We start from the raw sequence: 101,923 nt of genomic DNA, 5'->3' as shown, positions 1-101,923 counted from the left end.
GCCCAAGTTAGCGGAAATTGTTTTTTTTTTGGGTTTTTTTCTTACAAAGTCTCATATTCCACTAACTTGTGTCAAAAAATAAAATCTCACATGAACTCACCATACCCCTCACGGAATCCAAATGCGTAACATTTTTTAGACATTTATATTCCAGACTTCTTCTCACGCTTTAGGGCCCCTAAAATGCCAGGGCAGTATAAATACCGCACATGTGACCCCATTTCGGAAAGAAGACACCCCAAGGTATTCCGTGAGGGGCATATTGAGTCCATGAAAGATTTACATTTTTGTCCCGCTAACTTGTGCCCCAAAAAAAAAATTCTATGAACTCGCCATGCCCCTCATTGAATACCTTGGGGTGTCTTCTTTCCAAAATGGGGTCACATGTGGGGTATTTATACTGCCCTGGCTTTTTAGGGGCCCTAAAGCGTGAGAAGAAGTCTGGGATCCAAATGTCTAAAAATGCCCTCCTAAAAGGAATTTGGGCCCCTTTGCGCATCTAGGCTGCAAAAAAGTGTCACACATGTGGTATCGCCGTACTCAGGAGAAGTTGGGGAATGTGTTTTGGGGTGTCATTTTACATATACCCATGCTGGGTGAGAGAAATATCTTGGTCAGATGCCAACTTTGTATAAAAAAATGGGAAAAGTTGCCTTTTGCCAAGATATTTCTCTCACCCAGCATGGGTATATGTAAAATGACACCCCAAAACACATTCCCCAACTTCTCCTGAGTACGGCGATACCACATGTGTGACACTTTTTTGCCGCCTAGGTGGGCAAAGGCGCACACATTCCAAAGAGCACCTTTAGGATTTCACCGGCCATTTTTTACACATTTTGATTTCAAACTACTTACCACACATATGGGCCCCTAAATTGCCAGGGCAGTATAACTACCCCACAAGTGACCCCATTTTGGAAAGAAGACACCCCAAGGTATTCCGTGAGGGGCATGGCGAGTTCCTAGAATTTTTTATTTTTTGTCGCAAGTTAGTGGAATATGAGACTTTGTAAGGAAAAAAAAAAATCCGCTAACTTGTGACAAAAAATAAAAAGTTGCCCAAACATTTTTTTTTTATCAAAGACATGTAGAACAATAAATTTAGTGAAAAATTTATATATGGATGTTGTTTTTTTTGCAAAATTTTACAGCTGAAAGTGAAAAATGTCATTTTTTGGCAAAAAAACCCGTTAAATTTCGATTAATAACAAAAAAAGTTAAAATGTCAGCAGCAATGAAATACCACCAAATGAAAGCTCTATTAGTGAGAAGAAAAGGAGGTCAAATTCATTTGGGTGGTAAGTTGCATGACCGAGCGATAAACGGTGAAAGTAGTGTAGTGCAGAAGTGTAAAAAGTGGCCTGGTCATTAAGGGGGTTTCAGCTAGCGGGGTTGAAGTGGTTAAAGGGTAACTATCATGTTTTCATCAAAAAATCTATTTTAGGATACATTACTGCTGCAGCAGCATTATGCATAAAGCAATCTTTAGTTTCTTCACATATCACTGTTTTCCTTGAGTTTTTCCCTTAGTTACAGCTGTTTAAACATTTACAATATGAGGACCTTCTCAAGATGACTCCACTGCATTCCCTCAGGTCACATACAAACATTCTGTAGCCAGCCAATCAGATTGGATTACTGAGACACGCCTCCTCACTCTGAAGCCTAATGCAGGCATGCAGTGTAAAGGACCGCCTCTCCGTCTTCTGTTTACACTAAAGGGAAGACAGACAAGCCATAGCAACTATCTTTTAAGGGAGTAGTGGAAAGGGGCAGAGCACATTAATGAAAGCTGTTATTACAGTATAATGCAATTACAGATTTTTTGACAATCATTGACATACTTACTCAGGTATACATGCCTAGCTCTAATAAACTAGCAAATAAAATTAAAATGACAGTTACCCTTTTATACTGCTGTTCACCTTCCAAACAAGGTACTGTTTCATTCCTTATCCTTGAGACATAGCAGTATCTCCGTAATTGGGGGATTATCCCCACTCTGTTACTGCTGCAGTGATTTTTACTCTCTGTGCCTCGCATTTTTTGGCTTAACCACTTCAACCCAACTAGCTGAAACCCCCTTAATGACCAGGCCACTTTTTACACTTCTGCACTACACTATTTTCACTGTTTATTGCTCGGTCATGCAACTTACCACCCAAATGAATTTTACCTCCTTTTCTTCTCACTAATAGAGCTTTCATTTGGTGGTATTTCATTGCTGCTGACATTTTTTACTTTTTTAGTTATTAATCGAAATTTAACAATTTTTTTGCAAAAAAATGACATTTTTCACTTTCAGTTGTAAAATTTTGCAAAAAACCCGACATCCATATATACATTTTTCGCTAAATTTATTGTTCTACATGTCTTTGATAAGAAAAAAAATGTTTGGGTCAAAAAAAATGGTTTGGGTAAAAGTTATAGCATTTACAAACTATGGTACAAAAATGTGAATTTCCACTTTTTGAAGCAGCTCTGACTTTCTGAGCACCTGTCATGTTTCCTGTGGTTCTACAATGCCTAGACAGTACAAACACCCCACAAATGACCCCATTTCGGAAAGTAGACACCCTAAGGTATTCACTGATGGGCATAGTGAGTTCATAGAACTTTTTATTTTTTGTCACAAGTTAGCGGAAAATGATTTTTTTTTTTCTTACAAAGTCTCATATTCCACTAACTTGTGACAAAAAATAAAAACTTCCATGAACTCACTATGCTCATCACAAAATACCTTGGGGTGTCTTCTTTCCAAAATGGGGTCACTTGTGGGGTAGTTATACTGCCCTGGCATTCTAGGGGCCCAGATGTGTGAGAAGAAGTTTGCAATCAAAATCTGTAAAAAATGACTGGTGAAATCCGAAAGATGCACTTTGGAATGTGTGCCTTTTTGCCCACCTAGGCTGCAAAAAAGTGTCACACATCTGGTATCGCCGTACTCAGGAGAAGTTGGGGAATGTGTTTTGGGGTGTCATTTTACATATACCCATGCTGGGTGAGATAAATATATTGGTCAAATGCCAACTTTGTATAAAAAAATGGGAAAAGCTGTCTTTTGCCAAGATATTTCTCTCACCCAGCATGGGTATATGTAAAATGATACCCCAAAACACATTCCCCAACTTCTCCTGAGTACGGCGATACCACATGTGTGACACTTTTCTGCAGCCTAGGTGGGCAAAGGGACCCACATTCCAAAGTGCACCTTTCGGATTTCACCGGTCATTTTTTACATATTTTGATTGCAAACTACTTACCACACATTTGGGCCCCTAGAATGCCAGGGCAGTATAACTACGCCACAAGTGACCCCATTTTGGAAAGAAGACACCCCAAGGTATTCCGTGAGGGGCATGGCGAGTTCCTAGAATTTTTTATTTTTTGTCACAAGTTAGCGGAAAATGATGATGTTTTTTTTTTTACAAAGTCTCATATTCAACTAACTTGTGACAAAAAATAAAAACTTCCATGAACTCACTATGCCCATCACAAAATACCTTGGGGTGTCTTCTTTCCAAAATGGGGTCAATTGTGGGGTAGTTATACTGCCCTGGCATTCTAGGGGCCCAGATGTGTGAGAAGAAGTTTGCAATCAAAATCTGTAAAAAATGACCGGTGAAATCCGAAAGGTGCTCTTTGGAATGTGTGCCCCTTTGCCCACCTAGGCTGCAAAAAAGTGCCACACATCTGGTATCGCCGTACTCGGGAGAAGTTGGGGAATGTGTTTTGGGGTGTCATTTTACATATACCCATGCTGGGTGAGAGAAATATCTCGGCAAAAGTCAACTTTTCCCATTTTTTTTATACAAAGTTGGCATTTGACCAAGATATTTATCTCACCCAGCATGGGTATATGTAAAATGACACCCCAAAACACATTCCCCAACTTCTCCTGAGTACAGCGATACCACATGTGTGACACTTTTTTGCAGACTAGATGCGCAAAGCGGCCCAAATTCCTTTTAGGAGGGCATTTTTAAACATTTGGATCCCAGACTTCTTCTCACGCTTTAGGGCCCCTAAAAAGCCAGGGCAGTATAAATACCCCACATGTGACCCCACTTTGGAAAGAAGACACCCCAAGGTATTCAATGAGGGGCATGGCGAGTTCATAGAATTTTTTATTTTTTTGCATAAGTTAGCGGAAATATTTTTATTTTTTATTTTTTTTCTCACAACGTCTCACGTTCCGCTAACTTGGGACAAAAATTTCAATCTTTCATAGACTCAATATGCCCCTCAGCGAATACCTTGGGGTGTCTTCTTTCCGAAATGGGTTCACATGTGGGGTATTTATACTGCCCTGGCATTTTAGGGGCCCTAAAGCGTGAGAAGAAGTCTGGAATATAAATGTCTAAAAAATGTTACGCATTTGGATTCCGTGAGGGGTATGGTGAGTTCATGTGAGATTTTTTTTTTTTTGACACAAGTTAGTGGAATATGAAACTTTGTAAGAAAAAACAAACATAGATGTCCTTATCAAGAACGCTAGATCCCAAGTCTCATCCACTAGTCGTATTTATAATTTTATTAGACCCCTGATAAATTGGGAAACTGCCACAACTGGTCCGTGCAAATGGCTTCCGGATTTGCCCGATTTTGACACTAAACAACTCCTGGAAGCGACGTTGAAAATCCATAAACACACCCCGGTCAGTAGTTACACTGACATGGCTACTTTGGTATTCCATAGGGCCTATATAACTCCATACCTTAAAAATAAAATGTCGGGGGATGGCAGCTACTCATGCTCCAAGTGTGGCAGTCCCAACACAGATCTTTTTCATCATCTGTGGGATTGTACTAAGGTTAAAGATCTGTGGGACCAGGTCAAAGCTCACATGCTATCCACCTATAACATTTCATTTCATGTAGTTCCCCAATGGGCCATCTTCAATATCCTTGCAGAAGAGGACCGTGGTCTTTCCAGAGGGAAGAAAGCCATGCTCCATACTTGGGCTGCAGCTACAAGGAAAAGCATTTTGCACCTGTGGCTGGACCCCAATGTTCCTACTATTCCTTTTATATTGACCAAGGTACACTTTCTCTTCCAGATGGACTGGATCTTTACTCTGTCTGAAAAAGAAAAACTAACCAAACGTTTCTTTGAAAAGTGGTCTTTATTTATGCATACTCTATCACCTTCCATGACATCCAAACTCATCACTCACTTTGAAAACACCACCTGGTATATGTACGAAACACTCCACGGACGTGTTCCCTTGTCCGTGACGCCGGTGTAGTGGGGTGCATCAGCAGCAGATTTTTATAGTCATTGCACAAACTGTTGGGGGGAAGGGGAGGGGGGGGTTGTTGTGTTTCTTGTATTCATACCCATGTCAGTCTTATAAGCTGTATCTGTATCATCTTGCATTTTATGATGCTCTCTTTTGTACTGACTGTTACGTTGCAAAACTTAATAAAAAAGGTTAAAAAAAAAAAAAAAAAGAAAAAACAAACAAAAAAATATATATATATTTCTGCTAACTTGGGCCAAAAAAATGTCTGAATGGAGCCTTACAGGGGGTGATCAATGACAGGGGGGTGATCACCCATATAGACTCCCTGATCACCCCCCTGTCATTGATCACCCCCCTGTAAGGCTCCATTCAGACGTCCGTATGATTTTTACGGATCCACTGATACATGGATCGGATCCGCAAATGCATACGGACGTCTGAATGGAGCCTTACAGGGGGGTGATCAATGACAGGGGGGTGATGACCTCATATACACTCCCTGATCACCCAGTCATTAATCACCCCCTGTCATTGATCACCCCCCTGTAAGGCTCCATTCAGACGTCCGTATGATTTTTACGGATCCGCAAAACACATACGGACGTCTGAATGGAGCCTTACAGGGGGGTGATCAGGGTGTCTATATGGGTGATCACCCCCCTGTAAGGCTCCATTCAGACGTCCGTATGTGTTTTGCGGATCCGATCCATGGATCCGTAAAAATCGTACGGACGTCTGAATGGAGCCTTACAGGGGGGTGATCAATGACAGGGAAGTGATCAGGAAGTCTATATGCGTGATCACCCCCTTGTCATTGATCACCCCCCTGTAAGGCTCCATTCAGACGTCCGTATGTGTTTTGCGGATCCGATCCATGTACCCGTAAAAATCATACGGACGTCTGAATGGAGCCTTACAGAGGGGTGATCAATGACAGGGGGGTGATCAATGACAGGGAAGTGATCAGGAAGTCTATATGCGTGATCACCCCCTTGTCATTGATCACCCCCCTGTAAGGCTCCATTCAGACGGCCGTATGTGTTTTACGGATCCGATCCATGTATCCGTGGATCCGTAAAAATCATACGGACGTCTGAATGGAGCCTTACAGAGGGGTGATCAATGACAGGGGGGTGATCAATGACAGGGAAGTGATCAGGAAGTCTATATGCGTGATCACCCCCTTGTCATTGATCACCCCCCTGTAAGGCTCCAGACGTCCGAAAGTGCTAGTTCCAGTAGTGGAGGCTGTAGGGAACAGTTAATTGGTGGGTCTGTAGGTTATGGGTGTCAGGCCCCAACTGATTGGATATTGATAACCTTTCCTGAGGACAGGTCATTGATATCAGAAGCCTAGAAAACCCCTTTTATTTCACAATACAGTATATATAGCTGACTACATGATTCAGATTCATACTCACATTTAGGCTGCTTTCACAGGGCATCATAAACCAGTAAGATCCAGTGAGTTTGGCTCAGAATTGGCCATCTCTGCTGATAGGTGGTGATGGCGATTTAGCACCATGCACCCCCGCCAATCATTGACTTTAGTGGGACTGACACGGTCAGTCTACTACAAAGTAGACCGAACAGCTAATCATGGGGTGTCAGACTCCTGCTGATCAGCTAGTGATAGCTTATCCTGAGGATAAGGGTCTATTCACACGTCCGTTTTTTCTTTCCTGATCTGTTCCGTTTTTTGCTGAACAGATCTGGACCCATTCATTTTCAATGGGTCCTGAAAAAAAACGGACAGCACAATGTCTGATTTTTTTTTCAGGACCCATTGAAAATGAATGGGTCCAGATCTGTTCAGCAAAAAACGGAACAGATCAGGAAAGAAAAAACGGACGTGTGAATAGACCCTAAGCCATGACTTATTAAAAGTTGGCCAACCCATTTAATACAATACTAGCAGTATAGATACATATGAATTGAGCTCCCCTTACTGGTGGTTGTAGGCAGAAGTTTATAATTTAAAAGGAACCTGAAATCAACCCTATGCTGCCTTCACCTAGGGCAGCATAACAGGCATATTTATTTAAACGGTCTATTACTTATCTCCTAACATTAGGGGGTTGTGGGCCACTTACTCTGTAATCTACAGCATGTGCCAGAGAAGGTCACATACTACCAAAGAAGACTCTGGCTTGTTTGTGAGCTTCTGCTAAACAGGGTTTCTGGTGGGCGGGGGGGGGGGGGACAGATTAGGGGGCATTTTCTTTCTATTCGAACACATTATAAGGGTAATTATTATTACTGGGGGACAGTGGTAACACTAAGTACACTCTGGCAGAGAATTAGTGCTATTGGTAGGACCTTGGGGAGCACTATTATTGTGGGGGGCACCCTGGCACAGTATCATCTTAACAGTATTATTTTTGGGTGACACTATGTTTACGCCACTGTTATTGTCAGGGGCACTATATGCTAGGTGCTATTACACTGCCTGTCCAAAAAAGTCACCACCCTAAAAAAATAAAGATTCTCAATGTGGTGGCCAATCCATGAGTGAAAATGATGTCTCATGCTCCCTGAACCACTCTTTCACAATTCGAGCCCGATGAATCCTGGCATTGTGATCTTGGAATATGCCCGTGCCATCAAGGAAGAACAAATCCATTGATTGAATAACCTGGTCATGCAGTATATGTTCAGGTATTCAGCTGACCTCATTCTTGGAGCAAGTACTGTTGCTGAACCTAGACCTGACCAATTACAGCAACGCCAGATCACAGCACTGCCCCCACAGGCTTGTACAGTAGGCACTAGGCATGATGGATGCATGACTTCATCTGCCTCTCTTCTTACGCTGACGCGCCCATCACTCTGAAACAGGGTAAATCTGGACTCATCAGACCACATGACCTTCCATTGCTCCAATTTTTATGCTCCCTAGCAAATTGAAGCCTTTTTTTTCTGGTTTGCCTCACCGATTAGTGGTTTTCTTACCGGAGTTGCAGAGAGCGACGAGGAGAAAGCAAAGCTATAAAATATTTTTTTCTCCACTGTATTCACAGAGGAAAATAAACAGATTAAATGAAGAATGTAAAAGTAAAATTTTCCCCAATAAAAGTGCCCTGTCTGACCCAGGAAGATGTACAACAGCGACTTAAAAAGATGAAAATAGACAAAGCGCCAGGACCAGATGGCATACACCCCCATATCCTAAGAGAATTAAGTAATGTCATAGCCAGACCCTTATTTCTGATATTTACAGACTCTATACTGAAAGGGAGTGTTCCACAGGATTGGCGCATAGCAAATGTGGTGCCAATATTCAAAAAGGGTGCAAAAACAGAGCCTGGAAATTATAGGCTGGTAAGTTTAATATCTGTTGTTGGTAAACTGTTTGAAGGTTTTCTAAGAGATGCTATCTTGGAGGATCTCAACGAAAATAAGCAAATAACATCATATCAGCATGGCTTCATGAGGGATCGGTCATGTCAAACTAATTTAATCAGTTTCTATGAGGAGATAAGTTCTACACTTGACAGCTGCGAATCAATGGATGTCGTGTATCTGGACTTCTCCAAAGCATTTGACACTGTACCACATAAAAGGTTAGTATATAAAATGAGAATGCTCGGACTGGGAGAAAACGTCTGTATGTGGGTAAGTAACTGGCTCAGTGATAGAAAACAGAGGGTGGTTATTAACGGTACACACTCAGATTGGGTCACTGTCACTAGTGGGGTACCACAGGGGTCAGTATTGGGCCCTAGTCTCTTCAATATATTTATTAATGATCTTGTAGAAGGCTTGCACAGTAAAATGTCAGTTTTTGAAGATGACACTAAACTGTGTAAAGTAATTAACTTGGAAGAGGACAGTATACTGCTACAGAGGGATCTGATTAGATTGGAGGCTTGGGCAGAGAAGTGGCAGATGAGGTTTAACACTGACAAATGTAAAGTTATGCACATGGGAAGGAATAATGCAAGTCACCAGTACATACTAAATGGTAAAAAATTGGGTAACACTGACATGGAAAAGGACTTAGAAATTTTTGTAGACAGCAATCTTAACTGTACAAACTAGTGTCAGACAGCTGCTGCCAAGGGAAAAAAAAGTTATGGATTGCATAAAAAAGGTACCCAGAACGATTATCAAAATTAGAGTTATTTACTTTAGTAAAAAGATGACTGAGGGGAGATTTAATTACTATGTATAAATATATCAGGGGTCAGTACAGAGATCTCTCCCATCATCTATTTATCCCCAGGACTGTGACTGTGATGCTGCGATTGGCCAGCGCTACAGCCTAGGAGAAGGTGACGCCCAGGAGAACTAGAGCAGGCTCCTCCCAGTTGAGCCGAAAATCTGAAGATACCGGAGCCTATACCGGGAGAACGGAGCGGCGCCAAGGGATAATAGTAAGTGCAGGGAGATCCCAGGGCGCCGCTGTACAGATCATGATAGTTTAGATTTTTTAGTGTAATGAAAGGTCCTCTTTAAAGGGTTTCTACCACTTGCATATCACATATTTGGTGATCAGACACTAGCGATCCGCTAGTGTCTGATGTAGCTTACAAGCTAATTATTACCTTAATCCGTTCGGCCCATACCTCAAAAAAAGCACTTATATCTTTATGCAAATGAGCCTCTAGGTGCTATGCAGGCGTTTTTCCAGCACCTAGAGGCTCCGTCTACCTTGCAGTTTGCCGCCCATCGCCTCGCTCCAGCACGCCCATCTCTTACCGTATTCGATCCTCCCCCTGCTTCAGCCTTCAGAAATCCCGCGCCTGCGCCGTTCGTCGCGGCATTCGGAGGCATTCGGCGCAGGCGCAGTCAATGTCTGACCGCTCCGTGCTCAGACATTTCCACTGCGCCTGCGCCGATGTCATCGGCGCAGGCGCAGCGGAAATGTCTGAGCACGGAGCGGTCAGACATTGACTGCGCCTGCGCCGAATGCCGCGACGAACGGCGCAGGCGCGAGATTTCGGAAGGCAGAAGCATGGGGAGGATCGAATAGAGTTGAAGATGGGCGTGCTGGAGCGAGGAGCTGGGCGGCAAACTGCAAGGTAGACGGAGCCTCTAGGTGCTGGAAAAACGCCTGCATAGCACCTAGAGGCTCATTTGCATAAAGATATAAGTGCTTTTTTTGAGGTATGGGCCGAACGGATTAAGGTAATAATTAGCTTGTAAACTACATCAGACACTAGCGGATCGCTAGTGTCTGATCACCAAATATGTGATCTGCAAGTGGTAGAAACCCTTTAAATAAGGAAAATTGGTTTCTACCTCTCCCTTGTAGATTGCAAGCTCTCGCAGTCAGGGTCCTCTCCCTCTCTGTACCAGTCTGTTACTAAGTTCATATTGTATTTGTGTTGTTTTATATTAAATATGTATAGCTCTTTTAGATGTACAGCGCCACAGAATTTATGATGCTTTCAAATGAATAATACGATCTGCTGTATCTAAGCCTATCATGTGTGATACTGTCTGATTAGCTATGTATCTTATCCTATCGTGCAACACTGACTGCTGAGCTGTGTATCTAATCCTGTCATGTATGATACTCTCTCCTGAGCTGTTATATGTATATGTGTGCATACGAGGCTCACTAAATTTGCAAAAATTAATTAATAATATTAATATTCAGTGTGCTTTTTTTCTTTTTCCTTACAGGTTTGTCCAGGTAGTCTCTCCTCCCTTAACCCCTCCTACCCTGGGCCAGTTTTCACCTTCCTGCCCAGGCAATTTTTTGCAAATCTGACGTGTGTCACTTTATGTGGTAATAACTTTGGAGCCCTTTAACTTATCCAAGCCATTCTGAGACTGTTTTCTCGTAACACGTTGTACTTTATGACAGTGGTAAATTTGAGTAAATATATTTCCCCTTTATTTAAAAAAAAAAATCCAAAGTTAGAATTTCTCTACTTTTGAGGACTTGTGCATACGACCGTATGTATTTTGCTGTCTGCAAAAAAACACGGATGACTTCCGTGTGCATTCCATATTTTGCGGAACGGAACATCTGGCCCCTAAGGCTGCGTTCACACGGGCGAGATTTCCGCGCGGGTGCAATGCAGTAGGTGAACGCATTGCACCTGCACTGAATCCTGACCCATTCATTTGAATGGGGCTGTGCACATGAGCATTTTTTTTCATGCATCACTTCTGCAATGCTTTAAAATCGCAGCATGTTCTATATTCTGCGTTTTTCACGCAGCCCTGGCCCCATAGAAGTGAATGGGGCTGCGTTAATAACGCATTGCATCTGCAAGCAAGTGCGGGTGCGATGCGTTTTTCACTGATGGTTGCTAGGAGATGTTGTTTGTAAACCTTCAGTTTTTTATCACGCGCGTGAAAAACACATCAAAACGCATTGCACCCGCGCGTAAAAAACTGAACAACTAAACGCAATTGCAGCCAAAACTGACTGAACTTGCTTGCAAAATGGTGCGAGTTTAACTGAACGCACCCTGAACGCATCCGGACCTAATCTGTCACGCTCGTGTGAACTCAGCCTAATAGAACAGTACTATCCTTGTCCGTGATGCGGACAATAATAGGACATGTCATCTTTATTTGTGAAACTGAAACGGAACGCACGGAGTACCTTCTGTCTTTTTTTACGGACCCATTCAAATGAATGGTTCCGCATATGGTCCGCAAAAAAAACGGAACGAACACAGACTTTTTTTTTGGGGTACATATGACTTTTTGATCACTCAACATTACACATTTTGTAAAGCAAGGTGACAAAAAATGGCAGTTTTTATTTTTTTGTTACAGCATTCACCTGAGGGATAATATATGATACCTAGAGCAGTATGTTATGCACCCAGTGATACCTAATATGTATATTATTTTTACACAGTAAAAGCATTTTAGAAAATAATAAAATCTGTTTTTTGTGTTGACATTTTCTGAGAGCCGTATTATAATAATTTTTTTTTTGTGATTGTCTTATGTAGGGTCTCATTTTTTTGCAGCAAGAGATGAACGTTTGATTAGTACAATTTTGGTGTACATACTACTTCTTGCTTTTATTTATTTTTTTAACGGCGTTTACCTGATGGAGTGGATCATGTGATATTTTTATAAAGTTGGTTGATACGGACACGGCCGTACCTAATATATCTACTTTTCATCCCCTCATCCCCCCCCCCCACACAATTTTATATAACTTAATTATGGGAAATTGATGCTTTTTTTTATTTTGCTTTTTGTGGGACTTCAACTTTTGGGGGTCTGATCCCCCTTGTATTTTACAAAGCAGGGTAGAAAATAAATTATCCAATTTGTTACTACTGATGGCACTGACATCTTTACAAGTGTTTCTTGCATAAGGTTCCCTGCGATGACCTGGGAGAAAATGGTACCAATAAAGCCCCATATACAAAGCAAAGCACCTGGTGACCAGTTTACTTTGTTGCGTTTATTAAGTACAGAAGGGTCTTTTCTTACCACTCCTTTTTGGCTTGAGATATCCATAAATGAGTGGTGCATGATAATCTGGATTGAGAGACAAAAATATTTGCATAAGGGCTTATTCACATGTCTGTGTCATCCGTGATTCACGGAAGTTGCTCAGCTAAAAATTAATTTCCAAAGAATCTCCTATTAGTCTTCAGTGAAAAAAGGATGCCATTCGTGTTGTGTCAGTGATTTTCACGGACCCATAGATTTCAATGGGTGTGCTTGGTCCACATCATGGATCAAAGTAGTGCATGCCCTCGTGATTTCTTTTACTGACCCACAATCAGTAAAAAAATAAAAATAAATACAGAAATGTGAACAGAAACATTTAAATCAATGTGTACATGTGCTGTCCACAGAAAATGCGGACAGCACACGTCTGTGAAAAATGGAAATGTGAACGCGACCTATACGTAAGGAAAGACACAATGAAAATAGAGTAACGGTAAGGAAGGGCACATCTGTACAATATTAAACAAAGCTTAGACCATCAGTGTTTTATTCCTGCAAAACCTTTAAAGGGGTTGGATCATCTCATACATTTATGGTAGATCTAGTACAAACCGGATTCCAAAAAAGTTGGGACACTAAACAAATTGTGAATAAAAACTGAATGCAATGATGTGGAGATGGCAAATGTCAATATTTTATTTGTAATAGAACGTAGATGACAGATCAAACGTTTAATCCGAGTAAATGTATCGTTTTAAAGGACAAATACGTTGATAAAAAATTTCACGGTGTCAACAAATCCCCAAAAAGTTGGGACAAGTAGCAATAAGAGGCTAGAAAAAGAAAATTTGAGCATAACGAAGAGCTGGAAGACCAATTAACACTAATTAGGTCAATTGGCAACATGATTGGGTATAAAAAGAGCTTCTCAGAGTGGCAGTGTCTCTCAGAAGCCAAGATGGGTAGAGGATCACCAATTCCCACAATGTTGCGCAGAAAGATAGTGGAGCAATATCAGAAAGGTGTTACCCAGCGAAAAATTGCAAAGACTTTGCATCTTTCCTCATCAACTGTGCATAACATCATCCGAAGAATCAGAGAATCTGGAACAATCTCTGTGCGTAAGGGTCAAGGCCGTAAAACCATACTGGATGCCCATGATCTCCGGGCCCTTAAACGACACTGCACCACAAACAGGAATGCTACTGTAAAGGAAATCACAGAATGGGCTCAGGAATACTTCCAGAAACCATTGTCAGTGAACACAATCCACCGTGCCATCCGCCGTTGCCAGCTGAAACTCTACAGTGCAAAGAAGAAGCCATTTCTAAGCAAGATCCACAAGCTCAGGCGTTTTCACTGGGCCAGGGATCATTTAAAATGGAGTGTGGCAAAATGGAAGACTGTTCTGTGGTCAGACGAGTCACGATTCGAAGTTCTTTTTGGAAATCTGGGACGCCAAGTCATCCGGACCAAAGAGGACAAGGACAACCCAAGTTGTTATCAACGCTCAGTTCAGAAGCCTGCATCTCTGATGGTATGGGGTTGCACGAGTGCATGTGCAGCTTGCATGTCTGGAAAGGCACCATCAATGCAGAAAAATATATTCAGGTTCTAGAACAACATATGCTCCCATCCAGACGTCATCTCTTTCAGGGAAGACCCTGCATTTTTCAACAAGATAATGCCAGACCACATTCTACATCAATCACAACATCATGGCTGCGTAGGAGAAGGATCCGGGTACTGAAATGGCCAGTCTGCAGTCCAGATCTTTCACCTATAGAGAACATTTGGCGCATCATAAAGAGGAAGGTGCAACAAAGAAGGCCCAAGACGATTGAACAGTTAGAGGCCTGTATTAGACAAGAATGGGAGAGCATTCCTATTTCTAAACTTGAGAAACTGGTCTCCTCGGTCCCCAGACGTCTGTTGAGTGTTGTAAGAAGAAGGGGAGATGCCACACAGTGGTGAAAATGGCCTTGTCCCAACTTTTTGGGGATTTGTTGATACCATGAAATTCTGATTCAACATATTTTTCCCTTAAAATGGTACATTTTCTCAGTTTAAACTTTTGTTCCGTGATTTATGTTCTATTCTGAATAAAATATTAGAAGTTGGCACCTCCACATCATTGCATTCAGTTTGTATTCACGATTTGTATAGTGTCCCAACTTTTTGGGAATCCGGTTTGTATACGCCATCAATATCAGATCTCCAATATCTTCAGAATGGGGCCTGCAATGTGAAGAACACACTGCGCATGTGCAGCGTGCACTCCATTCATTGCTACGAGTGCCAGAAATAGCCTACCTGAAGCTGCTCTCTGTTTACTTTGGGGGCCTTGAGACAGAAGAAGGTACCAGAGGTGGGATCTCCACCTCTCACACATATGTGATATGCCATCAATGTGTGAGATGAGACAGGTCATCAACTTTATGCTGATGTCACCATCCATGTAGCGGCAGACAGTGATTTTGGAACTGATCTGCTAATGATCCAATTGTTGTGTACCAATAAGGGAACTTTCAGATAAACGCTCCCAAACTCATCTGTGTATCAGCTGGAAATTGTATTATCAGACTGCATACACATGGCGTCCACGTACTATCCATTTTTATCATGCACCCATTAACTGGGTGAGTCTTCTGTAAAAATCGGACCTAAAGGATAGATGCTGTGATTTTCTCTGCATGGCTTAATGGACCACGTGGAAAATCAGAATTGGCCTATTGACTATAATGAGTCTGTCCAGTCTGTGTGCTGTCTGTTCTACAGACGAGAATAACACTTGTCTGAATGAGCCATTGCAGTTTAATCCTTGCAGTCCAATCCAAAGAAAAGTCACATGGGTGCCAGAGAAGAGTATGGCTTATTCAGGAGACCCTGCTCAACCAACGCCGATTGTTAAAACTGCAGTGGTTGTGGGGAGTGCGAGCTCATTAATAAGTTGGACTCTTCTCCGGCATCTATCCTGCATTAGCAACTGTTGAATTAAAGGAGGTTTACTATACTAGTAAATATTGGATAAGCAATTCATAATGAGCAGCCGGTTGCTCAGTGGCTAGCACTGGTGCATTGTAGCGTTTGGGGTCCTGGGTTCATATCTGACCAAGGACAACATCTACATGGAGTTTGTATGTTCTCCCCATGTTTGCGTGGGTTTCCTCCCACACTCTAAAGACATACTGATAGAGAACATAGATTGTGAGCTTGATGCTAATGTCTGTACAGCACAGTGGAATAGTGTAGTCCAATCAGATTAATAGTTGGCGTGCATTACAAAAGCTCTGTATGTGTAAAATGCCATCTGACCAGTTGTAGCACCTTTGTACAATAGGTAGATTATATAAAGGAACTGTGTTCCTTTACCTCACAGATATGTAAAACAGCAACCTGTTCAAGTCAAGATACTGTAAATACCCCTCCTAAGAGGCATGATTTTGTTATTTGATAAAACCCACAACTCAACATGTATGGCTGGAAGCTCAATTTAACGTTCAATATACATTATATAAAAAATGATAAAAAAATAATAATTCCAGTGTCTGGAAAACCTTCACAATACTGCCTAAAATACTATAACCTAAAGAATACAGGTTCATTATGTTTGTAATCCAATAGAGAAATAAAGCAACATAAAAGGCCATTAACAGATTTTTACTGAAATGCACATACAGTAGTTTGAAAAAAAAAATTTTTTTGTAATTGGGCTTTTATTAGATATTTTCATACATTTCTCTTCTGCAGTGTGCTTGGCCTACATTGCAAGCTGCACAGTGTTCAGGAGAGCAGAGAGAGGGCTACAGCGTCAGACCAAGCCATGAGAGAGGTCGTCTGAAGGATGTCACACTGAAAGATTAAGCAGTCTAGGATTGATAAGAATACATGCAGGCTGCATTAGATGAACAGTTGAAAACTGTAAACAAAACCCATTTACAAAAATGATTTTTAAAAAGGTGTCCATAGCCTTTAACCCCTTAAGGACTCAGCCCTATTTCACCTTAAGGACTTGGCCATTTTTTGCAAATCTGACCAGTGTCCCTTTAAGTGCTCATAACTTTAAAACACTTTGACTTATCCAGGCCATTCTGAGATTGTTTTTTCGTCACATATTGTACTTCATGACACTGGTAAAATGAAGTCAAAAAATTTTTTTTTTGCATAAAAAAAATACCTAATTTACAAAAAATTTGGAAAAATTTGCAAATTTCAAAGTTTCAGTTTCTCTACTTCTGTAATACATAGTAATACCCCCAAAAATTGTGATGACTTTACATTCCCCATATGTCTACTTCAGGTTGGAATTATTTTGGGAATGATATTTTATTTTTTGGGGATGTTACAAGGTTTAGAACTTTAGAAGCAAATATTGAAATTTTTCAGAAATTTACAAAAACCCAATTTTTAGGGACCACTACAGCTCTGAAGTCACTTTGCGAGGCTTACATAATAGAAACCACCCAAAAATGACCCCATTCTATAAACTACACCCCTCAAGGTATTCAAAACTGATTTTACAAACTTTGTTAACCCTTTAGGTGTTGCACAAGAGTTATTGGCAAATGGGGATGAAATTTGAGAATTTCATTTTTTTGCCTAATTTTCCATTTTAACCCATTTTTTCCACTAACAAAGCAAGGGTTAACAGCCAAACAAGACTGTATCTTTATTGCCCTGACTCTGCCGTTTACAGAAACACCCCATATGTGGCCGTAAACTACTGTACGGCCACACAGCGGGGCATAGAGTGAAAGGTGCGCCGTTTGGTTTTTGGAAGCCAGATTTTGCTGGACTGGTTTTTTGACACCATGTCCCATTTGAAGCCCCCCTGATGCACCCCTAGAGTAGAAACTCCCTTAAAGTGACCCCATCTAAGAAACTACACCCCTCAAGGTATTCAAAACTGATTTTACATACGTCGTTAACCCTTTAGGTGTTGCACAAGATATAATGGAAAATAGATACAATTTCAAAATTTCACTTTTTTGGCAGATTTTCCATTTTAATATATTTTTTCAAGTAACAAAGCAAGGGTTAACAGCCAAACAAAACTCATTATTTATGGCCCTAATTCTGTAGTTTACAGAAACACCCCATATGTGGTCGTAAACTGCTGTACGGGCACACGGCAGGGCGCAGAAGGAAAGGAATGCCATACGGTTTTTGGAAGGCAGATTTTACTGGACTGGTTTTTTTACACCATGTCCCATTTGAAGCCCCCCTGATGCACCCCTAAAGTAGAAACTCCAAAAAAGTGACCCCATTTTAGAAACTACGGGATAAGGTGGCAGTTTTCTTGGTACTAGTTTAGGGTACATATAATTTTTGGTTGCTCTATATTACACTTTTTGTGCGGCAAGGTAACAAGAAATAGCTTTTTTGGCACCGTTTTTTTTTTTGTTATTTACAACATTCATCTGAAAGGTTAGATCATGTGGTAATTTTATAGAGCAGGTTGTCACGGACGCGGCGATACCTAATATGTATACTTTTTTTTTTATTTATGTAAGTTTTACACAATGATTTCATTGTTAAAACAAAAAAAGTTTTAGTTTCTCCATAGTCTAAGAGCCATAGTTTTTTCAGTTTTTGGGCGATTATCTTATGTAGGGTCTCATTTTTTGCGGGATGAGATGGCTGTTTTATTGGCACTATTTTGGGGTGCATATGACTTTTTGATCGCTTGCTATTGCACTTTTTGTGACGTAAGATGACAAAAAATTGCTTTTTTTAAACCGTTTTTATTTTTATTTTTTTACGGTGGTCACCTGAGGGGTTAACTCATGTGATATTTTTATAGAGCCGGTCGATACGGACGCGGCGATACCTAATATGTATACTTTTTTTTATTTATGTAAGTTTTACACAATGATTTAATTTTTGAAACAAAAAAAATGATGTTTTAGTGTTTCCATAGTCTAAGAGCCATAGTTTTTTTAGTTTTTGGGCGATAATCTTGGGTAGGGTCTCATTTTTTGCGGGATGAGATGCCGGTTTGATTGGCACTATTTTGGCGTACATGCGACTTTTTTCATCACTTTTATTACCTTTTTTGGGAAGTAAGGTGGGCAAAATTTAAATTTTCTCATAGTTTTTATTTTTTTGGCGTTCACCGTGCGGGGAAAGTAACATGACCGTTTTATAGATCAGGTCGTTACGGACGCGGCGATACCAAACATGTGTAGGGAATTTTATTTTTTTCATTTTTAATTAGTGATAAGTGTGTTTTTTGATTTTCACTTTTTTTTCACTTTTTCTTACTTTTTTTTTGACCCAGACCCACTTGGTTCTTGACGATCCAGTGGGTCTGGTGTCTGCATAATACAGTACAGAACCTATATATGTTTCTGTACTGTATTTTGCTTACACTGAACAGATCTATGCTTTCAGCACAGATCTGTTCAGCACCATGGACAGCAGGACGCCTGAGCAGGCGTCCTGTTGCCATGGGAACCTTCCCCGTCTGCCACAACTTCGCAGACGGGGAAGGGTAAGTAAGGACTGGGGCTTCGGGGGGCTGTCTGGGGGCTCTCTCCCTCTCCCATCGGGGGGCTGCAAAGGCACAGCAGCCCCCCGATGGGAGAGGGAGGGAGCCGCATCTTACTGTTAACTCTTTCCATACAGCGGTCCGTACGGACCGCTGTATGGAAAGGGTTAAACGGCTGACATCCATTCACAGATGTCAGCCGTTTATACCAGGGTGCCAGCAATGTGCTGGCACCCTGGTATACCCACTAGAAGCCAACGATTATTCGGCGGGCGGGGGATCGCGATCCCGCCTGCCGCACCGCCCGCCTCCCGCACCACCCCCCCTGCACCTCCCACCAGGCTAAAATCATGCAGGGGTGCAGAGGGGGTGATCACTATAGATTTGTGCCACACTAAAGTTTCTGATCGCCGCGGTCAGGGACCGCGGCGATCAGAAACAGCAGAAATAGCAACAAACCGCAGGTCTGAATTGACCTGCGGTTTGCTGCGATCGCCGTATCATATGACCCCCCCCAGGCGTTGTGACAGGATGCCGGCTAAATGATTTCAGCCGGCATCCTGTGCGGATTAACCCCTGGGGTGCCACAATCTCAATTTAAACTCATGACGTACCGGTACGTCATGGGTCCTTAAGGACTCGGGAAACATGCCGTACCGGTACGTCATGGGTCCCTAAGGGGTTAAAGGGGTTGTCAGAGTTATTTTATTTTTCTTTCTATGTTCCTAACAAAGCAAATGTAACAGCTTTCCAATCCACTCACTTTATCTCCAGTGGCTGGTTTCTCAGATTTCACTGAGGGTCACATGAACTGTGATGTCAGCTTCTCTCCCTGCTCTGATAAAGGTCGGTAAACGAGACATCACTGTGCTGGCCACTCCCCCCTTCACTGCCGTCTGCTCTCTCTCCTAAATTCCTAACCCCTTCAGCTGCACAACTGGCTAGCCTCAGCAGTGACAATTCTGGGCACAGGATCTGACAGACTAGAGAGCATTGCACAAGAAGGTAGGGGGAAGATCCTGTGTGTATTAGCAGTGTCATTATACAGCTTGGACTTGTAGTCCTACACATACAACATGCTGCAGAGTCTCCCAGCAGGCAGACATGTCACTCAGGGCAGCTCTTGTATTCACTCCCTTAACAGAGCAGGGGGGGGGGGGGGGGGGGGGGGGGGGGGCAGAGATTGTTTCTATTGCATGTAAACAAAGGGCCAGAAAATAACCAGGGAAATGAGGAAATATTTTTTTTTTTGTATAAAACTTGCTTAGCTCAGTTATATATTGCTGCGCATGAGATTTTCAGTGCTATATATATTTTTTTCATAACTCAGACAACCCCTTTAACAAATGACACTTAATACTGCAGAGAAAAGTAATATATATAAGTTCAACTGTTAAACAGGAGTTCTCGGCTCTTCCGATGTGTTTTAGTTAAAAAAAAAAAAAATCAAAAAAATCAAATTTCCCATTAAATTATAAGTCTGGAGCATCTTTTGTGAGTTCTGCATTGTGCAGTTCTTCTGGGGCTGCATGGCGATCCTGTCACATGACCAAAGATTGCACGGTCGGATTTTGTTTGCAATTCTGGGGTAGCGGTAACCTGATAGTCATGCTGTGACCCAATTCATTTCTATGGCAGCACTGCTACACCGCGATCTTTGGTTGCACTAGTCCCCACCTTATTCTCCCAGAAAATAAAGGAGTAAATTAACAATAGGGTGTTACCATAACTCATCAATGGGCAGTGTCCTTTTACGCTCCGACACTGTCAGCACTGATTTAAGGCCCAATATTACTTTTGCTTGTAGCGCTGTATTCCTCAAGTGTTTTATCCCTCTATGATAGAACATTTTTCTGTCCACATTTTTTTTTGCATGACAAGTTGTATTTTCTAGTAGCACCAACTTTAATGTGCATATTATGTATTTGTACAACTTGTTTCTTGGGAGTGGGGGATGGGAAAAAACTGCAATTTCACCATTGTTTTTTTGGTTTGTTTTTACAGTCTTCAGCATACATCATAAGTAGCATGGTAAATTCCTGGGCAATTGTGGGCAATTCGCTGGGCAATTGTGAAAAAAACAAATTCATCGTTTTTTCTTCACAATGAAATATAAAACCCTAAAATATAAAGTTAAAAAAATAAAATAAACAGTTGCCACATCCCAAGAGTCATAACCTTTTACAGTTGTTGGAGCTGTATGAGAGCTTATTTCTTGCAGGATGATTTAAGGGTACATAACTTTTTGTATTAGTTTCTTTTCCATTTTTTCAAGGAGAACAATTTTAGTATTGCATTATAAATGTTTCATGGCACTCTGTGTGGGATAAATAATTGTAATAATTTCAAAGTTCTGCTTGTTCTGAATGTTGCAATACAAATAGTGTTTTTTTAATTTTCAGAAAAAATTTATGGGGGAAAATGTGGATTTTTATTTGATAAAAGTTGTACTGAATTTTTATTTACTACATTGCCAGAAGTAATATGCAGCCTATTAGACCCCACTTCTGGCAGAGAGTAAGAGTCAGCGCACCATACCGACAACCAGTACCCCGTGATCACGCTGTGTTGGTCCAATGGAGGTAAGAGAGGGAGCGCCCTTTCGCTGAAACCATTTAGATGCACAGCATCTAAGGGGTTAAATAGCCAGGATTGTTTTTTTCAATCAAGGCAATTAGAGTAAGGCCTCTTTCACACGGCCATAGTGCTCCTGTGGCCATATTGCAGGCCGCATACGGCGGTTCAGCAATACACGGGGCACCAGCCATGTGCATTCCCCATCACGGATGCGGACCCATTCACTTGAATGGGTCCGCAAGTCTGGAGATGAGGTGCGGAACGGAACCCCACGGAAGCACTACGGTGTGCTTCGGATCCGCAAAAAAAGGACATTGCCCATGCATTGTGGACCGCAAATTGCTGTCTCCAATGCACAGAACGGAACCAATAGGTTAGTGTGAAAGACGCCTAAGAGCCTGGCTGCCATTAGCCATCTGAACACCTGCTCTACCCGACACAGAAAACCAACGCCAGGCTAAAATAGGTCCGTAATCATAAAACATTTAGCTTAAAAGGGGTCGGCCACTTTCTGTCTACTGTTGACCAATGTGTTTGTATGATGGCTACATGGCACTTACTAATACAGCCTTTGTTGATGACCTGTGCCATTTTCTATATTTCATAAGGTATGCCCCCTGTCCACACAGAGGTCGAAAACAAGGCGACATGGCTTAAGAAATATAGCAAACTGCACTGAATATCAACAAAGGCTTATATATAGATTGGTCACAAGTAACCAGAGAGTGGCCAACCCCTTTAACAAAAAATGCTACAGAAATGTAATAATCCCTTAAAACTGGCACCAATGACAAAACAACACCTATAAATTATTGTACACTCAGGTCTAAAAATTTTAAGGCCAAAATGACATAATTTTGTTAATTATGATTACTTTTCAGTTAATATTACATATAAAATTAAAATACTATGTAAATCGAGCAGTTAAGGGAGGAGAGTGAGGCGACATCAGCAGTCTTGGCGTTGGGTAATGATAAAAGGACCTGAGTATTGACCTTGAGCAGTGATCTGATTGCTTCTTCGTTACTTCAGTCAGTCATGACAATGCTCATTCAGGGGTTGAATATGTTCGTGAAGAATACATCCAAATTTTCACTTTCATCATGTGGTCTTACCAAATTTAATGAACAACACGTGAGCAGCTCTTGAAAAAAAATAAAATAATAAAAATTTCACCAACAGTTGTATTACAGGTTAACAAAATCTATCTTTTTTTGGTTGAGTCTTCCCGTTCAAATGTAAGATTTACTGTATGGCGTTAATATCAAACCCAAAAATAATTATGTTCACCTACGGTCAACTCTCTTAATGTTGCAGGCACTCTGTAGCATCACATTAGCAAAAATACTCAGTCCAGAGACAAGGTGCAAGAAGGTTATGTCCGGTTCATGCAAAATGTCCCGTCACTCATTCTCATTTAATCACTTCAAGTAACGCAGGTAATGGATTCCTAGCATCTAGAGGCATCCACACTCAATCGCACACAGTGCCTCCCTGGAAATGTTATTTCAGCCAGCACAGCCAGACCTAATGCATTCTCTACGAAGTGGTTATTGTGGCAACTGGGAAGATCTTTTTAGACTGTGTAGACACATCGTTCAGTCAAAAAGATCCCAAGAATAAACAGCACAGCCAGGACCAATCTTCAAGAAAGAATAAATATTTTTTTTTCCTGTTTTGCACTTAAACATGATGCAAACACCATGCGGCCCACCTCAACCCTTCTCATGCAGATGCACTATTTACAAGGTTGAAAAATACTGCTGTCTTCTGTTCAGTTTAATCTCATTTTGTTTTTTAAAAGTCATGTACAAAGCTTTTTTTTTTTAGTTTTTTTTTTGTTTTTTCTTCTATTTTTTTCAACTTTTCAAAGCAGTTCAGCTCCAACCCAGGAATAGAAAAGGTGCTGAGGGACAGTCTGAAGATAAAAAGGGAGTTGAGAAAAGGGGCAGAAACTGGCAGAAAAAGCAGACTGGATTACCAGGGGGGGAGACATAGGCAGAAAACAGGTTGGCAAGATGATATAAAGAACAAAGGGACAAGTTCTTGAGGGGGGGGGGGGGGAGTGGAAGGGCAATCGGCCTGATTATGGCAAAGCCAGTTAGGAGAAAGCATTTGCAAATAGCTGAGGTGCTGCACACATTTTAACCCCTTGGTACTCAAAGTAACTAGCAATGCCTTATCAAACAGTTTTACATGCAGATCAGTGCTTTCCCAGTCACTACCTGCCAAGGGGTTAAATAAGCCTACAATACTGTCAAACCACTGCCTCTGCTAACTGCTTTCTTTTTATTATTACAATATAATTTACTTAAACTTTCTGTTACCAAAAAAAATAAAAATAAAAGGGGGGGGGGGGGGGAAAAAAAAAACATTCTGGTAGGAGCGCAACAGATGAGAGCAAGAAATTGAAAAGGAGACGGCTGAATGTGCGGGGACCAGCCTCATGGGACAGAGATGCATTTAATGGGATTTGAAATATAGTGTCAGGTGGCAACAGAGGTTGGTCTGTGGAGACGGCTCAGTCCTCAATATATTCCCACAAGTCCTTCTCATAACCTTCGTGCACATGAAGCAGCAGAACTCGCCTCCTACTCTCGCAGTATCTAAGGGAAGGAAGCAAAACATTTTTTTCAAAAATAAGGCCAGTTTACAATGGAAGCATCTATTTCACACATAAGTAGCAAATACAAGAGCAGCAAGCAATGTGCGTGTTTTTAAGGGGTTGTCCAAGATGTTCCGTTTGAAGGCTCTCACAAGCGGCCGCGAATGGATTCGTCCAGCCCTAATGCATTCTGAGTGGATGAGGATCCACTCAGAATGCATCAGTATGGCTCCGCTTGGCTTCCACTCCTCTCAGCAGGCGGACACCCGAATTCGGGTGTCCGCCTGGCCGTGCGGAGGCAAAGGGATCCGTCCAGAGTTACAATGGAAGTCAATGGGGGCGGATCCGTTTGAAGGTGACACAATATGGTGCAATTTTCAAACGGATCCGTTTAAAGTGTGGACGGATCCGTCTGACTACAAATTACACTTAGACTTTTTTCTGAAATATAATGCAAACGGTTCCGTTCTGGACGGATACCATCGTTTGCATTATAGGAGCGGATCCGTCTGTACAGATACCAGACGGATCCGCTCCGAATGCAAGTGTGAAAGTAGCCTTACAATCAGAGCTGGACTTCATTTGAGTCTTGGCCTTCTTATCCAAGTAGAAGTTTGTGACAACCCATCAGTGTAGCTAAGACTTTACTTACACATTTTGTACTTTTTCCTAATTGATTTAAAACTGATGAAAACAAACATGGTCAGATGCATGCCCAACATTGTAAAAAAATAAGTAGGATCTGTATAAATCCAGGGCTGTCCCTTCTTAACATTTATGGAATATCTCTAGGATATGCCATAAATATCAGATAGGAGTGGGTCCCAGAAGTGGAACCCGCACCTATCTCCAGAATAGGGTTCCTGAAGTGAAGGAGAGCACATTGTGCATGTGCAGTGGCCTCTCTATTCACTGCCAGAAATAGCTTAGTTCCTGAGCTCTATTGCAGAGTTCCTGCCCTGCAATAGATAGTATTGGTAGGCTGTTCCGGCGGGTGAACAGCCTGTCGGATCTGTCCTGCCGCTAGTTCACGTGTGCCCCCTGACTGCCCCTCCGTCCCCATTGACTATAATGGGGGCGGAGTTCCAGCGGCAGCACGGCGAGAGGCAGCCGGACTAAAAGTACAACATGCAGTACTTTTAGTCCGGCTGCCTCTCGCCGTGCTGGGAACTCCGCCCCGCCCCTATTATAGTCAATGGGGACGGAGCTGCAGTCCAGGGGCACATGTGAACTAGCGGCAGGACGGATCAGACAGGCTGTTCACCCGCCGGAACAGCCTACCAGACTCCCCTGCCACTAATGTGAAAGTACCCAAAAGCAGATGCTGGAGTGCAGTGTAATGTAGCAATTTCCCCCATCTTCTCACCCAACCCCATGCCGCTTGACAGCTGGAGGCAAGCCATCCTACTTACATTCTAAGGGGGAAGTAGCTAGCAGACATTTTAAATAAATCCTGAATAACCACTTTAACCACCTGTTTTGCCCGAGTCCAGCTCGGGCAGTGGGAAAAGTAGCTAACTGTTCTGCCCGAGCTGGGCTCGGGCAGAAAGTGGAGGGGAGAGGGCTGCTTTAGATGCTGCTATCTCCTGAATGGTAGCAGCTAGAAACATGGTCTTGTTTGAAAGCTGACATTCCAGAAAATAACTAATCCCACAAAATAAAATAAAATAAAATTTTGAAGAAAAAATTCAAAAGTTATGACTGCTAGAACACGAAGGGGGGAAATATTATTGGTCCTTAAGGCTAAGGCTACTTTCACACTGGCGTTTTGTCTTTCCGTTTGTGAGATCCGTTTAGGGCTCTCACAAGTGGTCCAAAACAGATCAGTTTTGCCCTAATGAATTCTGAATGGAAAAGGATCCGCTCAGAATGCATCAGTTTGCCTCCGTTTGGACGCGGACACAGACACCAAAATGCTGCTTGCAGCCAAACGGATCCGTCCTGACACACAATTTAAGTCAATGGGGACGGATCCTATGATCCTTTTCTATGACACAATCTGGCACAATAGAAAACACATCCGTCCCCCATTGACTTTCAATGGTGTTCCAGTGAGTTGTGCGCCAACAAGATTTACTGCAGAAACACATTAAAAATCTACAAGAAAAATAATTTTGGGAAGGTTTTTCCATTTTTAACTTGACTGTTAGGAGGTTAAGAATACTGCAATTCCCCCCACCCCATTTTTTCATCTCCGCATTTCAAAAGCTATAACTTCATTTTTTTTGTGCAGGAAGAGTTGCATTTTTTAACAGGACCATATCTTTCATGTATTAAGTATTGTGTGTATAAAAAAAAAAAAAAAAACAGAACAAAAAAAAAATAATAATAATAATAATCTGCCATTGTTTTTATGGTATTCACTGCACGAGCTGACCCCACACCAAATGCAGCGAGTACAGGCGGTGTAAAACAGCTGCCACCTGACCGCAATCACTAGGACTGGACATAACTCGATAACACCAGTCATTTCATCCTTCAGATGCTGAAGTTAATAGTGACCGTAGTATCTGGGTGGTGAGGAAGGGGGCTCCCTCGGTCCTCCCCATGGTGAAATTCTACTGGTTGCTATGGCAGCCTGGGGCCATAGCAAACTGCCTAAACTTGCCATAGCAAACTGCCTGTTATTCCTGCTTTTGGCAGAGCTTATTAGGCTGGCAGTAAAGATCCTGTATCTAGTGTACAGATACAAAAGAAATAATCAATAAAAAAACAAAAACTGAATTGGTATCACCATTGCCATCACCCAAAATTTTATAAAAAAAGTGATCAAAAAGTTATATGTACCCCAAAATGATAACATTAAAAACTTCAGCTTGTCCTGTAAAAAAAAAGCCCTAACCGAGTTCTGTAAACAAAAGTATAAAAAGTTATCGTGTCAGAATGTTGCTACAAAGCAAATTTGTATTTTATCAAAAGTAGTAAATCAATTAAAACTAATCATATCATTTTTAGCGCACACAGAATGTCGGAAAATTCTGCAGAAGTGCAGATTTTTTTTCTCCACATAAATTTTCTCTCTATAATTTAATATAAGATTAAATTAAAGGATGCCATTAAAAAATTAAACTTGTTTTGCAAAACATAAGTAATCAAAAGGCTTTGTGAACAGAAAAGTAAAAACCTTATGGCTCTTAGAAGGTGGGGAGCCAAATTAAGATGTAAATTGTCCCAGTCCTTAACCACTTCACATGCGGCCATTTGCCCCCTTCCTGACCAGGCCTAATTTTGCAAATCTGACATCTAATTTTGGAACGCTTTTATTTATCCAAGCCATTCAGAGGCTGTTTTCTCGTGACACATTGTACTTCACGTTGGTCAAAAATTTGAGTCAATATATTTCACTTATATTTGTGAAAAAATCCAAAATGTACCCCCAAAAAATTGTAAAATTCGCAATTTTCTAAATTCCAATTTCTCTGCTTTTAAAACAGAAAGTGATGCCTCAAAATATTTATTACTTAACATTCCCCATAGGTCTTCTTTATGTTGGCATCATTTTGGAAATGTAATTTTATTTTTTTAGGATGTTAGAAGGCTTAGAATTTTAGAAGCAATTGTTAAAATTTTTAAGAAAATTGACAAAACCCACTTTCTAAGGACCAGTTCAGGTCTGAAGTCACTTTGTGGGAGTTACATAGTGGATACCCCCAAAAATGACCCCATTGTAGAAACTACACTCCTCAAGTTACTTAAAACTGATTTTACAAACTTTGTTAACCCTTTAGGCGTTCCACAAGAATTAAAGGAAAATGGAGATCAAATTTTTAAACTTCACTTTTTGGCAGAGTTTCCATTTTAATTAAAACATTTCTTTGACACATCGAGGGTTAACAGCCAAACAAAACTCAATATTTATTACCTTTATATTTATTTATTACAGAAACACCCCACATGTGGTCGTAAATTGATGTAAGGGCGCACGGCAGGGAGCAGAAGAAAAGGAGCGCCGCATGGTTTTTGGAAGGCTGATTTTGCTGAACTGGTTTTTAGAAGCCATGTCCCATTTGAAGCCACCCTGATGCACCCTTATAGTAGAAACTCCCAAAAAGTGACCCCATTTTGGAAACTAGGGGATAAGGTGCCAGTTTTATTGGTACTATTTATGGGTACATATGATTTTTGGATCATTCATTATAATACTTTATGGGGCAAGGTGACCAAAAATTTGGTTGTTTTAGCACAGTTTTTATTTATTTATTTTTACAGGGTTCGCCTGAGGGGTTAGGTCATGTGATATTTTTATAGAGCAGGTAGTTAAGGACGTGGCGATACCTAATATGTATACTTTTTCTTATTTAAATTTTACACAATAATAGCATTTTTGAAACAAAAAAATTATGTTTTAATGTGTCCATGTTCTGAGAGCTCTGGTCACATGACCACTAGGCCGGAACAGGAAGCGAATAACTGTATACACAGCGCTCGGTGAGTGCTGTGTATACAGCGATCTAGAAAGCAGGGACACCTGGTAACTGTTTCTGCCTTCTCTAAAGGGTTGCCCTGCTGTCAGTGAGAGCAGGCAACCCAAACTGCAGCTGCACAATTAGTGTGCAGCTGCGATCTCTGAATGGACATTCCAGAACGTCCATTCAGAGATTAACCGACCGCCCAAGGACGTTTATAGTCAATAGGCGGTCGGGAAGTGGTTAAAGTGGTTATCCGGGAATTTTTATTGATGACCTATCTTCTGGATAGATGATCAAAATCAGATCGCTGGGAGTCCAACTGCTGATCAGCTGTTAGAAGAAGTCGGCGCCACCTCCTAGGCCATGTGACGTACATCGGTCGCCTGGCCTAGTTGCAGCTCAGCCCCATTCAAGTCAATGGGGAAAAGCTTGGAAACTGCTGGGAGCCTGCACAGCTCACCAGAGCTTCAGAGAGTTATGGGGCTCCCTTAAACAGCTGATTGGCAGGGTGTTGGGACTCGGACGACCAACGTTGTGATAATGATGACCTATCCTGATGATAGGTCATTATTAGCAATTCCTTTCTAAAACCTAGCTGCGTCTTATGATCAGGTGCCTCTTATAAAGCAAAAAATATATAATACATATCAATCTGTTCAGCTACTCCTGCTCTATAACATACTTCCTCCAGACTGGACTGCATTTATAACATGCCAGGTTTCTTTAATCGTATTTCAGCTAGAAATCAACAAATCAAGCAAAAAAATAAATTAAAAAAATCATGCACTATGGCACAAATGCAAATAGTCCCCACCTGTACTTATCTTGTACTTTTTGTTTAATGTCTTGAAGAGAATCCTGTGAAATATCCCGTTCCAGATATCCAGAAAGAACTTCTGTTGCATTCTCTAAATCTGCCTGATTATTCTACACAAAAGAAAAATGAAATTAGATTGCTGAATTGCTGTTTTTCTACCTCCCACCTCACAAAAAAATTTAGTTAATAAAAGTTATTCAACAAGTTATATCTATTTTAAATGGTGCAAATACAACTACCCTCAAAGAACAACATATAACTATCAGCAGAAAAATAGAAAAGGTCTCTACCTAAAATGTATAATTCACATAACACTATGTAAAAATAGCAATGTAAAAATTCACATTTCTATTTTACATTTATTAAACCCAACTGAAGCATTTCTATCATTTCTTGAAGAGTAATAACTGTCCTGTAGCCCAGACTGAAAGGAGGCTTAGGGTACTTTCCCACTAGCGGTATTCTTTTCCAGCACTGAGTTCCGTCCTAGGAATTCTGAATGGAGGGCAATCCGTTCATGATGCATCAGGATGTCTTCAGTTCAGTCTTTTTGCCTTTTAAGGAAGGAGATAATAACACAGCATGGTGCGGTTTTATCTCTGTCCAAAATTCCGGAACACTTGTCAAATTTTTTTCCTATTGGCATGCAGTAATGCCGGATCTGGCCCTGAGTGTTCCGACAAAACGGATCCGGCATTGTGGTCTGCGCATGCTCAGACCGCAAAAAATTTGGAAAAAAAATAAATGCCAGATCCGTTTTTCTGGATGACACCGGAGAGACGGCTCCGGCATTTCAATGCATTTGTCATACGGATCCTGATCAGTCTGACAAATGCCATCAGTTGGCATACGTTTAGACGGATCCGTTTGGCAGTTCCAGAGACGGAACTGCCTGCCGGAATCCTGTGCCGCAAGTGTGAAAGTACCCTTAGTCTGCCACTTCTCATTGTCAGTTTTCAGGCATTCAGCTCTAAGAACTTGGTCATAGCAGAACAGTGAGTACATACGCTAAAACTATGATCATGAGTAATGCAATGAGGGAAAGAAATCATGTATAGTTTATGTTTTGTATGTACAAGTAGGCAGGCCATCATCATCTATGCCAGGAGTCCGCAACTTCAGCAAAGTTTCTATGCAGGTGAGGTTCCAACATCTGCCTGTAGCTTTAGCAAGCACCCCCATCACACCTCCCCTTAGGCATCTATTGCCATTAGTTTTGGGTCACTTCCACATTGCAGTGTTTTTTCGTCTGTATTTGTAAGCCAATAACAGGCATAGTACATCAACAATAATGGAAAAATGTGTACATCTGTGTTTTGGGCTCAATCCTTTAAATGGTTTACAAATACTGACTGTGTCTGACTCCTGGCACCCCCACATGCGAGAGCGAGTGCTGCGTCCTCTTCAATGTTTACCTGCTCGCCATCTCAAGTTTGGACCCCCAATAATTATTGCTGACTAGTGTTGGGCGAGCATGCTCGACCGAACACCATTTTGACTCTATGCTCGAGTCTCCTCCACGCATGTTTGTTGGCTGCTACGCAGCCAATAAACTTGCGGGGGAAGTACTGACACTCACTGTAATGCCATAACCATGTTGGGTGAATGGAGCCTCTAGGAGTAGGTGCAACCCCCCCCCCCTTCTCCTAGAGGCTCATTTGCATATAATAAAGTTACAATTACACGAAAACGAGGGCATACTTAAATAAAAGAAATGCAGAGTTAAATTCAGGTGACATTTTCACATCTATAATGTCAGCCTGTTTAATAGCGAAAATTGGGGTGATAGAAACCCTTTAAGCACCACCCTGTCTTCCACAAAGTCCAGTCTCAGTAGCCAAGAGTCTGGTTAACAGAATCCTCACCCTGATCCTCCGAGGAGCTCTTTTCATCAGCCATTCGTTGATTTGGCCCTCTCGCCAAGCCCGCTTGAAGAGGGACATGAGGAGATTTTGTGCATTGATTCCCAAACTCTTGAGCATCCACAGTCAGAAGAAGATGACGGTGGGGAACGGCCTTTTAGTGTTTCACGAGGTGGATGATGATGAGACACTAATTGCCAATAAGTCAACGGCAATTAGTGTCAAGAGATTGATGATGAGGACGAGACACAGTTGTCAATAAATTAGGTTCTTCTTAGGTCAACAAGTCAGGAGGATGACCAGAGCGAGGAAGTGGAAGAGGAGTTAGTGGACGACAAAATCACTGACCCAACCTGGGAAGGTGGCAAGCCGAGCGATAACAGCAGAACAGAGGGTGAGGGATCACCGCAACAGGCTGGAAGAGGCAGTGGGGTGGCAAAAGGGAGAAGGCAGGCCACACCAAACAGGCCAGCAACTGTTCCCTGGAGCACCCCCTTGCGGCAATCTTCCTTGCCAAGGGGTAGGTGTTCTGCAGTCTGGCGCTTTTTTGAGGAAAGTGCGGATGAGAAAAGAATTGTCATTTGCAACCTGTGCTGTACCAAAATGAGCAGGGGCGTGACACTAGCAACCTCAACACCACCAGCATGATCCGCCACATGGCATTGTTAAAGATGGGCGGTACATCGATTTGGCACACCAGAGTGTATCTTAAATGCCCTAATTTAGGGCGGCTTCATCAGCATCAAAGCACCCTAATAGGTTGGCCGAATTCTTGGGTCCACAATCAGTGTCTGCGGGTCACATCACTGCCTCCTCTTCCTCTGGTTACGTGCTGGCCAATCCCCTGTCCAAGACGCAGGACCGGATGCCTCCTGCCCTGCACCTGGACCTTCGCACGCACCATCAGCTAGCACATCCACTTCTGTGTCCCAGCGCAGCGTACAGATATCTATACCCCAGGCCTTTGAACGAAAGCTCAAATACCCAGCCACCCACCCACAGGCCATAGCACTAAATGTGCACCTTTCCAAATTGCTGGCCCTGGAAATGTTGCCATTTAGGCTTGTGGACACAGAGGCTTTTCGCAACCCGATGGCGGCGGCCGTCTCACGTTACTCACTCCCCAGCCACCACTATTTTTCCCGGTGTGCAGTCCCAGCATCACACCAGCATGTGTCCCGTAACATCACCCGTGCCCTGACCAAAGCCGTAATTGGGAAGGTCCACTTAACGACTGACACATGGACAAGAGCTTTTGGCCAGGGATGCTACATTTCCCTGACGGAACACTGGGTGAACGTTGTGGAGGCCGGGAGCGAGTCGTACTCTGGGATGGCACCGTTTTTGACAAAGATTGCTGGCCCTACTTCCATCAAGATTTCCGCCACCACCTACATTAGTGGCTGCAACCCCCCCTTCTCCTTCTCCACCTCTGAATTCTCATCTTGCAGCACCAGTCAGTAGCTGGAAGCAGTGTAGCACTGCAGTGGGGAAGCGGCAACAGGGCGTGGTGAAACTAATTGCCTTAGGTGACAAACAGCACACTGCCGCAGAGCTGTGGCAGGGTATAAGGGACTAGACTGAGCTCTGGCTCTCGCCACTCAACCTAGAACCAGGCAGTTATGTCTGATAATGGCCGTAACTTGATAGTGGGTTTGGATCTCGGCAAGCTCACACACATTACATGCCTAGCCCACGTGTTCAACTTAGTGGTTCAGCGGTTTCTCAAAACCTACCCCAATTTGCCTGAGCTACTTGTGGTGTGCCCCGTGTGTGCCCATTTCCAAAAGTCATCTACAGCTGCCACCAGTCTGACAATGCTGCAGCAGCGCTTGCAATTGCCAGCTCACCGACTGTTGTGCGACGTGAGCACGCGCTGGAACTCCACGTTCCACATGTTGGCCAGGCTTTGTGAGCAACAGAGGGCAGTAGTGGAATACCAGCTGCAACATGGTCGTCGCCTTTCCAGTCAGCTTCCACTCTTTACAAGTGACGGGTGGGCATGGATGTCTGACCTCTGTGAGGTTTTACACAACTTTGAGAAATGAACACAGATGGTGAGCGGTGATGCCGCTATTATCAGCGTAACCATCCCACTTCTGTGTCTACTGAAACGCTCACTGCTCACAATGAAGGCAGACGCTTTGCATGTGGAAGAGGTGGAAATGGAGGAAGACAGTCCACAGGGTGATAGCCAGACCACCCTCAGTTCATCTTCTCAGTGCGAATTGGATGATGATGAGGAGGAGAAGGAGCAGGAGACGGTTGCCTCCACTACAGAGGGTAGTACGGATAGCAGGTTTATTCCATCTGTTCAGTGTGGATGCACCGAAGAGGAGGGAGAGGATGAGGATATTGAGAGTCATCCTCCTGATGAGGACAGCAAAGTCTTTATGTTATGCCGCCTTTCCTGTGAACCTCGCGTTATGCACATTTTGGCCAACACCGATTACTGGTTGATAACCCTTCTCAACACCCGCTACGGAGAGAACTTCTCATCTCTCATTCCTGTGGTGGAGAGGACTAGCAAAATGGTGCAATACCAGAAGGTCCTTGTGGAAAAATTGCTCCAAAAATTTCCAGCTGACACTGCTGGCGGCAGAGTACGTAGTTCCTTGGGCAACCGAGGAGGGGAGACGAGGGGAACACTCAGAAGTTCCAACAGAGGCAGGGCAACACTCTCCAAAGCCTGGGACAGTTTCATGACACCCCGTCAGCACCCTCACCCTGATGAACGGCCTAGTGTCACAAGGAGGGAAACGTTTTGGAAGATGTAGCAGACCATGTCAGCGTCTTCAGTGATCCCTCTGTGCCTTACAACTATTGGACACGTGGCACAAACTGGCGCTCTACGCCTTGGAGGTGCTGGCGTGCCCTGACGCCAGTGTTTTGTCAGAGCGGGTATTTAGTGCTGCTGGGGGCATATTAACTGATAAGCACATCCACCTGTCAACTGAAAGCGGCTGAACATAAAGGCATTTTAAATGTATTCAATACACTGTATTCCCTTGAACCCCTTCCACCACAATAAAGGGTATATGGTTTAATCTTTGTCCTCCTCCATCATATCAACATGCTTATTAGGTTGCCCTTGCTCCTAATGTTTTATAGGGTCAGCTCGGCAGCGAGCCCTCACTCCTAATGTTTTAGAGGGTCACCAGCACGCCCTCGCCCATAATGTTTTAGAGGGTCAGCTCAGCAGCAGACACTCACCCCTAATGTTTTACAGGGTCAGCTCCGCAGCAGGCCCTCACCACTAATGTTTTAGAGTGTCAGCTCAGCAGCAGGCCCTTACTGCTAATGTTTTAGATGGTCAAGTCAGCAGAAGGCCCTCGCCCCTAATGTTTTAGAGGGTCATCAGCAGGCCCTTGCTTCTTATGTTTTTGAGGGTCACCAGCAGACCATCAATCATAATTTTTCAAGGGTGTGTATCATGCCCTCAATGTGTAAGAAAGGGTGTATTGTAGTGCCGGTTCCTTGTCATTTTTGGAAGCCCTTTCACTTAGTGCATAGGCTTTATGAGTGTAGGAGTCCCACTACCTGAACAATTGTACCACAGTGTGAATGAGACCCTCCTTTATGTGAGATACAGGTTGTATCGGAGTGCCTCTTCCTTGTAATTTTTGGCAGCACTTGCACTTTATAGACAAGTAAATATACAGGAAAGAATGTTTCCTAACAATTTTTCCTCTAAAATCAATTTTACCTTCGGGTTTTTTGCGTATTATTGTCAGTGTGTAAAAGTGGTGTACTACTCGGACAACATCACTCCCAGCAGCGACCTGGGAGTCCACGATGCATCCAGACATCCTACCCATGCTGTTCCCGAACCATTTCAGTGGCGTTTCCATCAATTTCTGACCTTTTCCTATGAACCAGACACCCTCCCCTCTTCAGAGCAGGGGGTGCCTGGTTTAATGCTCTGGTTCTCCCATTGACTTCCATTGTATTCTGGTGCTCTGTAGAGCACCTGAGCATCCCAAAGTGTTCTACTCAAGCACCAGAGCATTTTGGTGCTCGATCAACACTATTGCTGACTAATACTGAGGCTAGGCCATCATTACTATGGTACTGCATAACCTAGTAGTGTCTTTTATGTCAACAATATCCACAAAATGTATTAAAACTTACCTCAAAGATAATAGACTGGTTGTTCTTCTTGAGGTAGAATGCGAAGACGTACGTGTACATAAGTGTGGAGCGGCACTGGCACAGTACATCCACAGCCTTTTTCAGAAACTGTACTTCAATCCATGACATGTTATGCTGCTGCATCTCCTCCATCTTCTGCTTGACTTGGGCATATAACTTGTGCTCAAATCGCAAGCTCTGCATGTGGTTCATGTAGCGGTTGCAGTAGAACAGATATCTTTGTAAGGCTGCTCTGGATCGCTGCACCAGTGAAATACAGTACAATATTGAACTCATTCTCAAATAAAGGAATGCAAAATCATATTGGACAAAAAAACGCATATTTAGCAAAACAAAAAAGTTTAATTAAGCAGTCCATAAGACACACCTAATTCCCCCACCTTAAACAGGTTTTTCAATTTCCATTAGCCCCCTTTCATTTGATGTAGTGTGTGCTCATCTTTCACTTTGCCATTTATCGTAATTACCCAAATGCAGTTTCTCTACCGATCTGGAATGCCCTACAATCCTCTGCATCTACAGCGGCAAACTGAAGAACATCCGGCGCATGCACATCACCTGCAGACACTACTACAGTGTAGGGAACAACCAGCACCTGTACTGTTGACTTGTCAGAACCAACAGTGTCTGCACATGTACCTGAAGTTCAATGCTTTACTACTGAGTATGCAGAAGATCATGGGGCTCCACCTTCTCCCCACCCATATTACATTAGATTGGTATTCACACTACAGGGCACAGAAGAGTAGAAGGTCAGGAGGGTAACAAGCAGTTGTGACATCATAGGAAGTTGCAGGAGAAAGAAGGATGTGGCCAAGTGGCTGCATTCCAGATTGGGTGGTCTTCATTTGGGTAATTACAATAAGTTACAAAGTGAAAGATGGGCACACATTAAATGAAAGGGAGTTGATAGAAACTAGACAACTTAATTATTGTTATTAGTTACAGCATTTTAATTTTTTTAACCCATTGGTCATGCTGGTAATCGTGTTCTACAGTAAGGAACAGAAGTATTTGAACACCCTGCGATTTTGCAAATGGTCTCACTTAGAAATCATGGAGGGGTCTGAAATTCACATTGTAGGTGCATTCCCACTCAGACAGAATAAAAAATAAAAAAATATTCAGGAAATCACATTTATGATTTTTAAAGAATTTATTTGTCTTGCACTGCTGAACATAAGTATTTGAACACCTGAGAAACAGCAAGAATTCTGGCTCTCAAAGACCTATTACTGTGCCTTTAAAAAGTCCACCTATACTCCACTCATTAATCTAACTAAGTAGCACCTGTCTGAGCTCTTTAAAGACACCTGTCGACCCCACAGTCAGTCAGACACCAATTACTACCATGGGCTAGACCAAAGAGCTGTCAAAAGACACCAGAGACAAAATTGTGGACTTCTGCAAGGCTGGAAAGGGCTACGGGGCAATTGCCAAGCAGCTTGGTGAACTGTTGGAGCAATTGTTAGAATATGGAAGAGGCTAAAGACGACTGTCAGTCTCCCTCGGACTGGGGCTCCATGCAAGATCTCACCTCGTGGGGTATCACTGATGATAAGAAAGGTGAGGAATCAGCCCAGAACTACAAGGGAGTAGCTGGTCAATGACATGAAGAGAGCTGGGACCACAGTTTCAAAGGTCACTGTCGGTAGAACACTACGCCGTCAAATCATGCATTGCACAGAAGGTTCCCGTGCTCAAGTCATCACATGTCCAGGCCGGTCTGAAGTTTGCCAATCACCATCTGGATGAACTAGCGGAGGTATGGGAGAAAGTCATGTGGTCAGATGAGACCAAAGTAGAACTTTTTGGTCTAAAATTTACTCGTCGTGTTTGGAGGAGAAAGAAGGATGAGTTGCATCCCAAGAACACCATCCCTACTATGAAGCATGGGGGTGGTAACATCATGCTTTGGGGGTGCTTTTCTGTAAAGGGGACAGGACAACTGCACTGTATTAAGGAGAGGATGAATGGGGCCATTTATTGTGATATTTTGAGCAACAACCTCCTTCCCTCAGTCAGAGCATTGAAGATGGGTTGTGGCTGGGTCTTCCCACATGACAATGACCCGAAGCACACAGCCAGGATAACCAAGGAGTGGCTCCATAAGAAGCATATCAAGGTTCTGGAGTGGCCTAGCAAGTCTACAGACCTAAATCCAATAGAACATCTTTGGAGGGCGCTGAAACTCTGCGTTGCTCAGCGAGCGGCCCCGAAACCTGACAGATCTAGAGGAGATCTGTGTGGAGGAGTGGGCCAAAATCCCTGTTGCAGTGTGTGTAAAGCTACTTTCACACTTGTGGCAGGACGGATTCGACAGGCTGTTCACCCTGTCGGATCCGTCCTTCCACTATTTCGCCGTGCCACCGCTCCGTCCCCCTTGACTATAATGGGGACGGGGGCGGAGCTCCGGCGCAGCACGGCGAAAGGCCGCCGGACTAAAAGTCCTGCATGTCCGACTTTATAGTCTGGCGGCCTCTCACCACAAACTGCCGTACTGCGCCGGAGATCCGCCCCTTCCCCATTATAGTCAATGGCGAAATAGCGGAAGGACGGATCCGACAGGGTGAACAGCCTGTCAGATCCGTCCTGCCGCAAGTGTGAAAGTAGCCTAAACCTGGTCAAGAACTACAAACTACGTTTGACCTCTGTAATTGTAAACAAAGGCTTCTGGGCCAAATATTAACGGTGTTCAAATACTTATGTTCAACAGTGCAAAACAAATAAATTCTTTAAAAATCATACAATGTGATTTCCTGATTTTTTTTTATATTTTATTGTCTCTCGGAGTGGGAATGCACCTACAATGTAAATTTCAGACCCCTCCATGATTTCTAAGTGGGAGAACTTCGCAGGGTGTTCAAATACTTCTGTTCTCCACTGTTTATTACCTTTGTGTGACATGTTCCAACAGCTTTAATCCAGTTAAATTTTGTCATGCTCTTTCCCTTGCTTTCCTCAAGTAATGTTTATGACAGGGATCAGCAACCTCCGGCACTCCAGCTGTTCTGAAACTACAACTCCCAGAAACCTCCTTTCACTTCAATGGGAGTTAAAAGAACAGCCAACCAAGTGTACATGCTGGGAGCTGTAGTTTCACAGCCGATGGTTGCTGACCGCTGGTGCATGACAATCTATACTTCCATCTGCCTGCCCATACTCCTTCCGACTCCCAAAACTCCAATGCCATATAAACTGATTCTGATTCAGCATAATTCAAGGGACGGTACAGGACAGACATGTCCGATATCCTGCTTCTCCCAAGTAGACCTTCATTCACCCATTAGAAAGATTAAAAAAAAATATTCTTCATCATCAAAGAGGGAGCCAATCTGTAAGTGAAGACATTATCTACACTTACACATAGGCAGACAAGCCCCCGCATGAAAAAAGCCTCAAGTGATTACATGCCTAACAAAGCACATTGAGAAATCTAAGCTGGCCAGAATTCTTCCAAAAAACTAAAATAAGATAAAAGAAATACTTATGCAGTGTTCCCTTCTACAAAGCATTATTATATAGTCTTCTGTATTAGATAACTTTCGAGTGGCTAAAACGTAGGTTCATTTTAGAGTCCATATTACAGCCACAATACCCAGACCGCACACGGTTCTAGCGAACTGAACCGAGATCACCACAGAATCCTATAGTAATCCATATTTGTTTCAAAACTGGGGCAAGTAACGGAAGGGAGTCTAAAATTGCCTTGCGCACATAGCTTCTACTTGAAAAAGGAACATCTGGTTTACAGAATTCTGTTAGTTCTACAAACTGTAACTTCTTCACTTTCATGTGCTCACCTCTTGTGCATCTCGGGCCGCCTTTGCATCGTCTTCATTGTAGCGATTACAATTATACCTGTAATATTTGGTACGGTTATAACTCTTCATACTAAAAAGTAGCCTCTGACAATAAGGCCCCTTTCACACGAGCAAGTATTCCACGCGGGTGCAATGCGTGATGCAAACGCATTGGGCTCGCACGGAATCCGGACCCATTCATTTCAATGGGGCTGTGTACATGTGCGTTGGTTTTCACGCATTACTTGTGCGTTGAGTGAAAATCGCAGCATGTTCTATATTCAGCGATTTTCACGCAACGCTGGCAAGCAAGTGCGTAGGCGATGCGTTTTTCACGGATGGTTGCTAAGAGATGTTGTTTGTATACCTTCAGTTTTTTTATCACGCGCGTGAAAAATGCATCAAAACTCAGTGCACCCGTGCAATAAAAACTGAATGCGATCGCGCATTTTTCACTGAACGCATTCGCAACGCATCCAGACCTAATCAACACACGTTCGTCTGCAAGGGGCCTGAAAAGTAGCCTCTGACAAAACATAACTGAACATCCAAATATTCAACAGTATAACATTTCAATACACACAAGGACCAGCATCTCTTGCCAGTCAATACAAGTGCAATAAATAGGTAAAAAATACTGGAAATATTAAAGACAAACAATTAACAGTCCTTATTTGTTAGATAAAATGGTCACAACAGCACAAAGCTATGATTTTCCAGATATTCCAAATTGTAGTCAAACACTCAACTCTTACCAAGCTGATCCATGGGGCTCCCAAGGACCCAGGCACACCCAGCAGAATTCAGCCTTGCAATTTTGGTTCCGACACACCATATGATTACAGCCTCCATCTTTTTCTATGGTAACGTGACATTTGGGACACTCCTGGGGATGAGGAAACAGAGATAAAATGATATAACTGAAATAAATAACTATATTGCAGATAGTGAATATTTTGTTGATGAGGTTATAACAAAAAAAACTGTTAAAATCAATGTACGCAAGGGCAATGGGATTTGATGTACTGTTACCATAAGCTGCAGACTAAAGCATCTTTTTCCCAGGAGAACCATGATTTAATTTGAAATGTATTAAGGTTACAGTTTGAATTCATTATATTTGTTTTTAGTGTTCTCCATACACCATGTACTTAAGAACTTTTATCTAGGAAAGAACTATATATATTGTTCATCCAGGGCCTCCTAGTTATTACACACAATAACAAATTCAGTGGAGACTGGGAGAACAGTAGAAGAGAAGGGAAAGTGGCAAAACAATGCGGATTAAAAAAGGTTTTCTGAGCGTTTAATACTTTTGACCTAACCTCAGGAGAGGTCACCAGTATGTGATGGGTGGGGGTCTAATGCCCACGACCGATCAGCTGTTTTAGAAGGGACTGGTGCTCTGGTGAACGTTGCAGCCTTCTCGCAGCTTCAAAAGCACAGCACTGTCAATTGTATAGAAGATTTCTTGGCTCTGCAACTCAGGCCCTTTCACTCGAATGGGACTGACTGAGCTACACCTAGGCCATGTGACATCACTGGCCTAGTAAGAGGCCACTGCGATCACGGAGCACTCTTCAAACAGCTGATCAGTAGGAGTGTCAGGATTCAGACCCCGGACGATCAGATATTGATGACCTATCCCGAAGATAGGTTATTAGTATTAAACACTTGGACAAGCCCAGTAATATAGTGTTCAATGTCTGTGGAAAGCTAGCATCCTGCTACTACTAAATAGCTTAAGCGTCAACCTAAAGAATTAGGGCTCATTCAGACGGCCGTCTGAATGAGCCCGCATCCGTTCCGCAATTCCCATTTATTTCGTTCCGTGGTTGCGTTCTGCGGCCCCGCAAAAAAAGATAGAGCATGTCCTATTCTTGTCCGCAATTGGGGACAAGAATAGGCATTTTCTATTATAGTTGCGGCCATATGTGGTCCACAAATTGCGGAACGCACACGGCCGTTATGAGTGTTTTGTGGATCCGCTAAACACTACAGTCGTGTGAATGTGTCCTTACAGACATACAGAAGACTGGTGGCAATAAATCTTACCTTTGTGTTAGCTGCAATCCAATTTGATGTTTCACTGTCATCGTCACACTTCTTAATCCATTTTTTGAGCCACTGCAAAAAACAAATCACTTAAAATTACCTTAGAATTTCCCCTTTAAGTGTAACACTACTATATGTTGTACCCCAAGAAACAAGACTGGATAAATTATTTTTAACCACATGTCAACCGAATTTACGGTACTTACCTTACATTTTACAGGATCATGCCAATTCTCTCCACAATTGAAGCTGCAAAAAAATAAAAATGAATAAAAATAAAAAAAATCAGTTGACACAAACTATTCCATGTCTTTATATAACATATCATGGAAGGTGGCAATACTGCGGTGCTGCACTTAGACTGTTATATACACACACCCACATGGCAGAGAGATACCCTTAGGGTGCATTCACACAACCGTATGTATTTTGGAGTCCACAAAAGGAGGATCTGCAAAAAATATGGATGATGTCAGTGTTGCATCCTTTTTTTTGCCGACCCATTGTAACAATGCCTATTCTTGTCTGCAAAACGGACAAGAATAGGACATGTTTTATCGTTTTTCTGGGACTGCGTAACAGACATCTAGATTCTGACAGTGTGCCGTCTGTATTTTTTGTGGACCCATTGAAATTAATAGGTCTGTATCCAATCTACAAAAAAAAATGCGGGTCAGATGCGGAAGAAAATACAGTGATGTGAATGGGGCTTTAAGCTTATTACACATTCAAATAAATGTGAAATTAAAATGATAAAAAGTCACATGTCTGTTCTGTAACAAAGCAGGAACTGCAGAGACAGGCGGGGGACCTGTAAAGTGTTGAAACAGGAGCAGCAGGAGATTGTAGGGTTATTTCAGTTTTTTTATATTGATACGTCATCGATATTGGAGCTGCGGGAGTACAATACCTGCAAACTATTGGTCGTGCCAAACTAATGCAGCTCCCATTCAAGTGAACCCCCCCATCTGATATTGACGACCTAGTCCCTTTAAGATGACTATTACTTCTTTTGCTATATTAAAGCATTCTAAGTGATTAAATAAAAATTAAGTGTTTGGAAAACACTTTTAAGCTGCTCATACAATTGGAATACCTGCCGAACAGCTCACCCAAGCGTGCATGTGTTTTTAATGTGGAGAGAGGAATAAGCTGCTGACAGGCCCCCTGGCAATGGATTATCTCCTGTATCTTCGCTCAAATCGGGCAGATTAAAATACTATGCTATGTACGGGGGATCCCCACTATTGCAGAGGACAAGGGGCACAAAATCTCCATGTTCAACTGGAGAGAAGCATAGCTGTACACTCCGATTCAGCTGTTTCACATGAATGGGAGGTATGGAAAAGTGTTCATTCTGTTACTGTACTGCTTGAAACAAAGAGGTTTAGAGACATCTCACTTCTTGCACTAGTGTCTCACCAGAACTGACGGCCACATTTGCAGCGCACAGGCTTGGCATCTGGATACTGAACTTTAACAACGTGATGACAGTCTGGAGCAGGGCACCACTTCAATAGTCTGTTACACTACATAGGAGAAATAAAATATTGTTTTATATGTTTACTAATTTGTAAGGTAACACTGATGTATCCGATTTAGCATTTCTGAAACAATACACAAAAAGAATGTATACTTCCATGCAGGGGCCTAGATCTTATAGGGCCCCCTCAACTAGTTTCCCAGGGTATGCGAGTCAATCTCTTCCAGGCAATGCAGAACACCCCAGATTTCTGACAAATAAAAGCCTCATTTACACATCCATGCTCAAATCCGTGAGCAGGTGGTCCGTGATGCACCGGTGAAGCTGTCCGTGAAGGATCCGTGTGTCCATTTTTTGCTGTCTGTGTTGCATCTGTGTTTCACTGACACTGAACAGTTGGTTTTCGGACCCATAGACTATAATGGACGTGATGGATCCATGAACACGGACAAAATAGAGCATGCATCCGTGTTTTTTAATCAAGTACAAGAAAATTGAGTACAAAATTAAAGCCGCCAGCTAGATCGGGTTGTTGGGGCTGGTGCATGCACAATAAATGCTCGGATGCCGATGCCCATAATGGGTAATGCTGTGCGCAGGCGCGGCAATTCGGATGCACGGCGCAGGCGCGGCAATTCGGATGCACGGCGCAGCATTTCAGACTGAAGGGAGGCGGTAATAAGAAGAACCTAGGGCCGGCCTGAGTGTTTAGAGGGGTTTCATATTAATAGCGAAGAGGGGCTTGGGCACCGGCCGCTTGGGCCGCTTCAGACCTAATTTGAATATTGGATTAAAGTGTTTTTTGAAGGAAATAAGCGACGGACAGCTAAACAGTAAGTAGCATTCACATATGGGTACTATAATGCTGAGAATGGAGTTAGTGTTCAAAAACAGACAGTATAGGTGAAAGACTCCCTTTAAGAGCAGTAAAACAACATGAGTAGACATGCTTATGTAATGCAAACGATCACTTATTTTAATGTTAAAATACACAGAAACCAACTTTTTACTTTTATAAATTAAATTGTATTTTCTTTCCTTCACAAAATTATGAAGGCAGCTATCTTGCTTGAGCTTCCGCAGCAGCAATTCAAGAGATTTGTATTACAGCAGGCATCTGGACATAGGAAAAGTCAGAAAACAACTCATTGCCTTCTACAGGAGATGCTGTGGGCATGCGCTCTGTCATGTAGAGTGGTTGAGAGTCGGGAGGGGGAGGAGGACTTTAACTGTGTCTATTAGGTACCACCAGCTTCATAATATATATGTTGGGCTGGGTTCACACGTTCTACTCATACCATGGAGCGTTTTTGGCAGCATGCTGACCTCACCTCTACTTTAGTGCATCCAGAACCTGTGAGCTCAGACTTACCTTTTATTGCAATACTGCTATCTGACGATAAAGAGGTGACTGCTGACTCTGCTCTCATATACACATCAGAAGCCTATACAGTTACTTTCTTAGGCCGAATGCACACGGCCGTGAACGGTCCGTGGTAACCCGGCCTGGCATCCAGCTGAGATCAGGAGCGCATGGCGTCATTGGTTGCTATGACGCCGTGCGCTTCATGTCGCCGCTGTACTACAGTAATACACTCGTATGATCGGCCTTAATGTGAACCTGGCATCATCAAATGCAATGCAGTGCAGTCTGCAGGCAGAATGGGTTGGAGCCGGAGGAAAATATTGATATATCATTTTGTGATAAAAGGTTCAGAATAACTTAACTAATTTATAAATCTCAGCTTTTTCTGAGCTCAGAAGCCATGAGGGTGGTCTTATCAGTGACTGTATCACTGACAGCTGTTTATGTATACAAACTAAAGGCCCCTTTACACTGCCTAAACATTGGGGAGATCGTTGCTAACAAGTGCTCATTAGCGATAATCTGCTAGTTCATCAGGTAATTGCATATTTCATGCAGACACCTAAATCGGCGTTTGCCAACATTACTCTGCTGCTGGCAAACAAGGATTCTGTATGGGGACAAGCAATGGCATTAGCGATACTGTGGAGGGGAGCTCTGGATGTAAATGCAGAGATCTCCTTCACTGACAAGCAAGTGATTGTCAGGAAGGAACGCTTCCTGAACAGGGCAGGGGGTCTTTATACAGAGAATGCTATCAATCACTGATAACATGGTTCCACATGGCTACTGAGCTCCGAAAGTGCAAAGGTTTAACTGTATAAATTACAAGGTTTGTGGAATATGATTCCACAAAACTATATCAATCTGCTCTGCTCCTCCTGCTCTATACCATGCTGCCTGTAGACGACATTGCATATTCAGGATGACCGGTTCTCATTTAACCTCTGATGTATGCAGTTATTCCTCCTGGAAATGCATGAATAAACTGTCAACTGGGCACATGCATTCCTCTTATCTAAAGATTATTGTACCTACAGTCGGCCACTGTCAGCAACGACTGGACAGTGCCAGACTGCGCAGGGAGACACCAACTGGTAACAACTAATTGTCAATTTATTCATACATTTCCAGAGAAATAGTAAAACATGGAGTTCTTTTTTTTTTTATTCGGAAAGTGATTATCTACTAAGAGAGACTTGTCACAAGGGCTGAAAGTCTTTGAAGAGGACCTGTCACTTCTGACATGTCTCTTTTTGCAACTAGTTGCATTCCCTATGAAATAATTATTTTCGTATAACTATACAGTATGTTGTGCTGTTCCTCAAGTATTCCTACTATAAATGCATGAATAAATTGCCAACTGGTTGTTACCATTGCCCTTGTAAAAAAGGGGGTCTACCATTGCCAGCACTGATTAGACAATGTCAGACTGGGCAGGGGAACACCTCCAGCCGGAAACACTGAGTTGTCAATTTATTCATCAACTTCTGGTGCAGGGATCAGCAACCTGTGGCACTCCAGGTGCCTGAATACTCCATTCACTTATAAGAAAAGCTGAGCATGTTTTCATGCTGGGAGTTGTAGTTTCACAACACCTGGAGTGCCAAAGGTTGCTGATCCCTGGTCTAGTACCACACAGCATCCCAAGAAAAGATGCTATTAAATTGTCATTTCACGTGAAATACAATTATTCACTAAAACAGACATGTCAGGAGTGGGGAGAGATCCACTTGAAACACAACTGATAAGTCCCCAGGATTATGGAGATATACCAAGAAACAAAGAAATGCTGTGAATCTGGCACTTACCTCTACAAAGCTATTAGTTATTAGATGCTGATACTTTAACTTTACTTTTGAATCTGTGATTAAACGCCTGATGGAGAAAAGAGAGCAAACAAGTTTTAATATACAAAACTACTTAAAAAAGGGGAAATGTTTTTTAGCTAATGTAATATTAATTGGGGATGTGGTGGTAATGGGAATAAAAATAAGAGACGATCTACACTTAAGACTAAAAATAAATGCAAAGACATTGGCTGAAAGGACATTCAGAGTAAGCGTACATGGCAATTTACCAGTGTACTCAGATATACAGGAAATACAAATGCAAGCAGCATCCCATTGATTTCAATAGGAAATATGCATTACTCACATTTTTACAAACCGTTAAAAAATAAAATAAAATAAATAAAGTGACATGCCACTTGTGATATGTTTTAGAAGCTATTATTTAAAAAAAAAAACAGTCCACAAATATGCTTGTTATTTGATATAGATTTTACATGCATTTACGCAGATGGAATCCTGCTTAAAACACCAGGGCCCCCGCCGATCAGCTGATTGAGAAGGCAGTGGTGCTCATGCCAGTTCTGTGGCCTTCTTGCAGCTTATAAAGCACAACGCTGTACATTGTATAGCGCCTGTGCTTGGTATCTCAGCTCAACCCTATTTACCAGTTGGGGGGGGGGGGTGTCCCTCCACATACTGACAATGCCTAATTAGTGCTAACAATAACAGACTGTAGGGATACACCCCTGATAAGGGAAGGGAATGGTAACATCCAGCAGTTCATTTATTCACACAGTTCTAGGAAGAACAACAGAAGAACAGCACGGCGCACAGTTATAAGAAAAGATGCTTCAGAATTGTGATTTCATGGACTATTTCCTAAAAAATGAATGACAGGAGAGCCGACAGGTCTTCATTAAGTATTTTCATACAAAGCTGAGATCATAAAATTCATAAGGGATCACACAACGACAAACGCAATGGAATTCCTAGTTAAATATTGACAAAGGTTACTTGCATACATTTAAGTACAAGAAAAACTAAATCTACAATCTTTGGAAATCTGGAGATGCAAAAGGAGTAACCTCATACACATGAAGCTCACAAAAGGTGATTTTTCTGTGGATAAGAGATAACGTGGTTCGAGCATTGAACATCCTCATGATATTTTGGAACATTTACATTATCAGAAAAACAATCAAACAATATCAAATACAAATAACATACTGTATATTAGCTCACCACTTACATTACTGTATTGTCATCAACTAAAATGTCACAACCATGAGCTGGGCAGGAAATGGTCTAAAGAAAGAGAACATATGTGAAGGTCAAATACCGGTTTTATTACATTCATTTATGGATTCTGACAGTTAGCCTAAGTAAGAAACAAATGCAGTACCAAAAACGACTTTCCAAGAAAAATGGAGCACACACGTAACAAATGAACAGAAGACAAATAGTAGATTAATCAATTACCGACCACCATACGGATATACATCGGCGGTCAAGACATCAAAGATGGCCATAGCCACCGGGTGCCTAATTCATACAGACATTTAACCCCTCAGATGCCATGGTCAATCCTGACAACGGCATCTGAACGCGCGCTTCCGGGTGTGCTCCGGCTCCCCCGGCAGGGATTGGGGAGCCGGAGTGTGTTAGCAGCAGCAGCCCCTGTCCTCCTGTGTGACAGGAGTGTGCTGCATAGTAATTTCTACGGAGCCCCTGCTGCATAGTAATTTCTACGGAGCCCCTGCCTATAGCAGGGCTCCATAGAAATACAGTAAAATGCTCAAACTCCAATGCTAATGCATTGGAGTCTACGAGAAAAGCAATCCAATGATTTTTCCGAAACTGAAAATATAAAGTCAAAATGGACGATTTCTTGTTTTTTGGTCGCTTCTTCTCCCACAAAAAATGTAATGAAAAGTGGTCAAAAAGTCGTACATGCCCCAAAATGGTATCACTTAAAAATGTACAGATCGCCCCCAAAAAAAAGTCATAGACTGATTATTCTAGTGGCAGATTATTTTTCACTCCACTGCCAGAAAAAGGAGAAAAAATGTTTCCATGCATGTGACCGGGGTGCAAATATCACATGGATTGTGGTGTGGAATATGCATTAAAAACCATCTGAAAAAAAAAAGACACATGAAGAACATAAAACATGTTACATGCGAACATACGTAATAAATGTAGAATCCTCTACCAAGGTTATTACCTGTCCCATTCCTTCCTCTATGATTTTGGTGGTTAAATATTCACCCCAGCACTGCATGCAGAACTTGTGACCACACTCGAGGCCTGTGAAATACTGTAGCAAATACAAGGATGGGAGTAAGTTTCAGACATACAAGGAGAAGGAATTATGTACACAGTAGCAAATAGGAGTCACCTAGCATTACTTCCCAGGAACAAGTCTGTAAATCCTAGTCACTGATTTCCACTTGGCAAAGATTTTAACTTGTTGTCATTGACACGGACTGTTCAAGAGTAAGGATGCTTTCCCAGTGCACACATTCTCATCAACATGAAAAGTGAATGCTTTCCTTAAAATGCACATCCACTTACATAGGGAACCAATATAATAGTGCAGAAGCGTGCGCAATAAAAAAAATTCTAAATACAATTTATAGATTCGGAAACCATACACAAGAAGGATGACGCAGCAATTCAGGGATTCCAGATCAATGTGAAAATGTATCAGGCTGTGCTGATACATCTATACAGTTGCAAGAAAAAGTAAGTGAACCCTTTGGAATGATATGGATTTATGCACAAATTGGTCATAAAATGTGATCTGATCTTCATCTAAGTCACAACAATAGACAATCACAGTCTGCTTAAACAAATAACACACAAAGAATTACATGTTACCATGTTTTTATTGAACACACCATGTAAACATTCACAGTGCAGGTGGAAAAAGTATGTGAACCCTTGGATTTAATAACTGGTTGAACCTCCTTTGGCAGCAATAACTTCAACCAAACGTTTCCTGTAGTTGCAGATCAGACGTGCACAACGGTCAGGAGTAATTCTTGACCATTCCTCTCTACAGAACTGTTTCAGTTCAGCAATATTCTTGGGATGTCTGGTGTGAATCGCTTTCTTGAGGTCACGCCACAGCATCTCAATCAGGACTCTGACTGGGCGACTCCAGAAGGCGATGTTGGTGTGCTGTGCCTCTTTTTCTCCACACATAGTGTTGTGTGTTTCTTCTAAACAATTTGGTTTCATCTGTCTACAGAATATTTTGCCAGTACTGCGGTGGAACATCCAGGTGCTCTTGTGCAAACTGTAAACATGCAGCAATGTTTTTTTTGGACAGCAATGGCTTCCTCTGTGGTATCCTCCCATGAAATCCATTCTTCTTTAGTGTTTTACGTATCGTAGATTCGCTAACAGGGATGTTAGCATATGCCAGAGACTTTTGTCTTTAGCTGACACTCTAGGATTCTTCTTCACCTCATTGAGCAGTCTGCGCTGTGTCGTTAAAAAGTTGCAGGGGGGAATTTAGTATGGGGGGAATTTATCATAAGGGGAATATTTGAAGTCAGTTTTGCTCGAGTCTGTGCTGAGGTGGTTTGCTAAATTTGTCTTATTCTAAAACCGAACACTTTTGTCTAGAAAAGCTGCTGCAGTTTTCCTACTGCAGCGAGACTGCGACTTTTTTTGCAACTTTTAAAAAAGTCTCAATGATAAATCTGGAGTGAAACTCATTAACATAGCTAACCATGCCCACGTTTCCACCCACATTACAAAACTGGAGTGAGTGGTGTAAAAATGCAAAAAGTCGCAAAAGCCTTATTTTGCGACTTTTTGACACCAGAGTGAAGGAATGATAAATCAGGGCCTTTGCATTTGCGACTTTAAACTAAATGTCGCATCTATCGGATTTTTTCGCTGCCCTTGCCACTTTCCTTAAAGGGGACATGGCAAAAGCAGAAAGGGAGCGTGGCCAGCCACCCCGACAAGGTTATCTTCATTCACGCCAGTGCAAATAAAGCCAGAAATCTACAAAACTGTCATAGATTTCTGTTTAGGCATTAACTGCCAGAGAATACGCCTATTTTATGACAAGGCATGCTCATCCACTGGCGGCGCAGGGGATATTAATTCAAAACCACCAGATGTAAAAGGAACAAGTTCTTTATAAATTAATTACAAATGTGCAAAAATATTCATTGTCTTTACATACAACGTGAAAACTAAAATACACCTAAGTATAATAAAAAACTTAAGGTATTAATACACAAACAGTGTACAAAGAAGCTGAGTTGGCCAACGTGAGATTGTTGCCTTGAGTAAGATGGCGCTGTTTACTTCACATGGCACTGTTTTGCCCAGGCGGCAAGTACCATCTTTACGTTTCAGGCATATGGAAAGATCATTCCCCTCATACTAAGATGGTGTTGGTAACTATGGAGCGCTACTGCACCACACACCTTCTGTGTCTCCACCTTGCCCCTTCTTCTCCTGTGATCCTGATCATGCGCAGTAGTGCTGCAAGGACCGTGAACATATGATATATGGATAATACAATTCTAGATTTATATATGATTAATTACCAACCTCTGTGACTGGATGATTTGGAGATGGTGAATGACAGTGCACCCCACTAACTGGGTTTTATCACAATTATTATCTGATAATGTACGTACCTAAAAGCATAAACATATGCTCTATCTAGAACTATTTAAGATGGTAAAACCACTTACTGTATTTGGGTAATTCAAGTAGCAGATCTGACAGGGCATATCTTGGGCAGAGGACCGTGTGTTCATCTGTCGTGTCCGAGACTTCTTGCTTGGGTTTATGACATGACATTCTGAGAAGAGTTTCTCCAGGTTGCCATCAAAATACCTATGCAAGCAAAAAAGAAAAACTGTAATTAACTCAAGCCAGAGAGTAAAAAACAAAAAAAAAAAAAAACAACCTACACAGACATGCTAACATGGTGATAAAACTACTGAAGTCACAACTGTTTGAATAACTAGAAGTAGGTAAAGAGTAAAAGGCCTGAAGGCTCATCAAATCAGATCTGACATTCAGAATTAAAAACAAAAAAATGGCGATTTTACAGAAAGCTTACGTTTATAGGATCACATGCCATATTTGTGACTTTTTGTGTTGCTCGCCACTTCCCTAAAATGGCTAGAAAAGGGGTGGGGCTTAAAGTGAGGGGCGGAGGCTCTATAGCCTGTCATATTTACTATAACTTACGCCAGAAATGGCATAGACTATATAGTCTGGCGCATATCTTGTCTTGATAAATCAACCCCATATAGTGATTGGAACAGATAGCAAAGTCAGTTGAGGGCATGTTCACAGTGTGGAAATTTCATGTGGATGGAGATGCATATGTGAAGGCAAAATCCATATGAAATCTTATGTTCCGCCTCCCATGGTTTTCTGTGGGAATCCTCATTGTAGTTCATACACTTTTCTGTGCATGGACATGAAACCCAGATAAGAACACTAAATTCTCACAGATTCTGCAAGGAAACCAGGGAGGGAGGCCACATGCAGATTAGCCCCATTGACTGGGTCTAATCCGTGTGCCGATCCACAGCATATCCACAAAACAAATCCGAGGCCAGCTTAGTTGGCATTTTTTTTGTCATAAAAAAAAATTCGTTCTTTCTGTGAACATGCCCTAAGGTGGCCAGAGATAAAGCATTGCATGTCCTACACAGTGGGGCATTTAAATTGAGCAGGTGATGGGTGCTTATGAAGAAATCTTTATTTTAAATCCATTGTTTTCACACCAATATTTATCGCTAAAGACATACCTCTCTTTGGACCATTCACTTCACAGCAGTCATATAGATTTGGTCCAACTAATTTTGTTACCTTGTGGTCAAAAGACGGTCTGTGAAGCAGCAGGGCTACATCTGCACTTACAAGCAGAGGCTGTTAAACCTTCGGTGGTGTTACTCACACGTCATGCACAGTGGATTGACTGTTCACATTCTCTAAATTCTTAACTTTAACTTTTTTTTTTCTTCTTAAGAGAACAACCAAGTGTCTTGTTTTCCAGCAATAACAGAATGGTCGGCGACTTAAACTTTTATGATCCTGCACAGAAAAGGACGCACCTCTCCATTAGCTTCTCCTTGTCCCAGTTGAAATGACTCAGGAGTATTCTCGTGATGGTGGCTGGATTCTACAGATTTAATGAAAACAGATTCAAGTCATGCCCAGCGTGTTACATTTGTCAGTTTCCCCACTTATTGCTCACTAGAATCCCACCATGGTATTTTACTCCTTACATGCTCCCTCTCCATTTTTTTTTTCCAGCAACGTCAAAAACAAAAGGTAATGCTACATGAGAAGAAAACGTCAAACAGTCTGTAATTCGGAGGATTTGAATCTCAGAAAATAGTATCACTTTCAGATCAAACAGTGCTGGGCTCCTCAGTGAGAACTAAGGCTACTTTCACACTTGCGTTCAGAGCGGATCCGTCTGGTGTCTGCACAGACGGATCCGCTCCTATAATGCAGACAATGGGATCCGTTCAGAACGGATCCGTCTGCATTATAGTTTAGAAAAAATTCTAAGTGTGAAAGTTGCTCAGACGGATCCGTCCAGACTTTACATTGAAAGTCAATGGGGGACGGATCAGTTTGAAATTGAGCCATATCGTGTCAACTTCAAACGGATCCGTCCCCATTGACTTACATTGTAAGTCTGGACGGATCCGTTTGCCTCCGCACGGCCAGGCGGACATCCGAACGATGCAAGCAGCATTCGGGTGTCCGCCTGCTGAGCGGAGGCCAAACGGTGCCAGACTGATGCATTCTGAGCGGATCATCATCCACTCAGAATGCATTGGGGCAGTACGGAAGCGTTCGGGGCCGCTTGTGAGAGCCTTCAAACGGAACTAACAAGCGGAGCCCCGAACGCAAGTGTGAAAGTAGCCTAAGCTGGAGGTTATCAGTGTTCTTTAGAACGGTTAGCCCATGAAAACTTACCCACAAGAGAGGTGCACATGTCGGTGCACCGCTCCTATCCCATAACAGTGAGAGGTGGACTGGGAGCATACGCTCTGTACAGGGATGGTGATCCCGCAAGACTTCAGGGCCAGACGTGAATATTTTTTTACTGTCTGGCCTGTCAGACGGTGCAGCCTATGGGTGCACCAAGGGGCCAATTCACATGTTATAAAACAGCTATTTTCTCAACAACCACCTATGGAGATGGGATCAACAGCATTACATCTCACATGTTAGCTGGATTAATGCTGATATATGTGGCAACAGATTCCCTTTAAGACCACCCCGTGTACAGCTATCAGTGACCGATATCTCTGTATACAGTCGTGGCCAAAGGTTTTGAGACGGACACAAATTTTGCATTTCACGAAGTTTGCCGCTACAGTTTTTATGCGATTTGCTATAAAGAGTGATCAGATGAATGGCACAAAATTACCTGCTAACTTAATTTCTGTGTCATTCCCGTTTGCTCAGGAGAGATTGTTAGGCTTTTGTCCAGCTGAAACCCAGCACTCATGCCAGAAAGTGGCCGGATCCAATTATAGTCTATGGGGTCCAGTATTTGGCAATACCGGTGAACTGCGACAGGCTGTTCTCTGCTGGAACAGCCTGCAGAATCCGGTTACCAGATACGTGAACTAAGCCTTAACGAGGAAAAAAGGCAAATTAATTCACTGTCTTGCTGATTGAATACGAAGAGAAGACTGGTTACTTTAAAAGAGAAAGTGGGTGCTTGAAATCATTACCTTCTTCTGTTAACCATGGTTATCTTCAAGGAGACGTGCTGTCATCATTGCTTTGCAACATAAAGAGTGTATTAGACAGCCTGGATTTAACAGGCGATTATCAGGAGGGAAGCGTTCCTTCCCGGCAAGAAGGAGCGTTTGCTTGTCCATCGGGCAGTCGGAGGCAGTACTGGCAGATGATCACTAACGAGCATTACTACGAACGCTCGTTAGTGATCATCTGCAGAAGAGTGCACTTAAATGGTGACTAACTTATCACACAACTTTGCATAAATCGACCAAAAGAAACTTTGTAATATGCTTTATCAGTGAGAAACATCTAGTTTTCCTGTTATAAGTTGTTTATGCCCTCCCAGCGCATTTCAATTTTTTCCAGTGTCAGTCTCAAAACTGTTGGCCAAAACTATAAACACACACATTGCTATCACTGTTAACACCTCCCCCATATACAACATAAATAGAAATCTCTGCTCCCTCTCATTTCTAAGTTACACATTTTACTTAAAGGGGTATTCCCATCTTAGACAATGGGGGCATATCTCTAGGATATGCCCCCCATTGTCCGATAGTTGCGTGTCCCACCGCTGGGACCCACACCTATATCGAGAACGGAGCGGGGAGTGCTGTGGCTGGAGGACCTCAGATTTCCCAAGGTCCGTCCACCACTAAGCGCTAATCCCCGCCTCTCCCATAGAAGTGAATGGGAGCGTGCTGCGCATGCGCGGCCCATGCTCCCATTCATTTCTATGCGGAAGACTGCAATAGCTGAGCCAGTGCTCGGCTATTTTCGGCGGCCCCAAAGAAATGAATGGAGAGCGGCCCCCATTGTCTGAGATGAGAAAACCGCTTTAATCTTTTCCCATAAAAATTTATATCAATCTGCTCAACTCCTCCTGCTCTATGGCCTCTTGCACACAAACGTATTTTCTTTCCATGTCCGTTCAGTTTTTTTTGCGGACCGTATGCGGAACCATTCATTTCAATGGGTGCGCCCCCAAAAAAACGGAAGGTACTCCGTGTTCACTCCGTTTCCGTATTTCCATATATATATCCGTTCCGCTAAAAGATACAACTTTTCCCATTTTTGTCTGCATTACGGACAAGGATAGTACTGTTCTATTGGGGACCAGCCGTTCCTTTCCGCAAAATATGGAATGCACACGGACGTCATCCATATTTTTTGCGGACAGCAAAATACATACGGTCTTGTGCAAAAGGCTTAATCTAACGTGCTGCCTGCAGATTACATTGCATTTCATGGTGACAGGTCCTCTTTAAAGAGAACCTGTCAGCTCTCCCAATGTATGATTTAGCAGCCCTCATAGTATATCAAATTCTAGAGTATCTCTTCTGGGAACTCTGTGTTGTCCTGATCCTCTGCTATTCCTACTAGAATTTATGTCTAAATTTACAGTGTTACCAGTTGGGGGGGGGGGGGGGGGTTCTTATAGTCTGATACTGTTCAATCAGTGGTAAAAACCGTGCCCCATTTTAGTCAATGGACCAATTCATTTGTGCAATTTTCCTCACGGACCCATGGAGATGGCGCCATCTAGGTCCACTTTTTTGTGCAAGACTCGCCCATTCAATAAAAAGAGCACACACATCCCATCCATATGGTCCATTTAAAAGCTGGTCCATGTTTACTGCCTGAAAGAGGCCCAAAGCCAAGTACCCACAAACTGTAAAACATACAACAAAGGAGGAAAGCCTGTACCAAATCAGCAATATCCTTTGCATGATATTGGGTCAGGTACTGAACATCTAACAATACGACGGCATTTTTATGTACTTTGTGGCAAATAATATTTTTTGCTGGTACAGAAGAGAGGGGCCAGACATATTTTTACCGTCTCCTGTGAACTTCAGATGTTCCCAAAAAGTGCAATGGCTGTCCATGTCATTCAGCAAATTGCGGAACGCACACAGATGCCTTCTGTGTTTTGCGGACCGCAAAACACACAACGGTCGTGTGCATGAGGCCTAAGGTTGTTTTGGTAGGAAGAACATGGATTTCTGCAATTTGAAAACTGTGTCAACATGCACCTGGCTGTAAAATGTGTACAGAGCCTAAGGGGGCATTCAGACGACCGGATCAGTTTTTTTTCCCTCTGTCGCAGATCCCTAAAATACGGATGCAGTCTGTGCACACTTTTGGCGGGCCCCATTTTAACAAGGCCTATTCTTGTCTGCAAAACGGACAAGCACGGGACATGTTCTATCATTTTTGCTGGGCTGCGGAACGGACATACAGATATGGACAGCTTGTGGTGTGCTGTCCGCATTTTCTGCGGCCCCATTTAAATAAATGGGTCCGCATCCGATCAGCGGATGGGATGCGGACCAAAAATACAGTTGTGTGAATGGGGCCTAAAGAGAAGATGGGGAGGAGGGGGATGCAAATGCAGCATCTCATATTCACCATTTAAGCATGACTGCATGTTGTGAGAGAGAAGGAGGAACATCTGATTTTATGTACAGCATACACAAAAAGACCTTTGCCTACTCCGGAAGCATACTGAGATAAAAATGTGCATTTTCAGAAACCAACGGGGGGGAGGAATTATGCCTAAAATATGAAGGTCAGACATATTTCTGGCTGCGGTGACTCAAGAATGAGTGTAATATGGATGCTTACTGTACAAAACAGGTTTATCAACAGCTGCCATATTTGACTAGCAGCCTGGTTCCCATAAGTGTGCCCTGATAAGAAGGGTGCAGGGTTAATTGATAGCAGATAATATTCAGTTCCATTTACGCTGGGATCTTCTCATCTACACACTCCCCCAGTATCTTCATCAATGTAGAAGAGCCCTTTTCCAAATAGCATAAATTCTACAAGGTGTCCAGCTCAGGACCTCAATGACCAGGGGTTGTCCTAGTAAAAATCTGAACAGGCATCAGTACTTCTCACTAATCTGTAAAAGCTGGCCAGAGACAGAAGCTCCAAAAGATGTAAAATCAGAGCGATCGAGTGGTCCTTCCATCTTCTCAGAGGGCTAGGTGTTTCTAACCATGCAGCAATAGTTTGTACATGTGCAAAATAATGAGCACCTACTGATTTTACAATCCACAACATGCTCATTACTTGCACGGAGTCTGCCTAGCCCCATTTAGGCTACCTGCACACAATGCGGATTCAGCAAGGTTTTTCGGCGTGGTTTTACATGTAGAAAACCCCGCTCGTAATACAGTACCGTAATAGGACAAATGCCATGTATACTTTGCTTTTCTGTTTCCTTGCAGAAACTGACCTGCCGTGCAGATTTAGAAATTCTCAGCATGTTAGCTGTTTGTGCAATTTTTGGTGCAGATTTCACCCTTTTCAATGGAAGGGTGAGATCTGTGGAAAATCCACACCAAAAACTGCAAGTAACGCAAGCGTTTTTTGGTGTAGAACTAATGCGGAAACAAACAGAAATCTGCACAAAAAAAAAAACACTTGGATTTTCTGCACCCATGTGCAGGTATCCTTAAAGGGGTTATCCGGGTAAGGCCTCATGCACATGACCGTTGTTTTGGTCCGCATCCGATCCGCCGTTTTTGCGGTTCGGATGCGGACCCATTCACTTCATTGGGGCTGCAAAAGATGCAGACAGTACTCATGCTGCTCACATTGCTTTGATAAAGGCACTTGCGAGCGTCACCTCTTCTATGAGTGGCGAAAAATTGCAGTACCAAGGAGTGACGGTCTCTTCCTTCATTCAAGCATACGGAGTGACGTCCACTAACCGCGCACCCATACCTTCACGCAGTGCCACCCGACTATTCGTAACCAGCACTCCATGTGCTGTCCGCATCCGTTGCTCCGTTCCGTAGCCCCGCAAAAAAAATAATAACGTTCTATTGTTGTCCGTTTTGCGGACAAGAATAGGCATATCTACCACGGGCGGCAAAAAAACGGAACGCTCATAGTGCATGAGGCCTAAAGATTATGATGACCCATCCTCAGAATAGTAATCAAACAGGCAGTGGCAGCATCTCCAGATATTCCTTTTATTCTTCTTACTTACAGGAATGCTGCTCCGTACAGTATTGGAACAAAGTTTAATGCGAATCGATTTCGGATGTTTCATCCGAAGTCTATCCGCTCATCCCTAATTATAACATTGGTGGGGGTGGTAATTCCACACAGCAGGTCAATTTCCACACTTAAAAAATATGCAAAGTGTACATAAGATTTGGCTAATCTTTTTTACTTTGCCGATACCGCAATATACTGCAGTTTTAGCGCATGAATATATGCGTGGAAAAACCGTACCGTGTGCTGTAATCCTTAGTCACATTATTTTTGATACATGTGCTTTCTACATTTTTTTGCAGATAGCACACTGACTAGAGAGGAGCGCATCGATTTGTACTGATTAATCAATTTGTACATTAAGAACCTCTTGGCCAGTGAGCGGGATGTCCCTGCTCAATAGGCTTCCCCTCCGAGTAGCGGCACAAGTGCAGAGGCTCTGCTGTTACCCTGCAGGCAACCCTACACTTTGGGCCAGTTCCTGGCTACTCGGAGCAGGGATGCAGGTGTGAGACAGACAAGGACGGGGAAAGATGCTCGGCTCTGTCATCAAGGGAGAAGAGGGAATCTCTTGCTGCTCAAAACTTCTGTAAGAATAGGACATGTTCTATTTCATTTGCGGGGCCACGGAACGGACATACCACGGGCTGTCTGCATCTTTTGCGGCACCACTGAAAGTGAATGTGCCTGCATCCTACCCACAAAAAATGCAGATCGGATGCAGAATGAGATTCTTGGTAAAATGTTCCTTTGTAATTGACTGAACATGCTGGGGAAAATGCGACTTTACAGTCAGCTTCTGAAACTATTTTCCAAGCAGCGAACAATATGGCTGCACATCCAGTTATCACTTCAAAGGACAATTTCTCTGCAAGTCAAGCAAACATCCAAATATGGAATAATACTCTAAATTCTGCTCTTCCCAGGGATCCTAATGGCAGGTATGAGGGGGCTGTAAAAATGTGCTTTATAGCGTGAGGCAGGGAAACAAGAGACAACCATGAGCGCTCTGAGAAGGGGCACGGCGGGGTTGGAGGTCCCAACCATAACCTGGACATAAATTAACACAGACGTATTCATACAAGACGAATGGACGGCACTGCGCTTTCTTTAAGGTCCGGGTGCGCGGTCAATAGGTCGGATCCCCCAAGATATATAAATTAACACAGGTCATGATATAAAAGTAAAGTAAACATTCTTATAAAATGCCATAGTATTATGGATAATGCAAGTAGAAAACTAATTCGCTCAACATATAAGGAGCAAACAAAGGATCATGTGCAACACATTCTTCAAAGCTAGTTCATGGAGAGAGAACAGGCAGTGGATAGGTTAACCCAACCATTCAGCGTCATTAGATCTTCTTCATCTGCTACATGCTCTCCGGTTTCAAGGACATGGTGTACGCAACCCAGACACTAAATGCAGTACCTGTCTATGTCACAGGTACAACATGCAGAAATCCACAACTGTTCATGTAAAAACAGCACAGCCTTCGCCTATGACTGAAATACATCATTCCTAGCTGATGACAGAACACAGGAGGTTGAAAGGAAAAACTAGAAGGGCGGAATCTTTTTTTTATTTAAGAATTACGTCACTTGTCATGATGTGCCCATGAAAAGTACAGCAGCAGCAGCAGCTTATCTGAATGGCGATGGTGGATACCCTCCTGTGTTAGGTTATTTCAGTCTCTATCCCCTTGGACCTATAGTTCAGCCGAGGTGTTTGTTGGCTGCTGTGCATGGAAGATCCAGCGCCCCTTACAGTCCTAGACATTCTTGATGGAGGAGAAATCTGGTGATTGAACTGACCAGGGATTCTGCGCACGTTGTGTAGTGAGGACAGTGTGTGGGCGAGCATTGTTTTGTTGGAAGACCACGTCTCCTGAGTAAAGAAAATGCAGTAGGACTGGTTCCACAATTCCACATGACCATAGTAGCTAATGGCACCCACACCATGACGACACCTGGTGTTGGTCCTGTGTGTCTGCACTATGTATGATGGCAGTAGGTGCTCTCCAGCCCTCCTGTGAACTCTGATCTGGTCAGTAGTACCAAGGCAGAACCTGTTTTCATCACTGAACACTACCTTTGCCATAGATGGCTGCAGCAGAGTTCACAGGAGGGCTGGAGAGCACCTACTGCCATCATACATAGTGCAGACACACAGGACCGACACCAAGGGTACTATGGTCACTCCCGTCTGGTATTCGTGGAGGGAACATTGACCAGCCTTTGCTATGTCCAGGACATTGTGGAACCAGTTGTTGACTCTTTCAGCAGGCGGTGTTCTAACAAGATAACGCCTGCCCACACACTGCCCGTGGCATACCCTGCATTAGTATGTATATAGTATACATTGCTAGTGAACCGGAATATAAGTATTAAAAAGGTGTATTTCTCAGAGCACAGGTATAAACCTACAGAGCACGGTTACAGTGAGATTATTTCCCGTTGCCGCTGTGCCATTTCTATAGAGAAATGCTGTATGAAAGCTGATTAAATCTGGATGCAGGATGAGTAAAAGTCCTGACACATTTAGGGGCAGGTACAGGGACTAGTGATTAGCTTCTGCGTCACACATAAGAAGATTGTGCTGTGGTCCAGGAATTAACCTGTTTGCTCTAAAGGGGCAATCATCTCAAAGAGATTTTCCATACATTCCGAAAATCATACCTTCACCTAACAAGTAGGATTTTCATAGGCTGACTAATACGTCATCTACACAACTATTACATGATACACACAGGAAAGTCACTAAGGCTACTTTCACATTAGCGTTTTTTGCGGATCAGTCATGGATCTGCAAAAATGCTTCCGTTACAATAATACAACCGCATGCATCTGTCATGAATGGATCCGGTTTTATTATGTCTTCTATAGCCATGACGGATCAGTCATGAACACCAATAAAAGTCAAAGTGGGACGGATCCGTTTTCTATTGTGCCAGAGAAAACTGATCCGTCCCCATTGACTTACATTGTGCATCAGGATGGATCCGTTTTGCTCCGCACCACATTGCGGACAGAAAGACGCTGCTTGCAGCGTTTTTCTGTCCGTGATGGGGACGCAACTAAGCGGAATGGAATGCATTTTGGTGCATTCCGTTTAGTTTTGTCCCCATTGTCAATGAATGGGGACAAAACGAAAGCGTTTTTTCTTTCGCTATTGAGATCCTATGACGGATCTCAATAGCGGAATTGAAAACACTAATGTGAAAGTAGCCTAATCTGGTTTACACAGGGCTGAAAGCAGTCTCGGACATCCTAAAGAGAGTGCGAGTGTGCGATTCTGCAAACCCCATCCCGCTGTATGGTAAGGTTACTGCCACTGTATAATAAAATGTAAAGCAACTCTGTAGCAGACAAGGGATCACTGAGGCACCATTTTGTGGCATAGAAAGGTTGCCCAGTTTTGTGCAAGCAGTGTATGAACTGCCATTCTTGATAAATCTCCCCAGTGCGAGTTGGCAGGTGGTCTCTCCTACCAATCTGAGGTACAGGTTATCCTTACTATATGTTCTTGTAGGTTCTGGTTCTCCTTGTAGAGACCACCAACTTGTGTAGGGTCATGCAGGCAGTGCTCCCTGGGAAAATATGCAAATGAGCTTTCCTCCAGAAGGAAGAAATCTGCCTCTAGTGCCACCTATTGGAGATAGCTACACTGTAAGTCAGTGTCCAATTCATTGAAGAGCCTTGCAACATGACTACTGATTTTAGACAAACCAGCAATTTCCTCCAAAAGGAATAGACACCCATTACACTATGTATACGCATAGAAGTACTATGCAATAGTTGAAAGTAGCCAAAGCATCTAGTAGTTTGCTACTGGTTGTTTTTCCTATTTTCCAATTTTTCTTTCCAGTCAAATATTTGTGGGTTTTGTAGGAGAAGATGTGCAGATCAGATTCAATCATGCTTGGTGCGACAGAAGAGAAGAATAGGTGATCTTTTGGACTTAGAAAGGACCTTCCAGCACTCCTGACATGGCTGTTTTAGTAAATGTATTCCCCATTATATAATTGACATTACTGATGTCAGATAGGTGCAGATCCCACCTCTGGGACCCACATCTAGAAAGCAGCCCCAAAACTGAATTAGGGTACTTTCACACTTGCGTTGTTTGATTACGGCAGGCAGTTCCGTTGCCTGAACTGACTGCCTGATCAGGCAAACTGTATGCAAACAGATGTCATTTTTTCTGACTGATCAGGCATTTTTCTGACTGATCAGGATCCTGATCAGTCAGAAAAATGCCTGATCAGTCAGAAAAATGCCTGATCAGTCAGAAAAATGCATTGCAATACCGGATCCGTTTTTCCGGTGTCATCAGGCAAAACGGATCCGTTTTTTTTTTTTTTTTTCATTTTTAAAGGTCTGCGCATGCGCAGACCGGAATGACGGATCCGGCATTCCGGTATTTTGAATGCCGGATCCGGCACTAATGCATTCCTATGGAAAAAAATGCCGGATCAGGCATTCAGGCAAGTCTTCAGTTTTTTTCGCCGGAGATAAAACCGTAGCATGCTACGGTTTTCTCTTTTGCCTGATCAGTCAAAACAACTGAACTGAAGACATCCTGATGCAAACTGAACGGATTACTCTCCATTCAGAATGCATGGGGATATGCCTGATCAGTTATTTTCCGGTATTGAGCCCCTGTGACGGAACTCTATGCCGGAAAAGAAAAACGCAAGTGTGAAAGTACCCTTAGGGCGCACCATGCAACCTTTATTTACTTCTAAGTAAGGTTCAAAAAATTTCAGAACTCCCATAGAAGTAAATGGAAAGTGCGCTCTCCTTGACTTTGGGGGCCCCATTGTAGAGGTATATGCGAGTCCTAGAGGTGGGATCCTCACTTATATGACATTGGTGGCATATCCTAGCAATATGCCACCAATGTCAGATCAGTGGTCCCCAACCTTTTTTGCACCAAGGACCAGTTTCATGCAAAACAATTTTCCCAGGGACCTGGTGGGGTGGGGGGAGTTCTGGGGCGGGGTTAAGTGGGTGGGCAGGGCTCAGGGTGGTGCTGGTCGGCGCTGACCGATTCACGCACATAACAAAACACAAGGTGCATATTGAAATACCGTATTTTTCGTCCTATAAGACGCACTCCCCCCCCCCCCCCCAAAAAAAAATTGGGGGGGGGGGGGGAAGGCTTATGTGGCAAATACTTGAGTTTGTATACCGCCGACCGCATGCTGCGCAGCGCGGTGGCGGGTGTATTAGTAGGCATGGATGAGGGAGGAGGGGCCGGCATCCAGCTCTGTAACTACAGCGGGCCCGGTGCAGTCACTGTATTCTGCTACACCGGGCCCGCTCACTGTAGGAATCCTAACTGCAGGCAATGCTAACAGTAGTCTTTTATGCAGCCTGTACTTACGATACTAACTTTCCGGCAGGCAGCGGGCTGAACTGGCGGGCGGGCGCTTACAACGTACGTAACTCACTATGTCACGCGCCGGCTCCGCCCACTTTATGAATGAAGAAGGGAGAGCCGGCGCGTGACATAGTGAGTTACGTTGTAAGCGCCCGCCCGCCAGTTCAGCCTCCTGCCCGCTGCCTGCCGGAAAGTTAGTATCGTAAGTACAGGCTGCATAAAAGACTACTGTTAGCATTGCCTGCAGTTAGGATTCCTACAGTGAGCGGGCCCGGTGTAGCAGAATACAGTGACTGCACCGGGCCCGCTGTAGTTACAGAGCTGGATGCCGGCCCCTCCTCCCTATTGGGGGTCATTCTATGGATGGCACTGTTATGGGGGTCTGTGGATGACACATAGCGTAAAATGCTATTTATGTGTCATCAACAGATCCCCCATAACAGTGCCATCCACAGTCCCCAATAACAGTGCCATCCACAGTCCCCAATAACAGTGCCATCCACAGTCCCCAATAACAGTGCCATCCACAGTCCCCAATAACAGTGCCATCCACAGTCCCCAATAACAGTGCCATCCACAGTCCCCAATAACAGTGCCATCCACAGTCCCCAATAACAGTGCCATCCACAGTCCCCAATAACAGTGCCATCCACAGTGCCCCGCATAACAGTGCCATCCACAGTGCCCCCCATAACAGTGCCATCCACAGTGCCCCCCATAACAGTGCCATCCACAGTGCCCCCCATAACAGTGCCATCCACAGTGCCCCCCATAACAGTGCCATCCACAGTGCCCCCCATAACAGTGCCATCCACAGTGCCCCCCATAACAGTGCCATCCACAGTGCCCCCCATAACAGTGCCATCCACAGTCCCCAATAACAGTGCCCCCCATAACCGTGCCATCCAGTGTCCCCAATAACAGTGCCATCCACAGTGCCCCCCATAACCGTGCCATCCACAGATCCCCATAATCGTGCCATCCACGGACCCCTCATAACAGTGCCATCCACAGATCCCTATAACAGTGCCATCCACAGATCCCTATAACAGTGCTATCCACAGATCCCCATAACTGTGCCATCCACAGACCCCCATAACAATGCCATCCACAGACCCCCCCATAACAGTGCCATCCCCAGATCCCACATAACACCATTAGGCACACCTTTTGGTTCAAATTTTTTTATTTTATTTTTTCCTCCTTAAAAACCTAGGTGCGTCTTATGGGCCGGTGCGTCTTATAGGGCGAAAAATACGGTATATAACACTATATAACGATGGGGTTAATGGCATCAGGTACACGCTGGGGTAACTTGCTGTTAATGTGAGGCACATTGTTTTATAAAGTTGGATCTGCATGTGCCTTACATTAATAGTAAGTAACCTCATCATGTGTACCTCACATTAATGGTTAACCCAATGTTGCCCATTATTTGATAAGGTTCTTGGGGGCCACTTACTTTGAATGTGAGGTACATGGGGGTACTAATGTAATAGCAGCATCTACCTCAGATTAATAATAGGTGACCCCCATCTTCTCAAATTATGGCTACTGGCAACATTGTGGTTAACGAGTCACATTAACCCCAAATCTTGCTGGCTGCCTGGTGCATGTTTTTTGCCTGCCTTTATTTTGAGGCAGGCTAATAATCTTGCAGTGTGTGGGTACCTGCACTTTTCAGAGTACTAATGGATGGGACTGGAGAACACAAGGAGGAGGAGGAGGCTTCCGCTGCTGCCATTCGCCGGGCACAAGCTGAGACGGCGCAGCGGTAAACCCTCCCCCGTCCCTCCTCCTACTTTAATATTAGACACACATTTATTGGTGGCAGCAGTGCGGCGCCTCAGAGCCCAATTGTATTGGGCTCTGCGGCGGCCACGTCATGGGAGGGAGGGATTCCTTCCCCCCGTCTCCACTTACTCTGGCCTGATGTGTGTGTCGGGCGTGCATGCGCCTGGCGTCTGCGCTCCTCTGCGGCCCGGCAAACTATCTTCCAGGGCCCGGTCCTGGGCCGCGGCCCGGAGCTTGGGGACCGCTGTCTTAGATGACAAAACCCCTTTAATATAATGAAACTCTGGGAAAGACATTTCTTATTAAAGCAGTAGTGCTTGGTACTTTCCTACAGACTTCAATGAAAAGGACAGGACAAAATGATGGCCAATCTCCTAGGATTCCAATAGGGAATGTGGCCAAAGTGAATCGGCAAATAGTGGTCACAGGTCTCTGTTCTCCTGATAAGTGATGGTCTTAGAGGTGGAACTAGCATGTAACAGGCATTTACGGAATATATTGTGGATGATGAAAGTTGGGAATGACCCCCGTAAAAGAAATTACAATAATTCCCACTGATCTTCCCAACACTTTGCTTTTTATTCTGTGCAGAAATTGACCAGTCGTGAGGATTTTGGAAATCTGCAGCATGTCAATTGTTTGTGCAATGTTTTGTGCAGATTTCATCCTTTGCAGTGCAACGGATGCAGCAAATCCGTACAAAAACCCCAAGTTACACGTGCAGAAACACACAGAAACCTGGATGAAAATTCCTGAAGACTTTCTGACAGCCCGCAGCTGTCTGCAGGTACCTTTAAAGGGAACCTGTCATCAACTTTATGCTGATCTCACTGAGGGCAGCATAAAATAGTGACAGAAATGCTGATTTCAGTGGGGTGTCACTCATGAGCTAACAGTAAGTGGTTGCCGAGAACCAGCATCATAATCATTGCAGACTAGGCCTGGAAAAGAGTAAAATCTACCTGAGAAGAGTCCTGGTTATTCCTAATCTCCTGCTCTCTCACCCGTCTGCTGATGATTGGCAGTTCTCTACTAGAGAGAAAGGGAGAAAACTAGGTAGAAGCCTGTCAGTCATCAGCAGGTGGGCAAGGAGAGCAGGGATTCATGGATAACCAGGACTCTTCTCAGGTGCCATGACTCTTCTCAGGCCCAGTCTGCAAGGATTGTGATGTTGGTTCTTGGCAACCACTTACTTTTAACTTTTAAACAACAGACCGCTGAAATCATCTTACCTGGTCTCTGCTTTATTCTGCTGTTAGTATGGGCCACGTAAAGTTGATGACAGGTTCCCTTTAATGCAATGCTAGACATTCAGTCCATAGAGGAGGCCGAATTCACTAGAGCTACACAGAGGAAACAATGGTGGCTGCTCAGGGCTTCAGTCAGGTGACAACTGCAACTGTCACACATTTATAATTCCCTGAAATTCCACTGTCTTTTAGAGCCAAAAACACTTTCAATAGCAATGTCAGCGCAGTGCATTCCTATGGGTGCGATAGCTGAACAGCTTCAGATGTTACCAGGCTCCATAGCTCTCGTCAGGTCTAGTTCCAAAACAGGAGGAATAGTAAAGTAATACATTTCTATTAAGGCCATGTTCACATCGGCACTAGTTACTTTCACCGTTGTGCTCCATTAGAGGAGGCACGCCTTGTACAATGACCTCCGCACAGGTCACAGAGCATGCATAGAAAACATTCCCATCGAAGTCAATAGGGTCCCCTCCTGACCATTGTGTCTATGGTTCACGTGACTGCCATAAAGCAATTCTCTTAATTCTTTCTAAATGCTGCTAAGAACAGCTCAGGAAAGATGGCAGCCTCCATAATCATGTTCAGGAAATAGAATAAAGAAATCTACAATCGGAAAATAAAAACTGATAAAAAAATGCAAAGAATGGTCTTTCTCCAATCCTATTTACAGCTTCAATATAGAGAAAGGTTGTAGCCAGCTCACCTCATCGTCCTGCACGGCGGTGCACGGGGCGGACTCAAGCCAGTCCCTTGTAAGCAGAAGAAGATAAGAAAAAATGCTCCAGCACCGCAGTGGATAATATGAAAATCCCGGTCTTTATTAACACCACAGAAAATTCAGGTGAGTACAGCAATCGAAGACAGACACTGGTGGTCCCCGGTACCCCGGATCTACGCGTTTCGAACTCTTGAGTTCTTAGTCATGATCCTAGGTGTCTCCCATGCTCCATGCCTCATATACCATCTGCCCGCCACTATCCCCTCCTAGTAAGGGAGGAGCATAGTGGAACAGGGCCGGCAGCAGAATCGGCCGGGTCCATGGGAGACACCTGTGTAAACCCAATCACATGTTAACAATCCAAATCCCTATAGTATTCCATGAGAAAAGGAATATATATATAAATAAAACAAAGTAATATAAAAAATCCTCTGTAGGTCGTCTCTCCAAACATATTTAACATAATATTCTATTCTGATTCCATATAAATCATGAATAAATAGATCTAATATTCAAAAGACAGGGATACAAATAGATACAAAATCTCTGGATCACATTCAGCGCACGAAAGTAGGAATTTTATCATATTGTATTGTCCCATTTGTATTACATCTTGGTTTAGTTCCATACATTGATCTTTTAATTTTTTTTTGAATGTGATCCAGAGATTTTGTATCTATTTGTATCCCTGTCTTTTGAATATTAGATCTATTTATTCATGATTTATATGGAATCAGAATAGAATATTATGTTAAATATGTTTGGAGAGACGACCTACAGAGGATTTTTTATATTACTTTGTTTTATTTATATATATATTCCTTTTCTCATGGAATACTATAGGGATTTGGATTGTTAACATGTGATTGGGTTTACACAGGTGTCTCCCATGGACCCGGCCGATTCTGCTGCCGGCCCTGTTCCACTATGCTCCTCCCTTACTAGGAGGGGATAGTGGCGGGCAGATGGTATATGAGGCATGGAGCATGGGAGACACCTAGGATCATGACTAAGAACTCAAGAGTTCGAAACGCGTAGATCCGGGGTACCGGGGACCACCAGTGTCTGTCTTCGATTGCTGTACTCACCTGAATTTTCTGTGGTGTTAATAAAGACCGGGATTTTCATATTATCCACCGCGGTGCTGGAGCATTTTTTCTTATCTTCTTCTGCTTACAGCTTCAATACTTTATCTTGATGATATATATCCAATTTTGCAATTTCAATGCGTTTTTTTTTTTCTCTAAATGTGCTTTTTTGAGAATAGATGTCTTCTTACTTGTTTATTCTTTCTAATATATTGCAATATAGAAAAAATTTACATAAAGGATGTAATAATAAAATATAATAATGTGAAAACAAAAAAGAAAAAAATATTGAAAATAAATAAAATTGGATAAGTGGTGTAAATACAATGTACTATAGACATAACATGAAATATTACGATTCATTGATAATGAGTCTAATGAAGGGAAGGCGGTACTTAATATAATGGCATTATATTCCTACCTCTTATGGTGTACATCATCCTTTTCTATAATAGTTCCTATTTATTAAGGAATCTATTAGGGAGAATAATGAGGTGATATATTGTGATACTGTAATATTATGATACAGGTCCCCAATCTTTTCTTATCTTCCCCCCCCATGAGAGATCAGAGTGCTGGAAAAAACAGTTGGACTCCGATGTCTCGTCAGTGAGGGACACCCATCTGTCGCCTCGCAGGAAACGAAACGATTCTAATTCTGCATGGAGTCTCCCCCAGGTATCAATGTATCGAAACCTAAAATTCTCCTGGATTCTGAACGGGACATTCTTGAAATATGGTCACCTCCTCTCCAATGTTTTTCTAATTTTCTCAAATGCTATAAAAATTAGGCCTGTCGGGTCTTTGTTGTGGTACTCTTTAAAGTGTTTAGATAGGGAGTGTTTCTCAAAACCATTTTTGATATTCGTAATATGTTCAGATATTATTTTATTTTTTTATTCTTTTAGTTCTACCTCTACCTATGTATTGCTTTTTGCAGGGACATTCGATCATATATATAACATTGGTTGAATTACATCTCAGAAATTCTCGTATCTCATAAGTGAAAGAATTTTGATTTGAAGTAATCTTAGTGTTTTTTTTCTGAAATGTGGTGTTTTTAGTTATTACATTTACCACATAAAAAAGTCTCTCCTTTCTTTTTAGTTTTTACTGATGGTGCTATTTTTAATCCCAAATTTGGGGCTTTACTGTAGGTTATTTGAGGTGACTGTTAATAGAGGGCCAATTATTTTATCTTTCAAAACATGATGCCAGTGTTTTTTTTATAATTGTTTCCACTTTTTTGTATTGTGCATTGATGGGTACGGCTACATTCACACTAGCTGCAAGGAACTCCAGCAGATGAACAGCCTGTCGGATCCGTGCTGCCGCTAGTGCTCCGGGCCCATTGACTATAATGTGGGCGGGCCGGAGTTCCGGCGGCAGTACGGCAGACATGCCGAGAGGCAGCCGTAAATAAAACTACAACAAGATAATCCGTATAATCTCATCGTCATACTGTTCATTCTTTATGTTTCTTGTAAAAAAAAATTTTTTGCGGATAGGAACGCGGACCCAATCATTTCAATTTCAAAAATAGCGCCTGTCCTATTTTTTTCTAGTTTGCGGACAAGGATAGGCATTATTACAATGGATCCGCAAAAAAAATAAAAAAGGGATGCCATACAGGACGTCATCCGTTTTTTTTTCGGATCCACAATTTGCGGACCACAAAACACATAAGGTCGTGTGCATGTAGCCTTAGGCTGTGTCAACCACCTTGGGTGGATATTCTTTAGCCAAAAATTGCTCTCTCATTTCTTTGGCCTCTTCCTCGAATTTCTCCCCTTCTACACAATTACATTTTAAACAGCGAAATGATCCCGTTGGTACATTCAACAGCCACCTTGGTAAGTGGCAACTTGAATACAATATGTAGCTGCTTTTAGCCACTGATTTCTGAAATGGTCCTGGACTGATTAATAATTCTAAAAACTCTAAATAACAAACCTGTTTGTTTAATCAGGAATTGATACAGGAGCCAAGTACTTTGCAATAATATGCAAAGATATAAAGCTGTATAACAAAATTATAAATATTTAAAGATATTTTTTACCTATTTACTTCAGCTATCCCGCTCAGCAACATGGCACATAGAGGGAAGTGAAGAGAAAAAGATAGCTTTCTTTGCACAATATAATCTGCACAATTAATTACAATTCCTATATTTTACACTTCAATTTGTTTTTATACAATATTTGTGTGCATTTTTATAAATATTTTAGTTTTTTATATATTTTATATTATTTAATGTGTGTGATCAATTAATAAATGAGATATTTGAATAATATAGATAAGATCTCTCTGGATTCCACCAAATGAAGTGTGCCTGTCTACAGCTATAAATCAAAAGAGAAAAACATTTTAATAATTAATTGTGTGTCAGTTTGCGTATTTAAAAAATAAAAAAGTTATAGTTTGAAAGGTTTTCTGCAGTTTTTCCCAAAATAAAACCGAAAAAAACAAAAAACTCTAAAAAAATAAAATAAAATAAATAGTAAAGACCTTGGTATCATGTGAAAATAAAAGTATCAAAAATTAATTTAATTTGTTAGTCCACTGTTAAACCACCTTTTTAGACCACGAGCCTCATAATAGACTGATAATTCCTGTTCTGTACAGATCACTTTTAGCAGTCATCTCATTAACATCATACATAGAATTACAATGTAAGTTAAGATCTATATACAGATTCAAAGGATCCGCCATTCAGAAGGTGACAAACACATCACTTCCTATCTGTACAATGTCCAGAATGTTCTCCCATAAAAGTCAACGAGTGACCTCCAGGTTTGTATGGTCCATGAAATCTCTACATACTGTGAACAGTACTGTGGCAGGTCCTTGTATGTAAGAGATGCACTTTGTAACCACTTTTTGGTCTGGCTAGTAGATGGGGGCTTGGAATGGGAGAGTATATGTAACCCCTTCAGGACCCTGCAATTTTTCACCTTAAGGACCAGGCCATTTTTTGCAAATCTGACATGTGTCACTTTATGTGGTGATAACTTTAAAGGGCTTCTATCACCCCACTAAACTGATTTTTTTTGTTTTGTTTTTCTGTACTTATAATCCCTATACTGCGATTTATCCATACATAATGTGATTAATCATTTTGGTTCAGTAGATTTTGCTAAAAACGTACTTTTATAATATGCAAATTACCTGTCTACCAGCAAGTAGGGAGGCTACTTGCTGGTAGCAGCCGCATCCTCCTATCATAATGACGCCCCCTCCGCATGTTGATTGACAGGGCCAGCGAACGGGATCGTTCTCTGCTGGCCCTGTTTGCATTCAAAATCTGGCGCCTGCGCCGTACCTGTCTTCAATTGGCGCAGGCGCACTGAGAGGCGGCCGCTCGCTCGGCTGCTCCATTCTCAATGCGCCTGCGCCGATGACGTCACATCTACACCCGGCGCAGACGCATTGAGGGTGGAGCGGCCGCCTCTCAGTGCGCCTGCGCCGATTGAAGACAGGTACGGCGCAGGCGCCAGATTTTGAATGCAAACAGGGCCAGCAGAGAACGATCCCGTTCGCTGGCCCTGTCAATCAACATGCGGAGGGGGCGTCATTATGATAGGAGGATGCGGCTGCTACCAGCAAGTAGCCGCCCTACTTGCTGGTAGACAGGTAATTTAAATAAATTATAAAAGTAAGTTATTAGCAAAATCTACTGAACCAAAATGATTAATCACATTACGTATGGATAAATCGCAGTATAGGGATTATAAGTACACAAAAAAAAAAAAAAAAAAAAAACAGTTTAGTGGGGTGACAGAAGCCCTTTAAAAACGCTTTTACTTATCCAGGTCATTCTGAGATTGCTTTCTCATCACATATTGTACCTTATACTTACTTTATAAAAAAATAAAATACCAAAATTTACCAAAAATTTAGAAACATTTTACTAATTTTACGTTCTCTGCTTTTAAAACAGATAGTGATACCTCTTAAAATAGTTACTACTTTATATTTCCCATATGTCTACTTCATTTTGTAAATTACATTTTATTTTTTTTGGGACGTTAGAAGACTTAGAAGTTTAGAAGAAAATCTTGAAATGTTATAGAAAATTTCCAAAACCCACTTTTTAAGGACCAGTTCAGGTCGGAAGTCCCTTTGTGGGGATTACATAATAGAAACCACCCATAAATGGCTCCATTTTAGAAACTACACCCCTCAAGGTATTCAAAACTGATTTTACAAACTTTGTAAACCCTTTAGGTTGTTCCACAAGAATTAAATGTAGATGAAATTTCACTTTTTGGCAGAATTTCAATTTTTTTCCGCTAACAAAAGCAAGGCTTAGGGTACTTTCACACTTGCAGCAGGACGGATACGACAGGCTGTTCACCATGTCGGATCCGTCCTGCGGCTATTTCGCCGTGCCGCCGCTCCGTCCCCATTGACTATAATGGGGACGGGGGTGAAGCTCCGGCGCAGCACGGCGAAAGCCGCCGGACTAAAAAGTCCTGCATGTCCGATTTTTTTAGTCCGGCGGCTTTCGCCGTGCACCGCCGTAGCTCCGCCCCCCATTATAGTCAATGGAGACGGAGCGGCGGTCCGTCAGCACGGCGAAATAGCCTGTCGGATCCGTCCTGCCGCAAGTGTGAAAGTACCCTTAAAGAGGACCTTTCACTACTCTATAAACTAAAAACTAACTATACCTGTGGGCAGAGCGGCGCCCAGGGGTCCCCCTGCACTTACTAGTAAGTCTGGGCGCCGCTCCGTTCGCCAGGTATAGGCTCCGGTGTCTGCGCTCCCTCTGACTGATTTCTTGTAGGAGGCGTGTCCCTTGCTGCACTGCTGGCCAATCGCAGCGCACAGCTCATAGCCTGGCTGCAGCAAGGGACACGCCTCCTACAAGAAATCAGTCAGAGGGAGCGCAGACACCGGAGCCTATACCGGGCGAACGGAGCGGCGCCCAGACTTACTAGTAAGTGCAGGGGGACCCCTGGGCGCCGCTCTGCCCACAGGTATAGTTAGTTTTTAGTCTGTAGAGTAGTGAAAGGTCCTCTTTAACAGCCAAACAAACTCAATATTTATTACCCTGATTCTGTAGTTTACAGAAACACCCCATATGTGGTCGTAAACTGCTGTACGGGCACACGGCAGAGCGCAGAAGGAAAGGAATGCCATATGGTTTTTGGAGGGCAGATTTCACTGGGATAATTTTAAGTTGCTGTATCACATTTGAAGACCCCTTGATGCACCCCTAGAGTAGAAACTCCCAAAAAGTGGCCCCATTTTGGAAACTATGGGTACATATGATTTTTGGTTGCTCTATATTACACTTTTTGTGAGTCACCGTTTCTATTTTTTGTTATTTACAATGTTTATCTGACAGGTTAGATCTTTTTTTTGTTTTTGTTTTTTAGAGAGCAGGTTCTTACGGACGTGGCGATACCTAATACTTTTTTTTATTTACTTAAGTTTTACACAATAATATTTTTTAAACAAAAAAAATAATGTTTTAGTGTCTTCATGGTCTGAGAGACATAGTTTTTTTTTTATTTTTTGGGCAATTGTCTTATGTAGGGGCTCATTTTTTGTGGGATGAGGTGACAGATTGGTACTATTTTGGGGGGGCATATGCCTTTTTGATCGCTTTGTTTTAAGCACAGTTTTTATTTTATTTTATGACGATGTTCACCTGAGGGGTTAGGTCATGTGATATTTGATAGAGCCGGTCGATATGGACGCGGCGATACCTAATATGTCAAAAAAAACTTTATTTGGGCTTTTTTTTGTTTTTTACTTGAAACTTAATTTTATTTGTACAACTTATTTTTTTTTGTCCCACTCTGGGACTTCAACTTTTGGGGGTCTGATCCCCTTTACAATGCATTACAATACTTCTGTTTTGTAATGCATTGGCTGTAAGTGTATTACTCACAGGGCTGTGGAGTCGGAGTCGAGGAGTCTGAGTCGAGGGCAATTTTGGGTACCTGGAGTCGGAGTCGGCAAAAAGTGAACCGACTCCTACTAGATTTAAATTAGAATAAAAAAAAAAATGCAAGTTTAAATGTCCCAATTTACAAAAAGTTATAATTAATTACCGTATTTTTAAGGAGGAAAAGAAGAAGAAAAAATTAGAACAAAAAGGTGCGCTTTTGGTGGGCTTTGAACTAATGGTGGTCTGTGGGTGGCCCTGTTATGGGGGCATCTGTGGGTGGCCCTGTTATGGGGGCATCTGTTGGTGGCCCTGTTATGGGGGCATCTGTGGGTGGCCCTGTTATGGGGGCATCTGTGGGTGGCCCTGTTATGGGGGCATCTGTGGGTGGCCCTGTTATGGGGGCATCTGTGGGTGGCCCTGTTATGGGGGCATCTGTGGGTGGCCCTGTTATGGGGGATCATTGTGGGGGCATCTGTGGATTGCACTGTTATGGGGGCATCTGTGGATGACACATATACAGCATCTTATCTTATGTGTCATCCACAGATCCCCCCCATAAGTGTCCCTGTGTAGTGAATGGGGGCCGGCATCTGTTTCTGTAATAGCAGCTAGGTCCAGTGCCTGCTTCATTCATAAAGTGGGCGGAGCAGGCACGTGACGTAGTGAGCTACGCTACGAGCGCCCACCCTGCCTCCTGACTGCCAAGAAGTTAGTAGTAAGTAGTACAGCGCTAGATTTAAGATGATTGGATTACTTTAACAATACCCACAAGTTAGATATGATTACCGTATACTACAATGTCCGGGGCCCGGTGTAGTAGAATACAGTGACTGCACCGGGCCCCGCTGCCATTACAGAAACAGATTTCGGCCCCCAGCCCCTCCTTCCTCTCAGCCTATTCACCGGATGGTCGCAGCATTCACCCCATAAGATGCACTGCTATTTTTCCCCCCACTTTTGTGAAAAATACGATACTTCTCTACTGTAAGAATAAAGGCCAATGCATGCAGTGCGTCACGTTACCGCAAAACGAACACGTTAAGTGACCATGAAGAAGCATGCTTTTCATATGCTTCACTATATGGCACGCAACGCACAGTTAAGGAGCGGCAATACTTATACTTTCCATTGTGTTGTGTTCCGCTGTTATAGGGAACGCAACGCCTATGGTTAACCTAGCCTCTCACTGATAACTGATTAAGTAAATATGTTTTTTGCAGGACTAGACACTTGTATAAGTGAAGGGACTGGATAGTCAATAGTTCAAGACTGAAGTTGCAAACCATTTTAAAAACTGCTGTCATTCAGCTAAGGCTATAAAAACTTGCCAACTCAGATTGTTAGCTTAAACTTTAAACATGACTATGGGATTCTACTAGGGAAATCATGTTTTACAATAAATGCCCCTTCCCCTTCTTGGATCCTCGCACTGCCCAATCTTCAGCAGAAGATCAGCACACAAAGGAGAAGGCAGCAGCTTCCTGGCCAGTAGTTCTGTGGTAATGACATGTATGTTGCCTTTCTTTCCTTCAAGGAATGTATAAAATACATTTGCATATTAAAAACGGAGGAGTCGGAGCATTTATCTACCGACTCCACAGCCCTGAATACTTACTGTAATACACTTACAGCCTGCTTCCTGTGAGATCTCACAGGCTGTCACGGAAGGAAGGCATCGGGCCGCCTTCCCTGCTATCGGGTCCCCGTCACAGCAGAGCGGGGATCTGATCGCAGCTCCCTCCCCATACATCACATGTGCCGTGGTCAGCGCTGAGGGTTAAATGTGCTGTTTTCACCGATGCCGGCGCACACAGCAGGGGCCGGCTATCACTGACTCCCGGATCCCTGCCACTGATCGGGCGGGCGCAGCTCCTGAACCCGCCCAATCAGCCCGCCGTACATGTACGGCGCTGGTCTTTAACCACCTCCCGACCGCCTAACGCACCGATGCGTCCGGGAGGTGGTTGATTTACTCCTCCTGGACGCATCGGCGCGTCATCTCGCGCGCTCACAGGAACAGAAGGTAAGCGAGTGGATCTCCAGCCTGCCAGCGGCGATCACTCGCTGGCAGGCTGGAGATGTGATTTTTTTTTTAACCCCTAACAGGTATATTAGACGCTGTTTTGATAACAGCGTCTAATATACCTGCTACCTGGTGCTCTGGTGGTCCCTTTTGTTTGGATCGACCACCAGAGGACACAGGTAGCTCAGTAAAGTCGCACCAAACACCACACTACACTACAACCCCCCCCCCCCCCCCCGTCACTTATTAACTCCTTATGAACCCCTGATCACCCCATATAAACTCCCTGATCACCCCCCTGTCATTGATCACCCCCCTGTCATTGACCACCCCCCTGTCATTGACCACCCCCCTGTCATTGACCACCCCCCTGTCATTGACCACCCCCCTGTCAGGCTCCGTTCAGACGTCCGTATGATTTTTACGGATCCACGGATACATGGATCGGATCCGCAAAACACATACGGATGTCTGAATGGAGCCTTACAGGGGGGTGATCAATGACAGGCGGGTGATCACCCATATAGATTCCCTGATCACCCCCTGTCATTGATCACCCCCCTGTAAGGCTCCATTCAGACGTCCGTATGATTTTTACGGATCCATGGATAGGATCCACAAAACACATGCGGACGTCTGAATGGAGCCTTACAGGGGGGTGATCAATGACAGGGGCGTGATCACCCATATACACTCCCTGATCACCCCCTGTCACTGATCACCCCCCTGTAAGGCTCCATTCAGACGTCCGCATGTGTTTTGCGGATCCGATCCATGTATCCATGTATCCGTAAAAATCATACGGACGTCTGCATGGAGCCTTACAGGGGGGTGATCAATGACAGGGGGGTGATCACCCATATACACTCCCTGATCACCCCCTGTCATTGATCACCCCCCTGTAAGGCTCCATTCAGACGTCCGCATGTGTTTTGCGGATCCGATCCATGTATCCATGGATCCGCAAAAATCATACGGACGTCTGAATGGAGCCTTACAGGGGGGTGATCAATGACAGGGGGGTGATCACCCATATACACTCCCTGATCACCCCCTGTCATTGATCACCCCCCTGTAAGGCTCCATTCAGACGTCCGCATGTGTTTTGCGGATCCGATCCATGTATCCATGGATCCGTAAAAATCATACGGACGTCTGAATGGAGCCTTACCAGGGGGGTGATCAGGGAGTCTATATGGGTGATCACCCCCCTGTCATTGATCATCCCCCTGTCATTGATCACCCCCCCTGTAAGGCTCCATTCAGACATTTTTTTGGCCCAAGTTAGCGGAAATATATATTTTTTTTGTTTGTTTTTTCTTACTAAGTCTCATATTCCACTAACTTGTGTCAAAAAATAAAATCTCACATGAACTCACCATACCCCTCACAGAATCCAAATGCGGAAACCTTTTTGAGACATTAGTATTCCAGACTTCTTCTCACGCTTTAGGGCCCCTAAAAAGCCAGGGCAGTATAAATACCCCACATGTGACCCCATTTCGGAAAGAAGACACCCCAAGGTATTCCGTGAGGGGCATATTGAGTCCATGAAAGATTGACATTTTTGTCCTAAGTTAGCGTTATACGGACTTTGTGAGAAAAAAACAAAAAAAATAAAAATCAATTTCCGCTAACTTATGCAAAAAAATAAAAAATTCTATGAACTCGCCAGGCCCCTCATTGAATACCTTGGGGTGTCTTCTTTCCAAAGTGGGGTCACATACTGCCCTGGCTTTTTAGGGGCCCGAAAGTGTGAGAAGAAGTCTGGGATCCAAATGTCTAAAAATGCCCTCCTAAAAGGAATTTGGGCCCCTTTGCGCATCTAGGCTGCAAAAAAGTGTCACACATCTGGTATCGGCGTACTCAGGAGAAGTTGGGGAATGTGTTTTGGGGTGTCATTTTACATATACCCATGCTGGGTGAGAAAAATATCTTGGTCAAATGCCAACTTTGTATAAAAAAATGGGAAAAGTTGTCTTTTGCCAAGATATTTCTCTCACCCAACTTGCCCAAACATTTTTTTTTTTTTATCAAAGACATGTAGAACAATAACCCTAAGTTCACACCTGAGCGTTTTACAGCGCGTTCAAACGCGCTGTAAAACGCTCAACACGTTAAAACCAATGCTTCCCTATGGCCCTGGTTCACACTTGAACGCGCTGTAAAACGCCCGACGCATAAACAAGTTCTTGAGCTTTTTTGGGGGCGTTTGTCGCGCGTTTTGGCCATAGACTCATTGGACAACACTGCAGTCAATCACACAAACGCGCGTCAAACGCGCGTTTACTAATGCAAAAAACGCGCATAAAAACGCGTGACAAATACGCGCGTAAAACGCACGTCTCAGAAACGCTCAGGTGTGAACCCAGGGTAAATTTAGCGAAAAATTTATATGTGGATGTAGTTTTTTTGCAAAATTTTACAGCTGAAAGTGAAAAATGTCATTTTTTTGCAAAAATATCGTTAAATTTCGATTAATAACAAAAAAAGTAAAAATGCCAGCAGCAATGAAATACCACCAAATGAAAGCTCTATTAGTGAGAAAAAAAGGAGGTAAAATTCATTTGGGTGGTAAGTTGCATGACCGAGCAATAAACGGTGAAAGTAGTGTAGTGCAGAAGTGTAAAATGTGGCCTGGTCATGAATGGGGTTTTAGCTAGCGGGGTTGAAGTGGTTAAGTAGCAATAAAACTTAGTCAACTGTTATCAGGATGACTTAAATTGACAAATATCCCCCTCCCCCACACACAACATACATGTGCACACTTGGCTCAGGGAGAGGTGAATAAGCAGGTGCCAGACACCTCAGGTGGCAGCTTTTCTCCCCTGAGAACAAGGGTTGGGGCATATTCTTCAATCATCCCTTCTCCCCCAAAAAATGTCATCGGGGAGAGTGATGACACCCCCATGCAGATGGCCCAGCCAGAAGTGGCGCTTTCAACACGAATGTGTATGGCCCTCTTGAATCTCCTAAGGCTGACAACCACAAGATACTTCTGGCAGACACATATCTTCAGGAAGAACAGAAAGATCAGTCAGTTTTGGGTTTCGTGCATAAGGTTCTTTCGCATCTGAATATGGATGATCTATCATCAGGTTACGTCCTTAATATCTGATCGGTGGGGGGGTCCAACTCCACACTCCCAGCTATTTAAAAGGCCACAGTGCTAGAGTGCCATAACCTCCTCCTAGGACCAATCAGATTCCACCTTTCATTTTCCAAAGGAGCTGTCAAAAAGAAAGGTGGCATCTGACTAATTGCTATGGGCAACTCAGCCAGTTCTACTTTATACCAGTTTGATAAATGACCCCATAAGCGTTATTTTATTTCTTTGACTACGTCCACATCTATGCTTGCAATTTCAGTATTTTGTTCCAGCCGCCACACGACAGATCCCATTCGGTATTTTGATGGACACCGCTACCGCTACTATTTAATTGTGGCCAATATCTTTATTTTGAAGGTCTAATCTAAGTTTCTTTGTTGAATATTTATTCAAACTATCTATTCTCTATTCCTCCAGTGTAAATCGATTCCACATCCATCAACTAGGATTGGGCGTTTAATAGAATTAATTCGATTATTTGCCCTTTTAAAGCTCGATTATGTTGTTTATTCTTCTGGAGCGCTGCATCAGCACAGCCTATATATTCTCTTCAGTACCTGCTGCCCGCAGTGGCACGGACTAAAGAGAACAAAGTACCCGGTGCCCTATGTGACGACTGATGCAGCAGCTGCAGTCATGAGATGCTGGGATAGCAGTAAGGCTACTTTCACACCCGCGTTTGGTGCGGATCCGTTATGGATCTGCACAGATGGATCGGTTCAGATAATACAACGTCTGCATCCATTCAGAACAGATCAGTTTGTATTATCTTTAACATAGCCAAGACGGATCCGTCTTGAACACCATTAAAAGTCAATGGAGGACGGATCAGTTTTCTATTGTGCCAGTGAAAACGGATCTGTCCCCATTGACTTACATTGTGTGTCAGAACGGATCCGTTTGCCTCAGTTTCGTCCGATGGACACCAAAACGCTGAAAGGAGCATTTTGGTGTCCGCCTCTTCAGCGGAATGGAGACGGAACGGAGGCAAACTGATGCATTCTGAGCGGATCCTTTTCCATTCAGAATGCATTAGGGCAAAACTGATCCGTTTTGGACCGCTTGTGAGTGCCCTGAACGGATCTCACAAACGGAAAGCCAAAACGCCAGTGTGAAAGTAGCCTAAGCAGCAGCATGGGGCACCCAGGAGTTCGAGGCAGTTCCCGACTGTGCCTGGCTTGCTTCTGACTGCACCAGAAGAATTGGGTGGTCACTTACCTCCTGCTGCTCTACTGAAATGGGCTCATTAATGGTGGAGTGGGGGTGAAAGAAGTATTCAGTCCACAGTTATCATACAGCTCGCCCTAAACTATGGATAACATGATGCTGGTAATGATATCCATGCAAGTTCCTCTTGAGGGTACCTCAAAAATTATCTCCTGATGGCATCTCTACATACATAAGAGCTAGAATTAAATATTAGTGGCATCTGACTCCTGTGTATACAGGACCTACAATGAACCCCAGATGTGTTCTAAAAGTAATATACCCACCTAGAATTGAAACCAAAATCTCAGAGAATATGACCATCACTAAAGGTGGATTTAGATGGGACAATTCTGCAGCCCACTGCTGGGAAGGAAGCGTTCCTTCCCGACAGTCGGCCGCTCACTCACAGAAGGAGAACTCTACATTCACAATATAAGGACGAGATTCACTATTGCGATCCCTCGTCCTCATACAGAATCAGTGTTTCTGGGCAGCAGATCACTGTTTATACCACACGATCTGCTGCATGAACGACGGGATCACCCCATGACTGAGTGTTTTGTTAGTTCATCAGGTGATCGTGGCACATTTACATGGGCAGATTGTCGGGAACGACTGTTTGCAGGAACATAATGTTCATGATAATCTGGTCGATTATTGGCATGTGCATATGCAGCTTAAGGACTCATTGAAGCGGCCGTATGCTGTCTGCAAAAATGCGGATCCGTTTGTTTTCGGACAGTTCAACATGTCCGCAAAAAACAGATTGCATTCTGTTTTTTTGCTGATCCATAGACTTCAATAGGGCCATGTCCTGATTTTCACTGACAAGTATAGGACAGGTTTAATTTTTTTGCTGAGCCGTGCAATGGAAGAAAAGGGCCCCATAGAAGTGAATGGGACAGCATCTGAGTGACTTTTTTAAATAAATTTAGCATGAATAAAATAATTAAAATTATAATTGATAATCGTCCATAAAGGTAAAATAATTGAGATTATTTCTTTTGGCCAAAATCGTCTAGGCCTCCCGTCAAAAATGTGTAACATACAACATCGCTGTAGCACCAAGAACAATAGAACTATAGTTTTCCATGTATCTCCCTCCCTTAACCTTAGATGCAGCTCCGGCACAAGGATGGCATTCATCCAGGCAGAGAAATTCTAGGTACAAGAGCAGACAGCGCTAGGGCAGAACCGACAGAATTGGTGACCGTGTAATCTCCCTATGTTCAGGATAACATATAACTCTTTCATGTCACACAGAATGTCCAACATTAGAGTGTGTGAGGCTTGACAAGGCGTGCTTTTGTTTGGGCGAGGGAACAAATGATTGAGTGCAAGCAGCGGTGGTCGTGCTTACACAATATAGGAAAAAGCGCCAGCTTAGGCGCACTCCCACAATCCAAGCCACCAGAGAGACCAGCGCTTTTTCCTACAGTGTGGAAGCACGACCACCACTGCTAGATTGCAGGGTGGTCGTAACCATGGAAACGAGCAGTGTATAATGTGATGGAAAAATGAATCAAGCCAGCAAAGGAGACTATATGGACAATCACAATACATTAGCAAGTGACTTGTATTAACTATGTCCACATGATAAATGCCATTTGCTGAAGTGAAACAATCCCTTTAAGGTGGAAGGGAAGCGGTAAAAGGATTTTTCTGGGCGGTTTGATAGCGCATTTCCCTCTCATTCTTGGTTGTGTCTCCGGTACTGCAGCCCAGACCCCTCATTCTGATGAACATAGGGGGTGTTCTGATTTCCCCTGCTTCACATACAATACAGGTCATTCTAACCACCAAATTCAGCAGGACCAGGCAACAATCTAATGTATATGAAATCCCTACGACTGTCCACCAAAGAGAGGTGTCTGGGGAAAGAAGGACTTGCCATGGTGTATACCAACATGCCTAAGGCTACTTTCACACTAGCGTGTTGGCTCTCCGTTTGCGAGATCCGTTCAGGGATCTCACAAGTGGTCCAAAACGGATCAGTTTTGCCCTAATGCATTCTGAATAGAAAAGGATCCGCTCAGAATACATCAGTTTGCCTCCGTTTCGTCTCCATTCTGCTCTGGAGGCGGACACCTAAACGCTGCTTGTCCTTCTGATGAAACTGAGTTCTGAACGGATGCAGACGGTTGTATTATCTAAACAGATCCGTCCATGCCGGATCCGCACAAAACGCGAGTGTGAACGTAGCCTAATCCAGGCGATCAGCAGCTACTGGCTGGTGTCTGCCAGCGACTTATTCCTCTCTTCCCATGAAATAAACATGCCTACTCAGACAGGTCTCCTTCACACATCCCTGGCCATCAAACCCATCTCAACAAAACACTTAGAATAAGTCCATCATCTCTGGTGGGGTGTCTTTGATATGGTAAAGGGACTACAACAGGTAGTCCATTACTTCAAGTGACAAATACAGTATTTTTCCCCCACTTTAAAATGACAACATTAGGGACCACATAGTGGCTCTCAAGCCACTAGGCCATCACGTTCAGGAGATCCGACCTCCTACAAGTCCCCTTTTATCAAGCGTAGGATAGGTTTTGTGCACAAGGCAGAGGAGACACACTCTATAAGGAAAAGTTACGGTAAGCCTCATCCTTGAGATCTATAAACACATTCAGGAGAACAGGCCTCTTGAACGTGATGTGAAAATGTCCTGAAGGCACTGCAGCCAAACTGATCTCCTGATACGAGATGACCAATGCCCTGATGTCTAGGGATCAGGACAGATAACATCACTACATTCCCAATTTAAATATGACAAGACGTGACTCATACCAGGACAGACGCAAGACAGACAGACAATAACAGTTAATCATTAGCTTGGCATGGAAATTATCGAGATGACAAACTCCAAGTCACACGCCTGCATCTTAATACCGCCTCACTGCACTGAGAGCATACTAACATTCCTCCCAACTTAGGACGGTAGTGTCTTCACACTATGACACAGTAATAGATTTTATAAACTTAGGCCCTATGTGGCATATATGTCAAACCAGAGGGCTCCATGATAAATGAATGCCCGTTCGGTATGCACGGGCAGCTGTCCGCATCCGTTGCTCCGTGGTACCGCAAAAATATAGAGCATGTCCTATTCTTGTCCGCAATCACAGACAAGATTAGGCATTTCCATTAATTTCAGAATGCACATGGACGGCATCCATGTTTTGCAGAACCGCAAAACACGGCGCGGTTGTGTGAATGCGCCCTAAGAAACTTCAGCACACTGCTCTCTCCTATATGGTGGGCCACCACCATAAAGACATATGACACATGGTGGCCAATGCATGACATACCACAGCATGCGTCGGAGGGATACGTTTGGGAGATATCCACACCTAGTGTGCACAGAGCCATTGTTATTCCCATTTACTATTTTAATGGGACCCAAATGCTATGCTCACTGGGCATCAAGAGAGCATGCTGTGGCATCCCTCCATGCCTGATGCCAGGCTGGGCTGGATAGCCTTTACAACAACTCTAAGGCCGGGTTCACACATAAGTGTACCCGATAAGCGCTGTTTACAAGCGTGCTTATCGGGCGTTTACATATGTGCCGAGGAAACAAGCAAACGCCCATTGTCGTGCGTTCCCGCTAGGTCTATGTGCGGGAACGCGCGATAATGCGCCCCAAAGAAGCTTCTGTACGCGCTGGGGCGATCGTACGCGCTGTAAAACGCTCAGGTGAGAACCATGCTGATAGGGAAGCATTGGTTTTTGCTTGTTGAGCATTTTACAGCGCGTAGGAACACGTTGTAAAACGCTCAGGTGAGAACCCAGCCTAAAGGAATTGTTATCTTCCTTATCCATGTGAGGTCATGGTTAAATGGTCATGAGATATACATCAAATCCACTTATCTCATGGCTTTGGGTGTCTTGTGCAGAAAAGCACTATAGGGCTTTCCTATAAATGCTAATAGGACTGAACTGTGCCATAGGTGAAGCAGTCCTGTGATACAACCAATATTTAACCCCACATGGACGAGCTGCCTCAACCCAAGTGATGAATGGTCAAAAACATTGCTTATCTCGGGAACCTTGCAATATCAAAGGGGTTTTCACCCATCAATGTGTGGGTCCAACACCCATCACCACTGTCAATCAGCTGTTTGAGGAAGTTGCGGAGCTGCGGTGAGCACTGTGGCCTTCTTGCAGGCTACCAAAGCACAGTGCCATCAATTGGGCAGAAGCACTTGAATGGGAGTGAGCTGCCCCTAGGCCACATAAACGATGAACATGTCAAAGCCTAGGATGAGGCTGCGGCGGTCAACAGAGCACTTTAGCCTCTTCAAACAGCTGATTGGCAGGGGTGCAGGGAGTCAGGTCATCTATGTCTGATCGGTGGAGGGCTGTCTTCAGTAAAGGCCATCAATATCAAAATCTGACAACACCTTTAAAGGGAACCTGTCACCCAAAAATCGCCTATTAAGCTGTTTACAGTACCTTATAGTGCTGTATAGTCGTTTCCTGATGCACTTTTTGTTAGTTTTGCAGCATGTATGCTCAGTCAGAAATCGATGTTATATTCAGCTGCTGCCCCGTGCTTCAAGTCAGGCTTGAAGTCACGGGGGCAGCGGCCTCGGCGTCTTACATGGCCCTCTCCCCGCCCCCTGCCTCTGTGACTGACAGCCGAAATCCGATTCCGGGACCGCGCTCAACGGCCGCATGCGCAGTAAAGGGCGGCAGGAGCGCGGTCCCGGCTGCCGCGCGTACTACGCGCCGTCTTACTTTCGCCGCACTGCGCATGCGCCCGACATCCTGTATCAAACGCGCCCGCGCCCGGCATCTGGGCGCGGGCGCGTTTGATACAGGATGTCGGGCGCATGCGCAGTGCGGCGAAAGTAAGACGGCGCGTAGTACGCGCGGCAGCCGGGACCGCGCTCCTGCCGCCCTTTACTGCGCATGCGGCCGTTGAGCGCGGTCCCGGAATCGGATTTCGGCTGTCAGTCACAGAGGCAGGGGGCGGGGAGAGGGCCATGTAAGACGCCGAGGCCGCTGCCCCCGTGACTTCAAGCCTGACTTGAAGCACGGGGCAGCAGCTGAATATAACATCGATTTCTGACTGAGCATACATGCTGCAAAACTAACAAAAAGTGCATCAGGAAACGACTATACAGCACTATAAGGTACTGTAAACAGCTTAATAGGCGATTTTTGGGTGACAGGTTCCCTTTAAGTTGCATTAGCATCTGCTTTAAAGGGGTTGTCAGAGTTAGGAAAAAAAAAAATATATATAGCACTGTAAATCTGATGGGCAGCAATATAACTGCTAAGCAAGTTTTAGGCCCAAAAAAAAAAACAGATTTCTTAATTTTCCTGGTTCTCGTCTGGCCCTTTGTTTACCTGCAATAACAACAATCTCTGCCCCTCCCCCTGCACTGCTAAGGGAGTAAATAAGTCTGCCCTGAGTGACATGTCTGCCTGCTGGGTGACTCAGCAGCATGTTGTATGTGTAGGACTACAAGTCCCAGCTGTACAAGGACACTACTGATACATACAGGATCTTCCCCCTAACTGTGCTTGTGCAATGCTCTGCAGAACTCCTCCAGTCTGTCAGCTCCCGTGCCCAGCATTTGTCTCCTCACTGCCTGCAGCTACTCAGTAAAGCCTTCAACCCAGTCTGTGCTGCTGAAGGGGTTAAAGTTTTTCCTGAAGAATCCAAGGAGAGGCAGTACAGGAGGGTGTGGCCAGCACAGTGACCCCTGGTGTACAGACTCCTATCAGCTCTGAAACATCATCAGAGCAGGGAGAGAAGCGGACATCACAGGTCATGTGACCCACAGCGACATCTGAGAAAGGGGCCACTACAGATGCAGTAAGTGCATGGTAAAGCTGTTACATTTGATTAGTTAGAAACATACAAAGAACAAAAAAAAATAACTCTGACAACCCCTTTAACTTTACATAAGCTGTTAAAAAGCTAAACTTTTCAGAATGGAGCCCATGTATACCAATAGACCGAACCATCAGTGGATGTGAACTTCTTTCCAACTCTCTGCTTACTACCTGGAGGGGAGCGATTAAGAAAATGGATATCATTCTATAATATATAACATACCCACTGGGTAAGTGACCTTCACTTTAAATAGGCTTTTTCAAAAGTGTATTCTGTACTGTTTAGTAATGAGATGCTTGGGAACCCTGACCGATCTAGGACACACCAACAATACATCAGTTAAAATCCAATGTACCAGTACTACCATATTAAATGGATTCTTACACAACCCCTTTACGCGGGTTGCCCAACTTTTAGATATTGATGATTTATCCTAAGGACAAGTCATCAATATCAGATGAGTGAGGGCCCGACAACGGCTGGGAGGTGAGGCACATAGGTATGGCCTCTACAGAAGCCTTCTGTTTCTGGCTCTGTTCAGCGGGTGCAAGGACAGCTAATTAGTGGGGGAGCCTGGTGTCAGACCCCCAACCGATCTGATATGACTTATCCTAAGGAATATCTACAGCCTGAAAAATCACACTAATAGTGCCATCTCTATATAATTCTTGTAGAAGTCCTAAAACTTCTAGACCTGAACCCACGAATACCTTTATTTACCAGCAGTAGGTACCAATGAGACCACTCTAGGAGCCAGCTGACATTTAACTTTCATAGGCATCAATAGAAAAGGCTTCTATTCATAGCAGAGCCACGACAGATATGCTGGATCCATTTCCTAAAGGATCTCCACTAGAGATGACCCAATTTCATATTTTGAAATTCACACACACTTCGTTTGGTGGTAAAAGCAGAATTGCGTTGTGGATTCCGTTACCACGGACCATAACGCAATTCTACTACGGAATGCCTTTAAGAGGCATTCCATCATAATAGAAGTCTATGGGTTGCAAAACGGATCAGTCCCGTTTCCGTTATGCAGGGGAGTCCATAATGCAATTTTGCGTTTACCACCGAACGATAACATGAAATTCGCTCATCTCTAATCTCCACTGACCCCCGTGACTTACAATCTGTTTGCTATTTGGTAGCACTGCAGACTGCAATATTCCTACACCCCAGGAGCACACCACAAAACATGCCTTGGGTACCTGCCTTTCATTTTTAGGTGCTCTAGCTGCTAGCAGACCAGCTCCTGGGCTCGGTCTAGCCTTCTCTTCCATATACCACATTGGACATCATTTACGCCCACACCTCAGACCCCTGATAACATAATTGACTTCCACAGGAGATACCTGGATGACTTCATTCACTTCACGGATGCATTCCACCATGTGCTGTAGAATTTGCTCGGCAGTGAGGACCTCATATCTGTAGTCGTCATCTTCTTCCCCACCAGGACCAGGTCCAAGGACACCTCCACCTCCTTCTCCGCATATCCCGGCTCTTTCAGATCCGCCAAGTCCAGCTTCCACCAGCTCCACATCGGCAAGTTCTAACTCATCTTCAGGCTCGTCGGCGGCGCTGTCATCGCTGCACTCTTCATCGTCAAATTCATAGTTGTAGCCTTCGTCTGAGTCCATGTTCCCAGTCGTAGGAACAAGAGAAACACTACAAACCAATACTCGGTATTAGCTATGAGGCCTGCCGCTCCTCAAAGTCCCGAGTTCGCAGAAAGAAGCAGGCAAGGTATATACGGTATAAATGGATCCAAGGATCCTGAACGTCAGCAATCTCGTCTGCTCAGATGTCAGTGTAAACGGGGGGCTACGCTGTCACAACTCGAGGGGATCGGTAACACTGGAGATTGTTAATGGAAAGATCTCATAGCCTAGATAGGTCACTTAAAAAAAAAAATCTGATCTAAAACATCTTGTCAATGACTTCCCTTAGAAATTCACAGTATATATGGAATATTCACATAGCTAATACCTTCCACGACCCTCCCCGGATAAGTGATGCCCACCTTGGCTCTACACTGGCATGGGATGGCCCACTCTCTGTAGAAGAAGCCAGTGAGTTGCCAATATCAGCATGACATGTGGCTGGTGTATAGTAGTGTATGTAGGAGGACTGCACCCCTGCCTCCCACTATAGCCTATGAATGAGTCACTAGCCTCCACACAGGAACTACACGGGGCACTGCTCTCAAGGTGGCGGCTGCTGCGTCTCCTATGTGAGCTGTGGACAGGGCCTCTAGCTACACATACACACGGGGGTCTCCGGTATGTCCGAGGCAGACAGGCCTCAGGCCCCTCTATCACCGCCCCTTCACTATGCGCGCTCCCGTTCCGGTTAGTGCGCGCTCCCGGGGTGAAGAGTCCGCTCCTCCTCCGAGCCAGGAAGCTAAGCCGTTTCAGATGTTCTCACTCGCCGACCTACCGACAACCCCCCCTCCCCCGGTTCCGGTCTCCTGGAGACACCGTGCAGCTCCCGTCGCTGAGCCAACAAAGGGGCGGTAGCGTCACGCACGGGCACGTTAGCGCATCACCACCTGAGCGACGGCGTCCAGTTTCCGGGGGAAGTCAGTTCGCCATCTTGGTTGTGGAAAGAGAGAACTCTGTTACCTTGTATGTGGCGGACCGGGCGACTGTCTGTGAAGGAGCCATTTTGGTTGTGGCAGTGGTGTGTATAGGACCAAATCCCTCTCGCTGGTGAGGGATGTGGCAGTAGAAATGTCACTTCAGTGTCACCATATTAAAGGACACAAAATAGGTTTATACCAACATGACCAGTTTAAACTTTCTTAGTTTGTATGTTCAAGATGGGCCATTTAACCCCTTTTCTTTTTCTCCATTCAGCTATTTAAATAGGTATTTTTTTTGCGGTGATATATGGGACTTTATTTTTTTTAAAAGGCTTTATTTTCATTTTTCACATAAAAACACAAAACTTTAAATAGGGGAACAACCCCCTCAACAAGGTGTAACCTCGAACTTCACATTCAATTGACAAGCAAAATAATAGGATTGCATATATATATAATGCGTCAGCAAATGTTAATGTAATTCACATCAGTCTTAAAGCATAATTATTACCGTAAAATCAAATTGCTTCAATAAAACCTGTCTCCATTCACACACACATTCATACTGGCAGTGACCTGGACGTCTCAAAACTCTCCCAGCCCCATTACACAGTGACCGAGTTTGCACTCAGCCAAATATCCCAGATTTTCCCACATTTTTCCAGTATGCCCCTAGCTTCATAAGTTAGCTTATATACTCATAATGTGGCATTGATAAGCTGGATCCAATGAGACAGGGTTGGTTTTTGTTTTGGGGGGCTTCCAGTTTAGCAGAATTGACTTTCTCGCATAAAACATCAGCAACCTATAAAGGATCTTAGCATGTTTAGTCGGAATAATATCGATTACAAGACAAGATATTCGCCATATAGGCAATCGTGTGGAGGCCCTGGAGCAATCGCAAGACACGCTTTTCTCACAGGCGGCGTCTACGGCTAAAACCCTGGATTCCCACAGAGTTGCCATTAATACTGCCCTCCTATTAATAGAGGATCAGTAAAATCGCAGCTGTCGAAAAAACTTCCGTGTGAGAGGCCTTCCGGAGGCTCCGGATAGAGAGAATCTCTTCGCGGACATGCAAGATCTTGTCACCTACCTCCTGGGTGCGGAGCGCGCCAAAACTATCACCGTGGAGAGAGTGCACAGATCCCTCCGTCCTAAGCCCTCTCCGGCAGAAAATCCGAGGGACATTATATGTGGCCTTCTGAGCTACCGAGATACAGAGGCTATTTTAAATAAGGCCAGAAGCATGGAAGAGGTGAAAATTGCGGATTCTACAGTACAGCTGTTCTAGGATGTCACCCCGCCCCCTTCCACTCTTCAAAAAAGGAGTGTTGAAGCCCCTCACAGAGGCTTTGCGTACAGCCAGGATCCCATATAAGTGGCTATACCCCTTTTGTGTGCAGATCTCATCCGGGAATAGGCGTGTAACGGTTCGCGCACCCGAGGACTTGCCAGAACTCTGGAACGTATTACAGATCCCACCGATCGACATCCCGTCGTGGCTTCCAGTCCAGCCGGATGGCAAGATACCGCCCCTCCCGACTCCATGGTCCACCGTTGGGAAGCAGAGACCTAAAAAGCCCAGAATGTCGCGGATGGACTCTAATGATTGAGGCCCCTTCCCAGGTTACCAAGGTTTTCACTCTTACAACGGGCTGGTTATTGGGTTGAGGTTGGGGGGGGGGGGGAGTCCCTCCTTCCTCCCCCTCTCATCCCTGTCATCCTCTTTACGTTTATGGATCCCTCTGACCCCACGTCCTGGGTCAGCTTTCGGCTCACCCCCTTTGGCTATTATGCAGCACATTATAATGCTTATATACACTTAACCTCATGTTCCCCGGCACGGGATTAGACCATCCACTTATTTGTATTCTATGATCTTCTGTCTGAGGCGCTCGGCAGCTTGGGCAGATCAGGCTATAGGTTTTGAGACATTACCTCCCCCCCTATCATGCTCGTTATAGAGCGAGTCACGTTTACATTTGCTCAAATCTCACGTGTGTTCTAGTTTCATACCCTTATGGAAATGTTTACTTGTTTCCTTTACTATCAGTTAGTTTTATCGAGGATATGTTTTGCTGGTACTGCCGCTCTTCTTGTTATTTTATGATATGGCGGCTTTGACTCTCCACATAGCCTCGTTCAATGTGAACAGGTGTAAAAATTCTGTTAAGCGAGGCTGCATATTTCAAATACTAAGAAGAAGTAAGGCTGATGTCATATTACTTCAGGAAACCCACTTTAGAGAGGGACATGTTCCTAACTTATCACGCTCTAGCTATTCTAAGTGGTTCCATTCGTGTCATTCCAGCTCCTCCAGGGGGGTTAGCATCGGAATCCACAGGAATGTCCCCTTTACGGATCCTTCTATTGTTACGGACCCTGAGGGTCGCTATATATTCTTCAATTGTAAGATTGGGAGTTTGGCAGTTACCCTCTGTAATCTATACGCTCCCAATAAGCAAAAGGTACCCTGGCTTACCAAGACCCTTAGAAATATATCCGCAGTCCATACGGGAATGTTTATAATTGGTGGTGTTTTGAATCTTACTCTCAACCCTATTCTAGATGCTTCATCTGGGAGGTCGGCTATATCATACCGTGCTCTGGGGAGCCTTCAGGGACGCCTGAGAGACCTCAACCTGAGCGATGTCTGGAGGTCCGTACATGCCGATGCCAAAGATTTTACATTCTACTCCAACCCGCACAGGTCGTATCAGAGGCTAGACTACTTCTTTTTACAGGACAGGTGCATGGGGTAGATATCCATAACATTACGGTCTCTGACCACGCCCCTATTGTCATGTCCCCGATACTGCCCGGGGGTTTCTTCACGGGAATGGACATGGAGGCTAAATCCCACGCTTCTTAATACTCCCTCACAACTGGATTCTCTTTCACGCACTCTAACAGATTATTTCACGACCAATTCGGACACAGAGGCATCTCCCGCCTCCATATGGGAGGCCCACAAAACTGTTGTTAGGGGGGAGTTGATCTCGATTGGGGCCTTCCCGAAGAAGAAGCGTCTTGCGGACATCACTTCCCTCCTATCTAAAATTGTGGCAATAGAATGCACACATAAAAAATCACTGGCCCTTTAGGACCATAAGCTACTTCTATCTTTAAGGAAGGAATTGAAAACGCTTTTAAACGCAAAGGCCGCGAATGCTTACTTCAAACTAAGACATAAACAGTATGCCCATGGCGACAAGGGCAACAAGATTATGTCAGCTCTAATTAAAAAGCGCAGGGAGCAAACACATATCAGCTCTTTGCGAACTGCCGATGGCACTTTGGTGTCTGCCACTGCAGATGTTGCTAAAACATTCAATGCGTATTACCGCTCCCTATACAACATTCGCCCAGAGGAGACCCCTGCTGCGCTTGAGGATAGGTCGAAGAAAGTCGTAGACTTCTTAGACTCTCTCACCTTACCTGCCTTGTCTGAATCTGAAAAGGATTCTCTGTTAACACCGATTACACTTGAAGAAACTAAGAAAACCCTCTCCTCCATTCCCCAAGGGAAGAGCCCGGGCCCTGACGGGCTACCAATCTCATATTATATATATTTTTTCCCTGTAATAGGCCCTCAGCTCGTTACTTACTTTAATGCTTTGCTATCCGGTGCTGCCATGAATTCACAGTCCTTGGAGGCGCACATAGTGTTGCTTCCTAAGGAGGGGAAAGATCTGTCTCTTCCATCTAGCTTCCAACCTATATCTCTGCTAAACGCAGATACTAAACTATGGGCAAAGATCCTGGCTTATAGAATAAGCCCCCTCCTCCAGAGGCTTATCAGGCTGGGTTTGTGTGGGGTCGGGAGTGCAGGGACAGCACTTTTAGGGTATTACAAGCAATAGAATACGCTCTGGCGAACAACACGCAGCTTACCCTTCTCAGCACAGATGCCGAGAAGGCATTCGCCAGGGTAGATTGGAGATTCATGGAAGCAACTCTGAATAAATTTGGATTCCCTCCATATTTCGTCCACGTGGTGCTCTCCCTGTACTCCTCACCCCACGCGAGGGTTAGGGTCCCTCGTTTACCATTGCAAATGGCACCAGGCAGGGCTGCCCCCTCTCTCCATCCCTTTTCATCCTATGTCTGGAGACGCTATTGCAGGCCATCAGACAGGACGATGATATTACAGGTCTAAAGTTGGGCACATCGACTCATAAGGTCGCTGCCTTTGCTGACGACATGATGCTCCTCCTGCCGGATCGTGTGAAGGTGTTCCCAGCCATCCTGAGACTTTTTGAATCCTTTGGCCACTTATCTAACTTCAAGATAAACCTCTCTAAATGCACAGCAATGGGGGTCTGTGTCCCTGACACAATCATCTCATCGCTGGCCCAGGATCATCCCTTTCAATGGACATCAACCTATGTCACCTACTTGGGGGTAAAGATCTCCGCCCGAATAGATCAGGCCTATCAGTTAAACTACATCCCACTCCTCGCCGATATCAAAGACCAACTGAAACATTTAGATATCCCATATGTTTCTTGGATGGGGCGGAAAAACATCATAAAAACGTTCATTCTTCATTCTTCCCAAAGTGCTTTTTCTACTCCAGACATTGCCTATATACTTGCCAGAGTTCTATTTCCTGGACCTGCGTAGGATCATCTCTGGCTTCATCTGGAGGTGGGCACGTCCGAGGTTGGCACATGCTTTGCTGACCCTTCCCAAACATAGAGGCGGCTTTGGCTTACCAGACATTAAACTTTACTACGGGGCTATTCAACGCCATCTGTTGAGTAAATTACTAAACACTAACATTAAAAAATTGGGATGCCAAATTGCCCACCAGCTACTCTCACTAAATGAACTTGCCCGCTTCTGGACGGCCGGACAGAGCCCTGCACAATGTTCAGATGTTCCTATCCTTTTTAAAGGACTACTTGTCTCTTGGCATACCGCAGCTAGGAGGTTTGGATTTCCCCCTGGTCCCTCACCCCTCTTGCCCATGCACCTGCTGCCGTACTGTTTGAGCTCAAATTACTCAGATGTCCTGGGAATCTGGTCTGCCTTTGGCGCCTTCTCTGTGGGGGACTCTTAAGGGATCTGCAGGTCCCATCCATGGCAGACCTCCGGGCATCACAGATGGCATTAAGCTGGACCCCATTGCACTACTCACATTTCTCATTTATATGTCAACAGTACCTTAAAAAAGCCTCCCTCTTGGATCCTCAGTTTGGCCAGGTATATCATGGCATATTTAATCCCGAAGTCCCGTAGACGTGCTTTGATAGAATTAAACTGGCGACGCTGCTTCTGCACTTCCATTGTAAAATCCGGATAAAAGGACAGCCTCGCATTTCCCACCTTGACATCTTTCTTGCGTCTGGCGGCCGCCAGTATAGCGTCTCGGTCCCTGTAGTTTAAAATTATCATTATGAAAGGGCGTGGGGCAGCCCCCGGCGGTAAAGGCTTCGTAGTTGGATGACAGTTCAATAGGAGCTAGTACCGTACGAATCAGTTGCTCAGCATACTCCTCCGAGTTGGATCCCTTCACCCGTTCAGGTAGGCCCAGGATCCTGACATTATTTCTCCTATTGCGGTTCTCTGCGTCTTCCACGCGCCATTAATTTTAACTTGTTGTAAGTTTCTAGTGGTTACAGAGGTGGCATTTGCAGAGTCTTCCACATCGCTGAGACGACGCTCCACTTCAGTGGTAAGATCTCTCATTTTGTCCATATCATGGCGCAGACAATTTATATCACTCTGTAGATGGTCAATCTTTGTGGTCAGGACTGCCTGACAAGCTGCAATGGCCGACATTATCTTATCAGCATGCGGACATGCACTGCCCTGCGTCCATATCTGTCTGACTCATGTTATCTACTAGTTCCTTCCCTGGAGTAAGACTTGCTGATGTCGCAGTTTTACAGCCCATAAGTGATTATAAAAAAGGAGGGGGAACTGCCTTTATACACAGGGTCCTTGCCCAGGGGATGGGTCTGGATAGGTCTCACGCAGAGATCCTGGGCAGAGAGTCCATATATATGGGGAGTCCTGTGAGCCACTGCCTCAGATGTATTCTCGGCAGGCCTGTATCGCAGTAGGGATCAATGAACCACCTGATGCGTGGCTTTGGTATCAGTCCCTGTCACTGCAACCGTTCTGGATGTTTCAAGGGCTCTTTACTATTGTGCCCCCAGCCGCCTCATAGGGTGCTCACCGCTTCCGCTGCACAGCCGAGCTCACCGGGCTCACTCCCACAGAGTTCCACTTATCAGGCGTCTCTGTCTGGCTCACCTGCCGTTTTAGCCAGGGAGCGGAATGATCACTCCAGCTGTCTTCCCTTGCGTAACTCTGATGCTCCGCTCCCACCACCAGGAACACCCCTCGGCTGTGAACTAAGGGTCACTGTAACACGCTGACTGCTGTTGCCAGCGCACTCCGACCCGCCGCAAGATGGCCGCTCTGTTCAGTGCATAGACCTTCCTCAGCACGCTTCTCCACCCCGAGCGCAGCAGGTACTCTCGCCAGCCACCTCCCGCTGTGTACCGGAGGTTACTGTCGGATCGCACACCCCAGTCGGGTCCACAGGAGATCCGAAAAGGCCAGGTAATCAGGATGATTTGGCAGGATGGCAAGGGAGCTCTTCAACGTGCGTCTTCACTCCATGCCGGCAGACCACGCCCCCCGGGACTTTATTTTTAGATAATTTTTATTGTCGCATTTTATTTTTTTTAAACTGGGAACATTTTTAAACAACGGCAACGTTTTTTAGTCTTTTTTTTTTACTATTTTCTATTTTTTTGTAATTGTCTTTTTATTAAAGTATTTTATATAATACAGTAATACACCAATGGAAACAACCAATTGTACATTAAATGAATAGATAATCAAAGAAGGGACATACATCCAACAACAATAAAGATAGCAATTGAATATTTGCAAGATACATGGACCAAGCAAAATATAATAAAGTATACCATACTTTGTGATGTTTGCACTGAAGAGTCATATAAACAGTAAACTCGTACAAAAGAGGAAGACACCACAGGACAAGACAAAAAAGGGGGAAATGGAGGAGGGATAGGAGACTGGTACCTTTTATGTTTAAGAGTGTAAGGCAAAAAAATCATCCTTTAACTGCCATACTTTCTCAAATCGGTCAGTCTGATTAGCCAATATGGCTGCTAGATGTTCCATTTTTCTAACCTCAGCAATACTAGCAATAAAATCAAGCTGTACAGGTGCGACAGATCTCTTCCAAAAGCTCGCAATCAGACATCTGGCGGCTGTCAAAATGTGCAAAGTTAGTCTTAGGAAGTGCCTTTTCAATGGGATATGAGGCATGTTCAACAGAAAAAAAAGGGGTCCAATGGAAATCTAATATTGAGAAGTTGGAAGAGAATGTCTTGTACTATAAACCAAAAGGGGCGAATCAGGGAGTATTCCCCAAATATTTGAATATGAGATCGAAATCCCGTTCCACATCGCCAACATCTGTCTGAAACATTGGAGTTAAGATGTCTCAGCAGCTGCAGAGTATGGTACCAAAACATCAACACCTTGTATGAGTTTTCCCTATGAGTAATGCAGGAGGAAGTCATTGCTGTCCTACCCCAGATTATTCCACATTCACCAACCGAGATAGTACGATTGAGAATTTCTTCCCATTTAGTCATATATGCATGTCTGACAAGTGTAGGAAAAGGGGGAGAAGATAAGATAGCATATATATCAGATATCAGCCCCTTTGTATTGTCCGATAGCTTACACAATTTTTCAAATGCAGTAGGTTGTAGAACCGTATAAGCTATGAAGAAAATGTTTTAATTGGGTATAATCACATAATAAATAAACCACTTACCTCTCCTGCTCCTGGCCGCCGCCGCTCCTCCAGCACAATCCTCTTCCTTCTCCGTTGGCTGTGCTGTGAACTGGCGCGAAAAGCGTGAGGTCACAGAGCGCCCTTACGCTGTGTGCAGCCACTGCACAGCCGACAGCCATGAAGCGGTGAGTACAGAGCCTTCACCGCTTCCTGGTACTCCAGTACTAATGAGCGCTTCCAGTTTGGGGGGAAAAAAGTGCGTCTCATTTTGGATTTGTACATGGTTCATAGTCCCAAGCATGCAACCCTTCCCCCCCCCCCCCCCCTTCTATGATGTCCATAGGGCCTAATAGGTGCTATGGTCATGGGTTGTATTCATAAGACTGCTCCTTTAGCATATTTAAAAACAAGAATCAGCAACCTCCAGCACTCCAGTTGTTCAGAAACTACAACTCCCAGAATCCTTTCACTTCTCCGGTAGTTATGAGAACAGCTAAGGGTCCATTCACACGTCCGTAAGTGTTCTGCGGATCCGCAAATTGCATTATTAGCATTAACATTCTGTAGACCGGAGGAAAATTTAATTAAGTAAGATTAACTAAGAAAAACATAGAAATGACATCAGCTCCATAATAGAGCCCCTATCTATTGAGTATTAGAATCCTACCACAGATAAATAGGGCAGAACAATTCCATATACACATATTTTGACATATTACAAAATAAATTGTTTTAAATATTATAAAAAAAAGGAATTATTAAAAATATGATTACCGTATTTTTAGCCCTATAAGACGCACCGGCCTATAAGACACACCTAGGTTTTTGAGGAGGAAAATAAGAAAAAAATATTTTTAACCAAAAGGTGTGCTTTTGATGGGTTTTGAATTAATGGTGGTCTTTGCATGACACTGTTATGGGGGATCTGTGGATGACTGCACTGTCATGTGGGGGATCTGTGGATGGCACTGTTATGGGGGACCTGTGGATGGCACTGTTATGGGGGATCTGTGAATGGCACTGATATGGGGCACCTGTGGATGGCACTGTTATGGGGATCTGTGGATGACGCACTGTCATGTGGGGGATCTGTGGATGGCACTGTTATGGGGGATCTGTGAATGGCACTGTTATGGGGGATCTGTGGATGATGCTGTTGTGGGGGATCTGTGGATGGCACTGTTATGGGGGATCTGTGGATGGTACTGCTATGGGGTGGGAGATCTGTGGATGGCATTGTTATGGGGTGGGGGGATCTGTGGAAGGCATTGTTATGGGGTGGGGGATCTGTGGATGGAACTGTTATGGGGGGGATCTGTGGATGACACTGCTATATGTCATCCACAGATCCCCCTCATAACAGTGTACCCCAAAATACACCGGCCCTCTGCTCACCGAATTATCTATAAACATGATTCCTTATCCTGTTATTAAGTTTAACTGAAGCTGCGCTCTCCCATGTTGCCATGTTCCCCTGTATCCCCACAGCACTTACGAACAAGCTTCTATAGCAGGCAGAGCGGACGGCAGCAGTAACGTCACTCACTTACGTTGAGCGCCTGCTTCGGCCACTTTATGAATGAAGCAGACGGAGCAGGCGTGCGATGTCAGTGAGTGACGTTACTGCTGCCGTCCGCTCTGCCTGCTATGGAAGCTTGTTCGTAAGTGCTGTGGGGATACAGGGGAACATGGCAACATGGGAGAGCGCAGCGTTAGTTAAACTTAATAACAGGATAGGGATTCATGTTTTTAAATACTGCGGTGAGCGGCGGGGCCCATTGTATGAGTACAGTGACTGCACCAGGCCCCACCCCTATTTACGGACTCCAGACTCTCCTCTCTCCCGGCTTATACATCGCAGGCTGTGATGCTGCAGGGCCGCAGACTGCGATGTAAAATGGAAGCATTCGCCCCATAAGACGCAGGGGCATTTTCCCCCCACTTTTGGGGGGGGGGGAAAGTGCGTCTTATGGGGCGAAAAATACGGTATATGAATGGACAAGAAATTACTTAATAAAAATTACCTACTGTATTTTTCTCTCTATAAGATGCACCGGCCCATAAGACACACCTAGGTTTTTGAGGAGGAAAATGGGATGGCACTGCTATATATGTGTCACCCACAGATCTCCCACCCCATAACAGTGCCATCCACATATCCCCCACCCCATAATAGTGGCATTCACAGATGCCCTAATATACCAGAGCTAAACCTGTGGGAGGGGCCACCGGCCCCTGACTGCTTTATTGCCTAAACCTTTTATAATAACTTTAATTGAAGTTCCGATCCCCAGCCCTGATGGGATATAGGTAACTCCAATGTTTTAGGAGTGGTACTCGTTGTGATCGCTGCAATAGTGTGTCTCTGCTGTTGTCTACAATGTGTGCCCTCCCTTTTTGCCGTATGTAAAATTGTGGCCGAAAGAGGGGTACACTCAACATTCCTCTATACTCCGGTAGAGGTAGAAGAGGTAAACACAACCTCAACAAAGCCTGAGGATTATACTCCTGAAGGGTATATGGAATACCTAAAGGCTTATAAGCAAACCAAGGGAGAATAGAGAAAGAACCATATAGTATAAGATATATAAGGTTCTAAAGAGGGGATTGATGGGATATAGGGAACTCCATTTTGTCTTATGTAAGCAAACGTGTATTATGGATTACATCTGACCAGTACATCTGTTTCAAGATCCCCCTTCCCCCTTTGGAATGTGAGAAACTTCCTGAGCGGTTTCAAGATTACCCATACATTCCTAAAGTTTGAACAGTTTCACCTTATAGGGTCATCATAGCTCTGATGCATGGTAGCCTATGTGTCCATACCTGATTGGTCAAATGCTGTTACTATGAGTCATCTATTACGTTAATGCAGAGCTCATGTGTATACGTACTATAGGTTAAAATAAATGCTAACATATGATTGGATGTAAAGAAAGTTCAACCCCTCCTATATCAACTGTTGCTCCCCTGCAATTAAACTAGAGTGAATTGGAACACGGCACATGTCTGTCATTCTTATTCTTACTCATGGTACCAGTACAAAGACTTAATCCAAGCTTACTACCGAGATCATTTACAGGGACACTAAGGTAAAGGGGTCCGTATTTTGCCCATCAAGCCCCATCTGTACTACTTACTAAATGTCCTGTAGCAGACAGAGCAGGGCGGGCGGTCGGCCTTAACTCACTGGTTGAGCTAGGTTGAACAGTTGACGGTAGCTCTGCTCCAGCTCCCACTCCATCGTGACTAGATGAATCAGGTCTGGCCCAAGGTTATCCACTCGGGGAAGGTCCAGCTTGGTTTCCCTGATGTCGTGGATGTCCCAGAACCGACATTCTGTGGGGCATCCAAAGTCATCGCCCTCTTCAAAGGCTTCCCACAGTAAGCCCGGACCATTATAATCCTCTCCCTCCGGCAGATAGTGGTTAGTCATCCATGGGTTGCGCTGGGTGGCATACCACTTTAGTGCCCGGTACGCTTTGTCCAGCCACAACTCCCTCCAAATCAGGGTCCACAGTTCCGTCACCCACTCAGCCAAGGGTTGCTTTCCTAGGAAGGGTGACTGCAGGGCCACGAGTACCTGGAACTGCCTTCAAAGCCAGGGTCGCTGCATGAGTGCCAGCGTTGCCCTCCATGCACCATACACTGGTGCCTTCCTTGAATCCTCTGTGCAGGGAAAAAGAAGGGAAAATCCCACTGCTTGCCACCAGTTGTGACGGTATCATCCGTGTCACTGTCTAGTTTTCCCTTCTTCCCATGAAATAGCACAGCCAAATAATCCACGGAGCAATAATTCGCTATTATCGCTAGTATCGCTGAATAATTCCACATATGAGCCCAAGCTTAATACTGGAACAAGACTTTACTGGAAGCATCACATGTATTCAGAACTACACTTTCTTTTATGCCCTGCTCCCATGCAAGGGAGACACCCACAACAAATACATTAACCAATAACACAAAGGTTACAACCCACATAGAATCCCCCCCTCTGCCTGTGATATAATCATGGTACACCATGGTTAACATAATCATCACAGGCAGGAAAATACACAATGTCCTCTGTCCTGGAGACAACCGAGTTGTAATTCAATTATCTCTCAGGACAGAGGGCAATCGCCAATACACACAGAGAGACAATGGAAAAGACCTCACTACTCAACTTATACAATGTCCCACCCTTTACAATACACATAGACATTTAACATCCCAAAATGGCACGAATTAGAACAGGGGTTAAAAGTTAGTAAAAGTCTCTTGGGCCTGGCTGTACTCATGGCTTTTCTGTCCAAAACCGGTTCTACACCGTCTTTTGTCCTGGAGACAATTGAGAAATGATCCACTTATCTCCCAAGGACAAAGGCAAGACTCCATTAGCCACATGGTAGCAAAAGACAGCAAAATACATGTACCCACATAACTATGCAGCCATTGCACAAAACCGGTGCATTCAACATGGGACCGTAATCACATGGTAAGAGGCTGGCAAGTAGTCCTCTCCAAGCACTCGTGGCAACCTCAAACGAGGGGAGTTTTTGTCACACTTATAGACCATACATACAGCTATATATACACATGAAAAGGCACCTAAAACAGAGCACACAGAGAGGTATAGGGGCGGCCCTAGGGTTCAGAGGTAACACCCCAGGACAAAACCCCTAGAAAACAACAAAAATTAAGGTAAATATTAATTAATAGAAATGAAGATCTCCTAGACAATCGGATGTTATGCACTTATTTGCACCTGATTATTGAAGAATTCAATGATGGGAAACGTCCCTTTTAGCCCCTGTGATTGCCTGGGCAATTTCTCCCACAGAGAGCGGCGGTCACATGATCGCACTCGTGAGTCACGTGACCGCAATGCGATCATGTGATGCTGCCAGCATCATGGAAACATGGCGCTTGAGCGCCGGGAGACACAGGAAGCCCGGTGCTCGAGTAGAAACAGTGGCAGAGGATGCTGAAAGAACGGAGCATCCTAGGGGGCAATTGCACAGTAAAATGATATATACATTATTAGCATTAACATTCTGTAGACCAGGGGAAAATAAAATTAACTAAGAAAAACATAGAAATGACATCAGCTCCATAATAGAGCCCCTATGTATTGAGAATTAGAATGCTAAGGAATTATTAAAAAATATGATTATACGAATGGACAAGGAATTACTTAATTAAAATTACCTAAATCAAAAATAAATAATGTTGATAAAGTCAAAAAAATTAATTACAGTGAGGCACAATTTACTATGCCTAGTACTTGACCCCTTATTAATTGACTGACTGTCCTTTGACCTATAAGGGATTTGGATAATGAACTTGAAAGGTGGCTCTGAAGCACTAGCTAAGGACTCAAAGTATAAAACAGGTTTGAAACAATAAAGCGGTGTTCATAT

General features: G+C 43.7%; 1 protein-coding gene across 1 annotated transcript; it reads right to left on the bottom strand.

The window, feature by feature from the left end:
• Nucleotides 1-23,450: 23,450 nt before the first annotated feature.
• On the bottom strand, nt 23,451-88,662 carry ARIH1 (ariadne RBR E3 ubiquitin protein ligase 1). Its single transcript, XM_044279834.1, has 15 exons — nt 88,582-88,662; nt 87,495-87,810; nt 52,146-52,213; nt 50,766-50,910; nt 48,266-48,358; nt 47,291-47,346; nt 46,060-46,126; nt 42,822-42,928; nt 41,606-41,648; nt 41,400-41,471; nt 40,100-40,230; nt 39,345-39,402; nt 35,521-35,781; nt 29,525-29,637; nt 23,451-24,302 (listed from the first exon to the last, which is right to left on the bottom strand). Exons 2-15 carry the CDS (start codon nt 87,780-87,782, stop codon nt 24,218-24,220), a joined length of 1,587 nt encoding a protein of 528 aa, XP_044135769.1. The 5' UTR covers nt 87,783-87,810; nt 88,582-88,662; the 3' UTR covers nt 23,451-24,217.
• Between the last annotated feature and the right edge of the window lie 13,261 nt (nt 88,663-101,923).

This window comes from Bufo gargarizans, chromosome 2 (assembly GCF_014858855.1).
Source record: "Bufo gargarizans isolate SCDJY-AF-19 chromosome 2, ASM1485885v1, whole genome shotgun sequence".
NCBI lineage: Eukaryota > Metazoa > Chordata > Amphibia > Anura > Bufonidae > Bufo > Bufo gargarizans.
Note: the sequence above shows the minus strand (reverse complement) of the source record. Positions and strands in the feature narration are given on the sequence as shown.

Excerpts from the sequence above, each read along its gene's own strand:
- ARIH1 (XM_044279834.1), bottom strand. The coding sequence starts at position 87,782 with ATGGACTCAGACGAAGGCTACAACTATGAATTTGACGATGAAGAGTGC. Across the intron at positions 41,472-41,605 it reads ATGATCCTGTAAAATGTAAG|TGGCTCAAAAAATGGATTAA; the intron begins GTAAGTACCGTA and ends TGTTTTTTGCAG. Across the intron at positions 35,782-39,344 it reads CGGCCCGAGATGCACAAGAG|CGATCCAGAGCAGCCTTACA; the intron begins GTGAGCACATGA and ends TCACTGGTGCAG.